Genomic DNA, 137,147 nt, shown 5'->3' with positions numbered 1-137,147 from the left:
TAATTTCAACGCCAGCTTAGCTGAAGTGGATATGAGAACTAGAGAACAGCTTGCAATATTCTTTGAGAGGTTTCCCCTTTGTGTCTGAAGCTTGCCAATTAACAATGTTGTGGCTTTCGCATTTTAGACTGAGATTTTCAGAGGTGTTTAATGGACTTCAGGAGCCAAACCTTTTATTCCACTGGCTCTAGTAATGGACCTTACTAACCCTCCCCAGTCCAGGTGCAACTGGAGAGCAGATACACATTGGGACAGCGTCTGTCCCTTTTAGGCAACACCATGACAGCAATAAATAATGGTCTTATGCTAATGAATCATTTCTTCCAGAATTAAGATTTGCTCATTTGTGATTCTGTGTCAAGTGTGAGTCATGGTGACTAAGCCATGTATGCGTGCCTAAGAGACGCCTGAAATAACCTGCTCCTTACAGAGGAGCTGCTGGAACCACGGCCAGTCTCAGCGTCTCCCCGTCCTGGGGCACACCGAGCCTCGCGGGGTTTGATGTTGCTGCAGTTCAGACCTGGACATGCGAAGCGTGGAAGGAGATGTGGCGTGGGGGGGTGGGTCGCTTAAAGCGCGCTGACCTAACACGAGTCACCGAGTCAGGTCTGGGCACCCAGGGCTCCGCAGGGTTGGGTCCTGTCCAAACAACGAGAAAACGCCCCTGAAAATTCTCAGCTGCATCCCATGACAGCCATAAAAACCCCACAAATTCCTTCAGGTGGGAGAGAACAGGACATGGATAGGAATTGGTACACGGGCTCATGGAGGCTCGGATCAGGCTCGTGAAGGCTTGGATCGGTCCCGATGACAAAGAGCATTGAGATTCCATCTACACTGGAATAAAAAACCCTCAAACAATAAGTGTACTGCCCACAAGCCAGAAAACAGACGTACGCATGCTTATGTATGCAGATGACACAAATCTCATAAATTACCCAGGTTCACAGCAGTGGCTAATGAATGTGCTGGTGGTTATTTTTCCCTTTCCGTTGGTGACTATGGGATAAAATATTCATGAATGAGAGAAAAATTTAGACAAAAACATCAAGGAGTTTTGAAATTTGTCAGCTACCTCCATGTATTAGAAGTTCCCAACAGCAATATTTGTTTTTTAAATACTGCTGGTTTAAAGTTGTAAATCATGATTAGATCAGATGTGTCCATCCAGCAGAGAGTTAGATTTTTGCACCCCTGTGATCCAGATTCTGGATCTTGGGAAGGTGGATTACAGCACTGAGGATTTTTTTCATGGAAAATATAACTTATTATCCAACCAAACGTGTAATTGTTCATCCAATATATAAGAGTTGAATAATGTATTGAAAAAAATTGAAATATAAATTTAATGCAAATTTCACCTGAGGTATCAGCAGAGGGAAAGAGCTTTCAGAGAACGAGAGCTGCAGGAATACATCCTGTGGCAACGGAGAGTCCCCCATGTACAACACACGGAACAGCCTGGACAAGGCTGCCGGTGCTTGTGTGCGAGACAGGGAACCGGAGACGCAGTGCTTGCTGCTTAATCTCTCCGGGATGGAAACCCTGGAATCCCTGCATGACAGCAGTCACTGCTACAAGTGAAAGATCTTTCCAGGGAAATGGAGGGCCAGAAACTTCAGGAAGAGTGCTGACAATGAGCATCATATAGGATCAAGCCTTGCAGAGTTATACAGAACAGAACAGAACAGAACAGAACAGAATAGAATAGAATAGAATAGAATAGAATAGAATAGAATAGAATAGAATAGAATGGAATAGAATAGAATGGAATAGAATGGAATAGACTATTGTGGTGGGAAGGGACCTACAACAATCATCTAGTCCAGGACAGAGTTTTTTCTTATTCTCTGGGGAAACAAGTCTCTTCCTGAAGGACTGACTTAGTTTAGACTACGTGATTGGCAAAAGAAAAGCTGAATTGATCTAAAAACTGTCAACCAGTTGGTGCGTGGTTGACGATGATGACTCTTCAGTATAACCCACAAGCACAACGTGACCCAGTGACTGGAAATTGAAGTTACACAGAAATTGGATGAAATGAGACACTGCTAGTTTGCAAATCTGAAAATAAAAAAGGACAGATGACAAATTCTTAATCTTTTGGAACCATAAATTTGAGAACAGAAATTCTTCTGAGATGTATGCTTTGCCTGAAGCCCATACAATAGCCTTGATGAGTAAGTTGGTTATGGAATTCTGGAAGTGTGATGCAGGATGTCAGAACATATCATCACGGTGACCCTTTCTAGATCTAATACTTTCTAACTCTCTTGTAGCTAGGAAAAAAAATCCCACGAGTTAACATATTAATTAGAACAGAGAGAAGGGATTAAACACCATTTCTGTTCTTTGTCCCAGAGTACCACGTAGTGAAACCTCTGAGCATCAAGATGAGGCTATGAAACCTCATGGCAACATTCCCGCCCTTTGCATTTCGGAAACGTACCAAATTCTGCTGCGGCTGAGGCTTGGTTTTGACTGTGGTGAGAAAGCCCAAACCAGACTCACCTAGTTCACAAACTGCTGCTTATGAGGTCTGAAACCCCCCTGGGACCTTGAACTCAGAGAGTCGGGGGAACAGGCAAGCACAGGGAATCAGAGTCAGATCTGCCGCTGGTTCAGAAGCCTGGATGAAGTCTGCATGGCATGCTGCGTGCTGACCGGGGACACTTTCCATCCTACGCGACTCAGAGTTCCCAACACCTGAAAGGATGTGAGATTTATCCGTGTGTTCTCTCTTTACAGTGTCAGCTCTAATAAACAGCACTTGAAATAATGCTTTGCAGGGTCTGAGAGGCTCTCTGGCACGCAGGTCACCACAGATGAGCAGCTCCTGTCCAAAACTCCTCCCTGCAAGGTGGGAGGGTGCAGCAACAAGGATGCTGTTTCACCACGGTTGTCAGCAGAGGACTCCCACCTTTCAAACTCCACGGACTCTTCTAGCCCAATGCCCGGTCTCCCTTCCCCACACTCAGTGATGCTCCATGGGGCTGGACCTCCCCCCAGGCTCCAGGCAGCTCCTCTCTGGCTCTCCTCGGTTTGGAACGGGAGGCGATGTGGTTGCAGAATGCTCTGCAGCTCCTCTGCAGGGGAACAGCCCCCGAGGAAGCTCTGTACTTGCTGGGGAGAGCTCAAACGTCCGCCCGGTCGATGCTGTGACTTGGACAGCATTCGGGAAAGGCGTAAGCGCACGGCAGGCACAGGGGGATCATTTCTCTGCTGTCCTCTATCGATTTGAGGCTCCGGCGCTTCCCGAACCAAGAGCAGTGTTTTGTGGCAAATATTCCTTAATGGATTTTTTTCCTGTAGATTTGTCTTACTGCTCAATTGAGCCCCTGCTGACTTTGGGTGTTTGCAGTTCACTCTGACAAAATGTTCCAAAGCTTAATCCTGTTGAGCGAAAAACATCTCCTGTAATTGGTTTTAAATTTGCCACCTGCTATTTTATTTAATGTGTCTTAGTTCTTGTATTAAAAGAGACAGCGAGCAATTATACCTGAATGTCCTCTTCAGGTCACTCCAGATTTCACAGACCCCTTCCCCACCCCTTCAGCCATCCCTCTTCCAGACTGGAGAGTCCTGGGTCACCCGGCTCTTCCTTGCATGGAAATTATTTTAGACCTTTGGTCTAAATACTTAAATACTTAAAATGTTAACATACTATCAACACACCCTTAACATACTCTTCCTGAAATATTTTCATGACCATTCCCTTCATTGTTACAAGCCACGCATAAGCCCTGGGCCCCATCCAAAGACACTTTCAAAGTTTTTTTAGTGGACCTTGGCTTACGGTCGTATAGGGAAATGGGCAGAAACTGCATTTGGTATATAACAGAAACCCTTCTGCACTGGTCATTACCCTGTATGCTCTCTCTGACCATTAACATACGCTGTATTGAACCCAGCAGCTTGTTTTTCTTCAAAGCATCTTCCAAAAATGTTATTGTGTCTGTCAAATTCTAAAAAATTCAAAAGCTGGAGAGCTCAGCATGTTCCTAACGCTTCCACTAACTTCTTCCAGCGGTTAAATGTCAGCACTGCAGAACACGCACCTGCTTACGTCGACTCTGAAGAAAACAGCTTTCTGACCTCCACCCTGGGACCCCTTCGTTGTGCTGGAAACACAGAGCAAGCAAACTCACCCAGCAAAATCCCTCCCCGGTGGGGTCGCTTGCGAGCTCTGCAGAGAAGGCAGGGAGCTGTGTGTCGGTCTCCGCAGCACGGGTAGACATACAGCGTTAAATTACTGTGGCTGCTGGGGTTTGGCAGTCGCAGCGACGTGAGCGAGAGAAGTGTTTGGGTTTAGCGTGATGCATTGCGTGAAAAAACCACCTTGTCCCTTCTGCAGAGGGATGAATGAACCTTACAACTGAAAGTAGACAAAAAGAATGAGATCCCTGTTCCCCTGAGCCCTCTCATCCTTGTTTCATGTCTCTTTCTGCCTGAGAGGAACTTCTGCGCAGCACAGATGGAAGAGATCAGACAGCTCGGGCGCCACGGCGAGTTTGGCCTTGACACCGGAGCTGATCGCATGAGTGCTCCCGGCTTCTCGGGAGACTCTCTCTGCCGGCACTGAACTCCGTGCTGTCACAAAACGCGAAGGACTGGAAGGCTGCTCAGCCATGCCTGCGCTGAGCCGCAGTGACAGCCGCGCCGGCGCTGTGAACACACCTGCAGACCTCCCTCCTCACGGGGCGCGTGTCCTGTGTCACGGATGTCCTGTGCACACACGCTTGTGTGACACCTGCGGTGTTTTCCAGGCTGCACGGAGTCTCGGCTGGACCTGAGTGCACGTGCAGGCACGGACATGCAGACACAGTGACAGACACATCTTCAGGCTGAAGGAGCAGAGGCAGGCAGGCTTTGAGGCTGCCAGTGGTCAGAATGGGGACTTTGGGCTCCCCTTTGAGCGTTTGAAGCCCATCAAGCAGGGGAGATGCTGGGTAGGTCTGTGCCTGCTGCAGCAGAGATGGGGCAGTTTGGGACCTGGATGTCTTGGTCCAGAGTTGCTCTTTGGGGTAAATATTATATTTAGGAACTTTTTCACCTTAAACTGCCATCATCTCACCAAGGCAGGAAGTATCTTAGCATCTTATATGCATCCTTTAGCATAGAGTATATCGCTCTGAAAAACGCAGCACCCAGCACATCACTCTCCTGGCATGGGGCTAGCTGCCCCCTTTGTAGTTATGGGGGAGAAATACGTGTTGCTGAGGGATCGTTTGTCCCATCCTAAGATGCACAGCATGGACCAGGTGAGCTCCTGGTTGTGTCTGAGACTCCCTTGGATAAGGAAGGTAACTATATGCACCCAGATGAATGCTTTTAGAGGTTCATTGCCTCTAAATCTATTAGCTCTGATCAAGTGGGTTTTTCCCAAAACCTTTTTTCCATGTTCATCTCTAATTGTTATTTCTAGTATAATTTATTGACAGGAAAATGAGAGTACAGCACCTGACACACTATGATGTCGAAGCCTCACAAGCTGACTCTTTCATCCCGAGCACAGTTAAGAGACAGCGGTGGGTCTGTGCACCGGGAATGTGTTTGTTCCTGTTTTCCACCTGTTTGTTCAAATCTGTTTTTCACAATCTGTCCAAGGTGCACTCAGCTGTGGCTGGGTAAGTAACTCCCCAGTGTAATCAGGGAGAAGAGCCACTCTAAAAAGCAGAAGCTGTGAAGCGGAGCCCAGCGGAGTTGGACTCTGAGGATCCAGGACCAGGGGAACCTCCAGGAAAATCCCAGATGGCATCTGGCACAAGGGAAGAACCGCCAAAGCAGGGCACATTTGCATCTTTCCCAGGCTTTTCTTTTCAACTACATTCCCATTTGGAAGTGAAGACCTTCACTTTTGTCAGGGAATTCATACCCTTCGAGGCCGTTCTGTGACCCAGGCTGAACCGGGCAGTCACAGAGCGCACTGCTCCTCCCGAGCAATGGATGTCAGCGTTTTGCATATGGGGACTAGGATTTGGGTCGTGTTCAGTAACCTGCGTGCTCGTTGTAATTTGCTCTGACAGTCAGGCTGGGGGCTGCTAGGGTCAGCTGACAGAACCAAGGGAAAACTCTCCCTGCTACGTGCCATATCTGTCAAGAAATGGGCAGAGCTGAAAGAAAGCAATCTAATGAGAACATAGAAGAGATGCTGGAGAGTAAGATCACACCTAAGATAGCAGAGTGAGCTTTCTGAAGCACTTCCTTGAATATAGAAGAGCTGCTTTTGACCACTTTCAAATTCAGTGCGTAACTGCTGGTTTTGCCTCTCCTTCCAGGTGTGATGATATATCCAGCTGAAGGATGATCTGCGTCCAAACAGTCAGCACAATGCGGGATTTTATTATCTGACTTATCTCACAATTGCTCCAAATTTTAGGAAATAAACCCTTACTGGGCCCCAATGACATTTATTGCTGACCTCTGCAGTGCCCCCGACACTGCCAGTCACCAGATCATGTGACTCACCCCGTGGAAACGGATAGCTCCACACCAGTAATTATTTCATTTGCATTCACCAGAAGGACACTGTTTTGGGTGGGAGCAATGGATTCAGTACTAGAAAATGGTCATGTACAATTTTTTTTAAAAGCTAATCACTTTAGTGCTAGGCCCTTTTTACCTCCAGCAAACAACCACCATTAATGGCACATTTTTCTGAAAAATCTGGTTTTATTAGATGTTAAGCTGGCTGATCCTGCCTTTTGTTTCAGAAGAGAGAAAATTTCCTTTATTAGCTGTGAGAGACTGTGTCGAATATTTGTCTCAACATTGTCAAACGAACAATGGCTTCCCGTTATCTTGCAAGGCAGCTCCTGTTGTCTTGCGAACCTGAATGCAGAGCTGGTTCCGAGAAATCTAGCCCTACCCCCGGCATGCGCCCAGAGATGCATATCGCCCGGTAATGGATCACCCGGCATACATACCCCCCCCCCCGGTAATGGGCATGCATATCACCGCCAGGTGAGGGGTGCGGCTAGGAAAACCAGCTCTTGAAATACAATGAAAACAACCAACAAAAAGGGGAACATTTTTCAACGGAATACACTTCTTTACTTCTTCTTCACTTCATTCATTCAACAGAATACACATTCGCCGGAATACACGTCCATGGAACGGACATCCAGATGACCAACACCGGATGGATCGTTCCCCCACCAAGCGAACTGGACTGTGGGGACGCCGCAGCTCTGTGGTGGTAGCTATTACAACCAAAACTCTTTTCCCTCTTTCCTTTCCCTCCTTTCTTTTCCATTTACAAACTTCTTGTCTGGTTAATAAAGTTACCTGGCACTTGACTCCGTTTTGAGTCTTAATTCTGTTCCCGAGAATAAGAACAAAACCATGCTCTGGCGTGTGAGAGGTTGGTCCAGCTGCCCCTAGCCTCCCAGACCCGTCTGAGGTCGGCTGGAACGCACGGGGGCCTTCCTCTCATCCGAAATCGGAACGTGACATTAGCCCAAAGGGTGTAGCTGGAAGACAAAGCCTGAAGAAGAGCCTTCTTCCTGTAAAATGTGCTGATGTAAATAACAGCCTCTGATCACACTTGCTACTACTCCTCTCTGCTTTACCATTTCTGCTTTTTGGGGTCCTCACAGCTTCACACAGACAGGTTTCAGACAGGGAAACTCTGACTGCATGGGTGTTCCTGTGGGTTAACGCTGTGTGCATCCAGTAATAACATGCAGTATTACTGTAATAACACTTCTGCTCAGAGTCAGGCAGCTCCTCAGACCGGGTGAGAGACTTGTGGGGCTTAAATCCGGGGTGTTCAAAAAAACAGACAATCACACCTTTATGTTTAGTAGCTGAGAAATACACTCTGCCTATGCACTTTGCTGATGGTCAAGAAGTGGCTGAAGGCCAAGAGTGATGGTGGATCTCTATCAAGACCTAAGTAGTTGTTGTTACTGGAGTAATACCAAGGAGTTCAAGCCCCCTTATCACTTCTTAGTGAAGATCAACATATCACTAGGCAGAAGATGCTATCCTATATGTGGATAACGAGTATCACAATACACATACAACAAATTAGATGTGTATTTTCTACCACGGTCCGACACAATTAATGTGAAAGCTTTGACAGAAACATGAAAAGTGGGGATAGAAGGAGCCTCAAGAGCTCCTGTAGTCCATCTGCCACCCTGGAAGACAACAGCTTACCCAAACTGTCTCGGAAGAGTATTTACTAAATCTGTTCTAACATTTAAAGGTCTCCTCCAACCCAAACCATTCTATGATTCTGTGGTTTGACAGGCTGAGAGAGCTGCGGCTGTTCAGCCTGGAGAAGAGGAGGCTCCGGGGAGAGCTGAGAGCGGCTCCCAGTGCCCAAAGGGGGCTGCAGGAAAGGTGGGGAGAGACTCTTCAGCAGGGCCTGCTGGGACAGGACGAGGGGTGGTGGTTTCAAAATAGAGGGAGGCAGATTTAGATTGGATATTAGGAAAAAATTTTTTACCCTGAGGGTGGTGGAACACTGGTCCAGGTTGCCCCAGCCCTGGAAACATTCCAGGCCAGGCTGGCTGGGGCTCTGAGCAACCTGATCCGGTTGGAGATGTCCCTGCTCCTGGCAGGGGGGTTGGACTGCATGAGCTTTAAAACTCCCTTCCAACCCAAACCATCCTGTGATTCTATGACTCCTACCAGCCCAATGGTGTGAACTGCATTTCTAGTTTCACATCCAGCATGTCAGGGCAGTTCTGAATTTCAGCCTTCTCTCCATTGTATTTTCAGTCCTTCCACCTTGTTCTCACTGACAAATTAATAAGCAGTCTCCCTATCCAATCACCAGAAGAATGCTGGAGTTACACCAAAAATTTTAACTAGTCAGGCAGAATAATAAAAGAAGACGTTAGTCTGCTGCATTCATACAGAATGCATTGATCAAAGGCCAGATCTTTTAAGCAAGATCAGATCTATGTGCCCAAAATGACATGACAAGAACTACGTTCAGACCCAAAGAAACCTCTGTTCCCTTAAAAGCTCACTTTTGATAATAGTGAATTACTGCAGAAATAAGATAGCTTTCTTCAAATCCCTGTTTGCTTCATCTTTGACAATGAATAATTGATAACTTTTCTTTGAAAACTTTTTTCCCCAATGAGTTTTGCCTTCACTTTGTGATAGTTTCATTTAGATCGTTCTCTCCTTTCTTGTTTCTGAATACGTGATGTGAAATGTATCAAAAGCATAATTACAGTCAAGGCAGATTTAATTTTCTGTTTCTTCCCTGTCAGCAAGGCACGTTACCCAGTCTAAAGGAAAAATTAGATTGCTTTGTCACAATTTGTTCCTAAGAAATTCACAGTCACTGTTGCTTGTCTCCTTGATACGTCATGCGCTCTCTATAAATATTTGGTTTGTCGGATTCCGTATTTTTCAGGGAAAACATGTTAATCCAACTGGTTCCTAAATCCCTATCACTTCTTTGCCCTATTCCACCTGAAGTCAGGCCCTAGCGCTACCTCCTTCCAGGCTGGTTTTCATTCTTATTTCTCTTCTGTCCATTCTCAGTGATATCTGCCAAGAGCCTTTGAACTGCTCCTGCCCGCTCCCCTGGTAGTCTACAGGGAATGTCCCCCTGCCCTTACACAGCACTTGTAATTTAAAGCCATCTGTTTTCTTAACTTTTAAACTTTTTCCCCCCCGTTTCCCCTGATTTCTTACTTTGCTGCTGATGTTAGACTATTTCAGGGAAAAATAACTTATAATTTATAGAATCATAGAATGGTTAGGGTTTTTTTAAAAAGTTCATATCATTCATCGTTCAATATGCTTCCCCAGCATCTGCACAACAAAGCAATTCTTACATTAACCTATGTGCTTAACTAAATGCAATTTGCTTTTTGCCTTCCCCTTCCTTTTACTTTTGCTTTATATGCTCTTGCTGCTTCTTTCTGTAAATCACTGCTGGTTTGACCAAGCTCAAATGCTCTTTTTTATTTTTTCTCTTTTTGCAGGGATCACTGCAAAGGCGCCAATTTATGCATGATGATTTTTAGTGCCCTTCTTGCTTATTGGTTCTGTTGGTGGGGTTTGAAAAAAAATGCTCTTTTAATTGCATCTTTGATGAACTTCCTGAAAAATATTCCAGATGTTTCCCTCGTAAGATATCGCTGTCTCAGTTTTACCAAGTCCACTTTGCTGGTCTAGTGCTTTCAGCTACAAAACCAAACCAACCAAACAACAAAAGCAAACAAAACCCCCTACAGAATAAAGATCTTTTAAAAGCTGTAGTTCTGTTCAGTAGCACTGCTTCTTTCAATAATTACCATGGACACCATGGGAAATTTAGTATTCCTGTACATGCCTGCAGAGCTGTTTGGGCAAAGCCATGAGCCCTGCACAAAACTCAAATATCACAGGGGAGAGAAAGGTATTTTACGGCAGGGCTGAGCCCAAAGTTTTTCTTCAGCTTGCTACCAAATTCTCCCTCTCTGCTTGCAGCTGCCCACCTCCGGCTCTCCATCCCCTCCTGCCTCGGCACACTGTGGTCCTGGTGATCCTTGCGAGACACAGCCTGTGCATCATCCCCTCCATGCTGCCGGTGTCATTCTCAGCTCCAACAACATCCCCAAAACATTGCTCATCCAAAGACCTGGGTCACAGCACTCTTTTGCAGACCAGCTGCCTTCTCCTTTTCAACCTATCAAGAGAAAATAGCACAGGTGAAACATTTGGCCTTTTAGCTCAACCCAGGGCTGAGCAGATGCACTTAGGCTGTGGTAAGAGATGGACAGCTGATCTAGTCAGCCTCTTCTCTTCAAGGATGCCTTTTTCTAGAACAGCTTCATAGAAAGGTTTTGCCTTATAGTACACACTGAAGTGGCGTTTGCTCTGCTCACCAAACACAGCAGATTGCTATAGCTCAATGAACACCACATGATAACTGAAGAAGCCCCCATCCAAAATATCCCCAACGCAAAGAAATGCTAAAGCAATGGCAGAGACCAGCAGCCTCTGGCCTGCAGTCATCCTAGCCCCTCAACCCCTCCCTCAGTCAGATGTTTCCGTCTCAGAGAGCTGCCTCTGAGAGGCAGCTCCTGTGGATCTGTTCAGTTTTTATGCTGTAGATGATGGGGTTCAGCATGGCGGGGACCAGCAGGTAGACATTGTCCATGATGATGTGAATGAGAGGGGAAGCATGCTTGCCATATCAGTGAACCACGGACAAGACAAATAGGATCAGGACAGGCAGCTGTTCAAAGCCTTGAGACACTCCCTCTGGGATGCGATGCTCAAGATGGCCCTAGAAATACATGGCATGAAAATGAGGATGAGGTCAAATTCAGAAAGAACAGCTACAAAGCCATACCAGTTATTGAACGCGATGGCTATACACACCAGATTGATCAGGCCCTGATGGAGACAGTAATGGTAGCGTTAATTCCAGAAGGGGAGGAGTGCTTGATGAGACACCCGGACCAGCCCGGGACAGCAGCTCTGTCCTGGCACTGGTGAGGATGGAGGAGTATCTCAGCAGGCAGTAGATGGCCACAGAGTGAAGACATTTTTGACTTTAAGCCAAAACAACCTGCTTCACCACAGGCTGCAAGGGAATTCTGGCCAGGAGCCGCATTACTCCTTCCCCTCCTTCTTCACTGACCTTGGCGTCTGCAGCCGTTCCTCTCACCAGAAGTTCTTCACAACAGGCAGGCAGACGCCTCTCAGGGTCTCTTCACATCTCCTCTCCTCTCCACTTCTCGCAGCCGGGCCGGGCCGAGTGGGGCTCAGTCAACCACCCAAAGGGTGAGGCCTGCAGGGCCCTCAAGGCTCGCGCCTCCCCCTCTCTGCCCCCACTCAGCTTCTTCACACCTTCTAATTTTTAAAAAAATTATTTCTCTCTTTCTTAAGTTAGTTATCACTGAACATTCCATCACCAATTGGCTCGGCCCTGGCCAGCAGCGGGTCCGCCCTAGGCCCGGCCCAGTCCATGGACAAACGGGAGCGACTTCCAGGAGCTTCCTACAGAAGCTGCCGCCATAGCGCCCCGCTTCCCCCCCCAAACAGAACCAACACAAGAGGGAAAGACAAATATGCTTCTGTGTTTCATGTAAAGGCAAGGAATAAGTACCCAGCTACAACAGAAGCTGGTCATTAGGAGCATTAAAAAACCCTCAAACAATAAACCAGAAAAATCTCTGGGAAGAGCTCCTTTGATCTCAAGGCTCCTTCAGGATCTCGAGCACTGTGAAGCTCTGTGGATGGACAGCTGCGGACTCTGCCTCACCTAAGCAGCCCTGCGCGTTTCCCCAGTACTCTGCCCTTCGCCGTTCCTTGCAAAAGCTGCTAAAGCTTTGCTAGAGGCTTGTTTCTGCTTCAGAGGAAGAAAAACCACAGGCACAGCAGCGAGCCTTGGCACAGTACTGATGACACCTGCAAGTCCCACGCGGAAGGCTGTGAACCCTCGCACCCAAGGGATGGGAAGGTTTGGAAGCACCATGGATGTTCAGCCAAAACCAGGTCAAAGCTGTCCAGGCAACTCCTCCAGCAGCATGGAGCAGAGCACAGCAGCAAAGGAGCCGTCAATGCCAGGGAGATCCGCATCCTTCCTACTCCCCAGGCAGACCCCAGCACGTACGGATCCCACACCCACCACCGCTCAGTCCAGACCAGCAGCCTTGGCCCATGCCCAGAGCACCACCACCTCCTTGGTAGTAGTTAACATCAGTACAGCAAGGTTGATTTAGAGGATTTTTTTAAATCTTTTTTTATCTTTTATTATCACCCCCACCCTTCAGGGAGCCAGAACCGCCTGAAGGACCGGACACCAGTGCTCAGCCGAGGACCTTGAACAAGCGCTGCCAACCCAGCGCACCACCACAGGGTGGGAACAGACGTGAAGGAGCTCCTACATCAGAGCAACAATAGCATCGCCCTTCCCAGGAGGGCTACTGCCTTTGTCAGTAGCTAAAAGTAGAGGCAGATATTAAGGTCCAATAACCAACTCATGTTCCTTCAGGGAGCAGTCACAGGGACCCCCATCCATGGGATCCACAGCCCCCTGCTTACTCAGGGACAACCACAAGGACCAGAGGCAGCAGGACCAGGACAGACCATGGCAGAGCACACTCAGCTTTGTTGGTCTTAGGAGTCACAGTCTCCGTCAAAGCGGTGGAGTCTCTCTTTTTCCAAGCATAGTACTTCGCCACAACTGCATTGGGGTTTCCCTGGGCAGGGTCAAACCACATCTGGATGCAGAGTCCGCTGCCCCGGCGCTCTGTGGTGTATTTGTAGGAGTTGGACCAGATTTTCTCACACAGGTCTTTTGGTCGGGGGAAGACATGGCTGAAGGGTCTGCACAGGGAGCCCCAAGGACAGCGGTTTGTTCCTGAAGAGAGACAGCACCACAAAAGAAAATCAGCTGTGAGCTAGCACCCTTCACTCATGTCCTTTCACCTGGGAGGAGCAGGCCACCTGCCCACAGCCCATCACTACATCTCAGCTGATGGATGGTGGCTTGGCCACCTTCTAATTGGCAACCCCACAGACAGACGAGAGCAATCGGGGGTCTCGACTCCAGCCACTGAGCGGGCTGCAGTGACACTGCCAGGGGTGAGGAGAGGCTTGCTCCACACAGCCCACCAACCTGTTGCCCAGTTCCAGCCCTTGTGCCAGTTCTCTTTGCACGTGGCGTAGTCCTTGCAGTCCTCCCACCACTCCTCGCAGTCCTCTTTGCAGAGGGGCACGTGAAGAATCCTCTCCCGACGCCAGCTGCTGTCAGTCTGCGGGGAACAGGACCATGAACACTGGGGGGGCCCTTGAAAGTTAAGGGGCAGGGTCTGCCACCTCCCAGACCCTTCCCCAGCCCCTTCCGTTGGGCTCCAGAGCTGATCTCAGAGGAGTTTCAGCCCCAGCAGAGGCACACTTTGACTACAAGCAATTCTTCATCAGCCTGTCTGGCCACCTAAGCAGAGGCTAGGGAAGTCCTTTGAATCTTTCCACCCAGTGGGAAAGCTTGAAGTGTCCTGGAAAGCACGCTCCCATATGTGCCGGGGTGTACTCTACGGGGACCAGCACATAGCACAATATGTGGCCAGCACAAGCCCTGTTGTCTTAGTCACAGCAGATCTGATCCTACCTGGTCAATCCAGGGCCCCAGGTTGGGCGAGCACTCATACAAGCACGTGTCCTGGATGAAGTGGCGCTTGCACTTGGGTGGCATCAGCCCACAGTGGTTCCAGTTGAAGTTGTACAGGTTGGATTGGTCCCTGTGGGCTTCTGCAGTGGTGTTGGCTGTGCAGCAGGCGTTGTCCTTCCAGGGAGCACACTGCAGCACAGCGAGGGACAGGCTGGTCAGGGAGGGCAGGCAGCAGCTCGAGGGAGGCAGAGGATGCTGCAGGTGCCTACAGCAAGAAGCCTTCGGCAGCCAGAGGATTCATGCCTCCAGCAAACCCTTGGGCACTGTGGACTGAAGAGTTCAGGGCCGCAGCAAAGTGGGGCTGGAGGAAGAGCAGGAGGTCAGATCCTCCCCAGGGATTAGTGCCAGCCCAAGCAATAGGGACAAACTCCCTTCTCTTGCACCCTGGCTTGCTCTTGGCCTCATCTGCACCAAGAACCTGGGGGCAGAGCTCTTCAATTAGTGAGAAGAGTCTCTAACAGAGGAGGGAGGGAACAGATAAAAGCATCTTTCCTTGCCATCCTTTACCTCGTTCTGATCTGGGGTACCTAAGCTTTGGGAAGGGGAGGCCCCCTGGTTAAAGAGGGGTGATGCTGAGCTGACAGGAATCCTCACACCACTGCCTCTGCCCTAGCCATTTGCTAGAAGAAAAGAGCGAAAAACCAAGCCTCATACCCAGCACAGGCTTTCTTCCTCAGGCAAGTGGCTGCGAAGCCCAAAGCACAAACCCCTCACCCAGGGAGGGAGGTACAGGGGACCCAGTCCGCCCCACCCAACCCATCAGCAGAGCCGTACCTGGTCATGCAGCATCCCCTCGGGGCCAGGCTTGGTTTTGTGGTGCTTGGCATCCATGCAGACGTTGAGCAAGGGGTCCTTCGCAGGCATCACCGCGCAGGCAGCCAGCAGCACAAGCAGTGCCTGCCCCACTCCCATCCCCACAGCCGGCCCGGTCGGATCGGGGAGCTGGTGGAGCTGCACGGGAAGGGGACAGCACGCGAGGGGTTTCACCACGAGCAGCGGCAAAGGAGGGGCTGTGGGGGCCCTTTTACTGCTTGGCTGTTCAACAGTTAAACCCCAAAACCCTGATCAGAAAGGGGATGCTGTGTGACACCCCTTCACATCGGGGTGCTCTTGCAGTTCACCCCACTGTTCCAGTGCAGAGCTTCCAGCTCCCCAACCTTCAGCAGCCAGACATTGCCAGCTACGGGATCGCTTTGGCCAGGGGTTCAGAGGGGGCAGTTAAACGCCCCAGCACACTGACATCGTGCACAGACCACGTGAGCGGCAGGCTCACCTTCTTCTCAGGAGTATGTTACGAGAGGGAGGCTTTTTCTGGTTTATCTGCCTCTGGGCCTTTGGAGACCCACACCCGAGGTCTCTAAAGACCTGACTCGAGCAGTAAAAGACAGTTCACATAGTCGTGCCTTGGCCTCCTCAGCCTAGAGGCTGATAGGACTCTTATAGTAATTTACTGAAAAAAAAACCCAAACCAACCCCAAACAAACAAAAAAAAACCCAAAACCAACCAACAAGCAAACACATCACAGCCCTCCCTCACATTCATTGCCAACACAGCACAAGGATCTAAAACAACCACCTTTGAAGCAGCATTTTGCAAAACAGAGGAGCCAGACAAACCCCTGGCAGCATTGAAATAGCACAGAAACCCCACAGACGGCAGCAATTACAGAACCGAGGAAGCGGAGACGTAAAGTCAAGGACTAGGGAGTAGCTAAGGTATCATAGCCATATACAAGCCCAGCACAAATCCCCTGAACCGCCCCCAAAAGAAACCAACCTCACCAGCCCAGAGAGCCTCTCAACCTTCCACAGCGCCTAAAAACCGCCCAGCACAGCACCTTCCTGGGCTCAGCTTTGAGCCTCCTCACGCAGGTGCTGGCTCTTGAGGTGCTTAGCGAGGTTTAACTTCTGCCGGCATTTGTTACCTTAAAAGCAGCGGTTTTGGTTGTAACCAGCTCGTTCAGTTTCTCTCACAGGCATGGGAAGCAGCTCAGCGTTTTGTTGGTTTTTGGTTTTTTTTTTTTTTTTTTTAGTAAGGCAAGTCTCTTATCAGCCTTTCAGCCTTGACCATTGTAACAAGCCCTTTTTCTCCCTACTCCCACCAGGCAGCTTTCATTTGCACCATTTAATGAGACCACGTGCCAAGGAAGGACAGATCTAGGATTCTGCTGTGCACCAAGAATAAACATGAAAGGGATAATGCTCCTCAAAAAGAAAAAAGGACAGGCAGGAATGAGCGCTATTGTCTCAGAAGGAAGAATAATAACGCTCAATGCAACAAACGAGTGCTAGCTGCTGAGGGGACGCAGTGCACCTTCTGCGAAAGTCAGAGCAAAGCCTGGAGCCAAAAGCTAGCGCTTGCTCACCAGAGCCCTCGGAAAGCCCTCGCCCTCAGCGAAGGGGCAGGGTCTTCCTCCTGGACCAGCACAGGTTTGGAGGCTGTTTTGCTCTTTTCTTCAGCCACGTGACTGATGTTTTGGTGATGAGCCCACCTGCCTAAGGAGCTCATCTTCCTAAACTGGGTGTGTGAGCGCCTTAGGGTCCAGGCAACCCCGCTTTAGTCATTTCCACGCCGTATGCTCGTTCTGAACCAGATGCACGCTGTTCCAATTTCTCACGCTTCAAGCTCTCCTCTGGGAGGTGACAACGAGCAGACCTTCCCCAGTCGTCTCGGAGCCTTCGCCACCTCTGCCACGTCGCTCCAAACCGAAGCCGCGGTCTGCTCACTCGTTTCCCGTGACAAGCCTTGTGCTCCCCGAGGCACCAGGCCTGCGGCGGTGTTTGGGACGCACCGCGCTGCCCTGGCCTTGTTTTCTGGTTCTCGCCTAGGACTTTCTAAGATCTGGGTTGTTTTTGGAACTGCTGATCGCTGAACTGTGTTATTGTAACACTATCATAACTGTGACAGCTTGTTCCTGAGAGATAATTGTTAGCCACCAGCCTGTCATTTTCTGTCTAAAGTGTTCCGTTTTTTTCCCAAGCGCATCACTATATGTTTATCTCAACTGTTGTTTTGTTCTTTTTTTAATCTATTGTTTTATTTTCAGTGACTCAGTCTTACCAAGGTCTTCTGCAGCGTTTTGCAGCTGGTCCTCCTGTTCTCTGAGTAATTGAATATCACCAAAAACTTGGTTGCCTTGCTGTTTTCCCCTCCCTTTCCCAGACAAACTTCACTGAAAAGGGGAAATCCCAGTACAGATTCCAGCAGGGCCTCGCTGTAAAGGATAGCCATGCACTTTGCTTTATGATTCAGTTATTCGCTGGAGTGCAGGACTTTACTCTCATTTCACAGAAGGCCTTTGGTGGGGACCTTGCTCAGAGCCCTTGGGAATCCCAGCAGACTCTCACCCGGACCTGCCCCAGCCAGAATCCTTTCCAGCCCTTGGAGGACCTGCAATATGTTAGGGAGTCTTGTCCGCGTGTTACAAGAGCCGCACTGACCCATACGGCGCACTTATCCCTGCGCCTGTCCGTTCAGCGCCCTGTGGCGTTTCCTGCAGCCCTTTCCCACGCAGGTACCTCGCTCCTGGCTGCGCAGATCCCTCCATCTCTCCGGAATGCCTTTTGACGTGTCCCGTGTGAACGCGTATACCTTGTCTCGCAGGGCGTACGTGTACATGTGGCAGTGCAGGAAATGGGGAAATGGGGAAACTCTCACTGTAGTCCCGTCCGTGTCCTACGGGATGGGCGGCTGGGTGCACGCGCATTTGCTCCATCCAGCAGCCTATCTCCAGGGTCTGGGATTGAATTGCCTTGGATGCTTCTTCCCTGGGGCCAGATGTGGGTGAGCAGCTGCTGAGTAACTGCTGTGGGGTGTGCCGAGTGCCGCTGGGCACCCCGGGGTCTGCATGAGCTGGGGGCTCCGTGCGCTCGCCTCCGCACTGCTGTGTGGGATGGGGCCACCGGAGATCACAGGTCTCATCGGAGATGCCTGGCACATCCTGCGTGGCTTCCCGCCGCTGCAGAGGGCCATGTGTGTGTTGTGATCAGAATGTCATTTATGGGCAAAAAGCAAAAACATTTTATGTATAAAGCCAAGAATTAATTGTTACTGTAATTGAAAACAGACTAATACAGGAATCGTTGTTAGTCCAGATTCAGTTATTATAGGAAAAAAAAGAGAAATTAATATTTCTCTAAAGAAAAAGTAGTAGTAATAATAATAATAATAATAAATTAAGGTTGTTATACACGCACTGCCCTGTTGCTCCTTCTTCCCCAGGGTCATGCTCAGCCTTTCATGGCTCCTCTGGGTCCTAGGGTGGGTGACCTCACTTTGGTGGTGGTGGTGGATGTCACCTCAAGTCATCAAACTGTGGAGTCCTTCACAGGGAGGAGTATGGTGTTGGTACTGACGGCTTCTTTTTCCTCTCTCTGGAGTCCACTGGGTGTATTTTTTATGTTGGATGAGATGCTTTCACACCTTGCTTTCTCTTCACTGGTCTGCAAGTCCACGATACATGCAGATTTCCTAAATACAGTGCATTTTATGCACGTCAGATACTTGTTCTTTGCACTCTTTGTCACCCCAAACCCATTTTTGGCCATGCTTGCCTTTCTTTAACTGACCATTCCTGAGCTGTTTCTAGCCATGAGGTCTCCAGTGCCAGTCTGTGCCCCATCTCTTACCACCTCATGCCTGCGCTCCTCTATGCCACATCCCATGTCCCCACTTCCCAAGGCCCCTGCCATCCTGCCAGACGCGCGTTTATGTTGAGTTATGTTGAGTCATAAACAGCTCGTTCAGCACAGAATAGCTACTTTTTACTACCGTCTGCATAGAACTGAAACTGTGGTTGTGCCGTACAAAGGTAAGCAAAAAAGCCATAGCTATTGTCAGAATAAAAATTGCCATCACTGCTCAATCTGGTAAAAACAAAGCTCCGGGCAGGTCAGGACATGTTCAGAGAGAGCAAACCTGGCACTCCTCAGTCCTGAGACCTTGCAAACTCGGTACAGAGCCCGTGGCCAGCAGTGGCCATGCAGCGGTACCGGGCTACGGGGCAGTGTGCAGGACCAGCGAGTGTCACAGCTGCCTGGCCGGGCGGATGCTGAGGACACCTCGAAGAGGGGGCAGCCAAGCCGAACCCTGGATCCCCACTGACTGCTGGGGTCTGGGCCGCCCTGCGCAGATGGGGACCCTTGCAAGGGAGACACCCACCACCAGCACAAGGCGTTGAACCGTCTCGTGCTGGAGCGGGGTCTCAGTCCTGGAGTCCTTCAGGAGTGATTTAGCACCTGGCTACAAGAAGAGCAGAGGTAACCCCAGGGTCCCTGAGAGAACATCTGATCTTCTCTTCCTTTCCCTGAAAAAAATTGGTTAAAACGCACTTTAAAAGTGAGCGTAAGCAGGGATTTCTTGATGCAGATAGAAAGGAAGGGAAAAATGTGATACGTTTTACATTGGACAGATATTGTTGCTTCAGACTTTTCATTTCAAATACTTGATTTTTCCATCCGTCAACATTTTTATGGTCTAAAAAATCTAGGATTTTGAAGGTGGTTGTTAAAACTGAAATTGGAGATCACCTGACACAACCCTTGGATCACTTTGGTCTTGTAACGGGGAAGAAGTTGTTTTCTGGGCAGCCTGGTGACCAGTTGAGGTCAGTGGACATTGCTAGCATAAGTTCTGTCTAGGTGGATAGCTCGGACGAGAACATGAGTGATCTTTGCTGTTCAAAAGGATTCTGGGCACTCAGGTACCTGGGAGTGAGGAGGTGATGGCGGAGAGACAGCAGATTCAGGTGGAGAGACTGCAAAGGCTAATTTGTTCTGCTGCTTTGCAACGAAAAATCCAATTATTTATTTTGCTGGGTAACACACTCACATGCTCGGCTTGCTGGAAGGTTAGGAGGAGAAACTGCCACTTTTTAATAGAGTACTTTAATATCCCTGGGTGAAGAGGCTATACACACAGAAGTATGTTTTGTGCGAGCCAAGACAAAAGAAAAACTTGAGAATAGCAAGCAGGGAAGAGACAAAAAAAAGGGGGAAATGATTGTGGGAGAGATGTGAACGAAGACAGAGCCGCAGAGCGATCTTTCTTAAAAACTGACGATGACGTGCCTCAAAAGCCTCAGAGACTTCCCGCAGAGGTTACAGACACGTTGCCTCAGACCCACGGTAACGGTAGAATCTCTTCGGAAACAACAGAGATGGAAATTGTCTTCTGAGCACACAGGCTGGGAACATAAACCCGCGTGCATGTGGGAGTGCTGGGGAAATGCAGGGGAAGGCAGCTCAGAAGAAAGGCTGAAGAAAACTGTGAAGTTCCCCCAGCTGCTAAATTCTGTACTCCGAGCTTTCTGCCGCAGGTTTGTGTTCGCACGATGATGCTGTCCGGATGTGCACTGAGGGATGGCAGGGGTTTGTTCCGGTATCCGGGCCCGGGATGGTGCATCATTCCATCCAACCCCGGAGCTTCCTCGCTGCGTGGGAAGATGTCGTAGCACTGAAGTGAGGTGAAATTGGACAAGTGAGATTTTAGTCCCCCAAGATCAGCCCTGAATCCCAGCGACGAAGTACGTCACTCCTCATCGTGTGTCTCTGTTCTTACACAGCTCTGCTGCGTTTCCTCTGCTCAGAGGCAGCGTTCACCCCCAAAACCTCGTGACTGCTCCCTAGCATACGTGTTTATGGACCTGTTACTCACTGATTTTATAATCACCTTTTAAATTCCCTGATGCCATCCTCTCACAACTGACTGTGAAAACAAGTTCCAGAAACTGCTCTGTAAGAGAAGCATTTTTCTCTGTGTCAAGCTCTTTTCCTACCAGTTTCAAGCAGTTCTAGTATTGATGAGTGACTGCTGTGCATTCAACCCAATATTTCATAGCCTCACGTGTCTTCTGCCAAGGCCGGACTGGCAGCGGTCTTTCAGTGCCACGTCCGCAGAAGAAGTGACCAGACAAACTGCTGAGGCAGTGCAAAGCTACTTTATGCGTTATCACAGAATATCGCCATTTTTAGACTCTGCAAGCGTGGAGATGCATGAAAACTTCTTGGGCACCCTTCCACAGGAGCAGCGACATGCGTTTATCTCATCTCCACCATCACCAGTGCTGTCCTGTGGGTCAGTGTCCAGGGTGAGGGGGGCATTCTTGCTGCCGATGGTCCCTTGGGTCTCAGCTGACAGAGTCGTTGCCTTGAACAGCAGGTGGAAAAATGGATGATTTTTGGTCAAGCATGGGAAGCATGTAATCAGAAAGAATCAGAAGGAGAAACACACCTGCAGTCAGACAGAGAATTTGATGGGTTCTCCTGGCATCCACTCTGCTCTGACCAGGTGCGGTAGCTACCGTGCTGTTTTCACCTGTTGTTAAGGTCTGTTTCAATTCGGAAGTAGATAATCGAGGGAACGGGGAAGAAACCCATCAGCTGAAGTGAGAAATGCCTGCCCCTGCCACACCACGTGCCCAGGATCATCGGTAAGTGAGCCAGAGCACGGGACATCCCAGTTACCTCTGCCTGTTTTGAGACGAAGGAACCAGAAGTGTGCGAGAGCTGAGCGAGCGTCGGGTTCGTGCAGCAGAACGAGGGCTGTTCCCTGCTGTTGACTCCTGCCCTAGCCACTCTTAGCATTCAGTTTGGGTTTTTTTCCTTTTCAATCTGCCTGAGCACTAACCGTGGAGCTGCTGAGCATGGAGAGAAACAAAAGGTTCCACTTGCAAACCCTGGCCCGGCTTTGCAGCCTCCTGTTGTGCTGCACCGAGAAAGCCAGCTCGGAATTCAGCTCAGGTGAGAGACCCCGGGCTGGAGCCCTGCATTAGTACGCCGGTAACGGGCGCTGGATAACGCAAAATCACGGCTAAAAATGTGTTCCCGGCTTTAATTGAGCTACAAAACCTTTCTGCCTTCCACTGCTGAAACCTCTCACACCTCCCCTGCTACCTCAAAGCCTGCGCTGTTTGCAGAAACCTGCTTCCCGTCCACACTGGCAAAGCCCCCGTCTCTTAAGTCATGTTACCTGCTCAGCATAAAATCAGAACCTGGTGTCCAGTGTGAATTATTCAGATTTGTATTGCTCTGTCTCATTACGCTTTACCGCTATTTAAAAGAGATTCCGAGTAGAACTCTTGGGCAGCTGCCAGGCACTGAGGAAGTTCTCCGTGGGTAAAATGAACAGGCAGGATTTCTGTGGTGTCTCAGCGTGGATGCACTGTGTATTTACAAGAGCAGCACAACCCTCCTGCCAGCTGTTTCTCCAGGAGTCTGCTGTAAAGCACGGGCAGCCAGCGTGAAGGCTTGGAGGAGGTTCCCTGGCTGCCTTCAGGAGAGTGAGAGCGTGCGATGCAGCGGCACCTGGAGATGTGGTTCCCCAGCTGAGTCGGGATCCTCGAAGCCAAGGCAGGATGTGTGGGAAGAGGGAGGAGAGTGGAGCCACAGCTGGCGTGAAACCGCTTCTCCTCCGGCCGCGGGACTGGCAGCAGCCGGGGCGGGGTCTAGACAGCTTGGCAGCGCTGCCAAACTCATCACGCAGAGAGGCTCCTGCTTGTTTCTGGAGTAAAAAACCGCATCAATGACGCAGGGGTTTCTCAGCTCCATAAAGCAGAAGCCCTGAAACACCACGGCTGCGCGTGAAGTTGTCAGAAATATCTTTGCTTCCCCCAGTACTTCTGATTAGTCATCGTTTGTCCGGGGAACAACTGCAAACTCTCCTCCCTGTGCCTTAGATCGATGATGTTTATAACAGCAGTAGCGCTGCACGTTGGTATTTATCACAGTAGCAGGTGAATTAAGAAGTTATTTGGCTCATAGGCACGCAGTGTTTATTCTTGCTGTAGCAAAGTGCGACGTTTACATCCTTAATGCAATGTTCTGTGCCATCCAGCTCTCGTTTAAATAGGAGTTTGTACTGCAGCACTCGGAGAGAGCCCGAGCGCGTCACCTAAATCCGATTGCTTGTATTGGGTGGGTTTATGATACTGGGTCATTTCTAGTCCGTGCTTTCTTCTTTGGTTCACTGATGGCAGCTTTACCTTGCCGTTTGTGCTTCAGCCCATCATCTCAGGTTGCAGCAGAAGCAGTTCCTCTCATTCCTCTCATGCCGTTCACCCTGACAGGCGTCCCGGGGCTGGGGGCTGCCCGTGTTGGGCTCTCCAAGAGAGCCGAGTTTTGTCAGGTCCACAGATTTTAGCTGAGCGTCAGAGCATTTTATAGCCCACGGTTTCTTGCAGTTATCCCTCTCCTCTGACTCCTTCATATATTTTTCTCTCTGCTACCTGAGTAATGCCCTGTTCCGCTAAAGGAAAGGCTGCACAACTCGTCACAAGCCCGTTTCAGTGACAGTACGGTAGTTATGGAGGATTATTTGACATTTGTCTTGCTGTTTTGCTGCACATGAAGTTTCATCTATACCAGATGATTTTGATAAGAGGAGCAACATGAAAATGGAAGTGTAAATAATCTCAGCCCCCTCTGTTTTCCAGCTGATTCTGCTGATGAAATACATTCCAGTGTATCCCCTGTCCGCCTGGCGTCGTACAGCGATACAGGCGGCTCCTGCAGCCTCTCGTGATGACCCATGCTGGTTATTGTACTTTTTCTCCCCTCATTTCTTTCTCCTCTCCTGTCCTTAGATTTGGAGCTCTTGGCAGCAGGGATTTTCTTTTAATTCTACACTTCTAATATTGTATTAAAGTGTTGGGTCTGTGCCTCAATGTGCAGCAAAGGTACAGATGCTAAATGCTACTGCTGCCAACTGCTTCCCTTCCTAGGTACACGAATGAGATGCTAAGTAACAACAAAAATGCTAAATAACAACTACAACAACAAATTACGCTGTCAGTTGCAAAATCTCAGATAAATAAATATTCGTGTTGGACTTGTGTGCCACTTCGACGGTATGCCTGTATCTTGGTTGGTACGGATCTGCCGTGTGTTACCGAGTGAATGAAATAACTGTTTCATGTCCCTGGTTCAAAGACAGCTCCGTCCCTTGGGAAAACGCGGCTCTTCATTCCGCAGCCTGCTGAGAGGGCTGGGAAGGGAAACAAGTGTTGGAAACTCCTGAGAGCGCTGGCAAGCAGAGGAACTGGGCACAGCAAAAGGAAAGGTTTCTGCTCACAGTAACTGACATGTCCCAAATTAACAGCACCTACCTGGGGTAAGAAAGAGCTCTTCTTGGGCTTAGGCGGGCAAGGAGGAATCTCTCTGGAGACATTGGTGATGGGAAAACAGGGTGCAAAAAGCTGAGGTGGTTGAGAAAGGGGGTGAAGCCAACTTTGAGAGAATTGTGGAGAACATTGAGAATGGTCATTGAGGCGTCTCAGTGGACGACTGCGCTGGCCCAGGTGGGAGAGGCAGACAAAGGATGGGGCAGGAGAAGGGTGGCTGTTCGAAGGACAACAGGGTGACAGGACAACACCGATCACTTTACGGCAGGGACCCAAGCACTTACCCCATGGACGATGGTATTTCTGGAAAAACACTGCATGCCAAAACGACATCTACCTATGGAATTTTGTTTACGTCGGTAGAAATAAGAAGGAATGGTGTACTGGGTTTGTCTGGGACAGAACTAATTTTCTTCACAGTGGCTTGTGTGGGGCTGTGTCTTTGACTTGTGATGAAAGTGGTGTTGGTGATAACACAGAGGTGTTTCAGATACCGCTGAGCATTGCTTGCTCAGCCTCAAGGCCTTTTCTCCTCACCCTGCCCTGCCAGCGAGCTGCCCTGGGGTGCACGAGGAGCTGGGAGGGGACACGGCCGGGACAGCTGACCCTGCTGACCAAAGGGACATCGCAGACTGTGAGGTGCTCAGCGATAAAAGATGGGGGAAAAAGGAGGACAGGTTTCATCTACCTGTTATCAGTCTTTTTCTCGACCCACGGGTTTTCACACATGTACCCATCCAGTTCTCTCCCCCATCCCACTGGGGAGGGTGGGAGAGCAGCTGTGTGGGGCTGAGCTGCCTGCTGGGGTTAAACCACGACAAAGATTTAGAAATTATTGTAGAAATAATTTCTAATGTATTTAGAAATTATTGTAGAAACATTGAATTGCTAAGTAAAAGAGACAACTATATTTATCATCAGATGTGTCTCATAGCTGCGGCAGACACATGGTGTAGCTTGTGTGCAGCCAGCTGCAAAACACTGTCGATATCTCAAAAATTCAGACAAGGCAGTCTGGAAACTTTTCCTGTGAATAATGCATCCCCTCCAAGCTTCAAAAGACTGATTTCTCCAAGTTCAGGAAAACTGTGTGAGCGGAGGGGCTGGGAGGGTTCCCAGGGCAGGCATTTCTCAGCAACGTCCCCTCTTGCTGTTCCTTTTCCTCTGTATTAGAGATGATTTTTCTTTCTGATGTGCAGGGGACAGCTTTTGAGGACAGTTCAGGTGATGGGTCTGGTGTCATCAATGTTTCCCCCGAAGTCTCAGTGCTCCACGCAAACCCTTTTGTGGCACAGCGAGCTTTTAGGAAGACTCTGGATGAAACACCTCCATGAGAGGGCTCACCACCGTTGTGGTCGCTTGTTCCAGCCGTGAGTTATAGTCATGGTTAAAAACCACACCTTGTTTCACCTTGAAAGGTAAATCCTAAAGCTATTTTGGGTTTGCCAACAGGCAACATTAAAATATCATCTGACACCCAAATGGGCACCAGCATTTTGGTGTAAAGAACCAGCAGCCCTGCTCTGTTTGGCGCGCAGAGACTCGAAGCACAAGGGAAGCCTCTGCGCTGGACGATGCTGCTGAGCGTGGCTTGCTCTGCCTCTCCATTCTGCCCGTCCCACGGTGATGCCGGGTCAGGGCTGTGTAAAAGCACTCTCTGCATCGCCCCTGCACCTTGCGCCTCATTCTGGAGAGAATTTCAGATTTCAGGCTGCCTTGTGCAACCCTGAATCAATGCGGAGGAGGTCGGTGCGTTGCTGCGTGGTGCCGCGCGCCCCGGCTCACATTTGAGGAGGGGAAACCCCTGATCTCTATAGGGTGTTCAGTTATTAAAACCACACTGAAATGGCAGTACAGAACTTTTAATAATACATGGATCTTTTCATTACGCTTTATTGAAAAATTATTCACTCATATAAAATTATGAGGGGCAAAGCACCAGTGCCGGCTGGAAATGCTTTCCCCATCACACGTGCCCTGACTGCAAACCGCAGGTCTTATCCTTCAGCCATGCTGGCTGTTTCCAACAATAGTTTTTTTTTTTAATAGTTCTGACTCATTGTGTTAGACATTTTTTTGCCATTTTAGAAAACACATGCCCCAAGGAAAGCCTGTGTACTGATGAATAGCATTTTTCAGCAGAGCATTTTAAAGCAAAATTAACTCCCTGCATCTCAGGGCAGAATTGAAAACAGATTTCAAACCTCATCTCCTCCAGGTCTGTTTACCTTTCTTCTCAGGTCTCCAGCCCTGTTTCACAAGAAGGCTATGCATGCCAAGCTCGGAGGAATCTGGGGAAAAAAAAAGGACACGTATTCCTTCCCTCCCTAGCAGTCCTTGACTGAAATGAATGTGAAGCAGATCTGACTCCTTCCCGAGCATCAGTCATCACGTTTTATCCTTGGTGCCAACCAAAGCATCCTGCACCAGCAAAGCGAACTGCTGGACACGAGTCCCCAAGAAGGCTCTGGGGTTTTTGGGAGGCTATGGGCAGGGTGGTCGGTGGCTACACCGGTCAGACTGCAGAGGCTCTGAGGGCAGAGCGAGCGAAGGTAGTGTTTGTTGTAGCTATAAAAATGTCATCGTAAATATGAGGCTACTGTAAGTATGTGGCTGCAAATACGTTAGACAAATAGAGCTTGTGGTGAGAAGCGCTGCCTTTTATGAGATGAACTTACAGTCAGAAAAACTATAAAAATCCTTCAAACTGGCAAGCTGTTCTTCCAGTCTGAAAGGCAGCAATCTTCACAGCTAAATATAGCCTGAGAAGAACGACGCCGAGATTTACGGCACATATCCCACATTTCGGTTCAATGCCTGTTTTTAGCATCCAGTGGAATCAGGAGTTTGGGTTTTTATGGTGTTTGGCTGCTTGCCTTGAAGTCTCAAACCTTGTTTTTGAGATAAGGGGAGGTTTCCTACATTTTCCCATGTTTGTTCAGGACAGCCGGGATCTCGCTCCTCCAGAGCCTGGTGCACACGTCTGAGAGGCTGCAGAGGTCAGAGCTGCCCTGTGGTCCCCGGCCATGTCCCAGGAGCGGCCGAGGAGCCCTCCCGGGGTGCTACACTGCATCCTCCCCAGTGGTCCCAGCACCAACTCAGTAAAGCTTTTTCTGTTCCTCCTTGGTAGTAGGAGGGTTGGCAGAGACCGGCACTGGGATCACAGCCTCGGGGGTGGATGTGCATCGCCATTGCGGGAGAGATGCTGTGTCGTTAACAACCGTTCCCAAGGCGGAAGCTGTAGGAGAAATCCTCAGCGCAGCAGATACCTGAATCTGCAGCCACCCACCCCGAGAGCCCGGCTCAGCACGGCATCCCAGCGAGCTGCTCACGCGAGACCGGGCTCCTCCATCCCAAACACGCTGGGTTTGCAGGCATGGCCGCAGTGCCGCACACAGGAGCACCGCAGCGGGCGTCCCTGCCTCTCACCCACTGCAGCCGTGTCTGTAAATACCACAAAGAACAGAACTTCAGCTGGCGAGCCAAGTGCTGCGTTTCCATGGGTGTATATGAAAGGCTCGGAAGGTCTGAGGTCTGCCCTCCTGGGATGTGTTAGTGCCGTTGACACCGTTAACGTGGGAGATTTGTATCAGAAGATGTGTAAGCGTACAACGATGTTTGCTCGTCTGTTTAAACAGGGCCGGTGCCTGCCTCCCCACAGCCCCCCTTCCCGTGCTCGTGAACGCAGACAGCCCGCCGGAGTCGTTCACTCCTGTCTTTGGCAATCAACGAGATCAAAAGAAATAAAGTACAGAAGTTGAAACAGGCAAAGGCTGCTCTAGACTGAATGAACTCAGGGGAACGTTTCGCTGCTTGTGCGGTGTTGGATGTGATCTGTGGTTTAACGCGATAAATATCAGCCGAGACTCCAGGCTGAGTAAATCACTGCAGGATTGCCGCGCTACGTGACAGATCCTCCCTCAGGAGTCCATATGCCTCACGTAAAAAGCGTTTGTGGGATTTTTAGTGCTACGCCAGGATCATGGCAAGCAGGCGGCTTTGGTTCTGCTGCACCGGCCACAGCAGACACACTGTTATTCCTGTAAGAAAGCATCTGTCCAGGCATCCAGCTATCCAGATGTTTGCTTAAAAACCACTCCACTGATGGGGCTTGTCTTCCAGATTCTCCATTTTGCTCTTAGTCACCAACAGAAAACTAATACGTGCTCCTGAAACAACTTCTGATTACTCTGCGGTTTGGAGCGCACTCCGTCATTTAGCGTGGCGGGGTCCGAAGTGACCCCAGCGCACAGCCTGTCCTCCCTTATTCGCATTTCGACCCTGATGCTGCTCGGTGAAGCTAGCGTGAATCTGGAGAAGCGCTGTTAAAGGCAAGGGTCCCATCTCTATTTTCCAGTAACGTACCCAGGCTGATGGCTGGTCGCATCTCAGCCTCAGGTGTGACTGAAGAAAGCAGTTCTACCTCATCGCTGCAGCTCAGATACCACGGGGAGGGGGGGAGGGAGGATCAGAAGCCTGGAAAAAGATGGAGAAAAAAAAAAAAAAACTTTGCAATTGGAAAAAAAATGAGGTCTGAACACTCCAGTCGTGGGCGGTAGCAAAGTGCAGGAAGGGGGCGAGCACAGGCGAAGTCTGCAGGACCAGACTGCCGGGACCGGCCCGGCGCAGCCTTGGCCGGGAGGGCTGGCGGTGGTCACCACGCGCAGACTGACAGCTACACTGCTCGCCCCCGGGACAGGGCGCACGTCCTCGTACCGCTGAGCTTGCGATGCTCCCCAAAAACCTGCCGGCTGCCGACAATTCACCTGCTAGGGCCCCCCTTCATCCTTTAACTGAAGGGAAAATTTCCTCACGATCCCCAGAAAATATGTACACGAATGATCAAATCATGGCTTTGGCAAATAAAGGAGGCAAAGAGGAACTTTTATGAATTGGTCAAGTACAAATCATATCAATCAGATAATTTCTCTTGTGTGGAAGGGTAACAAAGTTTGCACATAGGGAAAAAAAAATCTTAATTTTTGAGATTAATTAGCATACATATTACATAATATTTTCATAAACGAGCCAGGGAATATTGCTGAGCTGGAACTATTATGGGGAAGTTTCAAATCTCATTTCTTGTGCTACTGCAAGGAATGATGAAGTGAGAATCTGAACGAGCATCCTCAACCTTATATTAGCCTGGGAAACACAGGAAAAAAAAAAAATATTAAATCCACAGCTTCTCTAGAAGTACAGAAAAAGAGACAGATTAGTGCCCTGGGTAATTCTGAAAAATTGAAGGAGTGATGTGAAAAAACCCCACAAGTGGAATAAAATTCCCATTCTGGATGGCAAAAATGCAGGTAGAGAGCAGGAAAGAGCGGAGAGGTGCTAGCGGTGTTCATAAACGGAGCAGCAGCCGCGGTGATGTGGCACGGAGAGGAGGGACGTCGCGCTGGGATGCATCCAGAGCAACATCACCTGCGAGGCAGACGCGATTGCTCTACCGGAGCTGATCACTGACTCAGTTCCTGAGTTTTTCCGTTTTACTTCCTCGTGGACTACAACATAAACTGAACTCTAAGTATTTAGATTTCCACTCCAGGTATAAACTGTGTGATTTGGTGAAAAACGCAGCAGCTGGCTGCGTTAATTTTGTGCCGACCACAGCTCCTGCAGAGGAGGCTGCGAGTGGGCATCAGAGCGGTTTGGAGTGGCTGAGTGCGGAACCGTAGACAGGAGTGGCTGCAGCACCTCCAGAAAATCGCCGGAGCCGCCCTCTTTTCTCAGAAGCCCTTCATCCGTGCGGGTCATCCTGCACATCGCACGGCAGCGTTTCCCGTCGCAGCAAAACCCCCGAGATCTTTCACAGCTCTCGGTCACCTGGAGCTGCAGGTCTCAGAAAGTTCTTGTGCTCATTGCTTTAACTCCTTCCTTTGAGATTCCTAGAGGGAAAACATTTCATTACTTGCATACGGCAAATCTGTAGCGTCTGGCTTTTTCCACCATGCAGAAACATTTCCTGAGGATTTCCAGCGTGACCGACAGTTTCACTGTCCACGCAGTGACTGAGTGATTTCTTAATTCTCTTTTTCCACTTATTCCTTAGAAAACCTCTCTCTTAAGGTCCTTTGTTCTCCTGGTTACGGATTTTTCTGGTTTGGGACCTGTATGAATTTCCCGCTCTCCCTACAGCAGTACTCATACCAAACCCTATCAGCCTCCCCTTTCTTCCAGATTTCATATTTTTTACAGCTGATTCACCTTCCTGCGTAAATCAGAGAAAGTAAGGTTTGTGTGTCTATGTCTGTCCGTCAGGTCCCACATGAGTTCTGAATTTTCTGGTTATTTTCTATGAAGTCTGACAGAGCCAGAACAATCATGGGGATGTCAAGAGCCTCCAGGGTTAAGGAGAACAGCCAGGTCTCTGGAGAAGGGAGATCCGAGGGACGGGTCTGGAGGGGCGGCTCAGCCTGCCACCCCGCATCGGGAGCCACGCAGGATGCAGGACGGACATCGATGCTCCCGTCACGCAGGGAGTGATGCGCTCACCTGTGCGGTCTCGCATGTGGCCCTTGGAGAGATGCAGAACCTTGAGCCACAAACCGTTTTATAGTCATTCACCCCATTTATTAAAAACTTTGGGTTTGGTTTTATTTTTCTGAAAACGATCTCATCTGAGGGCGGATCTCCAACTACTATGAATGAGCAAAAATTCAGTGGTGCAAAGGGTGCTGACTCTTGGCAGTAGGGAAGGCCAGCAAAAACTAAAAGATGGATTTTGTTTATCCAGCTTGTGCTGAGGAGGTCAGAGAAACTTCAACAGTAATTCCTGTGTTTAGTCCAACACAATGTTTTCTCAGCTTATACCTAGGAAAATGTTTGATGTTTTCTGAAAACTTTGAGATACGAGATATACAAACGTGCACCCAAAAGGGAGCAGGACATGGCAGAGTCCAGGTAGAGAACATGCATCTCATCACATGTAGGTCCAACCAAGCCCATCGGTGAAGCTCTGATGGTAATGGGATAACACCAGTTCGCATCAGCCTGAATTCCAGTCTGCCGTTCCCTACTGATTTCTCCTTTTTCATTAGCATTGCAGTTTAGTCTGAGGAAACTCTAGTAGGAAATCTGACCAGCAGTGACGTTGGGCTGAGTCTAAAAAGGGTAGGAAACTGGGTTATTTCACATGCACACAGCCTTTGCTGCAGACCATGTGTTGATGCTTTCCTTCCAAAGGAATAGCATCCCTGTCACCGCACTTGCCCAGTCCCGAAGAGTACCTGGGACACCTTCTCTCGAAGGAATCTGTTTTTCATAGTGTAGATGATGGGGTTTAGCATGGGGGGCAGGAGCACGTAGAGATTGGCCAACAGGATGTGAATGTTGTGGGGGACGTTGCGGCCAAACCGATGAGTGAAAAATGAGAAGAATGCTGGTGTGTAGAACATTAATATCACGCAGGCATGAGAGCTGCAAGTGCCAACTGCCTTCCTTTGGGCATCCTTGGATGAGAGCCTGAAGACAGCTCGGAGAATGAGGACATACGATGCCCCGATGAGCACGACGTCCACGCCTGGGGACAGAAGGGTGGTGGCAAAGCCGTACCAGATGTTGATGGAGATGTCGGCGCAGGCCAGCCGGGCGATGCCCATGTGCTCGCAGTAGGTGTGTGGCATGACGCTGTGCCCGCAGTAGGGCAGCCTCTGAAGGAGGAATATTGTCGGGAACATCACGCAAAAGCTTCTGGCTATTGCAGCCAGCCCGATCTTGGCTATCACCGCGTGCGTGAACACTGTGGCATATCGCAGGGGGTTGCAGATGGCCACGTACCGGTCAAATGCCATGGCCAGCAGGATGGTCGACTCTGCAATGAAGCTCAGGTGTGTGAAGAACATCTGGGTAAGGCAGGCGTGGAAAGAGATCTCCTTGGAGAGGGACCAGAACACGCTCAGGGCTTTAGGCACTGTGGAGGAGGACAGCACGAGGTCTGCCACGGCTAACATGGCCAGGAAGAGGTACATCGGCCTGTGGAGGCTTTGCTCTGTCGCAATGACAAATAGGAGGATGAGGTTGCCGAGGAGCGCCGCGGTGTACATCAGGCAGAAGGGGATGGAGAGCCAGGTGTGCAGGTCCTCCAGGCCTGCCAAGCCCAGCAGGAGGAAGGCGGCAGGCTGCGAGCTGCTCTGGTTGACAGCCCCCATGGCGGGATGACACCTGAGTTAGTCTGGGCTCCGTCCCCTGTAAGGGAAAATAAGTGGGGACCACAGTTCATAAAACATAAAAACCCACCTCAGTTTCCCTGGAGCACTTTATTGCTCTGGATTCCAAAGTGTTTTAAGAAAATTGCTCCCCTCGTGTTGGGGAAGTGTGCTTGAGATACTGAGTCTAAATCAAATAATAAAACAAATTTAAAAGTGTATTTTGTAAACTCAGATACTGAAATCCAGCAAGGGGGTTTACCCAAGTTCATAAGATGGTGCAGAACCTTGGCAAAGGACCCAGGAACCCAGCTCCTCCAGCCCCAACGGCTGTTAATTTTGTGCTTTTGTTCTGTAGCGCCCCGAAGCACAAGAGGCAGGTGACAAGTTGGGACTGACCGACACCGATTTTACACAACGTGCCAATTCTGTCAGTCCCTGCCTCACCTCTCTCCTCGCTCGTTCCCACCACAAAGCCAAGTCAGAAGCAAAGCTCTACGGCGGAACACGGCTGTCGGGAGGAAAGCGGGGCAGTCCTGGCACGGAGCTTGCAGAGGAGCTCAGGAGCCCCGCGCTCTGTCACATCTCCCTGTTCTGATCCCAGCTGGCCACGTCTGCCACCAGCTGTGCACCCAACAAGCCCAAATCCTCCAGCCACCCAACGCACATGGGGTTTGTGCGTGCAGAGTCCTCTGTGCACCCCAGGGACTGCTGCGGCTCTTCTCCTTGGTGCTGCCTTGGGGCTTTTGCCTGTGCCTCCCCTTCCTCCGCAGGCTGCTCAGCCCTACCGCGGAGGTGAGTTGCAGCATTTCCAGAGAAATAACAAAGCCACCGTGAGGGCAGCATCAGCCAAGCTGGTGGAAATGTGAAGGAGAGCCATGAACCCTTCACAGACCGTGTCCGGCCAGCGCTAGGGCTCCAAAATCTTTGACTAGCAATCACCTGGTGATGACAGCAGAAGGCTTTGTTCACAGTGTTTTTTTTCTCTGACTGCACATCCCGGTCCCCTTATTGGGGATTACACATGAAAGGCAGCATGAGGACATCAGGCAGGCTACCAGCTTTTTAAGAGCCAGGCTGTGATCTCCTGCATGAAATGTCGATTCAGGTGGAGCCTGGGAAACTCTCTTGCAGGATGCTCAGCCTTCAGGTCAGAGAAGGACCCTGGAGCCAAACTAGCAGCGTTTGCATAGAACAACAGTCACAGAAGGGTTTGGGTGGGAAGGGACCTTCAAAGCCCACCCAGCCCAACCCCCTGCCAGGAGCAGGGACATCTCCAACCAGATCAGGTTGCTCAGAGCCCCGGCCAACCTGGCCTGGAACGTTTCCAGGGATGGGGCACCCACCGCTTCTCTGGGCAACCTGGGACAGTGCTCCACCAAACCCTGCCTGGAAAATGTTTTTTCTCATCTCAGAGCCTAAAGCTGCAGCTTGGAGCAGCCCGGGGGCAGGGGGTGGGTTCTTCCAGCTGCAGAATTTTACCTTCAAGTTCAAATCAGGCACCTCAGCCACAGAGACCTGCCAAACGCAAACAACTCACCAGCTCCCATGACAGCCGGGAATGAGGATGTCTGCCTCCAAACCTGCCGAGAGGGGCAGGGAGGCGGTGACATTTATACACCCCCACCCCGAGTCCCCACGGGGCTCGCAGGCAGCTGGGAGCGGCAGAGCTCTGGTCTGTGCTGCTGGGACAAACGTGATGACAAGTACACAAAATGAACGGAGTTCTGAGTGGAACTCCTTTACCGTGATCACCTTCCATTGCCTCCGCAGATTACGGCGTGGGACGGGGCGCACAGGGCCGTCGGAGAGCTGTATCATCTCCCTCGCAGCGGGATCGGGATGGGGTGGGATGGCTGGAAACACACGGACGAGGGATGCTGACCTCCTCCGGCCAGCCCTGCCGAGATGCCACGGGATCTGCTGCGGTCGCTGCCTCCAGCCTTGCTCTGTGTGCAGAGGCCGCTGCCTCGGGCGCCGGGCTGATTCACAGCAATCGTGTCCGCTCTCTGCAGCGCGCTTTCAGTGCCAGTCCGGGTCTGAATGCTCAGCGCTGGCTTGGACCCCGTGAGGACTCGCTTTGGGGACATAAAAAGAAAAATCCAATATTAACAGAGAGCGGGAATGGCCAACAAGTCGGTGAGCAGAAAGGGGTCGTGAAGGAACGGAAAGTATTAAAAGTGTGAAGAAAGTCAAACCTGAGTACCTTGAATTAAGCACTAAATCTAGATTTAGTGCAGAAATAAAACCAGACAGATTGACTTTGGTCTAGACATTTTATTTTTCAGCCAGGTATTTTATTTTGTCCTTCCTTTCTTTCTTTCTTTCTTTTTTTTTCTTTCTCTCTTTTTCTTTCTTTCTCTCTTTCTCTCCTTCTCTCCTTCTCTCCTTGGCATATCTGTGGCACAGGCAGACTAACGCTTTCTAATGCCTGAAAATGAAATTTATATTGGTGAGGCTGGAATTGTCTGTGTCCCACACGTAATTTGGGTATCCTTCCCGGGGGGTGCGTCAGTGGCACGCAGCTCTCGCAGGGTCTCGGAGCAGGGGACTGATCTCACCTCATTTCTCTCACCCTGCACGCAGGGATGGGACCTAGAGCCATCCCAAAGACGTCAGGTTTTGGCGGTGCCCAGCTGCTTTCAGGGTTCCTCTCTCCTGTCCCTCACCACTGACAAGCTACGGCTCGGGTCTGAGAAGCAGCCATGGAGTTTAAGTTCCTCAGCTTTTGGGTTTTCAACCTAAAAGTCTCAAAATCAAAGCACACCCACCTGAAAGCAGCAGCTGTATTTGGGGTGCGGGGGTGTGAGGAGGTGGGGGGGGTGGTGGTGTGCAGGTCTCTGTGCACACACATCCTTTCTCTGACAGAGGCTTAATTGGGGTTTCTCTGCAAAATGCCTTCGGTAAGCCATTCAGGTGAGGTCCCTCTCATGGAAACTTTATCTCTGGACTGCATCCCTGCTTCAGAAAAAGGAGTGAAATGAAAAGAGGAAGAAGAAAAGGAGAAAGAACCTTTCCACGAAGGTCCTGACATGGGACAAAGAACCTGTGGGGTCTGTCTGGCACAGAGCAACCAGTGTGGCCCCATGGATTTGCTTTCTCCTTTGTGGTCTCCAAGGCAGAGCTCTGCCCCCCTTCCTTCTTTACATGAGGAGCTCCCAAGCGCGGGCTGAGGCCACTGAGGCCTGGGGGCGGCCGGGACCGGGAGCATCCCACGTTCTGCATCCCGCATCCCGCTTCCCACATCCCACATCTCGCATCCCGCATCCCACATCCCTCATCCCTCATCCCCCATCCCTCGTCCCGCGTCCCGCATCCCGCGTCCCGCATCCCGCAGCACCCAGCAGAGGGAAGCAGCGAGCCGCGCAGCGCCCGCCCGCAGCCTCCCGGGGTACCCGGCCCCAGCTGCCGCGGATCCCCCGGGAAAAGGGGAGTGGGAGTCTGCAGGATCCTGCTTCACACCTCCCTGCTGCCCTGCCAACGCTCTCCCAACCGCTGGCGAGACGGTGTCCGGCTCTGGCCGCGCTGATGCCTCTGGGCTCCCAATTTGTGACGGGAGGACATAAATAAGACATTAGGAAGAAACGTTTTACACTGGGGGTGCTGGAGCACTGTCCCAGGTTGCCCAGAGAGGCGGTGGGTGCCCCATCCCTGGAAACATTCCAGGCCAGGTTGGACGTAGGTCTGGGAAATCTGGCCTGGTTGCAGATGTTGCTATTTTCGGAGCTTGCAGAAACCTTTGCCACCCAGGAGAGCCGCAGAGCTCTTCCTCGAGGGAGAAGGTCCGAGGACAGCTCTGAGGCCGAGGGCAGCAGGTCTCACCCGCACGCAAGGCTCTGCCAAGCAGCCCTCAGGCAAAGGCTGTCTGATGGAAGCTCTCACCAGAACAGCTCGAAACTTTGGCACTGGAAGAAGCAGAATCGCTGGTCTCCAGGGCCTTCAGCTGGGGCTTGTAAATTCATTAGAGATGGGAGAACGCACATATGTGCGCTCATGGGTTACGCAGACGTGCGCCGAGGGGTCTGAGCCTGGACAGGCCAGGGGAACCCACCGGACCGCTTTCAGAAATATTTCTAGATCCCAGTAACGGTGCTCCCAAGGACACGCTGATCTTGTGAGAGTGCTGGCTGCGCAGTCTGTGACAAACACTGGCAGAAAACACGAAAGCGGTCCTTGAATGTGTAAACTGCCTCAAAACGCCTGTCTGAGGGCGGCCAGCGTGTACGGCGCCTGCACCCCTGGGTCGGCCAAGAGAGAACGGCTCCTTTGGAGACAGAGCTGCCTCATCAGCTCAAGTGGGACGAAATCAATCTTCCGAGGCTAAACGAGCCAGTCTGAGGAGGCGCAGTGCCGCAGCGCCTCAGGAAACTCCGGCATACTAATTAGCACATGCTAATTCCGGAATGACAGCTACTTCAATAAATGTGATGCTTGAGCCTAACCAAGGCAGAATGCTCCGGGTGAAACAAAGAAAAACCTGGGGAGCACTTGTGTTTTAAAGAGAAAACCATACTTTTGGTTAATGTCTGAGAGTCGGAAACCCATAGCTTGGTGTAAAGGACTCCTCTTGCAGACATGGGGGGGCTGCTTCTAGTACCACCCCCCTGTTTGGGACGCTGGTCCAGCTGTGTCTGTAGGGGTGACCCTCACTGGAACCAGCCCCATCTGCGCTCATCCTCCCCTCCCACACGACGGACCAAGGCCAAACGACCCACCGCGGCACCAGCAGTGCTCACGTAGACGTGACCAGCACGACCCAGCCCCGTTCCTCCTCCATGGCTGGTCAGGACAGGACCCTCGCCCACTTGGTTCACAGTCACTCCTGTGTCCGTGGGTCCCTCGAACCCCGAGCAGACCAGAATCCTTCCCGGTTCCATGCCCACACCCCAGGCCCTGCTTGTCCACTCTCCCGCTCCAGCCTTGGGTCCTCCCAGGTTCTGGCCTCCTCCCACTCACCAGTTAGTCCAGCTTAGTGTTTGTCACCAACCCCCCCACGTGTACCCCGGACACAGTGAGGCCACTCAGACAAGAGCCAGAAGCGAGTTTAATGAGCGGCAGGACAGGCTGCGAGGACTGGGGCGTGACCTGGGGAGGGCATTGACCAGAAACTCACACTCCATCAGTACTTTACGAGCCCCCAGCCGTTTTCCCACGCTAGTTCCTTCCCGATACAGCTGGATCCCTCCTTTCCCGCACCTTTGGCCCCTCTTCCAAACATCCCGTCGTACATTTTGCACATTTCCACAGCCCCTGAAATCATCCCATATAAAGTTTCACACAAGCCCCGTGGAACATCCGTACGAAGTCTGCTTTTTCCCAGGAGACCCACGATAGTTTTATTTCCCCCTTCTCAGCAGTTCTGCTTGAGTCCTGGCTCCTCCAGCCGCCGCTCCGTCACTGACCTGAGGGCTGTGGTCTGCGTTATTGTCTCCGTTACCTCCTGGGTTTTGGGGTTGTGTATGTAGGTGTGGTTTGTTATTTTTCCTGTCTTTTAGAATCCCAGGATAATTTGGGTGGGAAGGGAGCGTTAAAGCCCACCCAGCCCAGCCCCCTGCCAGGAGCAGGGACATCTCCAACCAGATCAGGTTGCTCACAGCCCCTGTCCAGCCTGGCCTGGAATGTTTCCAGGGATGCCGCTGTTTATATGTTGAAGAGCCGTTGACCAGCTGTCCTTACAAAGCATGGTTACATCACTGCAGGTATCAATGAACCTTTTACCTTCCGTATACCTTTACTTTCCTTATAGCCTTACTTGCCACACGTATCCTTACCCCAGCAGAAGTGCTTGGCACGTTCCACTCTCCTGGCCGGTCTTCCTGGGGTTCAAACCTTGCCTAAGACAGTTGGCAGCACCCATCCCATTGGCTTTACTGGCAAATGGCAACCCTGGACCTGCAAACCCCTCTGTGGCAGAGCATCCCGAGTATCCGCCTCCGGATGGGCTTGGTCTTCACGCTGTAAACAACAGGGTTCAGGATGGGTGGGGCAAGGAAATGGAGGTTGGCTGTTAAAACGTAGGCCTGGGGGGGCACGTGTTTGCCAAACCGGTGCATCATGGACAGGCAGATCATGGGGATGAAGAAGAGCAGGACAGCACAGATATGCGAGATGCAGGTGTTGAGGGCTTTGAGACGCTCCCTCCAAGTTGCAATGTTCAGGATGGTCCTAAGGATGAGAAGATAGGACAGGAGGACAAAGAGCAGGTCCAGACCCAGCGTGGAGAGCAGCACAAAAAGGCCGTAGGTACTGTTAATCCTTGTATCCGAGCCTGCGTGTTTGATGATGTCCGGGTGCAGACAGTAGGGATGGGAGAGCTTGCTGACCCTGGTGAAGCACAGCCGGGTCAGCAGGATTGGGAGCGGGAGCTGGACAAGGACGGTCCTCCCAACGATCGCCACGCAAATCTTGGTGGTTGCTGAGTTGGTGAGGATGGAGGAATATCTCAGGGGGTGGCAGATGGCCATGTAGCGATCAAAGGCCATGGCCAGAATGACAGCAGATTCGATATCCGTGAAGGTGTGAATGAAGAACATCTGGGCAAGGCAGGTGCCAAAGCTGATCTCCCTGGCCTCCAGCCACAGCATCCTCAGCATGGTTGGGAACGTGGACGTGGACAAGCCCAGGTCAGCCGCAGCCAGCATGGCAAGGAGCAGATACATGGGCGCGTGGAGGCTCCGCTCTGCCTTAATGACGGACAGGACGGTCAAGTTCCCCAGCAGCGCCAGCAGGTACATAGAGCACAGAGGAACAGCAAACCACATCTGAGTGATTTCCCGTGCTGGAAAGCCACCCAGAAAGAACGATAGGGTCCTGGTCTGGCTGCTGTTGGTCCTGGCTGGGATGAAACAGGGATGCTCCATCTCATCCCTGAGTAGCTGTCCTGGAAGGAAAGCCAGCAGAGTCACAAAGCACACACAGGCGGTGAGAAAGAGGGGTCGTCCCTGAGCCCTTTGGTCAGGGGTGTCACCATGACCAGCGGAGCCGTGCCACGGCAAAGCCTACCAGAGCCGTACGGAAATGGTCTGGGCGCACTCACCTGCCCCTGCGCGCACGCTGACACGGGAACCACGCACAGGCAGAAAGCACGCGCATGCAAATTGGGAGAGAGAAGTGACACTGCTATTAGAGAGGGCTGTGATCTTGAATTTTGTGCTTCTGATGGGAATCTCTGGCGAAAGACGTGGCGCTGATAACGGATCAGATGCTGGTCTGCCTGCGGAAACACAGCAGCTTTCTTGGGAATGGGGACCAGCAGAGCCTGGGCCTTTCAGACCAGCAGAACACCGGCCGTCTACAAACACCCGGAGGGAGAACGATCTGCTTAAGCTGAAGGAGGGGGGTTACTCACACAGCAAGGTGTGTAAGTTGTACACGGATAAATGTAAACTGGAGGTTACAGGGACACTGCATCCCAGCAGGATGTCCCTGGGCATCCACTGGAAATAACAGGGAGGAGAAATGGAATTGCTGTTACAGACAGCTCTCCTGCTGCCAGGAGGGACGGGGCCGGAGCTCAAGGACTGCCATCTCTGGAGTCCTCGGTCCTCGCAGGCTTCGCAGCCTGTCTAACTTTGGTCCTCAGGTCTGTCCTTGAAGGATCATCTACCACAGGGCATCCCCCTGTAAGTCTGGAGAAGTATTTGAAAAAATGTACATGACTAAACCCATTCCTTTTCAAAATATCTAGATCTATGTATCGGTTCAGAAAATTGCAGAAATATTGCCATTCTTTCCTCAAATTCTCAGGGCGTCTCTTCCCCGGCAGCTCTCTGCCCCTCCCGCTGTGATGTTCTCCAGTTGTCCAGCGCCCCTGGACAACTGCAAGGGCAGATCCAGCTCCTTGCGTTGACCTGCGCTTGTGCAACGCTGCAGACCTTACTGTGCAGGAGGTTTTTTTGGCCCTCGGGAGAAGCTTGTCAGAGATCATCCCTCACACTACACGGGAGGGAGAGGAGGACTTACGGGAGACAGTTATCTTCAGGCACAAACGCCCGGCAGGATCAATTAAAGCCGACATAATTCCCAGTTCAGCCTCCGCCCTGAGAGCACCGGAGCGGTCAGAGGTTGCTTTCATCACCCTAAATTTCTGGTGTGCCCCATCCTTTTCCCTCCAGAGGCCTGGCAGTGCTTTAGCTGTGCCAGCCGGTGCTGCGTCAGTCGTGTGCAGGGCGAACGGGGGAACCTCCGTGCCTCAGCCACGTTTCACGCCGCAGACCGGCTGGCAGCGGAGCAAGGCAGCACGGAGACGCCGGGCAGGCAGGGCGTGAGCTGGGCTGTGCCAGCGGGAGGGAAGAGGAGACCCCTGCTCCCCCTCGCAGCCGGGGTGCATCCTCAGCGCCTCAGCAGGATTTGTCCCGAATTTGACATGGGGCCCGTACTAAGCTCACGCGTGTCACAGCCTGTCAGGAGGAGCCTGAGCACCAAAGGAGGGTGAATCCTTCTGGCTGCTTTTCTGAGCCATGACCATTTTAGCTCTCAGAGTCTGATGTACCCCAGAAAACGACAAATTCCACAGGTGCACCCCAGGACTTCCCTGAGCAAGTGTTCTCAGGAAGCCGTGGGTGGAAAGGGGCTGCACCCTGCTCCAGCGTGGAGGGATCCCTGGATGGGTGCAGGGCTGCCTGCTCCCCTCTGCAAGCAGGGAAACGTGAGTTTGGGGTCTCTGAGAGCTCCCCCATCTCTGGGAAGGGGACAGAGCCCAGCTCCTTGGAGCAGCACCCACCTCGGGCAGCCGAAATGAGCCGGCCCGTAGGGGAGGGGGGGTGTTTGCTGGTGTAAGGGTCACGGACCCCGTCCACATCTGCGAGGAGCCGGGACCCCGCTGAGCCCCCCTCAGCAGCACCGTGCGGTCTCGCACCACAAAGCACGGGGCCCACTCACCTCCCTCGCCCGCCACTGCCTTGGGCTTCCCACCGGCTCTCTGCGAGGAAGCAGCCGGCTCCCGCCGTCCCGAGGATTTATAGGAGACACGGCAATCCCCCGTGGGAGAGGCCGGGGAGCACAGGGCTCCTGGTTTCTCAGCGCTCGGAGCAGATGCGTTAACCCCCACAGCCCCGGGCCCCCTCGGCGTGCCACGCAGCTCCGCACCGCACCATCAGTGCCTGCCATGGTGGCAGGGGACGCAGCCCGCAGACCCCTTCCAGAGACGCCCTCCTCCTCCTCCCAGCCTCCCCCTCCCCGGAAAGTCAGGCCAGGCATGGTTTGGGCAAAGGAGGTCCCGCTCTGTGGCAGGGTGATGGGCAGATGAGCCCTAACTCAGCCCCACCGCAGGTTTGCGGGCGTGGAAGAAACCCTGGAACAGGTCCCCGGTCTCTGGAGCAGAGCAGAGATGGGTGGCCTTGTGTCCCGTCCCCAGAAGTGGCCTTAGGCAGATGCCAAGAGCGTAAGAACACGAGAAGTGTGCTTAGCAGTTCCTCAGGCACTTTCCCAGCCTCCAGCAGCCTGTGGTCTACAGGATTCCTGAGCCAGAATCAGCTCCTGTATCATAATAGCCCAGGAAGAACTTTTTGCTTCCGCTATTCACCCTAATTCAATTTTGGTAGCTGCAACACACAGTGGCAAGAAGATCCAGAGCCACCACGTTATGGTTGTTCTGAGCACACTTCTTTGGAGGGCCCCTAACCCATGTGTCGGAAGAGACAGTGCGCGCTTCATCCCTGCCACCCGTCCTACAGCCGTGCCAAGGCCAAACGCGGCGCCCACGGTGTGACCGCTGCCTTCCCGACCAGTGCTGCGTGCCGTCCTCAACGTCAGCTCCTGCGTCCCGGTTCTCTGGGCCGTGCTGAGGTTGCCTTCCAGGAGCACCAGTGTCACACCCTCTGGTCCCTGTGGGACCCACATCCGCGTGGTCTCCTGTCTGCACCTCTGCCCTCTGCCACCTTCTGGCGTTCTTCTTCTTCCCGCACCGTTTCAGGACCAGCGCTTGCCACACTGTCCACGTTCTGCTGGCCAGCCTGGACCACCCGGACCGTAAGCCTCACTGGGTGTGGGGTGAGGACCAAGGGGGCAGCAGCCTCCCCCTCTTGCTTTCTGCTCTCCTGAGCATCCCCGCTCCCTCTGGCTGCCCTGGGTCATTCCAGGCTCCTGCGGGAACTCACCCTGATTTAGTCCTTCTGTTGGGATGCTTTTGGGGTGCGGAGCATCGTGAGCCCCTGAGTGCAGCCCCCAGAGCAGTGAGAGAGAAAGGGGATTTGAGTGAGCCCTGTGAGACGGTCCTGGAGGGCCAGGGCATGAGCACACGCCTGGATGACACGCTGGGTTTGGCTGGACCAGAGAAGATGCCCCGGGACATCCACCTCCATCCCCATCAGCCCTTTGTGGGCCTTCCCCGCACAGACCTCGTGCTACGCCCTGTGTGACGGCAGAGGCCCTTGCAGCGCTGCAATGGCGCGGGAATTCAGAAGGTCGGGAGCACGCCTAGGCGTGGTTTACATCTCCTCTCGGCCCTCAGAAAGGTTCTTGTGAGAAGCAGAAGTGGTGGGTGTGTTCCTAAGTCTTGGAATGGATTTTACCACAGCACTTGGTGCAGTGATGGATTCAAAATGCTTGTTTTGAAAACAACATAATGAAATAAATGCCCAGGGAGGATTTCACTGGAGGAAATGATGGGAACAAAGTGGTTTAGTGGCCATTGTTGGTTAAGGGGAGAAGTGGAACATTTAGTGCCAAGCGTTGTAGCTCAAGAGCCTGAGCGGATGAAGATGGTCAGATTTTGGAATCTAAAATTATATTTCTTACGGTACTCTTTGGGGCCAGGACAACACTAAGAGGGGATACGGCGCACAGGGACACGGTGAGTGCCTTTGTATTGCTGGGAGGAATAGCGCTGGGGAAATGCTGACTGAAACACCTGAACCACCGGCGTTTGTGCAGGTGTTTGATGGAGGTTGGTCACTGCAGCCGTCACAAGGCCCCGGCTGACCAGGGGAACACCCCGGGCTGGAGGCAGCATCCGCAGCGGCTCCGCGGAGGCTCGAGCTCTCCGAGCCCACGATGCTGAGCGCAGCAGGTCCTGCTGGGACCGTGGCCCGGGACCGGTGGCGGGTGCCTTACTGTCAGGGTGAACCGCGATCAGCAGACCGCGTTCCCCTGCAGCACTGGCACCTCCTGCGGCAGGGCACTGCGTGGAGCCGGACCTCATCCCAGTGCTCCCAGTTCCTCCGGTGGAGATGCAGGGTTAGGGGTGGCAGGTAAACACTAGCCTCCCAAATACTTGTCCCTGCGGCTGATTCCCCTTAAAAAGAGGTGCATGTGGGGGCCCGAGTGCTGCTCTAGGGTCAGAACAAAGGAGGAAAAGGGTGCAGAGGAGGAAAAGGAAGAAACCAGGAAATGCACCCGCAAAGCCCTGTGCATCTCCTCAGACCCAGAAGGTCTTGGGGGAGGTGGGGGACAGCTCATTCCCCCCCAGCTCAGCTCTGCACGCCTCTGCCCTTCGTGGGAGGCCGAGCCTGGGTGGTTCTGAGAGCAGCTTCGGGGCAGCCCCCAATTAACAGCAGTTAGCACAAACACAGCCCAGCTGGAAAACCAGCACCCAGACTGGGGAAGGGCTCGGGGCAGCCGAATCCCAGCACCTCCTCTGGAAATCCCAGCCAGTGGTGGGAGCATGGTCTGGAGGGAGCCCGGGTACCGCCGGGCATCCGCCTGCCCCGTGCTGGCAGCACAAGGGGTGCCCGGGGCTGTGCCTCAGTTTCCCCTCTCGCCGCATCCCGCCCCGGTTTGGCCTCGGCACACCGTGGGGTTTCACCGACACCAGAGGGAGCAGGAGCCCTCCCGCAGCCGCAGTCCAAAACGGCACCTGCCTCTGGGCCTGCTCAGGGCGGGGGGTCTGTGGTTGGGGGTCCGACGCTGTGCCGGGCACCTTTCCCTGGGCAAAGCCGTGCACGCAACTTGTGCGGCTCTGGGGGAGGCTGGGTGGTCCCGGGGGGGAACAGCTGGGTCTGCCCCACTGACCCTTGCAGGGTGGCCTGGCCAGCCTTGCTTTTCTTTCCTTCTCCCTGCCTTAAATCCATGCCTCAGTTTCCCTGCTCGGAAAAAGCGGCTTTGCTTCCGCTTGCAGCAGCCCCAAGGTCTGCTGCTCCTCTCCCGCGTGAACCCCAGGGGCTGCTGCATTTTAAATGCGAAGGAAAAGGCTCTTCCCAGGGCAGCGGTGGTGCTTCCAACCCTGCGACCTGTTCGGAAGGGGCTCGTGTGAAACGCCAGCTCCTGGCAGGACGGGATGTCCCAAACTGGCCTGGCGTCACTTTCCAGCCGGAATGCCAACGAGAGCCTGGCTGGTCACATCTCTGGGGAGGGGGGAAGGCGTGGGACAGCAAACGTCCCTCTTTCTTGAGGGGCATCCTGCCCTGCCATGAGCATTTCGTGGCACTCTGGGTGCAGCCGCCTTGCTCCGTGCCTCAGTTTCCCTGTGAGGAGGGGAGAGGGGGAGCAGCGACCCTTTGATCCCCTGAGAGCCTTTCTCCGGGGGGGAAGCGACGCGGTGCGCTTTCCTCTCCTGTGGAAATGGGAAAGGTTTCAAAAGCAGCTGGCACATTTCACTCCCCACTTCCAATGCACAGACTTGCAACAGGGGGGATGAGGAAGAGGGGCTCATGATCAGGACCCATCCCACCGTCCCTTTGGGAATATCACAGAACCATGGACTGGTTTGGGTGGGAAGGGGCTGTTAAAGCCCACCCAGCCCAACCCCCCTGCCAGGAGCAGGGACATCTCCAACCACATCAGGTTGCTCACAGCCCCGGCCAACCTGGCCTGGAATGTTTCTGGGGACGGGGCACCCACCGCCTCTCTGGGCAACCTGGGACAGTGTCCCACCACCCTCAGTGGAAAAAATTTCTTCCTTCCGTCCCGAGTCACCTGAGCCTGCCAGGGGCTCTGCCCCAGAGAAGGAGGGCGGTCAGGGAAACCACAGGAGTGAGCCGCCTGCGCTCGCCCGGGTAATCCGCAGCCCCCTCTCTCTCCTGGTGCTGCTGAGAAAAAAATAATAAAAAAAAAATCTAAATATTTTTCAGCTGGTTGCCACCCTGCCTCAGCAGAAATATTTTCTGCCGCGTCAGAACTCTGACACAGCACAAAGCGGGGTGCTGCTCCTGGGCCAAGGGCCACCTTATCGCCGAGCAGCCGGGCTCCTGTTTGCGCCACCGCCGCTATCGCCCCGCCGCAGCCCCGCACCGCAGCGGGCTGGGACAGCCTGCCGTGACTCAGCACCCTGCCGCCGCGCCCGGTGCCAACTCATCGCACTCGATTTATGATGGGAGAGCCCCCCGCAGCAATACGGCAGAAATAGCCGAAATGTCCCGCTGCAGAAACCGGGCCGAGCCCTGGGCGCGGGCGCGACAGCCCCGTCCGGCTCTGCCAGGCAGGCAGTGCTGGTTTCGGAGCCGCCGTTCTGCCTGGGTGTCTGAAAAGGACCCGCGAAGTAAAGTGTCCCTGTGGGCTGGGGTCTGCGGGGTGCTCCCCGCCTCGGTCTCCGCTCAGCCCCACAGAGGTGCTGTTATTTGGGATATGCTGGGAGGAAGGGGATGTGCCCAGTGCAGGGTGCTGGGACGGTGGCTTGGTGCTGCGGAGAGCCCAGCAAAACCAGTAACAGCCTTCAGGCCAGCCCCCGGTTCACCCGCAGGTCCTGGGACCCAGGTGCTGGGCTGAGCTGCGGAGCACCAGGAATTCTGATGGGACAGCTGGAGAGGGGCTCTGCTGAGGGCTGAGGGTCTGGCTGCGTGGCTCGGGGTGGGGGGCTGCTCTCCCCTTGCGAGGGGCGTGGGGCGCAGGCAGGTTGGAGCCAGGTCTCCCTTTCTGCTTTCCGAAAACCAAGTCCCGACACAGAAACTGGTCTGGCTCTGTCCGATGCCAGCATTAACTGCCCGAAAGGTATCAGCAGAACATAACCCAAGCAGAAAAAGGTGTTCCTGACCCAGCAGGTCCTGTGCCACAGACAGGAGGAGGACAGTCCTCGTCCGAGCTCAGCAGCTCACCTCTTGGTCCCGCAGGACCCTTCCTTGTGCACAGGGGCATCTTCCATTAGCAAGTGTCCCAGGATGGTGAGGTCTGGGACACAGCTGTCATGGTTCCCATCCAGCGCTGATTTTTTGGGAGGGGTCTGTGGTTAAGGGAGCAAAGCAATGACAGGCAGAGCCAGCTGGTGCTGGGAGGGCTGGCTAGGTCCCTTGGAGCTCAACTGCTGCTCAGGAGAAAGGGTGCTGGAGCATTGTTGGGGGGAACCCAACAGCAGAAGGACGTGGAGCTGCTGGAGAGGGTCCAGAGGAGGCCACGCAGATGCTGAGAGGGCTGGAGCAGCTCTGCTGTGAGGCCAGGCTGAGAGAGCTGGGGCTGTTCAGCCTGGAGAAGAGGAGGCTCCGGGGAGAGCTGAGAGCGGCTCCCAGTGCCCAAAGGGGGCTGCAGGAAAGGTGGGGAGAGACTCTTCAGCAGGGCCTGCTGTGACAGGACGAGCGGTCATGGTTTCAAAATAGAGGGAGGTGGATCCAAACTTGATATTAGGAAAATAATCTTTCCTTTGAGGGTTGTCGAACACTGTCCCAGGTTGCCCAGAGAGGCGGTGGGTGCCCCATCCCTGGAAACATTCCAGGCCAGGTTGGCCGGGGCTCTGAGCAAGCTGATGTGGTTGGGGATGTCCCTGCTCCTTGCAGGGGGTTGGGCTGGGTGGGCTTGAACAGCCCCTTCCCACCCAAACCATTCTGTGATTCTATGAAAACAAGGGCATTTGCCCTTACTCTGAAGTTTCTGGGGTTCAGATATGTGGAGGGGAACCTGCTGTCCACACTGTGCTTTTGCCCAGCACGGTACAACCAAGCATCTTCAAGATACAACCGTGGCACTTCAGGACATGGTTTAGTGGACATGGTGGTGTTGGGTTGACAGTTGGACTTGATGATCTTGGAGGTTTCTTCCAACCTTAAGATTCTATGATTCTATGATCTATCCAGAGCCGCGGGCTCCTCTGCTCTCCCTGCAGCAAGACCGGGCTCAGTTTGTCCAAGGAGCCCTGGGCTCCCTCAGGGACCACCAGTGAGGAACGGCGTGGGGAGGAGAGGAGGCCTGCCCTTCAGGAGTGACAGTGCTCCCAGGGCACGGGAAGCGGAGGAGGAAGACAGCGTCGGGCACCGTCAGTGGTGAGCGGAGGAGGTGGCTGCTGCCCACTCTTCAGATCTGGATGGTCTGCAACCCGCAGCAGGCAGACCCATGGCCCCTCTCCTCGAGGGGCTGATTCTGACCGCCTGTGCCAGCACCAGTTTGGTTCTGCACCTCGTCCCCTCCTGGGCCCGTACAGCACCCGGGGCCCGGCCCTGGGCCGTGGGTCTTCTGGCCACTTTCTGCTCTTCTGAACTGATGACCGAGAGTTTGGGACCCCCATCAGTGGAGCTGCATTGTCAAAAAAGTTGAATTTACCCAGGAGGGCAGCCCCCAGCTCCGGACACAGATTGTGCCTGCAGAACCGCAGGGATGCTGCAGAGCACCAAGGATCGGAAATTCTGGATGAGCCGCAGCTCAGCTGGAGGACCAGCGAGAGGAAGGAGAGCGGTCGCACCGCAGGGTTTTAGCGTGTGAGCGCAGGGATGCGGTGTCACACAGGGCTGCGTCAGTGCCTGAGGGCTTTTTGCTTTGCAGGTTCTCTACAAACCTCCCCCCAGCTTTTCTAATTATTAATTTCTAATTACAGGGCACTGCAATTCATGGTACCCTGTGGTGTTATAACCACTTATTTAATCTGCGTGGGCAGGAGACCCCAGAAGGGATATTTTTTTTTTTTCTGTGGGTCCCATTTTCCACCCCTTTCTCTCCTCTGCTCTCTCCTGCTCTGGCAGTGCTCAGACTGGGTGGGGGTCACACAATTAGGGATCCCCACATGGCCGGAGGAACAGGGGGAAGGGCTCAGTGATGGACACTCAGCTCCCGTCCTCCTGGTCATCTGGGCACGAGACGGGGATGGAGGAGATCCTGAAACACCTCTCACCTGCCCTAAGAGAAAAAATGGTAGGAAAACTCAGTTTCCCCTATGGATACCAGTGCTGCACACTGGTGTGACTGGCTGATGGAGGCACGCCTGTGCGGCTGTCCGTGTGCCAGCGGGCTGCAGGGACCCCAGCCCCACTAATAACGCACCCCATCCCTGCCAAATCCGGGGACAGAAAACAGGCCGGCGCATCTCGAGGGCGGCCGGGCGCTGGCTTTTATCGCGCGTCGCAGCCAGGGCGGCGAGGAGCTATCTGGCGCGGGGCTGGCGGGGCGTGGGCAGCGGTGGGCTGCCCGGCGGTGATAGAGGGGGAGCCGGGCTCGGCCAGGGCGCGGGGTCCCAACCTGCCTCTGTCAGGCTGATAGCTGGGGGCTGCGGCCGGGGGTGCTGCACTGGCCCCAGTGCGGCAACGCAAGGCAGAGCCCTGCGCCACCAGAATGGTCTGTGATGGAGACTCGTCACACATCTGGCCACAGCTGGAAAATGGCCCCATCCTCGACCCCTGCCCTGTCGCTCTGCCCCTCTGTGCCCCGGGACGTGCTGCACCTACCGCGTCCCTCGCCCTGGCTGTCCCGCTCGGGTGTCCCGTCTGGCCCGGAGTGAGCGTAGGCTTGTTTCACAGCCCGGAGCAGAGGTTCTGGTAGGAAGCCGCAGGCTGGACCTTGCCAGGAGCCTGTGTCCCCCTTACGCTGAGCAGATGAATGCCTCAGCGAGGGGTGAGACGAAACCATCAACCCCATTACGGGCAGGAAAAACCTGGCCTTCAATGAGCCTGGCTTGGAGACATCTCATCATGAATAAAAAAATCTCCTTTTGCCAGTTTCTGGATTGCTTTTGCCCGAGTTCCTGTGCTGAGGGATAATGCAGAAGCTGTTTAATTAAATCTTTAGCTTTTCCCTGAATAGCCTGGCTCTTTATGCCTGAGCTTGTGCCCCTCACCCCTTCGCCTCACGCAGCCCTGAACCCCCCGTACCTGTGACACTGCACCGGCTTTAGGGCTGAGCGTGTCCTGGTGAATCCCTTTGCAGGGATACGGGGACAGGGACTCATGGACAGAGCCCGGTCACATCTCCTGCCGTGCCCTGCACGTCCTCTGGGCATTTCTGTCACAACCAGCCCCCAGCCTGCAGACAGTGTCATCGAGACCCAAATTTCAGCCCCAGGAGATTTCCTCCCAAATTAAAGCAACGGAGTGAAAGGCTGTAAGCCAGCTGAAACCCCGAGGGCCATGCTCGCGTGATAAGTCAGCCGTGGGGCATGAAATTCAGCTCAGAGCAGTCAGAGCGAGGGATGCTCTGCATCTCTGGGAGTCAAGCCTACAGGGTACCAAGGGTTAAACCTGGATCCTGAAATGAGAGATCCACCTCAGGGGCAGAGAGGCTTGGTTTAACCTGCAGCTGTACTGTCCCTTAGTTCACAGAAATAATTTCGAAGCCTTTGTGTGGAAGGCAGAGTGCCTCGGGCGATGAGCCGCAGCTAAACTTGATAATTCTCCTTGCCATAATAACACCGGGCTCTGCCTGCTTGCTGTCAAAGTCTGATCTCCTCTGAACCTCCACCGTGGTGCTCCCGTACCTCTTCTGCTTGTGGTCTTTCCTATTCTCCCTTTCCTTCCTAAGGGAAAAAAACCCTGCATTTTTAGAAATTCTCCTTGCCTTTCACGTTCAGGCTGCTAGCCGGGCAGTCCCAGCCGGGGAAAGATGTGTAAGTCATGGTGATCCAGGCCAGCCTGGATTTCCCTGGATTTGTCGTTGACCACAGTCTGTGAGCATTTGGCAAAGCTTTGCTGGAACTGGGGGTGGGAGGAGGCTGAAGCTCATTTATGAATTTTACACCCCAGAGTGGCTGTAAAACATCGTTCCTATTACAGACTCCACATCCAGAGGCATACAAGTCTCTGATATAACCCAAACCCGATCAGCTGGCTGATTCACCTGCCATTATTCCTTTTCTATGAGTGCCCATCCTATGGGATTTAAGGAGTTTAAGGAATTGCTGTGGGTATAAAGGAATTGGTATAGAAGAGCAGCACCAAATGAGCTTGCCTCCATGAAACAGCTGGAGGGACTTCAGCCTCTTGTCCTCCTCTGATTCCTCTGCCTCCTCCCTCTCCCCCGTCCCCTCATCTCGTCCTGGCCGTCGCCAACCAATGAGTGACCCTGCTCCCACAACTGCACTGGCAAAACCAGACCCTGCGTGGGTCAAGGAGTAGGACCAGGACCTGAGGTTTCTCACTGCAAGCCACATCTCTGCTTTTCTGCAGAAAGCCCAGAAAAGCAGCATTTCTTAACCACTGGTTTGTGAATATTCTCCCCCAAGCCTCTGTGTTTGATGCTGCCCCGCTTGTCCCAGCTTCGCGTTCCTCCAGCCCTCTGCCACCCCTCCCTGAGCTTTTTCATGCTGCTGGTTCACATGCAGAGGAGCACCATCCTATTTTATTTTTTAAAGTTCAGCTTTGCAGAGCTGAAAATGAGAGTCCCATCACAGATGAGGCAAGCACATTGCTAATAATAGACCCAGATGTAGCGTGGATTTTATTTTCGATGTGATCCTGCCAGGAAATGCAGACTACGAGATGAGAGAAGTAATAAACGCAGAGGCCGTGCTCGGTCATTTATTGTCATCGCCCAGCTGAGCGCACAGCTGGTTTGGAGAGCTCTGTGCTCGGTGGTACGGGCTGGCTGGCTCGCACCATAGGAATATCCGCCTGTGGATTTTGGGTGGCACATATTTGATTTCATCCTCCGTGTCTTGTCTTATGGAAAACCGAGAACTCCTGAAGTCTTCAGATCACCTCAGGAGCCAAGGGCGTGGGACCGCACGCCTCCTCTTTTGGCGAGGAGCAACGCTGGCCAGCTGCGTGATAGATTTATCTGCACTGAGCAGCCTGCGCTCCGCACTCGGTTATCAGACCACCCCGGCAGCTCGCCTGCTGCTGAAAGGGGCCTGTGGGCCCTGCCTAGGACTCAGAAATTAAAAAAAAAAAGAATAATGCCTTCTAGGAGAAGGCAAGGAGATTAAACGTGGCTACAGACGTGAACCATCCCAACTGGATCACAGTGAGGGGCTTGGGCCATCCCAGTGAGACCAATGGACCAGTATTGATCCGTAACAGGAATGGGTCAGAGGTCTGGATGAGGTCAGAGGTCTGGATGAGACCTCCTAGACTGCCTACAGACAGACCCAAAGTCTGCAGTCTTGTCAGGATGCCATGCGCCTCGTGCATCCTGGCCTTGCCTTTCTGAGCACGGGAGCATGGCTTCACCTGAAGGCTGAAAAAACAGGAAAATAGGAAAAAAAAACACGCCACCCATGTGGTTCAATGGGAAGGTGACACCCAGAGCCAAACAAAAGCCTTTGGTTGCTCTGAGCTGGTGGAAGTGGATGTGGCCGGTCTGGCTGTAATGTGGCGGGTCCTGCTATCCTTGTGCGAGGTGTTTAATTTCCCAGCAGGGCACGGAGGGGGAAGTGCCGGCCTCATTAACACTGCACGCACGTGAAAAGAGCAGAGGAGCCCGCGCCATCACAGCCTGATCCGGCACCAGCATCCCACATAGGTGTTCCTCGAAACCCGGAGCATGGGGAGGTTCCCTCTGTTTCATTAACATGTGGCTGCACATCCTTGGATCTCCAGCACCCAGTTCAGGTGTGGAGGAACTGGACTGATGGGCCGAGGGGTGATGGTTTTAAAACAGAGGGAGGCAGATTCAGACTGGATATTAGGAAAAAATTTTTTACGCTGAGGGTGATGGAACACTGTCCCAGGTTGCCCAGCGAGGCGGTGGATGCCCCATCCCTGGAAACATTCCAGGCCAGGTTGGCCGGGGCTCTGAGCAACCTGATGTGGTTGGAGATGTCCCTGCTCCTGGCAGGGGGTTGGGCTGGGTGGGCTTGGACAGTCCCTTCCCACCCAAACCATTCTGTGGTTCTATGTTTTCCACACTTCCGCCTGATGAAAGCTGCCAGCTTAGGAAAACAGACAAGGACTTCTCTGCGAGTCTGTGTGTCCAGAGCTGCAGCCACGGGCAACAGCACTCAGCACCCCGGGAGCGTGCTCCGGAGCAGAAGTGCCTCAGTTCATAAATGAGGTTACCTATCCCATCAGAGAAACACCCCTCAAGTCTAGAGACCCTGTAAGTCCCGCAGGGGGCTCAAAGGTCGGGCGATGCCAGTATGAGGCCGTCGCAAAGCCCCTTGCGCGCGGGTCAGTGCTGGCTGCAGGCTGGAGGGCTCGGGGCGGCGTGAGCACGCAGTCGTGGGGGAAGCGGAGGGAGATAAGGGGGAATCGTGTCCTGAGCCCGCCTGTTAAGCACCTCACAGGGCTTTTTCCTTGAAGACCACACCTCACTGCAGACTGACCAGTCCATGGACAGACCAACCCACTGCTGGTGGGGACCCCCACGCCGGCCCCAGCCAATGACCCCCCAGCGCGCGGTGGGGAGGAGCTGCCCGCAGCGGATAAAAGCCCTCGAGGGGTCTGCAGCTCAGCTACAGGGTCTGTGTCCTCCCGCAGCTCCGAGCAAAACCGCCTGCCACCATGGTGCACTGGTCAGCCGAGGAGAAGCAGCTCATCACCAGCCTCTGGAGCAAGGTCAACGTGGAGGAATGCGGTGCCGAGGCCCTGGCCAGGTAGGTCCAGCTCCCGGGCATCTGCTCCCAGGCACCTTGGGTAGGGAAACCACCCTGATCACGGGAGCGTTAACGTGTCTGCTTGTGTCCCTCCATCTCTCCCCAGGCTGCTGATCGTCTACCCCTGGACCCAGAGGTTCTTCGATAACTTTGGGAACCTCTCCAGCCCCACCGCCATCATTGGCAACCCCAAGGTCCGTGCCCATGGCAAGAAAGTGCTCACCTCCTTCGGGGATGCCGTCAAGAACCTGGACAACCTCAAGACAACCTACTCCAAGCTGTCCGAGCTGCACTGCGAGAAGCTGCACGTGGACCCCGAGAACTTCAGGGTGAGCTGCACTCGGGGTTGACCCTCTCTCCCTCCATCCTGCAGAGCATCTCAGTGCCTGGAGGCTTTTAAAAAAGCATGAATAACATATATTGTAGTTACCAAACAGAAATGGGCTAGCTTGGATGGAAACTGGGGGAGAGGGGAGGGTTGAGCATTTGATAATGCCAGGGAAATGGCAGGCTCCAGGCTGTGAGGGGTTTGGGGACAAAAACAGGGAGATGCTCTGAAAGCCTGGAGGGCATGGAGGGAAGTCCCTCTGCGTCACTGCGATGGGCACCTCCTGGTTGCAAGGATAAGGAAGAGCTTGTCTCCCCTTTTTCCAAGGCTGACAGATGTGGGAGGAGAGGGAAAAGTAAGCGTGGGATGGTCAGGGGCTGGACACTGCTGGGAAGAGAAGCAGACTGGGATTAGAGACAGAGAGAAGAGGTCTGAGAGTGGGGACAAGGTCAGCAGGTGAGGGAGAGGAACAGGAGGGGAATGAAGGGAAAGAGAACAGGGTGTGTGGAGTAGAAAAAAGGAAAAAAGGTAGAAAATGTCTGGAAATAAAGTCTAGGGGCTGGAAAAAGCAGGTGTGAGGAGCAGAAGCAGAGCAGGTGGACACCGGGGCATACGGACAGCACTATTCTCCTGCACAGAGCTAAAAGATCTTCCCCGGGTTGCAGCCTCCGGGACCCTCCAGCCGCTGGTCCCCGGGTCCTGCACCAGGGAAGGGGTGCTGAGCACCGCGCTGACCTGATTTCCTTCCTTCTCCCCTCCAGCTCCTGGGTGACATCCTCATCATCGTGCTGGCCGCGCACTTCGGCAAGGACTTCTCCCCCGCCTGCCAGGCCACCTGGCAGAAGCTGGTTGGCGTGGTGGCTCACGCGCTGGCCTACAAGTACCACTAGACCCTCTGGGGGCAGATGTGTCTGTAACAGTCAATAAAAACTCACGTTTTCTGGACTTTTTCGCCCATTCCTGTGTCTCTGCGGCTGCCTGTGGGGTGGGAGAGAGGGAGCGGGGGGCGTGAAAGGGGAACAGTGGGCTCCGGGCTGGTGGGAGCGTGCGAGCCCAGCGTAGATTAGGCTGAAATTTGTCCCTTCATATTTACAGTGCTGGTGCATTTTTAAAAAGATGATCAAAAGTATTTCCCGAATCGGTAATGGAAATGCTCTCACCATCACTCCTGTGCTTTTTGATCAAAATATGACATCTGAAAGAAAATGTGCACATCCCAAGAGGAGGGGGTGAGGGCAGCTTTTAAACAGGACCAGTCAGAGCTATTTTTACTCAGACCGGCTTAAGGGAAGAATTTTTTTCACTGAAATGGAGGGATTCTGCGTAAGCACATCTGTTTCAGCAGCGCTTTTCCAGGAATAAGTTGAAAAGCAGCAAGGACAGACAGGCTGGTGTCTCAGAATGGTGAAATCCTTGTTTTGTGTGATTTCGGAATGCATTTTCTGCCTTTCTCCTGGTAAAGCAGGGATGTGCACTTACGACCCCTCCACCCTACACGGACAGTGCGTGTGACAGGCAAAGGGTCCAGCCTCACTGGCAGTGCTGAGAACGTCCCGGGCTGGGGAAAAATAAAAAGAAAGCCCAGTGTTCCTGCAGCACGCTGTTCTCCTTCCCGTCAGCAAACGGGCATTTCAGCGTGATTTCAGGCGGCAAGGCCGTTCCCAGCGCCCTGTTGCAGTTAGCACAAACGTGCCGTTCAAAACCTTGGGAGCTGGCACTGAACAGAAAAGGTCTCCTGCCCTCGAGGCACGGGCGAACGTGACAACAAAACGGCCGTGGGTGCATCCAGCAGCACGCACTCTGCCCGTGCGTTTGTATTTCTGGGTCCCAAACCAGCAAATGCCCACTTGCAGAGCAGCTGTGGACCTCAGCAACACGTGTTCACCCCAGTGTTTGTGAACATCCTCACGGTTCCGTTCCTCTTATCTCCCCCTGTGCCACGGACACATCCCAGAGGTGATGGGCAGCGTGTCCTCCTCCCCGGCCGCGCGCTACGGCCAGCACCTGGGTGGTCCTGCCGGCCCCAATCTGCAATTAGAGGCACAGGCAAGGGGCAGGGTGCTGTTGCAGAGCCAGGGTGAGCCCCTGTCCAGGGGAAGGTTGCCTGTCTCTTATGTGAAGCAAAGTGATGACCACCAACAGCCCATCTGACCCCAAAGGCGGGTTAGAGGCGAGCCCTGGATGCAGGCTAGATGAGCACCACGGCAAGCCTGGTGTGGAAATGGCACTGCCCAGGCCTAGCAGTGTTAGGATCTCTTTTCCAAAGACCTCCAAGATCATCAAGTCCAAATCTTGCATTGGTAGCTCTAACGGCTCTTTGCAGAGGAAGCAGGGTCAGTAGAATCATAGGATCACAGGATGGTTTGGGTGGGAAAGGACCATTAAAGCCCATCCAGTCCAACCCCCCTGCAGGGAGCAGGGACATCTCCAACCGGATCAGCATCCCTGCATGGTGCAAACGGCCTTTTGGAGCCCAGGGTCCCCTCAGAGTAGTTCCAGCCCTCCATGGCCTGACTGTGGCAGGGCTGGCTGACACACGTTCCCATTTTGCTGCCTGCTGCTTCCATTCCCGGGGAGAGGAACGAGCTCCTGCACTCCGCTGGGGGACCACGAGATGCTGGCACAGAGTGTGATGAGCCCGGAATGGGCTGTTCAGGTGGAGAAAGTGGGAATAAAGACATCCCTAAGACCTGCTGGCTTAAGACACAAGAAATTGTGTGTTTTAGAGGAGAGAGAAGAGGCTGGCCTGGATCCAGAGCGGCAGAGGCTGGGTACAGCTGCCACTCCTGCTGATAAGGGTGCTGGTAAAGCTCGGCGTGGGACACTGCCTGCCGCAATCAGAGTGACCAATAAATTCCTCTTGTTTCACAAACGCTGCCGCTGCAGCTGCCTTTCGCCGCCCTTGGGCTGGTTTGTCTATAAAAAGGGACGGTTCTTGTCCGTGGGAGTGGGGATGGCCCGGTGCGGGGCCAAGAGATGAAGATAGACTGAAGGGACTCTTCCACCCAAGCCGAAGGAAGCGATGAACTCTTCCCCTCCTGCCCGGTGCCACCAAGCAGCCCCCTCAACACACGACCTCTGTGCCGGGAGCTCTGAGCATCCAAAAATTGCCGGCCAGACCTCCACCCCTCAGCCATAAAGCGGGTGATTTTAAAATGGACCCTTTCTTATAAAAATAGATGAGAGGGATGGATCCCCTGGAGAAGCCTCAGGCAGAGCACAGAGGTCTGGGCTGCCGTGCCGTTGTTTTTCCCCGCGTGTCTCCGCCGTCTCACAGTGTAGGGGCTGCTTACAGTGAATGCTCGCGGCGTCCTGGCTGGGATCACCCCGCTGTCCTCACAGGCACCCTTGGGGCCGTTTCTGCTGGACCGTGAGCTCCTGCCTCTGACAGCATCAGGGACTGCTGCCCAACTGATGTAAACAGCCTCCGGGCTTGCCCAGCACAGCAGGTCTCCTTAAAAAGTCTTTGTGGCTGACTAATCTTAAAACTAAAAAGCCCTTGGGACTCTTTCACAGGGAGTTTAATCTCATGCCTTTTCCTTCTGTCAGCCGACAGCTGATAACTGCCCCGTGGCACTGGTGCGATTGCTGGAGACGGTGTGAAAAGCGCTGCGAAGGAATCACTTGATGCTCTCCGTCAGGGACATCGTGAGCTCGGGAGATGCTGCTGCCCGCAGCAGTGTGCAAGGGGCCGCGTAGGCTGGGGGGGTCAGGGCTGAAGCAGGGGGGAGGAAGGAGAGATGGGGGAAGCTCAGCAAGCCCCAGGCGTTGTTCATCCTTTGCTTGGACGCTTGGGATGGGCGTTTGAAACTGCCCTTGGGGATGGTGCATCCTGCTGCTCCGGGGTTGAGACACCGCAGGACCGATGGCACCCGTTCACCCGTTCACCCTGCTGACAAAGAATCTGGAAGCTGGGTCTGCAGAGCAATTCACCGGCGTTACAGCCTCCTCGTTTCCTATGTCTGTGGTAACTGAGACAGCACTCGCGTGAGCCAGTTTGCACGTATGGCAGAACCAGAGCTGCAATTAGAGAATTTATAAGTTCAGGTCACCCGTTACAGCTGAAGGGAGCAGGCAGAGCTCTGCACCTGACTGTCACGGGCCTCTTGCGTGACTTGAAGTGCATCAATGCCTCCCACAGCGCATCAGCGCCCTGTTTGCAAAATGACAGCAGGGAGAAGACTTCTGCTCTTTGTTGTCCTCCCCTGTTAGCAGGAAACACCCTGGATCGAGGTGCCGTGCCAAGTAGAAGGGCAGAAAAAAGTCACAGCTTCTGAAGACGTGGTAACCGCAGGGAGCAGTGGTACCGAGCAGACGGAAGCTGGAAGAACCTACTGACAGCTTTGTCTGGGGCAGGCAGATGAGAGACCAGATAGCGCTCTTCAGATTGGTGAGGGCTGCTGCCAAGAGGGAGATAAGAGGGCAGCCTTCATCCTGCCGGCAGCGGAGACGTCTCTGCAAGGCTGTTTCTCGGGGCTGAACAAGCATGTGAACAAGCAGTCTGGTCAGGACAGCTCTACCAATACAGCCATGCTGCTTTGCCAGGTCAGCTTATTTTTTTTGAGCTATGAGGTATGCTATACAGCAAAAGAACTTTTTCTGGTAAAAGCAGTGTCTGCACGCAAGAGTTCATCAGCACTAGTGCCTGATACGGCAAAACCATCTGACTTCCGCCATGCAGGAAAGGTTTTATTGCATGTTCCAGCCAGCAGCCTGAAAAAAAATAAGCACTGCTCCCCAACTGGTTCTGCTTTTTATTTGGTGTATGCTCCATTTCCGATTTGGGCAGGCTCAGAACTGTGTCCCAAAGCCACTCAATTATTAGACCAAGGGACAGCCATCAGCCCCGTACAGTAATGAGGCATTCAAAATCTAAAATAAAATGAATGCTCTGTTGTCCTTAGTGGACATGGTGGTGTTAGGTTGGTGGTTGGACTTGATGATCTTGGAGGTCTTTTCCAACCTTAATGATTCTATGATTCTATGATTGTCCTCTTCCTGGAGGACCAGTAGATAAAATTAATGTCAGTCTGGTTTTGCACAGTACAGCCCAGTCCTAGACGTCCACTGGCATCATGTGTCTGCATGGGTGGTGTGTCGGGCTTGTACTCCTCATAGGACTAAGGCCAGGGGTAACACCATGCTCTGGAGGCTCATAGCTCAGAGTTGTGCCTTTGAGATGGATCCACTTTCTCTGATGACAGGGAATTGCACTAGAGATGGGCAACAGCAGAGCTTAGGCTCAGAACAGAGATGGACAACAGTGATGGACTACAATGATGGACAACAACAATGGACAACAGTGATGGACTACAATGATGGACAACAGCGATGGACTACAATGATGGACAACAGCGATGGACTACAATGATGGACAACAACAATGGACAACAGCGATGGACTACAATGATGGACAACAGAGATGGACAACAGCGATGGACTACAATGATGGACAACAACGATGGACAACAGCGATGGACTACAATGATGGACAACAACAATGGACAACAGCGATGGACAACAACTTGGAAGCTCTTTGCTAGGACAGACAAGAAAGAAGGCTCTTGCATTTAAATTACGGGGCCTAGATTTGGGAGTGACCACTCAGTCCTTGTTTCCCAGTGAATCCCTGACCCTTTAGGGCCAGAGTGGATGATGCCTAGAGTTGTTCAGGATGAATCCCAGGGGCGCAGGGCAGCAATGAATTGTTACGGGGCTGAAAACACGGGCAAGGTGAAGACTGTGAACTCTTTGAACATCACTGCCTGGCTTCGTGGGTCTGCACTGCGTGTTCAGCCTCTGCAGCACTGGAAACCCACAGCTGCGCAGGCAGCTCGACCTGCGCTCGGGGCTGCGGATACAAGCGCACGGGTGCGAGGTGATGCTTGTCCACTCAAAGGCAGAGTGGGGAAAGGGCCTCTTTCCCCTTGGACACCATCCAACATTGCTATCTTTCCCTGTGCAGCCCAGCTCCCTGCCGGGCCCCAACCAGCAGCTACGTGAACTGAGATTAGGACAAGCTGTTCCTAGTGTATAAAAATCCCTGGGGCAGGCTTTGGCTCCACTTCCTTGCCATTGTTCAGGGAAGCCCCGGGCAAACCCGCCACCATGGTGCACTGGACAGCTGAAGAGAAGCAGCTCATCACCAGCATCTGGAGCAAGGTCAACGTGGCCGAATGCGGCGCTGAGGCCTTGGCCAGGTAGGTCCAGCTCCCAGGCATCTGCTCAGCGGCACCTTGGGGAGAGAAACCACTCCAATCACGGGAGCATTAATGTGTCTGCTTGTGTCCCTCCATCTCTCCCCAGGCTGCTGATCGTCTACCCCTGGACCCAGAAGTTCTTCTCGTCCTTCGGGAACCTCTCCAGCCCCACCGCCATCATTGGCAACCCCATGGTCCGCGCCCATGGCAAGAAAGTGCTCACCTCCTTCGGGGAAGCCGTCAAGAACCTGGACAACATCAAGAAATGCTTTGCTCAGCTGAGCAAACTCCACTGTGACAAGCTGCACGTGGACCCCGAGAACTTCAGGGTGAGCTGTGCTCAGACTCCAGGCTCAACTGGGCAGAGGTTTCTGTTCTCTGGAGAGGGCTCTGAGGTGTCCGACGGTCAGGGTGACCCGGGAGAGAAACCCTGAGCCTGGGAGCCTGCTGAGGGCATGGGCAGCGGAGGTGATGGGAGTGTGAATAGGCATATTTGGGGAGAATAGTTATGGGGCTGGGACCCGTGACAGGAGAGACACAGGCGGGTGAAGTAGATGGGGGTGAAACACAGCGTCAAATATGTGCCAGTAGGAATCAATGTTGGGTTGGAGCAGCCAGCAACCAGAAGGGAAGAAGCTGAGAGAGGGTTTGGAGGGAAGAGCTGAGGTTGGCCATGATGGAGTGGTTGAACGAGCAGAGACAATAAACACGGTCACTCCAGCAGAAGGAGTGGATCTGAGCCAGGGAAAGCACGGGTGGGCAGGGAAACCAAAGGAAAGGGCAAACCTGGTGCAAGCAGAGGGAGGACACTGGCACAGCAGGCAAAGGAAGGTGTTTGGGGAGGGGGATCGGGCACATCCACGCGTCCTGGTGAGCATGAGAGATGCAAGCTGTGCAAGGGGTCAGGTGCTCTGCACAGGGCTGTGGTAAATCCCTTCCTTGCTTTGAGATGAATTCCCCGATAACCGATGTCCACACGCAGACACCTGGGTGCTGCGATGGTGGGGAGGGAGGTGGTGGGCAGCGCTGGGCTGACAGCTTCTCCTCTCTCCATCACCAGCTCCTGGGTGACATCCTCATCATCGTCCTGGCCGCCCACTTCGGCAAGGACTTCACCCCTGCCTGCCAGTCCGTCTGGCAGAAGATGGTCCGGGTGGTGGCCCACGCCCTGGCCCACGAGTACCACTGAGCCTCCCGCAAGCATTCGTGCCCCGAGACACTCCCGGCTGACGAGGAAACGCCCTCCGGTTCTGCTGGTCTCCAATTGTCAATAAACATCAACTGCTTCAGCCACGCAGGGGCGTCTGCCTGTCTGTGGGAACGGGTGGGAGATGGGGAGAGGGAACAGGGCGCTCGCACGGACGGGGTAACGGGAGCCGCGACCTTGTCCATGGACTCATGCAAGTGGGGCTTGTCTAAGCTGGGGAATCCGGGGGAACGTTGAACACCCATCCAAATCACAGACTACGAAACAGAAACAGAAACACTCCTGTGCTTTTTTTGGGGCACCAGGTAACGTCACTGGGTTTCATGTTCTAAGTCTTTCACAGAGGAAGTGGAAGAAATCTTTCTACCAAAATGTGCAGTGGTAGAAGTGGCAGTGAGATTAAGTCCATCATTTGCAATTTGGAAGGAAAAATGCTTTTTTCGTTGTTTGGTTTTGGGTTTTTTTTTTTTTGTGTAAATCATTCTCAGATTATTAAAGGCAGAATGTAACAAACACAACTATTATGGCAAAAATAAGGCAAGAACAGTAATGTCATGTGCAGGAAGGACAGACCGCCTGGTTTCACTGGCCCCTGCATCTCACTTTCCACAAGCAAAACGAAATTCCCTGGGCAGTTTCCACGCCACACAGAGGACCACGGCCCTCCCAGCCTCCTGTCCTCCTCTCAGACTCGCAGCATCCCCGCGGCACCGAGAGCAGCTCTGGGACACGTCTGGGGTTTCTGGGCGGTGAATCCCTCGCATCCCCTTATCAGGGAGACGGCAGAGCGAATGGTTCCAGCGCGGGTTGGCAGTAAACACCGACCACACTGTTCAGCGTGGAGGGCCGGGGAGCGGCGTCATCCCCCAGACCTGGCCCCAGGGTCCTTCAGCCAAGCCCCCTCCTGAAAAGAGGGACCAGAAACGGTGGCAGCCCGCAGCCCACGGCCAAGGCAAACCCCTTGCTCTGCGGTCAACCAGACCGCACTGGGCCGGTTGCCATTCCCATGTCTGGCCCCACAAGCTCTGTCCCCGGCCCCAACTCCTGCGTCCCACCTCGCTGTGCTGGGTGCGGGAGCAGGTGGGCAGCCCTGGGAGACCCTCTCCCACTGCTCAGGAGGACCACAGCTCCTCTGTCTGCCCAGTCGCCTGGGCAGGCACGGTCTCTTGCCATGCATCCATGCAGACCCCAGTATACCCAGTCCTCCCCACTTCTCCCGGAGCCCCTGTGAGCTAGCACCCTGCGTTAGAACGTCTCCCTTCCAGCTCTGCTTGACTTTTGCTATCAGGCTCTTTGAGACAGGAGCTCGCTCTGACTTCGAGCCATGTTCCGTGGTTTTCTTAGTGCTACTGCAGAGTTCACAAACTCCAATAGGCGATAGGAAAGAACAAGGAGAACCCAAAGCCTGGCAGGCCCTGCAAGAAGAGGACAAAGAGAAACTGGTGCACACGGGAGGATCCAACAGCCCCAAATCCGAGTCTCCAGCAGTCGTGCAGCCCGCCGTGGTTCGCACCATGCGAGGGGCACCAAGCCTCGCGCGCACCTTCCACCCAGGGCCTACGCAGGAGTCGCGGTGCCGTGCTCGGGCTCTGCGTGGAGATAAATGCCACCCTTCACAGGGAGTTGCAGAGCTGGAAATCAAAGACAGCCGGAGGGCGGCCCGCCAGCCCGTTCCAGTGCTGGATCTGGGCATCTTGCCCCGGGGCCCCACCCTGATGCCGTGTCCCCTCCCTTGGGGTGCCAGGCCTGCGAGGTCCCCCCCCCACCCCGGGGACCCAGCCAATGGAGGGGTGCGCGGGGAAGAGGAGGGCCCCAGCGTAGCGTATAAAAGTGGGGACAGGGAGAGCTGGTCACCAGTGCGCGATCCCCTCGGGAGCAAGAGCCGAGACTTCCGCCGTACCTGCCAGCAGCCACACGCTACCCACCGCCCGCCGCCATGGTGCACTGGTCAGCCGAAGAGAAGCAGCTCATCACCGGCCTCTGGGGCAAGGTCAATGTGGCCGACTGCGGTGCTGAGGCCCTGGCCAGGTAGGTCCAGCTCCCGGACACCTTGGGTAGAGAAACCACTCCAATCACGGGAGCGTTAACATGTCTGCTTGTGTCCCTCCATCTCTCCCCAGGCTGCTGATCGTCTACCCCTGGACCCAGAGGTTCTTTGCTTCCTTTGGGAACCTCTCCAGCCCCACCGCCATCCTTGGCAACCCCATGGTCCGCGCCCATGGCAAGAAAGTGCTCACCTCCTTCGGGGATGCCGTCAAGAACCTCGACAACATCAAGAACACCTTCGCCCAGCTGTCCGAGCTGCACTGCGACAAGCTGCACGTGGACCCCGAGAACTTCAGGGTGAGCGATGCTCCTGACCAGGCGACCCGTCCTCCCCATCAAGTCTCTGTGGGCGGTTTCTCCCCTAACCCCATCCCTGCCACGTGAGGGCTTTACCGGAGTCACACCAGTGCAGGAGGAAGAGGCGCTGGTGGTTGGGGTGAGGGGGAGGCGCAGGAGGGGGAAGGGACCAGGCTGCAGCACCGAGGGGGCAGAGCGGTGATGGTTACGGAGGGTGCGAGCAAGGGCGCACGGGAAGGAAGCGAGGAGGTGGTTTCAGTGCGGAAAGGGAGGGGGAGAGTGAAGCGAAAGCAGTTGTTGAGCAGGAAGAGGTTTGTGCCAAGGGGGAAGCGAAGGGGCAGGAGCAAAGCCTGGCACGGAGGAGAGAGGAGCGATGAGTGGTGAGCGAGAGACGGCGGCCGGATACCGAAAGCAGAGGAATGGGACCTAGAGGGAGAGAAAACTTTGGCTCGCACATCTCTGGAGCTCGGAGTTTCCTAGTGGGGATGTAACCTCAACATTTGTCACCGGGGATGTCACCTCGTCACTGCTCCTTCCAGGGCGCTGCGCAGTGCCGAGCGCCAGCTCCCCTCTGCGTGGCAGATGCTCAGCTGCCTGCTCTGCTCAGGAGAAAGTCCCAAAAGGAGCTGGAAAATTTAATCAACAAAATTTCTCTAGATTTTTTGATCCCTCTTCCCATAGCAGCAGCAGAATCTAGAGTAGAGTAAGAGCAGAGAACAAGTTTAGGACGCGTTTTAAAAAGGACTCCAGGGACGTTTCTGAGCCTACGAAATGCTCAGAGGTTTCCCCAATGCTTCCCGGGGTCTGATGCGAGTGTTTGCGTGAGGATGTGCGGGCTGCTGGGCGTTGCTAACCTGAGGGTGCTCTTGTGTCCCCCCCGCAGCTCCTGGGTGACATCCTGATCATCGTCCTGGCCGCCCACTTCACCAAGGATTTCACTCCCGAATGCCAGGCTGCCTGGCAAAAGCTGGTCCGCGTGGTGGCCCACGCCCTGGCCCGCAAGTACCACTAAGCGCCAGCGGGAAAGCCCCGGCAGCATCCTCCAGCCGCGTGTCCTGCACCGACTGACGCGCTGCCCTGGAGCTGACAGCTTGTGACAGCCAAATAAAACTCATCCTGTGAAGTTTCCACCGAGTCCGTGTGTCCCTGAGAGGCTGGAGGGCTGGGGGCGTAAGGGGGGGATGAGGACCAGGGGTGTAAGCTCCAGCAGGGTGGGTGTTTTGCTCCCAGAAAATACCATCTCCCTTTGCTCTGCTTGTTTTTTGGGGGGGGTCTGGGTGGGATTTGTGTCTGTAAGTCCCACTGACGGCATACACAGCCCTGCCATCTCTGGCCGTGTGCTGGGAAGCTGGCGCCGAGGAGCGGGGCTGTGTTTTACCATGAAACCTGTGTGTTTTCTTGCAGGCGAGGGGAACTCGGAGGGTCCATATTTTTTTAGGGAGGATAAACAAAGTGCAGAATTTAATCCACCCTGGCTCATTCCTGGCATAAAGCCTACGAGAAATTAGCTGACTCATCCTGGCCAGGCAGCCAGCTGGGCGGGGGCAAGTTTGAGATAAACATTTTGCTATCACGACCTGCCCAGACTTTGTTTATGTGCTGCTTTCTCACCCCACACCGCCCCTTCTGCGATTTTGGGGAGGGGGGGTTGGCGATCCTGCTGACAGTGGTGACTGTTGATAATTTTCTGGATGTGAGCATCAATCGATGCTCTGCGTGCATGAAGCAGTTTGAGTGTCGGCGTGGGAAGTGCCGTCCGAGCTGAGCGTGGCGTAGGAAAAGCAGCGGTTAGCTGGAAGGATGTGCTGACTTTTTAAAGGGAAATAAAAGAGAGGGCACGGCTGTATATCCCAGCATCTCCAACACCGTCTGCCCTGCATCCCGTCCCTGCTCCATCCGTGTTCACGAACATCCCGCTCTCCGCCCCTGACCCGCTGGAGGTCGCTAAAAGCCCCCTGTGACCCACAAATCCCCCTCCTCACACACGTTTCTCGGAGGAAGAGGCATTTCTGGTGTCAAGGCAGAGGCCGGGAAAGTGAGCAGGTGATTCCTGGTAAGTCCCAAAGTGCTGTCCTCCCTGCCCGGGCAGGAACAGCGGGCAGTCCTGGTCAGGTGTCCAGAGTCACAAAAAACCCAGGTTCTCACATGATTTTTCACAGGTTTCATTCTACGGTTGGACTTGATGACCTTGGAGGTCTTTTCCAACCTTAACGATTCTATGATAGATATTCGTAGAATTTCATAGGAGCATGGTTGTTCATAGACTTCAGGCAGAAATTGAAGAATTATTTGAACAATAATTCAGGTCTCCTCCTGCAAGCAAAGCGTCTGGGGTGGAAATGAGCCGAGCAGAGCGCAGACCCCACAGGTCAGCGCAGCAGAGGAGGGCTGGGCTCTTCCCGACCCCGCCGTTCCTGCCGCTGGCGGCACTGGGGGTCCTGGAGGGGCTGGTAAGGGGTGCGGGAGGGTGGGCGCCGGCGGCAGCGTTTTGCCATCGTGAGCTCTCTCACGTGCGTGCACCCGGCCAGGCTCGACATGATTTATCATTGTGCTCCAGCGCAGCAGCACGCGTGCACTGAATTCTCTGAGAAAAGGCCGCTGTAGGCAGCTCTAATAAAGTTTATCCATCCCTTCAGCCCTGCTGCAACCTGGCCCTGCAAACGCCCCACCTCTTCCCCGTCACTGCTCCGACACGACCCAGCCCAATCCAAATCCTACGGGGAAACAATGGAAGGACAGCGGATTGCCCCAGGCACCTTGGGATCAGGCTCAGAGCCCTGGGCTTTCACCAGGCTGTGTTTCCTGGGGTTTTATTTGGAAAATAAAGCAGGGGAGCCCCTCCTTGTGCAGGGGCATTGCTTTTGGGGAGGGGGCACACCCCTCACGTGTTCAAAGCCCGTTCCACCTGCCCCTTACGGATGTGGGTGAGAGCAGAATTGGGATGAAAAGGGAGCTCCTGTTTGATACTTGCATCTGGCTGGTCCTTTTGCATCTGAGGGGAGAACGTTTGGGTGAGTTTGCTCCTGCTCCAAAAGGGAAAATTAAACCAAGCAGCTCAGGTTCTGTGACAGGAGGAGGACAACGGAGTTCATGCGGGTTTCAGCTGCAAAGCCTGAGCATCCTCTGAACAGCCCCAGCGTTGCCCACAGCTCCCGGTGCTACAAGAGCCTGGAGTCCTCCTGCAGCCTGGGTATCCGCATGGATCGCTGGCGGCAAACCCCTCCAGGTTCCTCCAGGTTTTGTCAGGGGCATTCATCATTTTGCTGACAGAAGCGGGGTCCAGCAGCTGGGAGAGCCAAGGCTCGTGCCCCGCTGAGCCCCCTGCTCACATGAGCCATGGACTATCACGCCGTGGCTCGTGCAGCCCTTTCTCGGCAAAGGGGCCCACATCTGGTAGGTGAGACGAAGAACTGCCCACGTGGATGGGAAGGGATAAAGCTCTTGAGCTCAGGATAACCAGAGGCCCCTTCTCAGAGTGCCACACCCTGGCCATCCCCTTCTGCTCGCCGGTGGTGGGGACCCCCACGCCAGCCCCAGCCAATGACCCCCCAGCGTGCGGTGGGGAGGAGCTGCCCGCAGCGGATAAAAGCCCCCGAGGGGTCCGCAGCTCAGCTACAGGGTCTGTGTCCTCCCGCAGCTCCGAGCAAAAGCCGCCTGCCACCATGGTGCACTGGTCAGCCGAGGAGAAGCAGCTCATCACCAGCCTCTGGAGCAAGGTCAACGTGGAGGAATGCGGTGCCGAGGCCCTGGCCAGGTAGGTCCAGCTCCCGGGCATCTGCTCCCAGGCACCTTGGGTAGGGAAACCACCCCGATCACGGGAGCGTTAACGTGTCTGCTTGTGTCCCTCCATCTCTCCTCAGGCTGCTGATCGTCTACCCCTGGACCCAGAGGTTCTTCTCTTCCTTCGGGAACCTCTCCAGCCCCACCGCCATCATTGGCAACCCCAAGGTCCGCGCGCACGGCAAGAAAGTGCTCACCTCCTTTGGGGAAGCCATCAAGAACCTGGACAACATTAAGGCCACCTACTCCAAGCTGTCCGAGCTGCACTGTGACAAGCTGCACGTGGACCCTGAGAACTTCAGGGTGAGCTGTGTTTGCGGTCCCAGCCCCTTCCCTGTGTCGTGTGGGGAAAGTCACAGTCACAGATTGCTCCGAATCTGAGGGTATTGCTTCCAACAACGCTGCCGAGGGCTACTTTCTTTGGCTGGTGGAGGCAGGGTCCCTGTGTAGCACCCAAGCGAGACCATAGCTTGTGCAGGACAGTTTGCAAGAGCGGGGGTGACTTTCACACTAAAAAGCCCCATTTTTAGTACCAGTGCAGCGATGGGGAGGAGAAGGTGTTGGGAGATTGCTACCTGGAGGAAATCTGTTTGGGGACAAACAAAGCAAAGCCAGGAGAGGGTGCAGCACGGGCTGGAGGAGCCAGAGGCAGAGGGAAGCTGAGCAGAGCATCCGAGGAAATCATAGGTCCTGTGGCAAGATAAGCAGCCAGTGTGCTCGAAAACCACAGAGCAGGCTTCTGCCTCGTCCAGCACAGGCTGCCTGTCCGGATGGTCACTCCCTCCTCCTCCAACACTTTTAAATAAAAATGGATCGTTTTCCTCATTTACATCTAAAGAGAAAGGAAAAAAAAAACCCATCGTTTTGCAGGATGAGTCTCAGTCCAAATTGCTTTAGCATCCCAAAAATGGGGGGAAATAGTTTCAAGATTCTTTCTTTCATCTTTTTTTTTTTTTTTTTAAGAATGAGGCAAATCTTGTTTTCCCCCAAATGCAGAGCTTTCTGTGGAAAGACTGAGCGTTTGGCTGTAGCAGTCAGGGATGGGGAGTGAGCCAGTCCCCGTAACTGGCCCGGCAGCCCGAGGGCCGCTCCGATGAGGAAGGGAGGCTGGGGAGGAAGAGGAGAGTGCGGAGTGCGAGAGCCTTTCCAGGAGGGGAATTCGGCCTCAGGGAGAAGTCAGGAAAAAGGAAGGGAAGCCTGTGGGTTGCAGGGTGGTGTCTGGAGGGGGACGGGGAGGAGAGGGACCGGAGGGAAGCCTGCGGCAGGAAAACCAGGCAGGCAGAGAGCTTGCGTAAAAGCAGCAGCTGTTCAGAGCTAAGGACATGGCAGGAGAGGGTGGGATGGGCGGAACTGTGTGCAGCAATAGTGCAGAGCCTTCTCTGCGAGGCCGTGGGTCCGACAGCTCAGCCCCAGCTCTGTGGTCTGCTGCGGCACGACAGTTCCCGCAGCGCTAACCCTGTCTGTTTTCCTCTTTCTCCTCCAGCTCCTTGGGGACATCCTGATCATCGTCCTGGCCGCCCACTTCGCCAGGGATTTCACCCCCGCCTGCCAGTTTGCCTGGCAGAAGCTGGTGGGCGTCGTGGCTCACGCTCTGGCCCGCAAGTACCACTGAGCATCCCGGCACCAGCCGTGCCAGGACGGGTCCCAGCTCCGCCACAAGCACTCCTGAGCACGAGGAGATGCGCTTTGGGTACCATCGCCAAATAAATGCCTCCCGGCACGATTCTGCAGTGTCTCTGTCTCTGTGCTTGGATGGGGTGGTGGGGGGGGTGTTTGTGCTGTCGTATGTAGTGCCATCCCCGTGCGGGTGCATTTCTTGTCTGCGGAGTTGTCGCAGGCAGAGTCTCCGTGACTCCGCAGTGCTCTCTCACGTGCGCTCCCCGCCAGTGCACGCACTGGCGTCTGTGACGAGAAAACCCACGCAGAGGGTCCCGACACCCGTGAGTGTCTTGGAGAGGGCCAAAGGAAAAACGAGGGGTTGCAAAGACTCCACGTCTGTTCCCCCAGCTCCACGTTAAATAAGGTGAAGCCAGCACTACCCGCAGCACAGAGCTCCCCGCCGAGCCGTTGCTGCACTCGGGGAGATGCACGATCTCCTTTGAGAGCGACTGATACAGGAGAAAGCCCTTGAACTCTGACTGGGATGTTCAGGAAATGTTCGCTTCTTCTAGCTGTATCAGCTGGCCTGAGACGAGATATTGCTTCCCCGAGGGGGATTTATCATGCTGATGCACACAGCAGACCCTGGTCCCCAGGCACCCACAGCCCCAAAGACTCCCTCTCCCCGGTCTGAGGGCATTCAGTTCCCCATGTCACCTGGCGAACAAACCCCACCACGCTTACCGGTATTTGGGCTTTGCTGTGCCTGGTCCTCCTTCTCCCATCTACGTGACCTTCGTGGTGCAGGCTTGCTTATTCGCTCATTGGGGGGCAGGTGACAAGTTCATTTTTTTTTGTTATACAAACCTGGAAAAAACACAGAAATGGTCAGGATGGCGTTTGTCATAAATCTTGTCTTAAACCAAGACTGGAGACCACCAGTGCTGTTCACAGCATCTGGCGCAGCACAGTCCTGGCTGTCAGAGAAGTTTCTGGAGTTAGCAGGGAGGAGACAGTTGTTTTGGGTCATAACCTTTCAAAACATGCCCTCGTCTCACCTGGGTTCAGCAGGCTTCTCCTGTGCGCCAAAATCTGCAGGTTTTTGTACAGGGAATAGTGCAGCTCCTGGAAATGCTGTGCAGCCCGTGTGCTGACCTTGCTTCGAGCAGGGCATCAGATGGGAGACCCTTGGAGTGCCCTTCCCACCTAAATTATCCCATGGTTCTGCACTCTGAGTTTGCAAGGCATGCAAACTATGGGTTCTTTTGAAGGGGTCCATAAAGAAACAACGGTGGTATTAGGTTGATGGTTGGACTTGGTGATCTTGGAGATCTTTTCCAATCTCAAAGATTCTATAATTCTATGGTTCTTTTATAAAGCTTCTTTTATAAAGCTGCTTTGTTTGGATGCTGTAAAAGACAGGATTGGAGAAGGAGAGGAGGAGGATGTAGATGTTCTTCACCGCAGCGTGGAAGATGGGTGTGCCTCTTTCCCAAATCTGTGCAGGACAGGCTAGCCAAGTTCTGGAAAGAAGAAGACCAAGACTGCACAACCTTGAGGCCCTTGTCCTTGGAGGGAATGCTGAGAGGTGTCATGAGGACCACAGCGGAGGACAACAAAATGAAGAGGACATCTGAAGCCACGGTGAAGAAAGTGAGGTCCAGGGCTTAGATGTTGTTGAACACCATCTCTCTGGAGGGCAGCCAGCTCACCGTGGGATGGAGGCAAAAGGGATGGGACAAGGTGCTCCCTGGTCACCAGGCAGCCAGAGGAGATGGAGGACGGGGGTGTGATCAGGACAATGCTCCTTTGTGCATGTGTCAGTCCTAGTTTGGATGCCCTCATGCCTGTGGGCATGGCTGTACAGCTCCATGGGGGACCAGAGAGCCGTCAGCCTGTCAAGGAGCACAGCAAAAAAGCATCGCTGACTCCAGGAAGGCGAGGGAGCCGGTAGGGAAGAGCCGAGACACATGGGGGTAATCGCCGAGAGCAAGGACCGCAGCACCCCAGCGTGATGGAGAGACACGGCCCAAGGTCAGTGGGGATGGCACGGAGAGGACATGATGCACAGCTGGTGGAGGCTTTGTTCTGCTTTTCTGGCATACAGAATAACACAATTTCCAATGCTCGTAGCAACACGAATAGAACGATCTGGGGTAAGATGTCCTTCGCATCCAGGGAACGTGGTTAACAGAAAGGCTGTGACCATGAGGCTGGTGCCATGAGGTGCTCTTGGTGTCCCCTAACTTGGGAATTGCAATCTGCGCAGCCCAGATTGGAGCCAGGTCTAGTTTAGAAACGACAGAAAACCCCTGAATCCCTATGCATTGCATCACGCAGCCCTGAAACGACGGGAAGCTCACGCCAGCAGGTTGATGGATTGCTCTCCTCTGTCGCGGCAGCTTCTCTCAAACCTGGGGCAGCACTGCAGACCTTTGATGAATGGGCACACCGTGTCGCTTTGGAGAGAAGGGAAGGGAATTTCCATGGCAATAGCACAGACTAATAACTGATTTCATGAGAGGAGGCTTGCTTCTTGAGAAAATCAGTAGGAAAAGGCATTAGGGAGTAGTGTTAAATTATGTAAATCAGAAAAGTGTTGTGATCTCTGGTTGCGTTACCTGCTCTTCCGTGGCCACGGGGAGACATCACCTCTCCTGCCGGAGCCTGCCCCACCATGAAAATGGGTTTGCAAATGCTGGGAAGGAACATAAAATTTTTTATTTATCTCGTAATAGACATTGTTTACAGTTTTTACAGGTGTGAAGAAAAATAATTAGTTGAATATCTGTGCCAGGACAATTACTGGAGGCTGTGCAATGAAAAATGCAGTGGTGTGTTCGGTGTTTACGAGAGAAGCGTTCGTGTTTTCTCTACAGTGAAACCCTCTTGCTAACTGCTGTGGCATATTGCCTGAACAAGGAACCTTAAAATCTCCTGCTTAAAAATATAGTGAATTAATCAAACCCCAGAGCCCTTTAAGGAAATTTTATTAGAAGTTTAATGTCAGTCTAAGGGGCAGGCTACCCAGAGGACTATCAGGTATAATTATCTTTGTTTGTCCCAATCCCCACATTTACCAAAATAACAGGAGCAGAAACCCCGCCCCGATCTCTCCGCTTCTCAACATAAACCAAAAATATTCTGGCCGGCTCTGTGCTGCCCCTGCCGGGTTACACATAGCGTAAGGCTCGATTTTACGCCTCTGGGGGGAATCCTCTGTCAGGAGCATCAGCATAATAGAGCATTTCGGAAGACAGGCCTTGCAGCCGGTGGGACTGGAGTACAACACAATCATCACAAAATTCAGCCATCCGTGAGATATGCGTGTTGTGTTTTCTCACACGACTTGAAACGAGGATGAACGGTAATGCACTTGTTCTGATTTCGAGAAAGATGCTTTATCGTTTTTGAGAAGTAAATAAGGACGTTGTTTTCTCCAAGAAATGCTATGGAAATACCAGAGCTGCCAAAGCGCTCTGTGCTCCCGCAGCAGCCCTCTCTGGTAGTTTTTTGCACTGCGTGTTACATTACTGAGAAATTTGGACAGAAAACCTGTCTGCCTGTGAAACGAGGGGGATTCTTTTCAGCTTGCCCAGCCGTAGGGCAGGGCTTGGTCTGTAGGGTGAGACCGGAGGGATGGGGCCAGCTCTCCTGGCTGTTTTCCGCGAGCCACGCTGTGCGAGGGCTGGCTGGGAACAGGACCGCAGTTTTTTTCCTGTATCACTAGCAAAATCTGATGTCATGACAACTGCAGTGCTGCTGAAAAAAACCCTCAAGAAATATCACTTGGATATTATGAGATTTTTGATCCACTCTCCTTGGTAACTTTGGGGAAATCAAGGTTTGAAACCCCAGAGAGACTTATCATAGCTGATCTGCCTCATCTTCCGTTTTTCTGTTCCCTTACCTCCTCCCACCTCTGCTGAGTGCCCTTCCAGCCCAAATTCTCTTCAACAAGAGAACCAGACACGTGCCCATTTTCCATCCCAAACCAGAAGTGGCAGGGATAACGTTTCTGAAACGGCGAGGAGTTTCTCTTTCGTATCCCAGAGACTTGTCTGGCCAGCAGTGCAGGAGTTCTCACTATCTGGCACAAAGTGGCAGAAAACCAAAATTATTGTTTTGTATTCTTCTGTATTTTTCAGAAACCAAATTATTCTTTTGATTGTTTGTTTTTGTTGGTGACCTTTTATCACGTCTCCCTCAATCTGTCTTTGTCCAGGTTAAGTGACCACTGCTGTGCAGACCGGTCCCCTTGCCCCACCCCACAGAAATGAAGAATTCCTGCACTAGAGACCCACACATCCACTATGCAGTAACAAATCCCATGGTAGTTAACGTGATTTAGGTAAAGCCACACTGTCACACCTTTGCTCCTGCTTTGCCCTCTCTCTGTCCCACAACTTCTTCCAGGGAAGAAGCTCCTTCCATGAAGGGGAGTGCTGCGTTTTGGGACAGGTTTTTTTTTTGGGAAGGCTCTGTCTGCTTTATTAATAATTTTTATTTTATATACATGAAATTTTTGGTCTTTGACAACACTAGAGAGAAGGAACCCTTTTAAGTGGGAAAGAAATGCAAGGCAATGTCTTGATAAGCCCAGACAATGAGCTTAGGTACACGGGCTGAGATGCAGGCAGCTGAAACGCTGATGGTGTCAGGCACGGTCTGTGGCTGAATCACCGCTGGATCATCTTCCATTGGCACCCTGGGACAATGTTCCAGCGAAACCCTCCATAAACACTAGCCCTGGCCTTAGCTTTTTCTGTTCTGCCTCTTTGTTTTCATTGCCCTATCCATAACATGGGGAAAATACAATGTCGGTATCGTTAAAGGGTTTATTGGGATTCCACTGCTGATGGCTGAAAAACAACATGTACGTAAAAATGCTTTTGCATGGCCAAAAAGTAGGCTCAACCTCCACCCATGCTGCTACACGCTGAGCTTGGGGGCACTGCGGCTCCCTCTCTCCATCCCTTTCCCCATCCTCTCTCCCCGGTTTTGCCATGGAAGAGCTTACATCTTCTCCACCGCACAGAGAAAGAAGAGCGAGTTTTCCACTAAAAGTCTTGGCAGCAGTGTGTATATTTTTCTATACGCACTCGATTCTACCCAAAATTCAGTGCTGAAGTCTGAGCAGTGTTTCCAGGGAGTTGCATCACTGAGTTACCTTCAGACCTAGTTGGCAAGCGCAGAGCAGCAGTTTCACCTTGGAGCCAGCACCTACACTCGCAGCAAATAATTTACTTTATTCAGTGTTGAGCATTTTAAAAATTCATGGTTCTATTTTAAAGGGATGAAAAACCTAGAGAAAACTATATTTTTTTTTTTCATTGCAGCTCTAACCAGCATTTCCTAAACATTTATGATCCTTGTGTTTGCTCTTGCAGTGCTCACCCTTGTGCTGCTGCCCGCGTGAAGCAGCTGACGGTAGGGACGGGAGCACCATCGCCTCCCAGGATGCTGCAGCTGGTTTGCATCTCACGGCCTCAGCCCCTGCAGCAGGTCCCAGGTGACTGTCGTTGCTGCTGAGATTCCACACAGGCATTATAAAACCAGAGAGTTTCCCCTGCATGTGAAACACCCAGGGGGGAGTGGGTTTCTGTGTCCTTTGCTGAGCACCTCAGCTGAACAGAGGTAAGGGCATCTGAAGGGTCCAGGCACTTCCATGTCAGTCTTGCCTCATCACTGATGTTTTAATTCTGACTGGGTTGTTTTCCATGTAGATTTTGTGATGAAGAGTGACTTTGGTTCACACCTGCTTGCTTATCTATCCCTGTGTGTTCCTGCAGCTGTTTTGCACTCCCCATCCATCCATCAGCCTCTCTCTGTTGTGGTTTAACCCCATGGATCTTCAGCAAACACACCCCCTTCCTCCTTATCCCAGTTTTTATTGCTCAGCACGATGTCATATGGTGTGGAATATCCCTTTGGTCAGTTGGGGTCCTGGCTGTGTCCCCTCCCAAGCCCTTGTGCACCCCCAGCCTACTTGCTGGTGGGGCAGGATGAGAAACAGAAGAGACCTTTGTGCTGTGCAAGTGCCTCTCGGAAATAAACAAACCATCAGTGTTTTCTCAATGCTGTTTTGGTCAGAAATCCAAAACAGCACCATATGAGATATTGTGAAGAAAATTACCTCCATTCCAGCCCAAACCTGCAGCCAAGGGCGTACGCGTACGCCCTCCAAGCCCATCACCTCGCCACCCAGCTATGGCCAGCGCGACCCTTGGCTGCAGATCTATCTGTCCCTCTACCCATGTGCATCTTCATCCTCTGTCCCTATCGATTCCCCGCCGTGCTGTCTCCTCTTGGTGTTTTCTGCAGCCTGGGTGCCTCCTGCTGCAACACAGGGGCTCCACAGGGATGCAACTGCTGATGTTTGGAGGAGGGAGTGGATATTTCTGTAGAGAGGAACATCCAGTGTTTTGACAGCGTATTTCAGACAGGAATTAAAGTTGCAAAGTCAAGTTCAAGAACTGTGTTTCTTCATGAGATCTTTCACAAAACAGATTACACTCCATCTGCTAAGAGGATGATGTTTTGCTCCTGTCTCTGAAGCGGCTGGTGCTGGGCACACTCGGAGATGGCAAACCAGTTCCTCTGGTCCTGGCTGACTGGCAGCCTGACAGACGGTGCTATGAAGCACGACCGAGCAAGGATTGCGCTCTGTCTGCAGGCTCCCTGCTCATCTTTCTGGATAGAAGCTGACATCCACTGGAGCCGGCGCGCCCGCTCCTCCTCCTCAGCACAGCACCCGGCTGGGCTGTGGAAATCCATCCTCTCCCTGCGTGCAGGTGCATTGCTCACAGATCTCCACTCGGACACAAACAAAAGGAGGATGGGAGGAGCAGGCGAGGAATGTCCCTTCCTCAGCCTCATGTTGGGCAATCAAGGTGAACAATGCTGCGGAGGTGGGGGCAGGATGCCCAGCTTCTGGGGCAGCACCATGGGTGGAGGACGGGACTTTCCCCAATTTAATGAATATTTACCCAGCCCAGAACCATCCATGATGCACAGAACAAACAAAGCAATATTTTTATTTCTGCAGGGCATCCAAAGCACATTTACAGATGATGAGGTGCATGTTCAAGGCTGCACAACCAGATTCAGATACTTAAATCTGTATTTTCATGTTGAAGATAATTAGAGCACTCTGGAAAGCTGTCTACTAATTTAACTTATCAAGCTAATTATTTAGCTGGCTAAGTAAAGAGTGGAGGCACAGATGTCTGGAGCTTCGTCTGAGAAGTGGGGCAGTTGGAAACAGACTAATTCCATTTTTCATGGCACGCTAATGAGTTTAGCCACATGCTCTCCAATTAAACAATGCCCGTTCCCCGTTTACACAGGCAGATGGAGCGTGAATTCCTTGAGTGCTGAGGGCTGGAAAAGTTTAACTTCTTCCACATCGGGCACTGTGGCCCCAGAAAAGAGCAGCAGATAAGCCAGGCAAATAATTCATATAGGTGAGGGTTTTATAACTTCTTGTTTTTTACCTGCAACCACGAAAGGTACCATCCCTGTATTCCAAGCTCACGCCCTTCAGGCACAGCTTTTCTTTAGTGATTTGTATTTCACGCAGCAATTAATTCCCTGACGTATCTGCGAGCTGTGGACTGGAAGCCCTCGGTTGACAGTTCTGTCAAAAAAATGAGAGCTGGGTTTGTGTACACATTGCTTAGTTTACCCTGTAATAACAACATTCCTGCTAGGAATTACAGGTGCTGTGCATATTGCTGACACACGCAGAAACCGAAATCCCTGGCACTTCCAATAGCTCCGTGGCTGTCGGTTGGAACTACAGTGATGGCAGCAACGAGAATGGTAACTTATCTCTGAAGCGAAAGGGAACGATAACGCTCTGAATTTGCCAATGCCCTACCAAAATTTACATTTGCTGGAGTGACTGTGTCCCCTCGGGGGTCAGAGTGGGGGGCAGATAGATGTCGGTAACTGCTGCTGTTTCTGTAGCTCCTGGGGTCTCCTGTCCAGCAGCACAGCCCCCCGGCGCCGGGCACTGCACAGGCCCAAAACAGGGAGAAAACTGCAGGATTTTCCCCTTTCCTTCTGCTGACGGGTAGGTTAAGCTATGGCAAAGGGTGCAGGTGGAGGACAGGAGGACAAGCAGGACCGTATCTGCCAGGGTCCACCCAGCAGCGGGGTGGGGGGCAGTGGGGATGGTTTGCAGAGCTCTGGACAGGGCATCCCACGCGAAGAGAGACAAAAATCTGAAAATCAGCAGGGCAGCTGAGGGAGCTGGCTGGGCAGGCGAGGGAGGGCGGACAACAGCTGGAGGAGCAGCGTGGGAGTGCGGGCAGGACGGGGATGTTGTCACCGCGACCGAGAGAAGAGGCGGCAGCAGTGTCCTGGGAGGGATGTAGCCCCGGTGCAAGAAATGATGTTTCCATCGACTTTACAGGTGAGGAGTCTGGGGAGAGTAAAGTGGGAAGAAGGACAGACCTGGCACGGCAAAGGGCTCATCTCTGCCCTGGCATGTCCTCAAGGAGGAGGAAAGAAGTAAGATCTTCACGCTGAGACACCAGACTGCTGCTTTTCGTTGCCCTGTGAAATCCCATCCTGCGTTACCTTTGAATTGCTTGTGAAAAAGCGGCCTTTAACCCAGGCAGGGCGCCAGCTTGGGGCCAGCATGTCCCCAGGGAACCACAGCTGTGCCCTGGCTTTCCTGCTGACCGGCATTCCCGGGGTGGCTTGTTTCCACCACTGGCTTTTTGTGCCTTGCTGTCTGCTGTACCTCACGGCGATGCTGGGAAATGGCTCCATCCTGCTCGTCGTCAGGGTGGATTGAAGGCTCCACCAGCCCATGTACTACTTCCTTTCGATGTTGGCCACCATGGACCTGGGTCTGAGTCTGTCCACCCTGCCCACGGTGCTGCACGTCTTTTGGTTTGGCACCAGGGAGATCAGCTTCCCGGTCTGCCTCAGCCAGATGTTCTGCATCCATGCCTTCTCCTTCATGGAGTCCTCGGTGCTTCTGGCCATGGCCTTTGATCGCTACGTGGCCATCTGCTACCCACTGAGGTACTCCTCCATCCTCACCAGTGCCAGGGTTGCAAAGATGGGGCTGGGGATGGTCTGCCGCTCTCTGCCGCTGCTCCCGCTTGTCTGCCTGCTCTGTGACTGCCGTTCTGCGGGTCCCGCATGCTGTCCCACTCCTACTGCCTGCACCAGGACGTGATACGGCTGGTGTGCACAGACTCCACCCTGAACAGCCTGTACGACCTAACCCTGGTGCTGTTCGTGATCCTGGACTCCGTGCTCATCACCTTGTCCTACGCCATGATCATTAAGGCCGTGCTGGCCATCACCTCCAGAGACGAGCAGGCCAAAGCCCTCAACACTTGCGTCTCTCACTTCTGCGCTGTCCTCATCTTCTATATCCCCATGGTCAGCCTGTCCATTATACACCGCTACGGGAAGAATGCTGCACCCTTCAGCCCCGTGCTGATGGCCAGCATCTACCTTTTTGTCCTGCCTGTGTTAAATCCCATCATCTACAGCATGAAGAACAAGCCCATTCGCAAAGGCCACCTCAGGCTCCTGTGTCAAAGACTGGCCTGGCCAGGCCATGGCCAGCAGCCCAGGAGTCATTGAGAAGTGGGAAGCTTGCCGACATGAAATGCCCATAAAAAGTGACAGGTCAAACACGAGCAGGAGATTGAGAGAGAAAAATTAATCGGAAAAGCACCTTGTGAAGGATGCTCTGTCAGCAGGATGCTCTTTAAATGCATCAAAAGCAGGAATCCAGCTGGGAAACAGGCGGACCACTTGGTGACCAAGGGTGAGAAGCTTATTTGGGGCTGATAAGGTCATAGCAGAGAAGCTCAGTGAACTCTTTGCATTGAATTTCAATACTCAACACTGTCTTTATAGCAAATGGGTTAGAGGATCTTTATCAGATTGCAGTAACATGAAGGAGAGGTTACATCAACGAAATATCACTGGCTCCCCGGACCAAGTGTCATTCACCTGGGAGTCTGGAAGGAGCTCAGACATGAAGCTGCGGAGCTGCTGGGCAGGGTGCATCACTCTATGGCAAACGGTCACGGTGCTGCAGGGTGGACCATCCCTTCAACGTCACCTGCAAAAGGGGCTCCGTGGGCTTCCTGAGACCTACCGGTCCTGGAGGGCTTGGTTTCCATCGCTGGTGGCACAGAAGAGGCTGTGATAAAGAATAAAGTCACCAAGTGTATGGGTAAACACAAGTAACGCTCTTGCAGACTCAGCCAAGCTGTAACACAGGCAAGGATCGTCCTTCCTTGCAGGTCATGGCCCCCTCGCCCGGTTGCGGGTACCTGCTGCGCAGGTGTCAGCATCTCAGACGGTTGCCTGGACGCCGCCAATCACTGGGGGGACCAGGCGCTGCCGGAAGGCAGTTCATCTCACGCCGATGTCCACCTCGGTCACAAAAACGATCCTTGCAGCCCTCATAGACAAGGAAAGGGCATGGGGGTGACAAACCCTTCATTTCATGCACGTCCTCCCATTAAGACTAATAATCACTTTAACGCTAACGCTGCAGTGACACTGACAGAGTTATCTGAAATGATCGAACAGCTGCCGTGTGAAAAGCAGCCTGGATAAAGCAGATAATTTTGCCTTAAAAATACCCAGATATGAGCTGCCTGAGCATCTTCCCTCCAGGCTGCTGGTGAACTCATGTTTACATCACCGCCCCACAAATCCCCCAGGACTCCCAGGCTTGCTGAGGACTTCTGCTTCTTTTTTTTTTTTTTGGTTGATTCACTGTCTTAAAGGACATGATGCAAACATACTGCTAACAGTGAATTCCACTGTCGAGTGGGAAGTTACTGTCGAGTGGAACTATAAATCCTACAGTTCCTGTAAATCCTATAAATAGAACTGGAAACATGTGAAGACAAAGCAGGACCTTTTTCAGCAACGGGGCTGTTTGTTGCCACTGGATTCCAAAGCACCACCCCAAACTGCACACCCCCCCCCGTGAAAGCGTGCTTGTGTCCCTGTTCTGGGTACAGGCCGCAGCTTTCCCACCGCTTTCTCCAGGCAGCTCACAAGCGGTGTTAGCATTGACTGGAGGGCACCGCCAACCCCTTCCCGCCCCGCAGCCACCCCACCCACACTGCGCGACGATCCGGATGTCACAGCCAGCTTTTTTTATTTACAGAGAAGGGAATCTGAGAGTAGGGAGCTAAGCCGTTGGTGCTGAGTGTCTGATATTATGTGATGGTGATGGCTTGTGCACACAGATTTCACAGGTCACAAGGAGCTTATAAGCTAATCGGTCACCTTGGTGTTTGATCAATAATGATCTCACGTTGTCGTTTCTTACTTTAAAAAGTCATCTCTCAGAAAATCTCTCCCATGGCTACTGGAGGAGACATTGTCGTGGGACAGATGGACATTGATTTGAGATGAGGGCAGCTGCCATGGCCTTAATGTAAATAAAAAAAAAATGCATTAGGATGAGAGGAAATGGTCTCAAGTTGTGGCAGGGCAGGTTTAGGTTGGAGGTCAGGAAACACTTCTTTACTGACAGAGGGATCAGGCACTGGAACAGGCTGCCCAGGGCAGTGGTGGAGTCACCATCCTTGGAGGTGCTCAAAGAACATGTAGGTGTGGCACTGCTGGACATGGTTTAGTGGGCATGGTGGTGTTGGGTTGATGATTAGACTTGATGAGCTTGGAGGTCTTTTCCAACTTTAAAGGTTTTATGATTCTATGATTCATTTTTTTTGCAAGGCCTGCAGAAAAATGTAGATTCTGCCTCACCAGAGTTGTGGTAGGTGAGCATCAGGCCACAAGAAACGGTGCAGCCCCGCTTTACTGAATGTTCTGATGCCGGCTCTCCGTTGAACTGCAGTTGTGTCTCTGCTCCTCTGGCTTCCCCTGCCTCTCATCTGTGGCCTGTGAAATGCTACTTCTGTTTTATCTGAAGGAAAAGGATGAGCTGAGTTTAAATTTAAGTATTCTACCAAAATGGTGCCAAAAAATGTTCACTTCCCATTTTATCTGCAGCCCATCTGCTTTGCTTCAGCAGAAGTGGGTGTTCTCTTCCCAGGGCCCTCATCCTGCTTCCCCCGTGGTACCCACCTCTCGGAGAGGCAGCTGAGCCCGGGGGCTCCTCGTGGGCGGCCACGATAGTCAGGGCTGCTCAGGAAGAGCGAGAGCTCCAAGAAATGCCAGGCCAGGTCAGAGATCTCCTCTCCATCCATTAGTGCCGTTCGGTCCGCACTAAAAATAGAGCAAAGGTCCATGATGCGCTTGGGTTTCGTAACTTGAGTATGGGGCATCTGACCTTCACCTCGTTCTGCCTCCCACCTGTTTTAGATATGGAGCAGTGCTTTTGCCAACCATGTTTGCCTGTTTACTGGGATAGCTGACTTCTGTTAGTATAGAGCAATCCTGTTAGCAACGATCTCCCTCTGACAGGTCACTCCAAATAATTGCATCAGCAAGGACTTCTGATATTTTTGAAAGGATTTACATTTACATAGGACTTCTGGAATTTGCTAGCTAGGATTATTGTACGTTTTGCCTTCTTCACAAAAAAAAAAAAAGGATAATGCTTAAAATTGAATTCTACCCGTTTCGTTCTACAAGGACAGTCACCATTGCCATCTGAGCACCTTCCCATCACACTCTTCATGTAATCATAGAATCACGGAATGGTTTGGGTGGGAACGGAGCGTTAAAGCCCACCCAGCCCAACCCCCCTGCAAGGAGCAGGGACATCTCCAACCGGATCAGGTTGCTCAGAGCCCCGGCCAACCTGGCCTTGAATTTCCAGGGAGCATCAACCAACGAGGGCTGCTGCAGGAAGATCTTTTGGAGATACTCAGTTTTACAGTCAGACTGAGAATATTTTAATCGTGAGAGGAAATTTTTGCTTAATAGTGAAAGATTTTAACAGTGAGGAGTCTAACTTCCAGGAGGGGTGAACTCCCCATCTCCCAGTGGAAACTTTACGCCAAGTTTCATCACACAGTGGACGAAACCTCCCAGCCAGTGACAATGGAAGAGACAATCCAGTGATTTCTGCAAGAATGCACTGCTTAAACTGCAGGTGTTGAGGAAGAGTTTTTCCCTGACCATCAGTCACAGCGTTAACTCTCATTAAATTTACCAGCACCATCAGTAAATTATGAACACAGTTGGAGGCACATCCATATTGGTCAGTGTCCCTTCTGCTGGAAGAGAAGGACCACACTCTCCCAGAGTTTCTTGGTTCTCACACCATAAATAATGGGGTTTAACACAGAGGGCAACAGCAGGTAGAGACTGGCCACCATTATGTGGATGTGGAGAGGGATGCTCTGCCCAAATCAGTGGGTGAGGAACATGAAGAGGGCAGGGACATAAAAGGCAAGGATGATACAGATGTGGGATGGACAGGTACTGAAGGCCTTAAGACGTGCCTCTGTGGATGACAGCCTCATTACCACCCCCAGGATCAAGGTGTAGGACACTGAGATCAGGGTCACATCAGATCCCGTCAAAACAAAAGCCACAAAGAGGCCATACGTGGCACTGACTCTGGTGTCCCCACAGGCCAGCTTCAGCACAGCCATGTACTCACAGTAGGAGTGGGAGATGATGTGATGCTGACAGAAGGGCAGCCGGTGGAGGAGGAAGCAGAAGGGACTCACCAGAAGGACCCCCGACACCAGCACCAGGCTCCCAAGGGCCACCACCACCTGCAAGGAGAGGATGCTGGAGTGCCACAGCGGGTGGCAAATAGCGATGTAGTGATCCAAGGCCGTGGCCATGAGCGTGCCCGACTCCATCGATGAGAAAGTACGGATGAAGAACAACTGAGCCAGGCAGGAGAGAAACCCAATCTCCCCAGAACCCAGCCAGAAGATGCTGAGCATTTTGGCTAGGGTGGATGTTGATAGGACCAGGTCAGTGAAGGCCAGCATGGCCTGGAAGAGGTACACGGGCTCATGCAGGCTCGGCTCTGCCTTTATGACGAGGAGAAGGGTGATGTTCCCCAGCATGGCAACACCATGCATGATGCAGAAGGGGAAGGCAATCTGGAACTGCTCCTTCTCCAGCCCAGGGATGCCAATGAGTAGGAAACAGGGAGGGTGGGAGAGGGCAGTAGAGTTCAGAGACATGAAAACCTTCTTGTCTCTTGCATACGCTGAGGGGTCTTGCATCCTGTAAAAAATCAGCAAACACCCTTGACCTGATGTGGTCCTGGCAAACGGAGACTGGTGTGAGGTCCAGTCCAGAAGCTCAGATTCACCGCACGGAGAACCAGCCCTGTGGCAGCGGCTTGAGCTGGTGTAGGAGAGCACTTCTGAAGGAAGTTCTCTGCCAGTTTCCACTCAAAGTGCTCTGTCCTCCTTGGTGGAGGGGTCTGGAGCAGGCAGACCGGATTCCTCCTGGATCAAACTGAATGGGGACAACGGCTGAGATGCACACCTGGTACTCTCCAGTGCCGAAAGTGTGTCCAGCCCAGGAGACCAGACGAAAGCTGGTCTGAAGTAAACCTTCTCGAAATGTGGGGATGTGAGATCACTAGCACCAGCCCTACAGCTCTAAGGAAGACTTTTGCTGCACCACATTGCTTGTCAGTGTCAACAGAGACAATGAGTGTTTGCCACAGGCAAAAAACATTCAATTTCAGAGCAAAACGCTGAGCCAGTGCCACAGGATTTGACACCCCCTCCCTACAAACACAGTGCTCCAGCAATGTCCTTTCTCCCCACTGCAAAGACCACAGCTCGCTCAGCCCCCTGCACACTGCTCCGCTCGCGGTTTTTTTCCCTGATACCCAGGAAAAAACGATTCCTTGAAAAGCCCTGCAGCACGGATTAGGCCAATGGAGAACTGCAGGGAGGGACCGAGGAGACAACAGCATCTTCCCAGAAGGGAGCTGGACTTCACCTTCCCGAGGGTCCGGTGCCAGCTGAGCCAGCTCCGCTCCCGCTGCACCCAGAGCAAGATTTCACACCGGGACCACCGCGCCCCAGCCCAGCACAGCCACCAGTCACCAGCTGGAGCTGGGATCTTGGGGGTCTGCTTGAAACCTTACAAAAACGTGTAGCTCAGCATCACCTGGACTCTGCGGGATATCTCCTGGGTTTTTTTCCCATGTGGCTGTAGACATCTTAGGAATGGAAATTCCGATATCTTCCTCTCTTCGTTCCACCTCCTTCCTCCCATCTGTCTCCATCAGTGCTGCTTTATCTAAAACTTCATTCCTCCATGGAGAACACCGGGATGGTGAATGCAATTCCCAGGCCAAGGCAATGTTGGAGAGACAGGAGCGTGCCTGCGAGCTCCGCTGTAACTGGGGGCTGTTCAGCGCCTGCTGCGGAGCCATGGCATAAGAGGCCCTGTTGCAGAGCAGCCAGCTGCTGCCCACACCCTGAACAGCCACCTGCCTCCTGCAGGCTTCCACCCAGGGATGCTGCCCTGCAGAGGCCAGGAGATGTTTGTGTCAAACATAAATCTCAGCAGGCAGCTCTGCATTTTCCCCGCTACTTAATTAGAAAGAGAGAAATAGACAGGTTTTAACCCCCTGAATGCTGACGACCTCACAGACACCGCTGCATTTTGCCCAGTTTTGTATCTTTTGCAATGCGTTTATTTGGAGGAGACGTGAGAGTGATGGGGCAGTTCAAGATTCAGTCACAGGACTGGGTTTGTAATTAAAACGGCAGCAGCACAAGTTATGAAGTGTTTTCCAAACAGCAGCAATCTATCCTTTCTCTGCTACGTTTCATCCTTAACTCCAGGACAGGCTCAGAGAGGGAAGTCAGTAGCATCATCCGCATTACATAGACGGAGAACGGTGAAATAATGAGAGGCAGATCTGAGAGCCCTCTGCACGTTTTTTAAATAACTCTCAGCATTGTCGGGCACTTTGCTCCTCCCTGTGCTGATTTTGGGGAGTTCACACAATATAGCGTCTTCGTGCCAAATCTTTGGCAATGCCAATTTCAATTCAAAAGCAAGTTGTGCAAATAAAGCCCCCTGCCATTATTGAGAAACCGTGTCAAACCCCAAGGCGGCCTTCTAAGTGAGGTGTGGACAGCAGAAATGCCAGAGTGTGCAAAGACTCTGGATTCCCAGGTCCAACCCAGGAGTACTTGGAGAGAGAAGAGAGAAGAGAGAAGAGAGAAGAGAGAAGAGAGAAGAGAAGAGAAGAGAAGAGAAGAGAAGAGAAGAGAAGAGAAGAGAAGAGAAGAGAAGAGAAGAGAAGAGAAGAGAAGAGAAGAGAAGAGAAGAGAAGAGAAGAGAAGAGACGAGAAGAGACGAGACGAGACGAGACTTGGAGATCCCCCAGGAGATCCTTCATGAGATCTCCAACAGCTTCTCTAGCCCCTTGCAACTCCTCGTTGCCTCCATTGCCACCTCCAGGCTCCTGTGACTCCCAGTCCTCTCCCCATCGCTGTGCAAACCACACTCCCATCCTGTCCTCCCCTCCCTCCCTCTCCTTGTCCCACCCCTTCCCTCTCAGTCCTTTTGGCAAGTGAACCAGGCTCTTTCCTCACCTTCCCAGAGCCAGCTGGGCCTCACAGAAAGCCCAGCTAAGTCAGCCCATCCCCACCTCTGGCTCTTTGCCCTGCTCACGGAGAAGACATGGGTTCAGACGCCTCATGGTCTGATTGGGGTTTTCTTTCTGCTGCAGGGGCCTCAGACCTGGGGACTCAGCAACGGGCATTTCGGCTAGAAGGGGCTGTCGTAGACATCGGCAAAGACACACGTTGAGGAAGAAGGCACGTTGCCGCTCTTCCCCAGCAAAGCAGCACTCTGTGACTGAAGTTTGGAAAACAAGATGGAAAGCGAGAAACCCACGCAGTTTTCATCCATACCCAGGAGAAATTCATCATGCCTCTCTGCTCTGAGGCTCTGTTTGTCTTTCTGAGAAATGGATAGCTAGGAAATATAATACAGCATTTTCAAGATGGTTCATTCATTTTTCTTTATTAATTTTTCTCTTAGCACAAATGGGAAAAAAATGAGAAACATATGGAGAACGAGCAGGAGCCATTTCTCAATGCCACGGCCATCTGAGAAGAGTTCAGATCTGTAGCACACCTCTGAAAAATTCATTCACACTTCTCAAATCACATTAGGCAGGTACAGATTGTTTTCATTTTTATTATTTTTTTTACCTTCTAAGCTCTAACAAAACAGAATATGACAAAAATGGCAGGGGACAGAATTGCCCTTAAGTCCCAGGTGGCAACTACTTGTAACTCACTTAAATGAAAGTATTTATTTTGAAATAATATGTGCTTTAATTTTGCAGAAATGATTATAACCAGATGTGTTTCATGGAGACTGAATCTGTACCAGGCCGGAATACCAAAGGGACACCCGTTCTCTCAGTGTTAACTGGCAGTTGGAAGCGACGGCACCAAACTCCACCAAGTATCGCTGTCGTCTGAAGGCCCTGATGCAAGGCGAGGTGTGTCTCTGGTGAAACATCTCTTTTGGCACACCTAGAAGTTATGGATGAGATGCAAGAGCCCCCGAGCGCAGCACTTAGGTTGTCTTCTGTCCTCCCTGATGGAACTCATTGTTCACTGCCTGCTTTCCACATATTTCCCTCTTTTTTCTCAAATAATTTATTTCTTTTTCACAGCGAAACTTGCTTGTATTACCCCAGTGTTTATAATTGCTATTCGCTTTTTGCCTGTGGCAGCACCTCAGAGTCTCCTGCCGTGTGCTAGGTGCCACACAAACCGAGGACAGTCCTGCACCAAGGACTCAGTGTAAAACACGATGAACTGGTGTGAGGATGCAGGAGACGGCACCCAGCACAGGTCACTGGGCAGTTCTGTCGTTGTATATATGAATTAAATTCAGGATCCTCCTCTGTATCTCCTTGGTCCTCACTCCATAGATGATGGGGTTGAGCACAGCGGGCACCAGGATGTAGACGTTCCCCATGATGATATGGACCAATGGAGCCAGGTCCTTCCCAAACCTGTGCACCACGGACAGCCCGATCAGGGGCACGTAGAAGGCCAGGACCACGCAGATGTGGGCAATGCAGGTGCTGAAGGCCTTGAGCCTCTCCTTCCACGACGCCAGCCGCAAGACAGCCTTGAGGATCAGGATGTAGGAGAGGCAGATGAGGACGGCGTCCAGCCCCATGACCAGCAGGATGGCGGTGAGGCCGTACACCATGCTGGGGGTGGTGTTGGCACAGGCCAGGTTCATCACATCCTGGTGCAGGCAGAAGGAGTGTGACAGCACCCGGGAGCTGCAGAAGGGAAGGGGCAGGAGGAGCAAAGGCAAAGGCAGGAAGAAGAGGACTCCCCTGGCCATGGCTACCAGCCCTATTTTTGCCGTCGCAGCACTGGTGAGGATGGCGGCGTGTCTCAGTGGGTGGCAGATGGCCACATACCGGTCCACAGCCATGGCCAGCAGGATGGTGGACTCGATAGCCGAAAGGGTGTGGATGAAGAACATCTGGACAAGGCAGGCGCTAAAGCTGATCTCCCTGGTGTTGAACCAGTAGAAGGAGAGGACACGTGGCACCATGGATGTGGACAAGGCCAGGTCGATGGCGGCCAGCATGCAGAGGAAGAAGTACATGGGGGTGTGCAGGCTGGGCTCTGTCTTCACAATGAATAGCACCGCGCAGTTGCCAGTGACTGCCACGATGTACATGGAGCACAGAAAGATCGCCATCCAGAAATGGGCAGCCTCCGGCCCCGGGATGCTGGCCAAGATGAAGGATGGGCTGAGGTCAGAGCTGTTGGGGAAGGGCATGGCACGTGGGGTGAGGAGCGGTCATGCTATGCCGTGGCACATCCCCAGCTGCAAGGGAAAGAGAAACAGCAGCTTTATAAATCCTTTCCCACGGCTGTGAATCCCACGGGACCGAGCCTGTGAAATGCAAGGGAATCTCATAGTTGCCATTCCGAAATTACTTGAATTCTCTTGAATGTGCAACACTGCAAAATCAACATTTTGAATGATAAACCAAAGAGTTGCGCTTGTTTTCTTTTAAAGGGGAAAGTTTAAAAAAAAAAGAAAACAGATTTTTAGTGCTTCCTGTTAAACTTCAGTTCTGCTTGAGTTTTTCCATATGTGCCGTGCTGCCCTGTCAGAAATGTACTGTGAAACCGGCTGTGCTGCCTCCCGCGATCCACCACTCCCGGTACTGCCGACACGCATGGTGGGACACGCTTATTTATTTGTTTGCACACACAAACTGTATTTTCACCCTTTCTGCCTGAAAATGCGTATGGAAATACAAGAATATCTGTAGGGAAAAAATTCCAATGGTTATTCACCTTGCTCTGTATCAGTAAACTTTCTGGGAGTTTCTGATCCAAGGAAAGTGGCCAGGAAAATATGCACTGTAGGAGCCTTTCCATTCTTAGGGATCAGATTTTTTTAAAATATTGGGATTTTAAAAGTGTTGGGACAGAGCATCGAAGGCTGATGCAACGGCGGTGACGCAGCCCCACCCTGGCACCAGAGGGCTTGGGACAGGAGTGCAGACCCCGCCTGACTCCCAGCTCTGACCGAGGAGGAGAGCAGGATCAGCTCGACACCCTGGGACCTCATCCATCCACCGTGGATGGAGCAGCGAGTCGGTAGAGAGGTGTGCCTGCACCCACCATCTGCCGTGCACGGTACGGAGAGCACGAGGTCAGGCACCTAACTGCGATCTGCAACATCACTGGGCGTTCTGGTTGTCTCCTTCATGCCCTATCCATGTAAAACAAGCTCTGCAGGCTATTAATACAGCTATTTTAAAAGTAATGTTCAGTTGTTAAACGTGTTTTTTTTCACTGCACATCTGTGGTGAAGCCCTTATCCTAAAATACCAATCATGTTTTATTTCCCCGGTGTGGAGTTTTTCCACCTTGAATCTATAACAAACACGGCTCGAGCTCCAGCTTTTCACACACAATTAACGAACAGCGAGGGTGGACTGTTACTGTCAGGTTGCCTGAAAGCTATTCCAGTGATGAAATTTGCAGCAAACCACTCACATTAAGATGCAGGCTGGATGAGCGAAGCGCTTCAGTAATTGCCAACGAGTATGGGAGCCAACCTACCTGCCAGCTGCTGAAATGTAATTACAGCACGAGTCTCAGTGCAAGATATCCAACATCCCATTCGTTTATTTTGAGAGTCTGTGGCTGCGAGAGACAGACACTCAAGGTAAACAATCCGTGAATGTTTCAGTTCATCCTTACTTCTTTGGCACCGATAAATGCACCGGCATTTTCAGACGTGACTAATGATTTTGAATTGCTGGTGCGATGGAGACCAGGTACTGCAAGGACCTTGCATTTGGTAGAGATCAAAACTGGACCTGTGTCTTTAAAACCAGCAGTAACCGCAGGTTTATTTTCCTAGGGTGATCCTCCCAGGATCACGCCCCAGTAACATTAACATTGCGTTTAACAAGAGGTAAGCACATCCCGACCGTAAAACCGCCCGAGCCAGAGGACCGCTAGCAGCCGCCACAGCAGCTGATCTCAGGAAATGCTGAAAAACATTGACCAGACTTGTCCCATGGAACCAAAATTGGTCCGAGACCAGCGTCCCAGGATGGAGCAGGCAACGGGGCAGTGTTCACCATCTGAGTCCATCTCTCCGCTGCTCCCTCCTGTGAAGTGGCAGTGAGAGAGGAATGTGTGCATATATATATATATATATATACACCCTCAAAATCCCTCTGAGCCATTCGGAATGTGTAGCCATTTTCCCCTGCCATCTAACCAAAAAAAAAAAAAAGTATACATCAAGCCAAGATATTACTTCAGAGGGAAAAAAAAGAAAAATTAAAAACACAAGGCATCACTCAAATTCAAAGCATTTTTGAACCAAAATTAAAACTCATCTTAATTGTTGATTTGATCAATTGTGGTTTGTTTTATTTTTTTCCTAGCTGTTTGTCATCACGTGTAAGCAGAACAGCTGTACCTGCTGGTAGCTGTGCCGCTGTTTTATAAACACACCCGGGTCCTGGCTAAGTCAGTTGCTCCGCGTGCTGTGTTTGGAGTTGTACAAGCTGTGCCTGTGCTGAAGCGAGGAGGACACAGCTGGAGCCTCATCCGCCGTCACCCACACCGTTAACCCCTTCCTTGCCTCCAGGAACATCCCCGGCTGCTGCCCATTAGCCCTGCCCCAGGCACGAAAAAGGGGGTGCCACCAGCCGGGGAATAAAGTTCACTGGGCAGTGGACTAAAACCGTCCCGGTTAGGAAAGAAAGATAGCATAGACATGGATGTGGCCAAGAAGCACCACGTGTCTCCAGGACAGAGAAATTGTCCTTATCCCTCTCTTAATTATAGCACGGGCAAAGCCGCGGAGAGTTTCCCAGGGCAGAGGAGACGCACAGCGCAGGACTCAGAGAGGGCTTGAGATGGGAGGAGCTGGCAGTGGGAACTAAATGGAGGTGACAGGAACGGCCTTCCTCCTTCTCCTTCTCCTTCTCCTTCTTCTTCTTCTTCCCCTTCTCCTTCTCCTTATTCTTTCTCCTTCTGCTTCTCCTCCTTCTTTCTCCTTCTCCTCCTTCTTTCTCCTCCCTCTTTCCCTTTCTCTTCCCCTCTCTCCCTCTCTCCTCTCTCTCTCCCTCTCTCCACCTCCCATTCCCCTCTTCCCCTTCCCTTCCCACCCCTCCCTCCTTCTCCTCCTCTGCTCTCCAAGAGATGCCTCTGATGGGTCTCACACTGCTCTTCCTGTGCCTGATAGGCAATAAATCCAATGGCAAGTACTGTAAGCCATCCCACTGTACCAAGAGGAGAGCTCAGGGCATCACAGAACAGGAATTAGCAACTTTAAGCTGCTCATCACTCTCTTTTTTTTTCTCACACAGATGTTAAACCACAATCAAGTTTCCTGTTCCCGGAGGCAGCCGCAAAAGGTTTTGAACGCATATTCCTAAAAGACAGTACCTTATGGAGAGGTTCCCAAATCCCGAGCGTCTGCTTGGTACCCTCCAGCGACACCGGCTGGGAAACAAACGGGGAGGCAGACGATGCTCTGCTGAGCTGGGCGGTGGAGATGCACCAGATGCATCCGTGGTCCACCGTGGTCTCCAGCTGTGTAATAAACGTGCTAATAAATTTCCCACACATTTCCTCCCTGGCGCTCCGTCCCCCGCCCCTAGACGTTCCCTTGCTATGTCAGAGGCTCCTTGGGCTTGTGCTGTCCTGGAGAATGGCTGTAGCCAGGAAGCACAGATGTCTGGGGAGAAACTCTGGAAGTTTTTGGAGTGGGAGCAGTGCTGTGTGAGGACCCTGCAAGCGATGCATCTCTCCAGCAAAGCTCTTTTCTAGTTGTGTTTGTTCCCTTGCGTTAATCTTTCCTTGGATCACAGCTGGCTACAGGCACCAGGTTAGACCTCAGACATTTTGAGCAAAGAGTGCTCCCATGGGTGCTACCTCAGTGTCAATGGGACCTCCACGCCAAAACGCGCTGTGCCGAGGCTCGGGCAGGGGGTCTGGGGGTGGTCTGCTGAGCTGTGTTTCACTCTGTGCAAGGACCCACTGGGATCATCAGCAAAATAACGAGCACAACACAAACCCAACAGTGGCCTGGGAATCCTCCCCTCGGGAATCTGCCCTTCGCCCTTTCTATTTCTTTATGGAGAAGTTCCCTCGTTATTCTTCTGTCTTTATTCCAGGTACCGTTACGAGTATAGCGGAATAGAAAATGACACTAATCCTGGTTTAGTCTGAACTGTGAAGTGCTGAGCAGCAGGCAGAAACAAGCCAGTTCTGGTGTGTGATCCCATCCCCATACCTTCTGCTGCTTCACCCTTCCAAGGTGAACGCTGACCATCTCTTCTGATCCTTCACCATGGTCAAGACTGGCCAAAATGTTGCTTAAGATCAAGAAAAATACAGCTCCAAGTTTTGGAGGCATGAAAGGTTTTGGACCATTTTATTCTGTCTGTAGGAGGACACAAGCCAGAAGCATCGTGAAACCTTTCTGCGTGCCAGACTAATGTGAGGGAACAAACACAACTGGCAGATCTCAGCTGGAAGATTGTAGTACATGGTCCTTAGTGTCAGGAAGCTCAGCCATCCCTATTATTTTTTTGAAACTCCTTTTTTTTTAGCCAGAGAGCTAGCCACACCAGACCCCCAAGCACCATCCTGATGCATACAATTCTGTGATTCTATACCTATATATTCTAGGATTCTATACACAATCCTGTGCTCATCTACAGCAAATCTTGAAGGTTTTAAGCAACTCCAACCTACCAACTCTGCATCATACAAACAGAAAAAAAAATGGCTTCATCAAGTCTTTCAACCTTTCACAAGGAATAGATGTCTTTTATTGAAGATCTCGCACGCATACATTGCATTCAATGCGAAACAATGGCTGGGACATTAGACTTGGCAAGATGGTGACTCAGTGACATCAAAAAGAGATGCAAAAGCAGCACTGCTTCCATCACTATAGATGTGTATGGCACTTTAGAAACACAGATGAGGATGAAGGCCAAGCCTTTTTTTTAGAAGGCTGTTTTTTTTAGAGTGCTGCAGGACAACTTAACAGGACCTAATCTTTAGAAAATGCTCTGTGCTCAGCCTCTGGAGCTGAGCTCCATCCTGTGGGATGTTTCCATTTGAACAACTGATGACTCGGACATTCAGAGTGGCTCCGGACTCTTGGCCCAAGCCCTGTCCCGTTGAGCTCGCTGCCTGGGTTAGCTATGCTGTAACGCACGGCGGGGGAAAGATGACCCTGTGCGAGGGAGTCTGAGTGAAGCTTCCGTGCTGTTATCTGGCTACTAGAGTTTGCACAACGCACGTTGCAGAGGTTCCTTGATCCACCCCATCGCACAACTTGAAAAGAGAATGTAATGCAGTCCATTTTTCCTTAATCGTCTCCCTCTAACTGAGGCTTCCACCTGTCTACGGCACCAACATTAATGCTTGGGGTGTTTGCAGGCTGCTGGCAGGGGTGAAAGCATCATGCTAGGACAAACCATGGAAGATCACAGCTCTGGGTTGAGGGACAGCATCCGAGTAGATCTGCAGTTCTTTCATCTGGCAGTGACCTGTGTGGGTGGAGCACCAAGAAATCAGTCCACTAGCTCTGACCAAGAAACCAGTCCACTGGCACTTTCTGGCAGAACTGGTGGAGGAAGCTACCAGTCGGATTCACTCTTCCTTCGCAGCGCCCTGAGCAAAGCCTCACGGATGTAGCTGGATTTTATGCTGTAGATGATGGGATTGAGAGCGGGGGGAATTATAAGGTAGGTGTAGGCCACCAAAGTGTTAATCAGAGGAGGAACATTCTTTCCAAAGCGATGGATCATGGACAGTCCGATCATTGGGATGAAGAACACTAAAACAGCACAGATGTGGGAGACACATGTATTCAAAGCCTTGAGACACTCTTCCTTGGTTGCAAGGCTGATAACAGTTTTAATGATCAGGATGTAGGACAGCACAATAAAGATGAAGTCCATGCCCACCGTTGATAAGAGAATAATCATACCGTAGAAGACATTGACTTTTATATCTGCACACGCGAGGTTCATGATATCAGGATGGAAGCAAAAAGAATGGGAAAGCTCAGTCTTCCCGCAATAGGTTAGTCTCTTGAGCAAGAAGGGTATGGGGAGGAGGGAGACCATACCTCTCAGTATAATTGCCAGACCTATTTTTATGACGGTCGTCTTGGTCAGTATGGATGAGTGTCTCAGTGGATGGGAAATGGCAATGAAGCGGTCAAACGCCATTGCCAGGAGCACAGACGATTCAATGAAGGACAGTATGTGGATGAAATACATCTGAGTGAGGCAAGCATCAAACCCAATCCTCCGCATATTAAACCAAAAAACGCCCAGAGTAGTAGGCAGTGTGCATAGAACCAAGCCCAGGTCAGTGACTGCCAGCATGGAGAGGAAGTAGTACATTGGCTCATGAAGACTTGGGGTCTTCTTTATGATGAACAGGATCACGCAGTTTCCCAAGAGAGCAATAAGGTAGAGTGCACAGAAAGGGATGGAGATCCAGTGGTGAAGGGCTTCCAGGCCTGGGATGCCCATCATGAGGAAAGCTGAAGGCTGATAGAAGGAGCCATTGAATTCCCACGGGGTGTGTGAGTCATGCTCCATCCCAGCTCAGCTCTCACATGACCTATACCTAAAACAAATCAACAGAAACTCTGCGTAGTTGGACTCTCCACTGAATACAGAAGTGGGTAACTACAAGCGCCACATCCCTCCACCCCCCCACCAACCTACGCAGATGCCCCATGCTGTTTAGGACGTGGTCATGTACGACTACACTCTTGTTTATCCATTAAACTATAAAATGAAGGAAAAGGAGGGATAATTTTTCTTTAAAAAGAAAAAAAAAAAGAAAAACATTTTTTGTTAAAATGAAAGTCAAAACATTCCTGGTGAGTGCTGCTGTTTTACAGTCGTCCCCAAATTCCGCAGGTTGAGGTGCTCTACTGAGCGAGCAAACGCTTTTTCTATGGTCATCCCAACCAAGACTAAGCTGATAAAGAGCTGATGTTTTTTTGATGCTAACTGGAGATCAAAGGACATGAAAATGGTGAAAGTTTAACTCTGACTTCTTAGTTAAGAAACCAGCATTGTAAACAAATGCAGGATCAGGCACCTAGATGCTGTTGCTGTCAGCTCAGCAGATGGCCACCAGGCTAAGGCGGATTTTCAGCGGCTCTCACATTCAAGTTGTTGTTCATTTCATGATCTACCTTACTATCAGGTGAAGGAAAATTAATGAGCAAAACTCCACTGGTGTGGTGCCCATGACTTTTATTGATAACAGGCAAACTCAAGCCAGAGCAGAGGAAGCTGCAGGCTCAGAAGCACTGAGGAGGCATTCATGGAAAGTCTCTGGTTCTGAATCAGAGGGCAGGAACACAGGAGATGTGGTGGGATTTCTACATAGGGATCAAGAGTATGAGGCAAGTGAGGCCTTTACGGAAATCTAGCAGGTGTCTACACTAGTGAGTTCAGCAGAAGGCCACTGAGATGGATGGCGGTTGGAGCAATGCCCCAGGATAACAGACCAAGGAAAAATGCTTGCTCAGCCTGGAGAAGAGAAGCTTTGTGGGGACCCAACGGCAGACTTCCCTTACCTACAGGGAGGCTGTCGAGAAGGCTGAGCCCAGCTCTTCACAGCAATACATAGTGGGAGGATGAGAGGCAACAGGTATAAGTTGAAACAAGAGACGCTTAGACCGGATTTAATGAGAACTGTTTCCCCACGAGGACTGTCAGACATTGGAGCAGGTTGCCAAAGGTGTTGTGCAATCTCTGTCCTTGGAAGTTTTCAAGACCCAACGGGATAAAGCCATGAGTAACCTTGTCTGACCTCATAGCTGGCCCTGCTTTGAGTGGGATGTTGGACTAGAGATCTTCTGAAGTCTTTCCAACCCGAATTACCCAATGAACCTATGAGCCTGTGATCTCACCCTAGGTTTCAGTCTCTTGGAGGATTCAGCCATCTCAGCACAATCCAGGTTCCTACACTGCAGGTGGCAATGCACCCTGGCAGAGATGCTGGAGAAGCTGAGGTGGTTCTCGAGCCCGCTCTGTACCTCCTCTGACTGAATGACCGGCCGGGTGGAGGGGGAAAGCAGTGGATGTGCAAAACAAGAGCCAATTAAAGGAAAAAAAAATTTGTGGCTTTGGTTTTAAGGTATCTTCTGTGGGATGCAAAACAAGCAGGTGAAAGAGTGCCTGAACTACGAGCAAGAAGGTTTACTACAACACCGTTCATTTTTGAATAAACACACACATCTTCCATGATGTATTTGTTATGTTCCTAATATGATTTTGCTCCATTTGACTCTCAGCCTGCTTGGGACTCTAATGTGGCGATAAATCCCAGCAAGGATAAACAACATCTCCCTGCCCCAGGGCAAAAGCACCACGTAACTGATGGGAGCTGGGGAAGACCCAACGCCGTTTCGTTTCCTCCAGGCAGGGCTGCTTTATCTTCGCTGCAAAGTTACACATTAATACCAGGAGTCGCCTTGGCCGGCACGTAGCCGCTCCGCGAAGGGACGCGTCACAGCCCTTCCTCAGGAGAGCCCCGCAGCGCATCAGCACGGGCGCGGACAAAGCTGCCTGCCGAAGGGCGGCCAGCGCGTTCCCTAGAGCATCAACAGCGGTCCAGGCCGGCGAAAGGAAACTCTCACGGGTACCTCTCGTCCTAAGCAGCAGCTCGGAGCTCCCAAAGGTAAGAAAGTCTGAGCATCCAGAGCTAAGTGCAAATTCCTGCACTTCAGTCTCATCTGGAGACTGGGTTAAAAAAAAAAACTAAAAAAAAAAAGAATCCATGCATGTATGTCTGTCTCCCGTATAGCAGCATCTGGCACATACCCAGAGCTCTCAAAGATGCTGAGGTTCAAGAGATACGAAGGTGGGTAAAGAGGAGAGACTTAGAGCACGGAAAGGACCACAGAGGACTCGCTGGGGTCTGTAAGAGGTGCTCCTCCCGCAAGAAAACCTCTCTGCAAGCCTGACTTTGTTAGACACCGGCAACTCCTGCCACGCTACACGAAGTCGTTCAGAAATGGGCTTTACTAGCACTGCTCCTCTCTGAGCCACGACGGTTTGTTATGTGCTCCTACACACTACAGATACAGATCCCACTCTGTGTTTTATGTGTGTGTGTGTACATATGTATGTTAATAATATATATATGTCTATAAATAATACATATATGAATATATAAAATACATGTATAACATATATAAACAAGCACGCACACTTATTTATGTTTGTGTACATTTGTGTGTGTATCTAGAGCATACAGCACACATAGATACGTTACATCTCCAGGTTGACTACCATGGAACAGCAACGACACCTCTCACAGCGCAGCCGAGCCCTGACGAGGAAACAAACCTCCAGCTAGGGGAGGAAGTCAATTTAGAGATCAACGGCAGCACCCCAGGCAGTGTTTGCCTGGGGGAAGGGGTCAGGCACGAATGTGGATGCCTCACAAATGACACGGTGCCATCCCTCCTTCTCTAGCCCTCAAAATCCACCTCCTGATTTCTTGCCTGTCTCTGACTTTGGTTTTCACTAATAACTTAAAAGCGAAGCACTGGTGCTTTACGAGTTCTTAGTGTAGGCAAGAGCAGGGGCTTGGGAGCCAGGGCTGAGGACAGATGAGACCAGGAGATCTGCTTTTTTCCCAAGAGAAGACTTTGCTGTTTTCACAAACGCATCGCTGCTGACTCAGAGCATCCAAGCAAGGGCTCAGCCGCTCAGTAAAGGGAGGAGGATTAGCGAAGGGACTCTGGGGACTCAGCACCCACAGAGACAATTTCTGTTGACTTTACAGGCAAGAATGGGAATGTGCAGGGCCACCAGATGGTGGAAGAGACAAAGCCCGCAGCACAACGGCAAGCGGCACCGTGATGGGTAGATCTTCCCTGGCAGCACTGCAGTGCCAGCCCTGCCTGAAGTTACAGCCGCCCGCTTCCTTCAGCCCATCCAACCCGACAGGTCCCGTGGAGCAGCGTGGACCTCCCGACCAGCACTTTGGAAATGCACCTCCCCACCCGTGTTGGTGTCCAGCCCGCTAAACCACAGCCACCGCACTAGTGAAAGAGGAGTGCGATGATGGAGAGGCTGCTAATTGCCCAGGGTACTTACCGAGCGAGGCGGCGGGGGCCCGGGGGGCTTTACAACCTGTGTAGGCAGCACAACCCTGTTGTGATGCAGAGGAAGAACCCGCATCTGCGTCCCAGCACCGAGAGGGCAGCGCTTATAACGCGCCCCGAGGACTGACCTCGTCCAATCAACCGGGAGCCACGCGGAGCCCAAGCTCCCCATGCGTAAATAGCGTGAGGTGTACCAGTGAAAATAGTGTGTGAAGTAAATGATCTTTTCCATTTATGATGCTCTCCCAGCAGGCATGATTTTCTCCTCATAGTTTATTGGGTGACATGTTTATAGCTCCCTGTGATTTATGGCTGGCAATGCTGCAGCATGCTGGCAATACACACAATTTTTATTGTGAGAATGGATCTGTAATGCAAATAATAATAAATTTTGCAAGAAGAGTGCTTGCAGCATCTCTCCGATGAATAACAGAGGTGAAGTTCTAGCCATCCCCCTATGACCAGTAAGACACAAAATGTTTAATTAAAATCGTAATATATTGCACAATAAAAGCAAACTAAATATTACAGAACCAAACACAGACACATTAGCGGATATCCCCTCAGATGGCCCAGAATGTTGGATCTACTTGTCCCACGGTAGAAAGTCGCCTCAGATGTGAGGTAGAAATGGTTGTTAACCCCTCTTTCTGGGGTACCAAAGCAAGGCACAGCGGAGCTAATGAGTTTGCCCGTTCTCATGAGGTGTCCATAGTAAATGCAGCCACGGAGCCTCAGGGATATTTCTGTCGTGGTAAACGAGGCTGCACAGGGGCGCTGCCCACCACGGACACCCCGAAGTTGTTACCGCGGTCCCTGGTACGGTGCCGACCTCAGTCAACGGGCGCTTCAGCCAGTCCCAGGCAGGGGCTCCGGAGTCTGGGTGGTATTGCTGCCTCATTTTGGAGGCTAAAGGGGTTGTTGGCATCATCCTGGACCGCCTGGGGCTGGGTGGCCCCAGTGCCAAACAGCAATTAATGTACAAGCATTAATTTTAAGTAAGACAGCTGCCTGCTCCTACCTGGTGGCTAAACCTCACGGCCAGGCTTACGGCTGAGTACACAGAGCCTCTGTGATGCTCGTCTGATTGGTTCTGGCAGAGAAAAGAGAATAAAAGAGAAGAGAATAAAACAGAATAAAAGAGAAAGAGAAGAGAAGAGAAGAGAAGAGAAGAGAAGAGAAGAGAAGAGAAGAGAAGAGAAGAGAAGAGAAGAGAAGAGAAGAGAAGAGAAGAGAAGAGAAGAGAAGAGAAGAGAAGAGAAGAGAAAAGAGAAAGAAAAGAAAAGAAAAGAAAAGAAAAGAAAAGAAAAGAAAAGAAAAGAAAAGAAAAGAAAAGAAAAGAAAAGAAAAGAAAAAAGAAAAGAAAAGAAAAGAAAATAAAAAAAGAAAAGAAAAGAAAAAATAAAAGAAAAGAGAAAATTAAATTAAATTCAGTTGGAAGGGACTTACAACGATCGTTTAGTCCAACAGCCTGACCACTCCAGGGAAGCTCATGTAGAAGTGGAGATTATCAGAAAAGGGCTCTTCAGCCTTGAGAAGAGGCAATAAAGCAATTCAGGAAAGGTCTGTAAGATAATGCATGGGGAGGAGAGGATACGTATTTCCCACACTGAGAACGAGGAGGGGGAGAACACACTCTGAAAATACCAAGTAGAAGATTTAAAACAGATTTTTAAAGTACTTTTTCTTTAAGAGCTTATAATGAAAATGAGAGACTCATCACCACTGGATGTTGTGGGAGCCTAAAGTACATAAAAGTTAAAAAAAAAAAGATTAGACAAATCCACAGGTGAGAGAATCATTGATTTCTATTAAACACGATGGCTGAGGTGCTGCCTCCTGTTCAGGAAGCCTCTAAATTGATTGCTAGATACTGGGACATGTGCCAAGGGAAGGAGGAACAGTAAACAACCTTCCTAAATGGCTGTTGGTAGCCGCTCTCCAAGGCAGGATGGCAGGGTGGAGGGACCTTTAGTTTGATCTAGTGGAGTAGTTCTTACGGTCTTCAGAGCAAACAAGCTTTGGCCAGAGAACATCATCTTTACTTCGGAAAGTGGAAGGTGCGTCACGGTTGGCCATGGCCAAACCCAAAAGGGGTGTGATGGGTTTAGAGATGCCACGGTGCACAGCGAAAGCAAGAGATGATCCTGGAGGCAGCAGGGAGAGGAAAGCGTCCTGCAGCAAAGCAAAGAGATGCACAGATGGGAATAACCAGACTGCGGGCTTAAGAACAGGCGTCATGAGCTGAACCGGCAGGAAGGAAACCCGAGGTTAGGCAAGGGGCGGGCAGTGAAGCAGGGGAGCAGGTTGGCATGGTCATGGCGTCACCACCGCAGATGGTTTTCCTGAATGTCTCTCAATAATGGCTTCAGCTGAGCTGACCCCGTCTCAGGGCAAAGGCATAGGTGAGATACCCTCCCCAGATCCCTTCCAGACCTGTTTTTTCACAGCTCTCCAGAAAAGGTAAAACCTTGAATCTTTTTGAACTCATCCAAAAGTCTGGACTCCTCCTTCAGGACAGGGTTTAGTTCAGGACACGGTTTAGTAGGCACAGTGGTGTTAGGTTGACAGTTGGACTTGACAATCTTGGAGGTCTCTTCCAACCTACGATTCTCTGATCTGTGGAAACGGCACGATTCCCTCTGATTTGTGTCTCAAGGCTCACCCTCACGCACCGAGCTTCCTGCAGTGACGTTTGCATACTGTGCTCCCACCAAGTCCTTCCTGCTGGTTTTCTGCTTAATCTCTTTTCCCAGAGGCATAGGTATTGCATGTAGATAGGGAGGGCTGTGAGGATCCGTCCATCCATTTTCCCATCTCAAAAACAAACCCCCTGCTTTCCCAGAATGACAGCTACAGGGGATCACAGCTGCCGTTTGGCACACATCAGTCTCTTTGCTGGAAATGTTTATAATTTGAGCCTAAGCCGGTCCTAATCGTATTTACTGCAGGGGCCAGAGTTCAGTGTGTGAGTCCCAACAGGAATGTGAGAAGAGATGGCAAGGGGGAAGGGAAAGGTGGGGGCTTGGTCCTCCCCTGTAAAAGCCTTTACAAGGCCCTGCCCAAAACAAGCGCACTCAGAACACTCCGGACGGTGATGCTCATTGGAGATACACAAATAAAGAATGAGGAACGGGTTTAGGAAGACTCAGGAGAACAGGAGCACCAATGCTGCATAAAATCACCACATTTACACCAATTCTGGCTTATCCTGTTCTCGTGGTAAGGGATTCCACCGTCAGTCCATCCATGCATGGATCAGAACTGAAAGGTGAGACTCAGAGGCTGCTGCTGGGGTTCCACCCCCCACCAGCCCAGCCACGTCCCTCAGGGTCCCTCCAGACTTTGCAGATCCAGGGCAGAGGAGGAAGGATGCGTCTCGCTCATGCTTCTCTGCTTTGGAAAGTTTCGAAGATACAAAGGCTTTTTGATCGTAGGCAGTTTTCTTTGGCAGCAGCGGCTGTGTTGAGCGGGACAAAAATATCCCAGCTGCCTGGAAGGAGAGATTGCAGCCCAGAAGAGATGTCTTCTCCTTGGCAGGCTGTCCCTCCCGCTTGCCACCAGCATCTCCGACATCACCAGCAGTGATGCAACATTTTTCCAAGTCAGCCATTTACTGAGGGTCAAAAATAGCACTGAGGAAAAGACCGGCTGCTCTAATGACAGATTCCCCAAAGGACCATCTAACACAACGCCAGAGCCAGGCAGCTCTCCTGCTCTGGGATCTCCCTCTCCTGCTGAGCTGGCAGCACCAGCAAACCACCCAGGGCAGATGCGGTGGGTGAGACACCAAAGATCCAGCAGCTCCTTGCAGCCGGCAGTCGTTGTGTGTATGTTGAGGGTTGTGGTCCAAGGTGGTGGAACTGGTGGGGTCAGGACTACAATCTCGACCTGAAAGGTGTGTGGAGATGCTGGAGAAGCATGCCATGGGGCCAGGCTTTGACTTGTCATGAGATGCTGGAGGGAAGGGATCCATCCAGAGGGACCTGGGCAGGCTGCAGAGGTGGGCCCGTGAGAACCTCATGGAGTTCAACCAGGCCAAGTGCAAGGTCCTGCACATGGGTGGGGGCAATCCCAGCACAAATCCAGGCTGGGGGGGAACGGATGGAGAGCAGCCCTGAGGAGAGGGACTGGGGGTGCTGGTGGGCGAGCTCAACATGAGCCAGCAATGGGCGCTCACAGCCCAGAAACCAACGGCATCCTCCCAAAGCTCTCCCAAACTCTCCCAGGTGCTGTCACACAGCAGTATTTCTGTATTTAGTGCTCATCGCCTTGCTGCTCAAGTGAAAAACCTCGTTCAGCGGTTGCTAATAGAAGCCAGTCTTCTGCCAGAGCAGCGCAGCCTCCAGCTCTGTCATCCGTCCTAAAGCTGGTCTGCTTTAACTCCACCACCTCACGAACAGCAGGGTGACCTCAACTCAGAGCTTGGAAGAACTTATAGAGGCAGACAACGCTGGTCCAGCATGGTCTGCTGCAAGGAGCCGGGCAGTTAAACCTGTATGGAGCGCTTTTAAGCCGGTACGACTGCAGTCAAGCCATCTGGACAGTTTCAGTAGGCAAAACAGCGTCTTTAATTGAAAAAATCACAAAAACCCTGGGTAAAGTGAAGTGGTGTCAACCAATTTCCTGTGCTGCCATGGGCGACACACAGGAGATGCTCGGCCGTGGGCGCTCCGTCCTGCAGCAGTGAGTGAGCTCTTCTATGGGCAAACACTGGCAGATTTAACGCCTGGCTGGGTACATCAGGTAAATAGTACGGCGAGGGGATTCAGAAAAGGCAGAAAGGACAGGGAGTCCTACGGCAAAGGCAGCAGGCTCTCTGCTTTTAGCATGCTGGGTGGAAAATCAAACAACCCCAGAGAAATCTGCAAACACTGCAAAGCCCTGCGTTTCATTTTCCCGTGTTAAGTGGAGCCGGCAGAAGGAGGTGATTCAGAGGCAGCTGAGAGGTGAGTGTGGGTCAACATGACCTCCATCTGATTTGCTAAAATACAAACTCAGAGCAGCATGATGTACAGCGTGCCCCAAACCCCCAGCAGGATAGCACTGAAGGCTGCAAATAACAGCTGGCATGCGATAAATTCACCCTGATGGGAAGGAACGCCAAGGCAAAGCTGTACAACTCGCTGCCGGTGCGTGATATCAACGAGAGCAGCGCCTGCCCCCAAAACTGGCGGTGCGTGTTGCGGCTGTTGAACGAGCATCGTTCCGTAGGGACCTCCTTACAAGCACAGTTTGTGCTAAATAATCACAGCCACCCACCTCCAGCTTTTCTAACGGCCTCTCAGTGCCTGTGCTGGCGGGAGGCTGTGCCTGGTGAGACCGCTTAACGCCGCCTTTCAAAAAGCAGAGCAGCTGTCAGGTTTACCTCATGATTTTAAGAAGATATCACAATGGGCATCTCAGTAACGGCAGCGAGGAAACGAGAGCAGAGCTGTGAGGAAAGGCAGTAACAACATTACGTGGCTAATCTGCAATGATTTATTCCAAATAAATCACTGTGATATCATCAAACCAGCCAAAACTCAATCTGGCAATTGAGAAAATGTTATCAGGTGGCTCTGCTTCCAAAAGGGGAAGGACGGAGGGGATTTGGTAATTGACACATGAGCAACTCCCGTGCTGAGTGCAGTCAAAATCTCACACACATAAAGTTTTTTGTTTGCTTGTTTTGCAGACTGGTTGTATGTCTCAAACGGTTTCTCGAAGAGATGGGATGGAAGCAGAGCCAACGGAAAACACCAGCCAAAGGAGAAGCACCGGTGTAGCCAGAGACGTAATCCAAAGGACTGGAAAACTTCCATTAAAATTTGTGTTCATACATCTCCCAGCTCCTTGGAGAAGCGATTTTGTGACCAGTGGCTCTTTGGACAGAGTGGTTTGTAGATCTGCAGAGCTGCCTGGCGTTCTCGCTGGCAGCCCTGGGCACACGGAGATGTTTCCGCAGCCTGTGCACAAGCAGGAGTCTGCGGGAGAAAGGGAATCAGGGAAGACTGATGGGAGAGGTGCCGGTTTCAGGGCTCCGAGGCGCTTGTCCTGGGATGCCCAGCATCACCTCAGGGATTAGAAGATGAAACACCACAATCACTCGGGGCCAGCTGCAGGGTCCTGTACTTAGGCCCCACAGGTTGTTGGCCTTTATGCCTAGAGAGGCCATCTTCACTGCCCTCAGGTTTTCAAAAGAGTATTTAACAAGGTCGGTGTCTCTGGATAAAGTCAACACTCCTACTTTCTCCATTAAAAGTTTAGGAGGAATGAGGCACTTCTCCAAGGTCATTGGTCCCGGAAGAACCAACACAGCCAACCTAACCTCACTGGGGAGGAAGATGTGGGGAGTGTAGTGGGCAATTTCCATGGAATTAGACCCTATCGGGCTCGGTGTGGCTGGCAGTATTAGAAAAGCTCGGACTGGATCTGTGAGGACTTGCACAAAACGCAAAATACATCTGGGTGCATGGAAGCTTCTCTTCACCTTTGCAATACAGAGGATGTGGAGTTTCCAGAGAGTCTAATCAGAGGAGAGCACAAAGGCTGGACAGAAATGTCACTGGCACCCGTCGGGACAGATGTCTGATGATCAAAGATGCTGCTGTTGCTGGGCGATTGTTGCTGGGCAATAGTTTCTGGATGCCACAGCCCAGAGTCAGTAACGCAGTGCCCTGCGATAGAAGCAGAGATGAATACCTAACCAAGTGCCCGAAGGATCGTCAGAGCCATGATGCTACAGTTTTATGCTGTCTGTTCTGTGCTAATCCTTGAAATCACAGACAATTTGGTCAAAAGGGACTTGAAGGCGTCATCTGGCCCATCCCTCACAATGAAGTGTCTTCACGGGTTTCCAGATGAGGCTGGATAAACTCCCTCTCTCTGCAAGAAGAGACACAGCAGCAGGGCCAAGAGGTCAACCAAGGTGCCAAGAGGAGGAGGAGGAGGTGGAACAGCCATCCCGTGGTGACAGCAGGCAGCAGTGCCCACGTGTGAGCTGGCTGGGTCCCTGCGTCGTCCAGGGAGGTCAGCCTCAGTGGCCATGGTACCCCATTTCTCCCACAGCTGGAGACTGGGATTATTCTGCAAATCCTAAACCCACCTAGGATAGCCCACCACTGACGGACAAACTTGAGCTTCTTGAAGATGTTTGTGGGTCAAAAGCTGAGGATTTATTTACACATGACCCACAGAGCTATAAACACCTCCAGTGGGTCACACCTACCAGGTGAAAGATAAGATGAAGGGTTCATTACTGAGGATGTGGTTTCAAGGGTGGGATTTAGTTCAAAGTTTCTCTGAACCTACAGAGCATCTCAGCTCACCCTAGAGAGGTGTTCCGTGGCTCCACGGACTGCATTGACTCACCGCCTCTGACTGCCGTGGGAGGTAGTGCCGAATTTGAGACACCAAACGCAGAGCCGAATCTAGGGAAACTCAGAAGTGGGATTTTTGGAGTTATTCCTCAGCACTTTGAAAAGCCATATGCCCACTTACGGTGTCTCAGTTTGTGTACCTAAAACAACCATTCATTTCGGCCTCAACCATGACCTACTTCATTCTCAAGTTTGAGATTAAAGCCTGAAATCTGTTTACACGGAGCTGAAAGCTGCTCTGTCCGGTGATCTGCAAACATACGGATACGGAGGCATAAACAGGATTTTGTGGTCTTAAACTAGGTCAGAACATTTGTTCACGTCCAATTCCAAAGACAAAACAAACTTTCCCAATGCACATATAACCGTTCTCAGGATCGCCCCATTGATGTTGAGTTACCACAAAGTTCCCTGGAACTTAACGGGACCTCGTAACAGCAAAATCCCAAGATGCACCAGCAGAGGAGCCGCATGGTTGCTACTAAAAATAGCAAAAATTTAAAAATATCTCATTGGCATGCGTCAGAGTATCCCAGATCTGACCCAGTTTCAGAGCTTGGCTGTAGACAACTTCAACTTCATCGTCAGGGCCCAGTTTTTGTTCCTTGCAGAGAGGATGAAGTTTTACCAGTAAGAATCACGGTGCTGCAGAGAGCCTTCCCCCTTTCTTGGAAGAAAATCCCATGAAATTTGTTAACACAAAACCAGATTAACATCTTGGAAGGGCGGCACGTGGTTAGCTCTTTGAGTCAGAAAGCTGCACCCCCAACTAAAACGTCAGATGGGTACAAAACACAAATGTTGACCGGATAAGAAGCAAACAAGGCGGCGTCTGGACATCGTTTATTTCTGCATCCCTGTGCAGCATCGTCAGAGCTGCTGTACTTACCAGGCTGTGAGCTGCTGGTGTGAAGCAGGGGCTGGCAAAAGGGAATTTTGTGACGGCAAATGCAGTACGTGGGTACGGGGATGAGCAAATGCAGATAAGAGAAAGGGATCGACAGGTGGAAAGCACTTGTAGAAAAATTGGTATGCGCATTATTGCTGTTGGCGCCGTTGGTGGAAAGTCAAACACAGAAGAGCAAACAGCAGACGTTAGGAAGATGCGTGGCCCTGTCAATTATTAAATGCAGCCGGTAAATCACTGTGACTCAGAGACAGCTGGAGAGCTGGGTTTAGCGGGAGCTGCAGGTATGGCCAACGCGTGCGAGCCTCGAGGCAGCGCGTTTCGTACCGCAGCAGGCAGCAAGGCTCCTGGCCGCCTTCCCCAGTGAGCTGGGTGAGACGGTTGTAGGATAAATACAAACGAACATTACTGCAGATTTCATCACTCCGCATCGCACAGACCTTTCAGGTCCGCAGTGTGTCGGCTGCCCTCCGTTCTGGTGTGAAAGGCGACCTCCAGGAGGGCCGGGAGGCCCCGTCAGCACAAATCTCCACATCACAGCTGTCCCGGGAAGGAGACGCGCGGGCTGTTTGGGGCTGGGGGACTCAGAGCCGCGGCGTCGATCGGCACCGCTCGGCTGAAATGAATGCAGTGCCCGCAGTCCAACCCAGTTGTGGATTTCACCTGCGAGGCAGTTGGTTTAAGCCCTGCACCCACCTTTATTTTCGCACAGGGTTGGTCTTTCCTCCTGCAGACACCAGGCCCCCCCAGCCCCTGACCGACCTGACGCTTTGCAGTGTGAGCGCAGCACCCGCCTGCACTCGCTGCTTTTGCGGGGCACCTCCCAGCAACAGTACAGAAGAGACGGAGCCTTTCCTCGCCCAGACAAAACAGAAAATCCCACGTACGACTTTCCCACAGCTCTCATGCTTGCCCCAAAAAAGCACCTACGTCCCTTTCACGGCACTGATCCTTGCCGTTTGGATTCTCCATAGCAGCACCCAGGGCAGCTGGGAGAAGCTCTCAGTACATTCACCAAAGCAGCGTTTGGAGCTGTAGGGGGTGGGTGGGAAATGAATAAAAACTAAAGAGAAACACTATTTTTTTCTCACTGCCGAAGCTGTCCAGCCCATCCCTGCAGAGCACAGCATCTCCCGCTTTGCTGGGACCTGCGAAGAGATGGCCAGGGCATCCCAGGCTCCTGTCTTGGTCCTGATCTTGTCGCTTTTCCTTGCATGGCTGGACACCGACCCTGCCAACTGCCCGCGCTGCAATTGCTCTGCCTCCGTCCCTCGCAGCATCACTGCCGCACGCTCTCTTCCATGAGATGGGAATCACGTTATTTGTGTAATGAAAGCTGAGGGGTCTCAAATGGTCACACAACCCTGGGAGCGGATTATTTCCTGTAACGGACCGATTCAGGGATATCGTAGGTAAAAGCACAAGCCTGGCAACACTGCTTGTGTTTCTTCCGAACCCAAACCTGCTGTTGGCAGCGAATCCCTTGATGAAAGCCTGCTCTCGGCAGTCTTCTCTGTCTCCACCTGCAGTGAGGACCACTTCACCATGCAGCCGCACCAGCTCTGCCCTCTTGCAGACTCTTTCCAAGAAATGGGGCATCCCAAAACAGGAGGTGGAATAGAATCATAGAATCATAGAATGGTTAGAGTTGGAAGGGACCTTCAAAGGTCATCTAGTCCAACCCCCCTGCAAGGAGCAGGGACATCTCCAACCACATCAGGTTGCTCAGAGCCTCATCCAGCCTGGCCTTGAACGTTTCCAGGGATGGGGCATCCACCACCTCTCTCTGAATAACGTGAGTTGCCATGATCCGTCCCCCCATGGAGAGGAAAAGAGCTGGGCTGCAGAAGAGGCTTCTTCTGCCATCAGTGACTTTCTCTTGGAGAAGATACTCCCCATGAGCAACCAGTCTAGAGAGGAAAGGAGGGAGAAGATTGGCTTTTAGGGCATGGCTGCTCTGGGATTAGTCCCACTGCTGGGTCCTGCTCCGACAGAGCAGGGTGAGGATCCGCCTGCGGATCCGCTTGGTTTTCCAGCTGTACACGAGTGGGTTCAGGACAGGTGGCACCAGGAGATAGGCATCAGCCAGGAGCGTGTGAGTGAGGGGGGGCAGGTGATTCCCAAACCTGTGGATGACAGACAAGCCAATGAGCGGGATGTAGAAGACCAGGACGGCACAGAGGTGGGAGATGCATGTGCTGAAGGCTTTGGCTCGTGCTTCCTGGGAGACGATGTTCAGGATGGCTCTGATGATCATCACGTAGGACAGGAGGATGGTCAGGGAGTCCAGGCCCTTGGTGAGTATCACCGCCGTCAGCCCATACACGCTGTTGACCCTGACATCCCCACAAACCCACCTCAGCATGTCCTGGTGCAGACAGAAGGAGTGAGACAGGACAGGGGACCTGCAGAAGGGCATCTTCTCAATAAGGATGGCAACGGGTAGCACCACACAGATGCCTCGCATGAAGATCACCCCCCCCACCTTCATTGTCAGGGAGCTCGTCAGGACAGAGGCGTAGCGCAAAGGGTAGCAAATAGCAACAAAGCGGTCGAAGGCCATGGCCACCAGCACCCCAGACTCGATGGCAGAGAAGGTGTGGATGAAGTACATCTGGACAATGCAGACCTCCAAACGGAGGGAGGTGAACTCAAACCAGAAAACGGCCAGCATGGTGGGCAGGGTGGAGAGAGACAAGCCCAGGTCTGCCATGGCCAGCATGGAGAGGAAGTAGTACATGGGCGTATGGAGGCTGTGGTCTGTCCTTATCATCTGGAGTAAGGTGCAGTTCCCCAGGAGCATGAGGAGGTACAGGCAGCAGAGAGGCACCCCCATCCCGTAGCTGCTCGTGGGCAGACCGGGAATGCCGGTGAGGATGAAGGTCAGAGGACCAGACCCGGTCCTATTGGAAGACGACATCTCACGCACTGACAGTCCGGGGGTCTGGAAATAATAATGTCTTGGAATAAAAGCCCTGCTATGAGAAACCCTAATGCACCCCAGCTATAATGATGTTGGGAGGACAGGCTCCTGAAAGCCAAGAAACTCCTGTGCAGCTGCCCTCATGCTTATCCAAGGAAAAGCCACGGTGGACCAGCCCCGGGATCGCTGTCTGGGCTGCACGCAGCAGCAGATAACCAGGATGGAGCCGCGCGCCATTTAGTCTCCTCTAGTTGTAGTCCCCAAACACTTAAACACCCAGGGATTCAGGAGATTGGGTGCTCAGCCCTTTGGGAGCTTCTCAGCAGCCCAGGCAGGACAAGAGCCTGGGGCCAGGGTGCTCCTGCCCGGGGAAGGAGGAGCGGCGGGATGGAGAAGTGGAGGTCAGCCCTGCGAGCAGGGCTGGGTGCTCCCCGCAGCGGCAGGAGGAGCGGCCGTGGCCGCGCTGGTCCCTGCGAGGCTGGAGCACCGGAGAGGAGAGGGAATGGGGACAGAGGGGGAGAGATGGAGGCAGAGAAAGGTCCGTGTTTGTGCTGAACCGGCTGCAGTCGGACCACAAGAGATAACATCTCACTCCGGGATGAGGAGTAGCCCCATTAGATGTGATTCTGCATTGATTTCTTCCCTTTTTGTTTAAATACAGCAAAATGTATAACATTTTAACGAGCTTTATCAGCTAAACCTGTGGGTCAATTAATCAAACTAACCCTGACGGAGAGAAAATGGATTTGTGCCTTACAGCTGCCAAAAAGGTTAAACGGAAAGGAGGAAATCCAGAGGCTCAAATAAGACCAGGAATGGCCTGAGGCCATTAGAAAGCCCAACAGCAAACACCAGGTCTCCGTTTGAGCTCTCTGGGAGCCGCCTGCTTTCCTGGGAAGCTCCACCGCCCCGGGAGTGCAGTTGACCAGCTGCGACGCTCAGCGACGGGAGGCTGGGGCAGGCGGGGCTGATTTCCAGAGAAATATTCCAAGCAGGCTTTTCTGCAAATGCAGCCGGATTTGATGCATCTTAAACGTGCCAGCTGGGCAGCTGGTGGTGGCAGCAGCACATCCTCACCTCTTGCCACAGAAAATGTGCGCATCTCTATTTAACTGGAAATTAATACATTTTGCATAAGCGAGGAGCACACACTGCTGGAGATTTGTCCCGGAGTTTGCACGTGCACACACTCTCTCTCAGACCTCATCCGCCGTCAGGAAAAAAATAAATAAATCGAGTTTCCACGTGGCCAAAAGGTCAGGCCTGAAAGGCAGCGATGGGGAAGCCGTCGCGCCTGCACATAGCTCTGCTCGCCAGGACGCCGCGCTCCCCCGGCAGCCCACCGCTTCGTTCCTTGGAAGCCGTTAATGCCCGCTTCCCTGATGAGGGGGAAAGAGTCACGTAGGGAGAAAAGTTAGAGCTGGCTGCCCCTGGGATGGGGGAAAAGGCTCTCCGAAACTGAACTGAGCAGTACGGGAGAGGGAGAGCGGGGGCGGTGGAAGAGCCAACGGGGAGTGTAAAGAAGCTAAAGCCGAGGAGCTGAAGACCTCCCTTCGCTCCTCTGGGCAGCAAAGGCATTGTAGAAATAAACTTACACATCCTCTTCGTGTAGCACCCGAGAAAATGAGGGAAATTTTAAATTATTGACCAAGGTCGGTTTTTAGGGCGGCTTTTCATACCAAGCCCATCTGTATATATGAGATCAAAAGCAATATTTAGTAAAGTAGAAAAATATTTAGTAAATTTTCTCCTAGCGCTTTTCTAATACGCTGGTTTGTTGTGTCTGCTGGAGATCTTTGTAAACTCTTGTTTTGATGCAAGCCCTCAAAAAAACTGTCCCTGCAGAGGAGGGACATCTCCATCCTGTCCTCTGCTAGCAGCCCACCCTGTACTTACCCGGGTCACGGCGGCGGACACGGAGCAGCCCTGGCTGACGCGCTGCTGGGAAGCCGCGTTTAACCCAGCCCGAGCAAACCCCACGGGTCCCGCCCCGGGAGGCACGGCTGGTTTTCATGCTCTTCGGGGAGCACAAGCACCACGGGACTGCGTACAGGTAGGTTTTCCTGGCAGAGTGCGAAAAATGGGAGTGAAGGCAGCTTTGAGGCACTGGCAAAAAAAAGAAAAAAAAAAAAAAAGGCTAAAAATGTGTATTCAGAACATTCCCTAGTTTTATCTTGCTGCGTGAAATGTTTCCCTGTGCCTCTGTGCAGCTTTCTGATCTATACACAGGTACACCTCACATCTGTGTATTTGTGTGTGTGGGGGTGTCGCGTTTAGATAGATGGGTTAAACACAGGGAAACAAGGACAATAAGAAAAATCCCCAAACGCTTCCCAAAAAAGAGCAGAAAGCAAAAGAACCAGCCAATGGATTCATAGTCAGAAACTTTATTTTGAGAATTTTTTTGATTCTTTGGTGAGTTTGACATGGAGATGGAGGGTGGTGGGGTACAGAGACAGAGGGTGGGGTACAGGGATGGAGGGTGGGGTGGTGCTCCCTTTGTCCACGGCTTTGGGAACCCTCCAGTTGCCTGTAAGACCATGATGGGGTACAGAGACGGTGGGTAGTGCGAAGATCCCTTTGTCCACAGCTGTGGGGAGCCTCCAGCTGCCTGTTCCCCACCGTTGATGGGGTACAGACTGGTGCTGTGTATGCTTCCTTACTTTTTGGTCAACATCCTGGTAGGAAGCTGTGACACTCTTGGGCTGGTGGCGAGGAGGGAGAGGACAAGAGCACAGCGTGGTCCAAATCGACAAACTATACTGTGAACACCAGGACTGCAGAATTTAGACCAAGCAGGAGCACCCTCACTTTGGACTTGGCACGGCAATTTTTTGCTGTTACCTTCAAAGTCCCGTGGAACTTAAACTTACAGTCCTTATCCTTTCCAGAGACTTCTGTTCTGTGTCAGATAACGTGTTTGCTTGCAGTGGGACAAAGCATTTACCACCGCCTCCTTCCTCCGCGAGCACCTTGTGTCTGTGACAGACCCTATCAGGAAACCTTCAGAAGTGCAGATGTTTCCAGCCGTGGTGACTGTTCAGTGCCCAGCACAACGGGGTGCGAGTCCGTGAATGTCCTGGTACCCGCCGTGCTCAGCTCCATCATCTACGGGGTGAGGACCAAGCAGATACAGAGGAGGATCCTGAATTTAATTAAAATTTCCAGCGACAGAGCTGCCCGTTGAGCTGCACCCAGTCCTGGCCCTTTCTTGACTTAGATTGCTAGCTTTGGGGATGGGGAACGTGCCCCTTTCTCTGACTACGCAGCGTGCTGCCTCAGCCCCCGGCAGGCTCTCAGTCACTATCACAACACAAATAACAGTAATTTATGACCGCAAATTGTCGAGCAAATACACTCTGTGCATCAAGCACTAGTGCTGTAATAAAAGGACACGCAAGCTCAGCAGGTTGATGGCTTTACGGGTGGAGTCAGAGTTCTTCAGGAGTTAACGTTTAGCTGGGACTTGTTCCTTTCCTTCCAGCGCATCCCAGTGCATCCCAGTGAGACAGGCAGTATAAAACACTTTCCTCTACTATTTACTTTTACACAGTGCCTTCTTTTTCTTGCTTTTATTCCCTGCCTGTAATTTAGAAAATTATTTTTGGAAGGAACAGATAAATACCACTTTGTGGAAGCAGAAATTTCTAGTGTGAATCTGATTAAGAGCTTCATTTCCTGGATTAGCAGCAAATTAACTCATTACCCACACAACACGAAGCAAAACAGCATTTGTGAACAGCAGCTCAGGGTATTTGTGGGGAGGTGTCCCGGGTGTAGGTGGCAGGGTTTGGTGGTGGGGGGGCTGCGGGGGTGGCCGGGAGGGAGGTCTGGGGATGCCCTGTGCCGGATACAGGTGGTTCCGGCTGGATCAGTGACGGACCCATCATGCTGGAGCACTGGAAATGAGTGAGAAGGACAGAGTGGCAGACCGAAACCGCTGTGTGCTGACCCCGACCTGCACCAACCATCGCCTCACCGAGGGGACTGAGTGGAACCTGCGGTGATAACAAGGAGAGAAGAGGAGTCTGGAGTGAAGAAATGACTGGGTACCACTCTGATGTTTTCAAGGAGTCATCAGCCGTAACTCCAAGGTGCCTTTTTCTGAGTGGGGATGGACAGCTCATAGCACAACATTGTCTACGCAAAAATAGGGCTGTGTTTTGCCAGAGCACTTCAGATTTAATGAATCTACACTGAATTTTACTGTCCAGTCTATCACTTCATCATGCAGCTCTGCAATGTTCTCCCATCATCCCTCATCTCTGCTACGTTGGGTATACCGGTTCCATAAAAAGCTTCATCACATCCCGACTGACACCCTTCCCTAGATCTCTGATCTCTGCTGAGGACAGCCTGGGGGAAGCAGAGACCCCCACAAGCCCCTGTGACCCTCGAGGTAGTGTGGGCGAGGAGGCACCACGTACAACAGGAGCTTGCTGGCTGTGGGGATTTCTTACCAGCTGGGCTGCGATTGCAAAAGCCAGGCCAGGGATGCGACAGCTACAGACAGACTGGAAAAACCGGCCAGGCTTTGCTCTTGTGCCGCAGAGATTCGACACTGTGAACGGGAATCTCCACTTGCAATAGTCCAGATTTATAAACACATTTCTTGCTCTAGGATTTGGAGGAAATAAAGAAAATAGAGACACTAATTCAGTAGAAATATTATGGGTTTCTTTCCTTTTCTGTGCTGTATTTGCAGTACTGATCTATGAATCAGATCTGCAGCAGCCTCGCACATCAATAAATAACTCAGCCAACAGAAATCACCTCCAAGTCATACAAGGACAGAGAGACAGACAAAAATCCCGGCGCTCACGGGTGTTTGTGCTCTTCCCCACGACCCTGGGAGCCGGTCCCCGAGCCCCGCAGTGAGGGAAATGAGATACTGATCGTGTGGTTCATACAAGACCTCCAACCTCAGAGATGACAAGGACAGAATCACAGAATCATAGAATCACAGAATCTTAAGGTTGGCAGAGACCTGCAGAATCATCGAGGGGAACCGTCAGCCCAGCACCACCACGGCCACTAAACCCTGTCCCGCAGGGCCACGATGCACGTCTGCAGGGTGACTGCACCGCTGCCCTGGGCAGCCTGATCCAGCGCTTGACAACCCTTAAGGCGTTTCCTTAAGGAAATTTTTAAGGAATTTTTTCCCCATATCCAACCGAAACCTCCCCTGCCGCAGCTTGAGGCCATTTCCTCCCGTCCTATCACTCGTTATTTTGCAGAAGAGACCAACACGTCCTCCCTGCACCCCCCTGTCAGGGAGCTGGAGGGAGCAGTGAGGTCTCCCCTCAGCCTCCCCTTCTCCAGGCTGAACAATCCCAGTTCCCTCAGCTGCTCCTCATCAGACTAGTGCTCCAGACCCCTCTGGGTCCAAAAGATCAGCACTCTGATCAGATTTACACTGAAGTTCATGGATGCTTCGGGGTCCTCAGATGAAAGGTGATGTTAAAATACCGCCCTAAGGATCCAGGCTGCCCCAGAAGGAGTGAGGATCCAAATCCAAAGGGAGTTTTACACAGGGTCAAGCCTGAAGAACACATGCACCATTTCGCGTGTACCAAGCCAGTCATGCCCAGAGGGATATTTGCCCACCCAGAGATAAAAATCTTCCCCCTTTGTGGACCAAAGATCCATTTGGTGCTGAGACAGACATAACCCATGCAGTGGGAAAGAGGCGTGAGTTTGTTTACAAACCCTTGCTATTCCTGGCAATTCCCTCGCAGCAGTTTCTCCTCTGTGGTGATTAATGTCTCTGAAGTCCCAGCAGTGAGTGATTAGGGTGATCGGGTTCCTTAAGGAATATAAATACTTCTATGTGGGTCCTTTTGGCAGGTTGAGGGGCTGCTTTGTTGTTTGAGAGAGAAAAAAAAAAAACCCAACAGTATTTGAAGGTGATGTATATGTGGCCGTGGTCACATCTAAATCATCTAGATGAGCTGGGTGGATGGTTTGGGTTTTTTTCTTCATTTAATCTGATGTTATGCCAGTATTCTTAAGCATAGTGCCAGGCTCTGAGCCAAGTTCCCATTTTAGCCAAACTGAGGTGAAATACAAATCACTCAATCCAGCAAAGCTACCGTGCAGACATGCCAGCACGTCTAAGTGACTTTGTCTCTTGTTGAGTTAATGAGCTACTTCATTACTTCTAGACATCCCACAGTAAGTGCGTATTACGGAGGAGAACTGCCAGTTGGACACCCGCAACCTCCGTTTGCTTCCTTGCAAATAGGTTAATTGCAACAGTACTAATCATTTGGCTGGAAGCTGCTCCTTGGTTAAATCAACCTCAAACAAGCTGCAGACTCACAGGCGCAGCATCTGCTCACCCAGCCTGTGAAGACCTGCATCCGAGGAGGATGGCAAACACCACAAGGAAGGTAATAATTTGCTCTTCTTCCTTATGGAAAGGGAGAAGTCATGCACCCCAGTGAGGTACAGGCTTGAAAATGCTCTGAAACGGGTGATTTGGGGAAAACATATGGTTTCTGACACGGGGGATCAGGTTCTGCATGTATCTGTGGGAAACTACTTTTGATCTGATACTGGGGAGGGGGTATGGGTGGGATCATTACTCTAGCTCTCCTAAAACCCCAAATTCAAGGGATTGCTTTTTTCATGACAGGCTGCACTGATCAGGTGGCCGTTAGCACAGTCTGATCAGCACGTGGTTGGCAAAAGGCGCTGGGTGGATGTTTTTCACAGGCTGAGGCTGCACGGCTGGCACATCTACAGTGTCTAAGAATGGCGCAAAATGTTAAGCGCATCAAATCTGGTAGATTTAATAATTATTGCTTAGCAGTAGAGAGGCAGAGCTGACAAAAATGAGCGAGGAAAGAGTTAAAATCTCCGCTTCAGGCACCAGGATCTATTCCCTCCTTACAAAGTCAGGGAAGCTTTGCCAGTGTGCAGCAGTCAAAGATTTCAGCTCCTTTTGCACTTTGTTCAACACTGACCAGCTCGTTCTCTGAGGGTAATTTAGAATTACTTAATGATTTCATCCGTTTCACTGTTTAAAAATAAAGTGCAATAAATTTGCAACAAATCTGATGGGGCACAGCAAGCTACGTCAAGGTGCCTGGTAATGTTCCCCATTTCTAGAAAATCTTTTGGATTTTGACTGCTGTAACGAGTAAAACTTGCCACTTTACAAGATACTGAACTACTTAATTCCACAACGTAAAACTCTGTCAGCTTTTTGCACCAGTGGAGCACAAAGAAAATCCCAGAAGTATGTCAAGAGAAGTGTGAAGGCACTGCTTCACTTGAGGAGCAACAAGTCTGGAAGGGCTGCTCCCACGCACAACTCAAAAATAGCCAAAAATCACAACATCTTCTTGACGTGGCATTTGTACGTAGGCTGCAACTGCAATCGTGCTTGGGGGTTGGTGGTAGCTTCAAGAGGTCCATGCGAAGCTAGGTTGGGGTTGATGAGATGGAGGAGGAGCTCCTCCAGCTGCGATGCCTGGTGTGGGGCTGGGACGTGGCACTAGACGCCTGTCGCCCTGTGTGTGTCGAGGGTCCGGACGCAGCTTTGATTGCACACTGGAGCCGTGGCCACTGGGCACATCAAGAGGAGGACGTGCAAGGTGCAGAGGAGGTCAGGTGTAAGGTGGATGAAGCTGAGGTGCAGTGGGGACAGCGTCTTTGCACGACCCGAACAGGCTGCTCAGAGAGACGGAGCTAAAGAGGTCGCTTCCTTGGTGCTTCATGTGCTTGTCTGTACGCAAGGAGTCAGACCCTACCAGGGAACAGACCTGGCACGGCGCTGTGAGCATGCATGAGAAGGACCCAGTAAAAGCCGGGTCCGATGCCGGTTGGACAGCATTATTTAATAATCTGGATGGCTTTATCATACAAGATGAAACACGGGTACCGCTGCCAGAACAGCACGAGGATCTGCAGATCTATTACCTCTGACGGAGAGCAGGGAGGGAGGACCTGCTTTTTTCCCAAGCAGAGGATTACAGGACCTAGGATGTGTTTGCCCTTTCCAGATAAACAATTCTGGCACGAGACATGTTTCCTGCTGGACTGGCTTGTGCCAGCTGTGGCTCTGGATTTACAGCCGAGGTAGCCGAGTACACCGCAAACAGAGTCCTCTGTGCAATAAGCTGCTATAAATAACGCTGTCCGGGCAGCGCTCTCACAGTGCAGGCTTTGCAGAATTTGGCCACATCACAAATAGCCATGACTAGAAACAAACCGAAATGCCTGTTGGTTTGTGTTGCGTGGGGGACTGGAAGCGGCTTGGAGGAGAGATGGAGCTATTTAGGGGTCGAGGGAGTCAAATGTCTGGAAAGCCGCAGAGATGAGGTCTGGCCCTTGTTATGCTGGGGAAAACAGGGTACCAGTGCCTGAGAAACTCGCATCTAATTCCCATACTGCCATAAATTAACCCTCCTGTGCCTCTGTTTTTGTGGTAAAACAGGGACAATTCACAGCACTTCTTTCTTTGGGCTTGAGGGTGAGGGGGTACACGCACTGTGGGACGGTTGGTGCTGGACAGGACTGGCCCCACAGCCTCAGGAGAGTTTTGGCCATGACAGTGGTTTTCCTTCCCAATGCAGGAGACAGGGACGCTGTAGGTGGGATGCCCATCAGAGGGGGACTCCAGCAAGGTGGCTGGGATTTGGGGTCCAGCAGGGACAACCCACAGCTGGCAGTGCTGGCCTGAAGCAGAGCACGCAGCTGGGGGATGCATGGGATCGATGCGATGCTTCCACAGGCATCACCTCTCGCAGCAAAAATGCTCTGGGTAGCAAATGTTGATGTTGCAAACACACATCTGCTGTAATTCCCCAAGGTGGGACACACCAGCCCAGGAGAGGATGTGATTTATGGCTGCAGAGGTGTGTGAGTGACTGCAGTCCTGCTGAGCTGCCTCCTCAAAGTATTTCAGTCTTCTTCCATCTCAGTTTTTTGTATTGATGGCAACCAAATGTACTCAACTTCTAGTTTGTAACTCCCAAGCTAAGGAGTGGAGGGATGGGGACAGCAGCCAGAGGCCAGCCCAGGACGGGAGGAGAGGTAAGAGAACTCCCATACATTCAGCCTAAGACCATCTGTGTTTGCATCTTGCCGGTGATGGGACCGAGTGTACCTGGATAAGAAGCAGGAGGATACGACCACAGATCTGTGCCTGAGGAGTGGCTGGAGTCCATAGCAGTGCGTGCTACAGCCCTTTCTTCTCCCCGTCCTCGCCAGCTGTTCCTGCGGCTTCCCTCCCCCTCTGCAGCAGTGCCCCATGTCCTACGCAAATCGCTGCAGTCCCTCGTCCTTCGTCCCGACAGGAGTCCCCGGGCTGAAGGATGCTCAGTTCTGGATTGCCTTCCCATTCTGCACCATGTACTTCATGCTCTACAGGGGTTTTTTTTCCCAGTATTTTAATGAGACTCCCTAAATTCCTGTTGTTGTGTCTCTTCCCTAAGCACACAGGCACTTGTAATGGGGCTTTGGGAAGCTGCAGTTTTTCAGAAGTCTCCGTTTGCCTCCAAACTCCTGTGAGATCCTACTTCTGTGGTTCTGGGGCTTTCGCAAGCTGGCTCTCCTCTTTGGACACCATGAAATTCCGCACATGCCGCACTGCATGAGGGTAATACATCACTCCTGCCCCTGAACCAATGCTCGGTGCAGCGTTGGGAGAGCAGGAATTGATGGAATGCGATGCGCAGACCAGCTGGGGAGTGCAATTGCGCAAGTCTCCTTGCTTTCTGCAGACCTCCTTATGCAAAGGACAGGGACATAAACAAAAAAAAAAAGTGGTTTTTAGTTTAGTTGGGGCTATTGTAGGAGGGTCACCTCCGAGCACTGGAGGCGAGGAGCAGGAGTGTGGATTAAAGCAATTCAAGCATTGGATCAGGGTGCCCAGGGAAGCAGTGGAGTCACCATCCCTGGAGGTGTTCAAAGAATGTGTAGGCATGTAGGCATGGCACTTAAGGACATGGTTTAGTAGGCATGACAGTGTTGGGTTGATGGTTGGACTTGATGATCTTGGAGGTCATCTCCAACCGTAATGATTCTATAAAGTAGGGGAGCAGAGAACAGGAACTGAGCTCCTCTTGTTCTCCTCAGCAAAACCTGCACCTGATTTTAGCTGTGATGAATACTCATCTCCTAACACCACACACTGGTTGGACTAGATGATGGGGGTTGGACTAGATGATCTTTAAAGGTCCCTTCCAGCCCAAACTATTCTATGATTCTATGATACTGACTTACCATCCCAGCTCTCCTTGTGCCTTCGCCCCATGGAAATCGGGGCGCAGGAATTCCCTGGGTCTGGTCTCGAAGGGAAGCGTGAGGTCCCACACGTATCCTGCACCAAGCTAGAGAGGAAAGGGGAGGGTTACAAAGAACTGTGGTGACCGCCAAACCCAAGCTGGCAGGTATAAACCCAGTTCTTTCAGTGTCTCCTGACGCTGCTGCCCTTGGGTGCCTTCTGGGTTACACAAAATTAGTCTCAATTATGTCAAAGTGGCCAGAAACATTCCAGGCCAGGTTGGACGGGGCTCTGATCTGGTTGGAGATGTGCCTGCTTCTTGCAGGGGAGTTGGACTAGAAGAGCTTTAAAGGTCCCTTCCAACCCAAACTATTCTATGGTTCTATGAATTGGTCTGCCAAATTATTTACATCTGCACTCTTTCTACTGTTGCCGTAGAGGATGCAAAGCACGAGTGCGGAACAGGACATCCCTCCCCTGACTTGCAGGAAGGAGACAGCCAGGAGCTCCATCACACGGTCCCACAGACCATGGAAGGAGACCCAGACCTCACTCACATCTGAAAAGAGTCAGCATCCCGTAAAGAGGCGATGCCAAGCTCGGGGACCTGTGTTTGGAAGGCTGCAGGGCCAAAGGATGAGGAAGAATTCAATATATTGTGAGGGTTATGAGCACTGTAGGACATTGGCAGCAACATCTTCTTAATTAAACACACCGAATTAGGAGGTTAGTCAGTAAATTAGCAAGTCAGCTCCACGCCTGTGCGTGTGGACTTATTTCTTGAGCCACGAGACAGGCTCACCAGGAATTCCTCTCAGCAAACATACAAATGCTCCCACCGCTGAAAGCCGCTGGGTCGGAGAAGCGGGCAACGGAGCCCGTGGGAGCCGGGCTGGCCAGCACCGCTCCCGTGGGGCCGGGTGAGTCGGGTACGTCTGCTGATCTGTCTGGACCAGTCTGCAGCAGAAAGCCAGGTAGACCACCCATCAGTGCACAGGTTTTAAACAGAAGCAGGGAAGAGAGTCTGGAAAAGGGGCCCCACGACCTCTCCAGCCCCGTGCTTCTTGACCACATTCTCCACCAAAAAAAAAACCACAGTGAGTTTTGAAAAACATCTGAGGCAACCTTGCTTCTTGCAACAGAAAATTCTCAGGCCAGCGTGCACGTTGTCATTTCAGGGAGTTTGCTTTACAGCTGGATGGATTTAAGGGTAGGCTTTGTCCGCAGGCATGTGGATTTATCCTCCTCCGATCTGTTTGCTTGCTTTCGGGAGCGGGAATGCGTGGGTGGGGGGAGTAGGGGGCAATGTCTGTGTCTGGTCGTTGAAGATGTTTCTGCAGTTGCTCCATGGACCACCGTCAGAAGTCGTACAGAGCAGACACGAACAAAACCTGATCTGATCCAGCACCCTTTGCCAACGCAAGGTGGCTGTACCAGGGCCATCCCGAACAGATTTTTGTCCTGCTTGCTCTTCTGGAAAAATGAAGTGTCAGTCTCCTGGGGCACTGCAGCTCTATTTTCATCAGTGCATTGCTGTCTTTACCTTTGGAGAAATTTTCTTTAAGCCCGGACTGAATTTCTCCTGTTCTTTCTGGGATTTAGACCCCTGATTTGTCCTTTCAGAGGACATTTCCATAAAGTGCCCACCATGATGCACCTCAATCTGCAGACCTCCAGCTTCGTCCTTTGCCTCTCACGTTCATCCTACCCGAACGAGCAATTCTGAGAGTATGATTTGCTTGGAAACGTAACTTTAATCTGTGAATATGTTTTATAAATGATGGGAAAGCGAGCATTCGGACTTGCCTGGGAAGATCCACCCTTGATAACGTGATGCTTTCTGGACACGACACACTGGGGTGCAAATGCCAGGGAGGGAAAAGTGTAATCATATTTCATTTCAGAGGTGACAGAAATGGGATGGGAGCACACTGAGAGGGGAAAGCAAAGGCAATTTCCCAGCTTTTGAGGCAGGGTGGAAGTTTGATGCTGTCTCCCAGCAGATGCATGAAAGCAGAATATCCTGGGATGCTGACTGTCAGTGAAAGCAGAATATCCCGGGATGCTGACTATCATTTTCCTGGGTAAGGTAAGCTGTCACACCCACAGCAACAGGCACTCAGCAGCTCTGTGATCCAGAAAGTCCTTTTCAGCTTCATCCTTCTAGATACCGAGCAGGACAAATGGGAGATGAAGATGGGAAATCACATATTGGCACTGATGGAGGGGTTAAAAATTCTCCTGCGAGTCTGGAATAAAACTTCTATCTTCTGAGGTTTACTTACTTCCACATCTCGTGGTGGCATGTGGAGGAAGGAGGAGGTAACTCCTGCCTGTTTTAATACAGGAGCTATGGGTCCTCAAACGACACTAGCAAATGTCAGGCTTGCAAGAAAGAGAAGGGGTTATTTCACAAAAGGTGCCATTAGTTTGTGAAATTCCTTGCTAAAAGACAGCATGGGTGCTAAAATTTGGCATAGAAGAGGCTAGATGGGTTTCTGGGGTGGGGTTAATTAAAATGGAAAAACCACATCCAGTCCAGCAAGTCCCTCAACTTCGGGTTGTTGGCAGCTGGGAAGGCACAGAAGAAGTCTCATGGTGTGTTTAATTTCTATATTCTTCCCTGAGGGTCTGCTTTTGATGCTGCACATAGGACCTGAGGCTGGATGGACCTTTGGTGTGACCCAGGGCATGGCCATCCTTGTGTCTTCTCCCCTCTCAGGCTCCCACAGTGACCACCATGCCCTGCTTGCGTCCCACCAACACCTCGCTGCCGGAGCTGCACCTGACGGGCATCCCGGGGCTGCAGCACCTGCACCGCTGGATCTCCATCCCCTTCTGCATCATGTACCTCGTCACTCTGGCTGGCAACAGCACCCTCCTGTGCGTGATAAAGGCTGACACCAGCCTGCACCTGCCCATGTTCCTCTTCCTCTCCATGCTGGCTGTCATCGACCTGGTGATGTCCACCTCCATCACCCCCAAAATGCTGGGCATCTTCTGGTTTCACTCCTCTGCCATCAGCCTGGATGCTTGTCTTACGCAGATGTACTTTGTTCACGCTTTCTCCGTGATGGAGTCGGGGGTGCTGGTGGCGATGGCCTTTGACCGCTACGTGGCTGTTTGCAACCCACTGCGGTACTTGTCCATCCTGACCAGCCCCGTGGTGGCTGCCATTGGCCTGGCTGCCTTGCTCAGGGCTGTGGTTTTCATGAGCCCCCTCACCTTCCAGATTCGCCGCCTGCCTCTCTGCAGCCCGGCCGTCGTGGACCACTCGTACTGCGAGCACATGGCCGTGCTCAAACTGTCCGGCGGGGATGCTGCCTTCAGCAACACCTACAGCCTCTCCGTCTCCACCTACGTGGGCAGCTTCGACTCGCTGCTCATCGCCCTCTCGTATGTGTTCATCCTCCGAGCTGTGCTCAGCCTCTCCTCCCCACAAGCCCGCAAAAAAGCCTTCAGCACCTGCAGCTCGCACCTCTGCGTCATGGCCCTCTTCTACATCCCTGGGCTGCTCTCCATGTACATGGAGAGGTACCACCAGGAGCTCCCACCCCACATCCAGGTCCTGTTGGCTGACATCTACCTCCTCATCCCACCTGCTTTCAACCCCCTGATCTACGGCATCAGGATGAAGCAGATCCGTGATGGAGCACGGAGGGCAATCTCCCGAAGGAGACCTGTGGCAGGAGAGATTGGGCCTGGCCTTCAGGGCACAGGGCTGGGGCTCATGAAGACAAAGCCAGTTCCCTAGAGTGGCCAAAAGGTCTGCTGGACTTTGGTGTGGCTCTCAGTGTGTGTTCAGAGCCATGGGTGCTCCGAGAAATGTTGGCACCCACTGAACTCAGATCAGCACCAAGGGTTGCTCTCCTGCCTGGCCCCGGCACGAGGCAGTGGTGTTGTCCCAGCACCTCTGGGTGGCCCAATTCCCTCAGGTCTCCCAACATAAATAAGGATTTCAGCCATCACCTGGCCTTGTTCTGGCAAAGTGACCTACCTGAACCACAGAAAACAGCTGCTTCCTTAACACATCACTTTATGTGATAGAAAGTTATATAACCTCATTTTTAAAAGGGGGAACAAGGAAGGCTCAGGGCTGGTCAGCCTCACCTCTGTGCCTGGCAAGGTCATGGAGCAGATTCCCTGGAAACCATGCTAAGGCACATGGAGAGCAAGGAGGTGGTTGGTGACAGCCAACATGGCTTCACCAAGGGCAGATCGTGCCTGACCAATTTGGTGGCCTTCTGTGATGGGGTGACGGCATCGGTGGACAGGGAATGAGAAACGGACATCATCTACCTCAGCTTGGCTGCTCCCTGGGCTGTCCCAGGAGGATGTCCAGCCCACGGTGAGCTGTAAGACCTCCAAGTGGGTTGAGGACAGTGGGTCTCCCTCCTCGCAGAGCCACACGAGATGCTGCCTACCAGGTGGGGGACAGCCAGTACGGCACACTGGGAAGAGCGCTTTGGGACCATGTGGCATTCGCTACGGGATGTGTAGGGGAGGCAGCAAGGGCTGGGAATGGGAGGGATCAGGGTGGACTGGGGGGCAAAAGTGTGGGAAACCAGAGGAGTATGGGGATGAAAGGGTCCGGTCACACGTAAACACGCTGTCAGTCAACATGCTTGTCTGTCCATGGCGCCTGACCAGCGCCGTCTGTCCTGTCTTCTATTAAACTCTGCTTCTAACACCACCCCTGGTTGGGGATCCCCTCTTCTGTGTCCACGCGTGAGCACCGAGGGCTGAGCACCAGCCGTCGGAGTGGAGACCATGGACCGTACGGGCCTGTGAGCCCGGGGTGCCAGCACCCGCAGAGACCGGGGCCGACGCGTGTGGGGTGGGTGTGTACGTCGGTGTGCAAACGCCAAGCAGGACCAGCCAGCGGGTAAGCTGAGGTTTGGGGGCAGGTATCAGCAGGTGTAAGTCTGGGTGGGACGCTGGACAGACCAGCGCTTGAGTTGCTGCTGGAGGGATGGGGCGGTCGGAGCTGCGCTGCTGCAGAGACCGTGGGGTGGGCTACCGGTGGTGCCATAGGACTCGGACGGCTGCTGAGAGCCGTTTGCTTGTGTGTGTGAGGCAACTGGGGAGAGCAGGGGCCCAGGGCCAGCTGCTGGGCAGACTGGGCACCTACGCACAGCTGCTGGAGGGATCCATCCTGTGTATGTAGAATATGTACATAGAATTTCCTATAAAAGCATTCATTCTAATCAGGTGGGGAGGAGAACCGGATCAGGCCGCTGATGCCGTTTGTGTGTTTGTGTGTGTGTGTTCTCAGTCTGTGGTGACCTGTGTGGTCGACTGCCCTCCACTCGCAAACAACCCCGGGGCAGGGTCCGTGTTTGCGCCCTGCAATCCAGGTCAGCAGCCAGGAGTCTCCTGGGTGGGAAAAAAAACAATAAACCCACTGACGTGTATGGCGTGACAGGCTCCAAAGCATGTGGGAAGCATGGGGACCCAAAGGATACACAAGGGTGGACAAGAGACGAGCAACTGATGTCATCTTCCTGGGCTTGTGCAAGGCATTTGACAGTCCTGCACGGCATCCTTCTCTCTAAACTGGAGAGACATGGGTTTGATGGACGGACCACTCCGTCGACGGTGGTCTGCTGTTGAGACATATCAACCAGGGAAGTGAACATAGGTTCTCACCTGCACTTTCCCCAGAAACTTTTTTTTGAAAATAAATGGAAAAATCAGAGATTTATTCCCTAATGAGCCGGCATTCTGCTAATGACCCTCAAAGGCAGGCCTTGCCCCCGCTGGAGGCTCACCACCACGCATGGTTTTCCTACGCATGACCAGTTGGCATCGTTCCTCACCCGCCCACTGCGTGATGCAGCCAGGGCTCGGGACCTGGGGCGAGGGTGGGATCCCGTCTTCCTGCGTGGATTCTTGCACAAACTGCTTTCCGGGAGACATAAAAGTTTTGCAGTAATGGTTCTGAGTGGAGAAAACAGTGGAAACCCAGAGTTTCCAGAGCATCTTGCTCTCTCTGGCAAAAGCAGAGGGATTTTTCTCCCCTTCAGGTGGAGTTTGTTCACATTTTGTGCATCGGTCCCATGGGCACCCGGCGGGCTCTGCAGACCCCCGAGCCCCCAGCGGTGTGAGACCGCAAGGGAGAGCTAATGAGAGAGGCTGGAGCAGCCTTGAAAATTTCCATCTTCTCTCAGGGAAGGCGACCCGATCTCTGTGTCCTCCAGCCGCTGTCCCTGGGGGATTTCTGGAGGGATGAATTCCCCAGCGGCGCTGCACTTGGAGACAAGCGGAGATGCAGTGCCGCAGCCCTCCAGGTGACAGTCCGACGGCGAGCAGGTACCGGTGCTTATCCTTCTCGGCAGACCGGGGTCAGGAGCCTTTGCTTAGGCTGCAAAGCTCGTCTGCGCTGTTTTTCCCTCTCCCAGGCCAAGAAACCCCAGTGACCAGGGTTCTTCAGCGCTGCTGCAATACTGAGATAGCAAGATTGTGCCGGGCACTGGCTGCAGAAGGGAGCTGCAGGAGGAAAATATGCTCTTGCCTTGGGTGTAGGCGCCTGGGGACGTGGCTCCGGATTCAGACAGACCTGGGTGCCTGGAGGTAGGCGTCCGCACACGCTTGTCCACACAGCCAGCGGCGTTCCAGCCCCCGCGGTCAGCAGCTCATCTCATCCCAGGGCAGATGCCGACATTTGGGGAGGGGGTCACTCTGCTTGAGCTCTCCTCTGACTGCACCCGGCTCTCAGACCCCGGGGCTGTCGTTACTTGGGTGCTTGCAGCCGCTTGGGATGCTCCCGGGCACCCAAGGTGTCCGCGTGGGCAAGGTGGACCCTCGCCCCGCGTTTGCAGGGACCCGCGTCTGGCCGGGTGTAGAGGGAGCCAAGGCCAAGGGGTGCAGAGGGGCGGTGCAGCGCAATTGTGTGCCGTGATTATAAAGGAATTTTGATCCTGTTTCAGCCCCTAGAACGTCCCGATTCACAGACATTTAGGCCAAAAGGTAAGCGCTTCTGTCCTGACCAGACTTAGCCAGCAGCTCCTGCAGCAACCCCAAACCCGGGGCTAAGCTGCGGTCCAAAGGGGTTCAAAACCTACAAAAGTCTGCTCTGTCTTTTAGAACATCACATTCTGTGCTTCCTTTGTTGTCTCCCAACATATACTTTATTTTTATTCTGAACCAATAGAATCATATCTAGCTTCTGCTTCTTGCTATTGCCACGCTGGCTGTGTCCAATGTCAAATTTTAGCCTAAACTACCCCGTAGCGGGGCTGTGCACCAGTGAATTGTGTCACTGGCATGGGTATGGTCAGCCACGAGCCACCCCACAGCTTGCTGCTTGCTAAGAAGCTGCTGGTGGATGTCATCCAGGCAATTTATTTTAACAGGCAGGGATCTGGTGTGGTCGTCACCCGCCTGGTCTTTGCGATGGAGAAGCAGCAGAAGCAGTCACAAAGTTTTGACACAACACTCAGACTCTTCTTCTTGTCTCCCCAGGGTTGTTCTCTGGAGTTTCTGTGTTACCTGCAAGCTTCTCCCACCCGAATAAAACCTCAGAAATTAATCTTTTTCTCTGGCTACCAGCCAGTTTTGCAGGCTTCTCTCATGGGTGAATGACAGAATGAAGACACAGCGGCAAAAGGCAATTCCGTGGTGGCACTTAATGCCCCAGAGCACTTTCTGAGACCATGTTTTGCCCCGCAAATTTGGAGGAACCTTTGTGTTGGGCCCACTGCAGGTAAGCCAGGGCTGCTGAGAGAGAGTGCTGCCTGAGGGACGCTGGATGCTGAATTTTCTCTCTCCTCTTGCAGCTCATTTCAAGATGCCAGCTGAGCAGCAGTGAGCAACCAACAACGAAATAAGCCTTTCACAAGCAACGTCCTGTGGAAGTCCCGTGGTTATCCCTGGTAGCGCAACTTGAAACATGAACTTCTTCACCTTATAGGAACTCTCCAGCCATAGCAGCCCCACCTGTCCGGCGTTCCTGCTCCATTCCCCATGGCCGGTCATGTCAGTGCAGCAGCACTCCCATCTCACACGTCGTGGTAAGGATGTGGATTCCTGATTTGGCTCTTGCACGGATGCAGAGTCCCCACCTTATCCCCCTTACCTCTGGGCACCTCAGGGCTCCTTTATTTAAGCACAAAAGCAAGGTTCTCCTGCATGGCTTCTGACCCCTTCAACCACCCCAACAGCAGCTCCACCTCTTTCGTCCTCGTGGGTGTTCCCAGCCTGGAAGCTTTCCCCACCTGCCTGGGCATCCTCTTCTTCTCAGGCTACCTCACCACCTTGGTGGGAAATGGTGTAGTTTTGCTTGTCATTACGCTGGACAACTCCCTGCGTGACCCTGTCCATTGCTTCCTGGGCATGCTGGCAGTCCTCGACGTGGTGATGGTGACGTCCGTTGTCCCCAAGATGCTGAGTGTAATCTGGCTGAAGTCTACTGAGATCGGTTACGTGGCCTGTTTTGTTCAGATGTTCCTTGTGCACTCCACCACATCAGAGGAGTCGGGAGTGCTCCTGGCCATGGCCATTGACCGGTACGTTGCAATTTGTCACCCCCTCAGGTACCAAGCCATCTTGAATCGGCAAACAATCGCCCAAATAGGACTGGCCATAGTGGGCAGAGCTCTCCTTTTCATGGTCCCCTTGATAGGGATGATAACAAACCTCCCCTATTGCCGTTCCCGTGTGATTCCCCATTCCTACTGCGAGCACATGGCTGTGGCGAAGCTGGCGTGCGCAGACCCCAGACCCAGCGGGCTTTACAGTGTGGCCGGGTCCTCTCTTATCGTAGGGATGGACATGGCTTTCATTGCTGTGTCCTACGGGATGATCCTTAAAACTGTGGTGGGCAAGAAATCGAGCTGGAAGGCCTTCAGGACCTGCGGGTGTCACATCTGCGTGATGCTGCTGTTTTACGTCCCTGGGATAGTCTCCATATACGCCCAGCAGTTCAGCAGCAGCGTATCCCTGCGTGCGCAGGTTCTGCTGGCTGATCTCTACCTGATCCTCCCCACCATGCTGAACCCCATCGTTTACAGCATGAGGACCAAACAGATCCGTCAGGCAGTGCTCAGAGTGCTCTTTTCCAGGAACGCGCACGCCTGACGCGGCAGACGGGGGTTTTCCAGTGTACTCATCTGTGCGAAGGCAGCGCCAATTTCTTTCCCACTGAATGCACACGGTGAACAGAAGCAATGAAAGCAGGAGGGAGGACTCGTTGGCTTTAACAACCACATGAGACCCTACTCTGTGACAACAGTTACCTGGGGCCGGGAGCACGAGCAGATATGAGGTCCCATTTCCCTTCCTTCTCTCCAGGTGACACAGAGAAGGAAGCAACCAGCTTTGAGCGTTGAGATGCTACCAATGCCATGAACACCCATCCCTGTGATAATTTAAAGCAACATCTCAAGGCTCAAGGTATATTTGTGTCAATACAGAGATTTTATTCCAAATGGGGAAATTTCTTCTGCATTGTCTTCTTTGGTCCCTGCTGGGCTGTCAACAGGAGATGGTCACACGTTGCAGGTGCTGCAGCCGCAGAGGCTCTCCTCTCTTGGCCACTCTTGCACAAAAGGTTGACCCTCGCTGACCACGTTTTCTGGGTTCCTGGGAGGTGATGGAAACTGAACATCTACAAAACTGGGCTCTTCGAAGCCTTCTGCCAGCCGGCAGTTCACACCAGCTGGGTGAGGAAAGCGAAGCGGGGAGATGCTCGGTGGTGTTTGTCACTGTACCCAGGTGTCCACAGCCTGGAGTGGTGGGAATAAACACTGAGTCTGCGTGGGGATGCTTACCGATCCTGTGTCTGCCTGTTGTAATGGCCACAAGTGCTTGCAGAGCTAAATCTAGCATGTCTGAAGGCCTGAAGAATAGCAGGCCATAGGTCTGAGCATTCTGAGCCCAGCCAACTCTTGCTGCTGGTAGACCAGCTGCATCCCGGATTTCTCTGAGCCCTCTCTGAGCCAGCCAGCTATGTCCAACCACAGTTCACAGACTCTGTCCAGGGGTTGCAGCACCCAAGCATGCTGCGACTTTCCCAGGTGAAGGAGCTGGGAATGACTCAGGTCAGATCCTTCAGCAATGAAAGGTTTTTTCTGGAAGCCGCAGGCACAAGGAGCCGTTCTGAGGCTCTACAGCTTGGCACAGACAGATGGAAAGCCCAGCTCTGACCTGGGACAAGGAGATTCCCTGCAGGCATTGTTTTGAACTGGTACTGGAGGCTCCCTGGGAGAGGTGCAATTTCAGTGAACATGATCATAGAATCATAGAATCTTAAGGTTGGCAGAGACCTCCAAGATCATCAAGTCCAACCGTCAACCTAACACCACCATGCCTACTAAACCATGATGACACGTCAACAGCAACTATGCAAAGTACCGACACCAACAGCTCATATCCCCACACGTTGCCTTTCCTCGATACTCAGAGGTTCAGCAGGTTCAGAGGTTCAGCCGCCTTCAAGGGTTCCCGCTTCTCAGAAATGGAGGATGGTCCGACGACAGAGGGATGCTCTGCACCTACTCTGCAGGGATGCTCCTCCTGGCCAGGCTGGAGTCTTCTGAGACTCAGTAGCACCTAAAGTACAAAGAGTCAACGTTTTGGGACAAAGGCAGCAGGCTGGTGAGTGTTTGCCTAGCGTGTTCTGCCAGCGTTTTGTGGCAGCTCTGTCGTAGTTCAGCCATTAGGATGTTTAAGATACGCGAGTGATGAAGCAGAATTCAGCAGAGGTGATTCATATCATAGAATCACAGAACCACAGAGGGGTTTGGGCTGGAAGGGCCCGTTAAAGCCCACCCAGCCCAAGCCTCCTGCAAGGAGCAGGGACATCTCCAACCACATCAGGTTGCTCACAGCCCCGGCCAACTTGGCCTGGAACGTTTCCAGGGACGGGGCACCCACCGCTCCTCGCCCACCAGCACCCCCAGTTCTTCTCCTCAGGGCTGCTCTCCATCCATTCCCCCCCAGCCTGGATTTGTGCTGGGATTGCCCCCACCCACAGGCAGGACCTTGCACTTGGCCTGGCTGAACTTCATGAGGTTGGCACAGGCCCACTTCTCCAGCCTGTCAAGGTCCCTCTGGATGGATCCCTCCCCTCCAGCGTGTCGACGGCACCACACAGCTGGGTGTCGTCGGTGAACTTGCTGAGGGTGCTGTGTCCCACTGTCCATGTCCTGACAAAGGTGCTGAACAGGGCCGGACCCAACACGGACCCCTGAGGGACGCCACTCGTCACTGGTCTCCACTTGGACATGGAGCCGTTGACCACAACTCTCTGAGTGTGGCCATCCCGCCAATTCCCAGATGGTCACCACCGCCTCCCTTAGTCACGGCAATGAAGGAGGCGGGTGCAGCGCAATTCCTCTGACCCATTTCAGACAGCAGCTTTAGGTTGGGATGAACACTGCCCCAAAATCACTGTTTGTCTCCAAGGATGCGAAGGCAATCTGGAGAATTAGCTCAATCATAGTCTGAGACCATGTCTACAACAGCCACTCGCGTTTGTTCAGATGAATCCCACCCAAAGCGTCATGTTCAGCCCTCACTTCCACTTTAATTCGAAAACTAAGCTCAGTGAAAAGTATTCAGTTTCAAACCTGGTTTGAATGTCTCATTTCCACGTCAAAACTATTTTTCCTGCCTTTGTGGTGTTTATTCTACTTTCTGCTGCGCTCCTCCCTGACATCTTGGAAAAACAGTTGGCCGTGTTTCTGCCATCCTGGATTTCCATTTTTTGCTGTCCTGAATTTGCATTTTTCAGCCTTTTGCTGCCTGGGGCTTGGAGAGGGAGTGTGGTGAGGGCACGGATGGCTCGCACCATGGCATGGCTCTTTGTACCAAGAACCGAGAGAGACTCCCAGCTGCTGGCTCAGCAGAGAAATGAAGCTGCACGTGCATTGCACGGAGAAGGTCTTTCATTCTGTTGGAGACAACTTGGGCAGCCTGTTCCCGTCCAGCTTGGTCATGTCCTAGCACCTGCTATTTGTAAAATAAATTAGATGAGAAAGAAATGGCTTGGGACCGAGGTTGTTACCGTCCAGCCGCCTCGCTGAGGGTATTACAAAAGATGCCGGGAGAGGACTCGTGCTCTTGGGAATCTCCACCCCGGAGACTCCCGTCGGCACTTCCCGCGGTGATATATGCACAGCCCTGCAGCTCTGCCCGCCGGCACAGGAGACGTTCCTTCCTCGGCGTGAGCGTCCCCGAGGGTGGCAGGCGCCTGTGAGCGCAGAGCGAGGTGGGTGGCGGTGCGGGAGGAGCGGCGTGAGCCGCGGCACGGCCGGCTGCTCCGGGTGCCCAAGGACGGGAGGCGGGCGGGACTGCGGCATCTAGCCTGTGCGCGTTCACAATGCGAGTCAGCTGGGAAAAAAGGCAATGGCTGGAAAATTTCTTCTTAAAAGTAGCTTTTCAGAGTTTTAATGTTTCTTTTTAGATGAAGTTGAAGACCCAAGGCTGCAGAATTCTGATTTTTAAAGTATTTTTTTAGTTAAAAATAGGACTTGAATTTTTTAAGTAAACAAATAAATGCCAAAGCTTTTAACCAAAACTAGAAATTGTTTGCTGCAAAAGAGTCAGCTTATTCCTGTTTGTATAAACTAATCAATAATTAGCTAAACACACATTTTCTTTAAAACAAAGTAAATTTTCAACCACAGATAACGTTCTTAATCCCTTGCGTACAACAGCAGCTGTCTGAACAGAAAGCCCCGGGCACGCAGCCGGGGTTCTTGCCGGCAGGCGGGATTTGGGGCAATAGGCTGGATCATGTCATGAGTCGCCTGGCTCACTCGGGAGGGGAAGGAGGCAGGCGGTCCATTGGCCCGGGACCCCGACCCAGCCCGGGGACAAAGCGTTGTTTTGGGCAGGCATCCCGCATCCACGGTGCAATTTGTGGAGCGGGAGTGCAGGGACCGCTCCTTCGGTCAAACAGCTCTGCGTCCAGCACTGATGAACTGCCAGGAGTAAGGAGGAATTAAACTACAGGAAAATAAACCTGGTGGTGGTGATCTCGGTGCATGGCAGCCTGCAGGACTGATTTTTCATTTAAGTTCCATTTTCCCAAATCTCAGGGAACTCAAAGGCAGAAGCAATTTAGATACGGGAACTGCGAAGTTGGGAGATGTTTTGAAGGCGTTCAGCCAACGGCCAAGTCGTGGGCAAAGCGAAATGGAGGAGCTGGTCAGGATCTGGTGGGATTTGCAGCTCTTAGGTGGAGAAATCAGATAAAAGCAGACGAAGGCGTCTGCCCCTCTGCGTGGAGAAGAAAGGTACATGCCTACCTGAGAGAAAGGCAATCAGAGAACTTTATTTGTTAATGTAAATTAATTGACTGGTAGCTGAAGGAGGGTGTTAAATAGGTCCAGTTAAGAACAGAAAACAAATACAGCAGCACGTCTGGGTAATCCGCATGAGGGAAAAAATATCTCTGAGTTGGCCAAGGAGGTCTTTGCCTGTTTTGCCAAACTTTTATGAGTCCTGGCATGCTGCGGCGACTGCAGACGCTTCCTCAGGCCATCACTTCGGCGGGCAAGTACAATGATGTGATTAGCTGCAGATTGCTCCGCCTGACGTCAATGGCCAGCAGAACGCCCAAGAAGTTACCGGGACACGTGGTCAATAAAGAATTAAAGGATTGGAGTCAAATTAAATTATGGCAATCAGCGCGGCTTCGCAGGAAAGAGCTCCTGTCAAACAAACCTGATTTCATTTTCTGATGAGATAGCGCGTTTAGTTAATCAGCGTGTGCGTGACTGAGTACAGAACACGGAGCTATCCGAAATAAACGTGCCTCCACCGCGCTGCTCCCAGGCGAGGAACTGGCACAACGCAACGTCTGCGAAGTGCCAGCAAAGTCAGTGAGGAACTGGATGATTAAGAGACCTCAAAATGAAGCTGTCAGGGCCATCATCACAAAAAGCTTGCGTTTCTGCAGGGACGCTGTGTCAGCTGGCACGGGCGGGACACAGGGACAACCACAAAACCATGGATGCAATGCAAAGAGTGAATTCATTTCCGTTGCCTCACCACGCGGGGCATCCCCGAAGCAGCACCCGGGCAGAGGCACGCAAGCAGGGATGCGGGCACGGCGGCGCTGGGTCCATGCCAGCGGCTCCCCAGCCCTGCTGCTCTAGCCCGTAGGTCGGGGGTCCGCTCGGGCGTCGTTTACCGCTGTGCTTTGTTCCCTTCTGTAGCGGGGCAGGACCCTCAGCCGTGTTTGGTAGGGTGTCTCTCAGTCCACCACAGGCCTATGTTATCCAAACACAGATGTTCTACTCACCCAATACACGAGGGTAAGCAACAGCCAGTACGATACATGCGTTCTGCAGCCCAGCTGCAAGTCACCTCAGCGTGGTTACACCCAGACAGCACTGAGAGGGTCAAACTGGGACCCGGAGGGCGAGTGAAATTTGGGATGGATGAAAGGGAAGTGGAAGGGTTTATATTTTTTCCAAAAAAAGATGTTGAAGTCTTGGAGATGTGGAAGAAAATCCTCTCAGTAAGGTAGATAGTGGAACAGGCGAGTGGAGATGAGAACCTCGCAGTGCTCTAGGTCTTTATCAAGAGTAACTCCATGGCCACGGGTGGTACATACCATCACGCGACGAAGGTGCCCAGCCATAAAGGGCTCTCTGGCCAGGCATGGGAAGGCAGGAGGAGCTGCGGCTGGGAAGAGCAGACAGGCAGTGCCCGATGGGAAGAAAAGCACATGGTTATAACCGTGAGAATGATTAGCACTTGAGGCAAAAATCAAGGGATGGAGGTTCTCCATCTTGGGATGCCCACAAGCCTGCACTAGCGCAATTCCTTCCAGGATAGCATGCTTCAGCAAATCCGTGTTATTGGGCTCCCAAGAGGAGAAAAATGGGCATAAGCCCACTGTTTTTGACAGGACAGCATTCTGCATTAGTGCGGCCTTCAGTCTCGTGGATGGATGAGTGTGGAGCAGGGGTAGCACCATTTTAATTGTACCTTCCTTGATCACGCCTAGAGGCTGTCAATGATGCTCGTGTCCCCTTAGTGCTGGGTGACAGCTTGGAGCATCGTTCTCCCGCAGGTTCTCTCAGCTGGAAGGAGAAGCAGAAGGGAAGGTGGCCCCATGCAAGCAATAGGGCAGCCAGGACTCTCCAGGGACATCTCCTCTGGAAAGCACTGACCGCAGCATCAGTTTAAACGCCTAACTGTAGATAACAGGTTCTGAAAGTGTTTCCCCAAATAAATAAAGCAAAATTGTGCGATGCTTGAGAGCTGCAGTGTGCACAGCTTTATGATCAAACTGATGGGACCAACCCCCCTACCTTTCTGTCTCTGTTACAGGGAACTCAAGTTGGGAACAAAGATGTAGCTTGGCCCACCTGTGCCATGTCGACGCCCAACCGATCCAACACCAACTCTTTGCCTTTTCTCCTGACGGGCATCCCTGGCCTGGAAGCTCTCCATGTGTGGATTTCCATCCCGTTCTGCTTTACATATGTCATGACCTTGCTGGGAAATAGCATGGTCCTTCTCGCTGTGAGGCTGGACAAAAGCCTCCATGAGCCTATGTACTATTTCATTTCCATGTTGGCTGTCATCGACCTCATCTTCTCGACTGCTGTAGTTCCCAAAATGCTGGGCGTATTCTGGTTGGGTTCGAGAGAGATTGGTTTTGAGGCCTGCTTCATCCAGATGTTCTTCATCCACACATTCACTGCCGTGGAGTCAGGGGTGCTCCTGGCAATGTCCTTTGACCGGTATATAGCCATCTGCAACCCCCTGAGATACCCCACCATCCTAACAAGCTCAAGGACCATCCAGATAGGACTGCTGTCTCTGGCCAGGGGAGCTGCCGTCATGACACCGTTAATGTACCTCCTCACCAGCTTAACCTATTGCAAAAGCAGAGTCATTCCTCATTCCTACTGCGAGCACATGGCCGTGGTGGAGCTGGCCTGCGCTGACCCGTCTGTCAGCGATCTCTACAGCCTCATCGTGGCAACGCTATTGGTGGGGACAGACTCTGTCTTCATCACCTTCTCCTATGGTATGATCCTCAGGTCTGTGATGAAGCTGCCGTCCCAAGAGGCTCGGCTCAAGGCCCTCAAGACCTGCGGGTCACATGTTTCCATCATCCTGCTCTTTTACATCGGTGGCCTACTCTCCATGTACCTGCAGATGTTCTCTTTTGGCTTGGCACCTCACGTCCAAGTCCTGGTGGCTGATTTGTATTTGACTGTGCCTCCCATGCTCAACCCCCTCATTTATGGCATAAAGATGAAGCAGATCCAGGAAGGGATCATCAAACTGCTGGGGCAGTTCGCGAGACTCAGGATCTCACAAGCTGACAAAGACAGGTCAGATGCTGAGAGACGGGGCACCACCAGGAAATAATTTATCCCATTCTAGAATAAGTGTGAAGTTAAGTGCAATAAATTCTTCCCCAGAAATGTCCATCTCTCTCCAGTGACTAGAAGGGGAGCCTAGATCAGATGCCCACTGCTGACATGGCAACAGCTTATTCACATGAAACCAACGGGCCAGTCCTGGTGGGTGCTGGGCAACTGTCCCTTTGGCCCATGTGCTCCTGTTTTCCAAGATATCACGTGGAAATGGTACATCGTGGTAGCTCTCTGATATGACTAGTGGCTTTTTGGCCACTGTGACACTTGGCTGAGATGGCCCACAGACCAAAGTGCATCAGCCAGAGAGGACAGCTCAGCCCACCAAGCACCAGCGAGGTGATACTGTGGTGATAGACAGGATTGGATATTAGGAAAAATGTATTTACTGACAGAGTGGCCAGGCACTGGAACAGGCTGCCCAGGGAAGTGGTGGAGTCACCATCCCTCGAGGTGCTCAAAGACCGTGCAGATGTGGCACTGCGGGACAGGGTTTAGTGGGCACAGTGGTGTTGGGTTGATGGTTGGACTTGATGATCTTGGAGGTCTTTTCCAACCGTAATGATTCTATGGTTCTATGATTTAGGTCCCATATGGAGCGCAGGAGAGGATGCCCTGACCACTTCCCTGCTCACAAGGGATGGAAATGTCTCCCCCTGCACTTCCTCCATCCGTCCCTGCAAGAGACGTCTGCTCTCCACTTCTCACCAGAAGTCAGAACAGTGCATCTGAGAAACGCCGTGGCTGCTGGGATCTCCTGGCCATCTTCACTGTGGCCGTCTCAGCCATCGTCCCCCATGCCTCTTTGCGCATCTCTGCTGTAAACCCTGACCGGGACCACACGCACGTCGATGCGAAGGCAAGATTGGTAAGGTCAAGCAACACAAGTCCTCCTACGGGTGTCTGCAACTCCAGCAAAGCCAAGGCAAGGAGCTGCGAGCTGACCCGAGCATCAGTGCCGCGGGAATCAGCTGGGAAGGAGGAGCCCAGGATGGGGACGGTGCTGTGCGTAGATGCAATTGCTGCTGCGCGCACTGACCTCAGAAAATCTCTCAGAAATCTAGAGCGAAAGCTGTTTCCTATTCCTGGCACAACCCACGGCTACGGGTGCCAGGAATGATCACAGAGCACTTTAGCAAGACGAGTTACTTGGTAATTCTGCAGAGAGTGAATGCAGATTTATCCCCCGCTTTGGAGAGAGCCTGGCCTACTCAAGAAATAAGGGAAATAAAATGCTTCCTGTGAAATGTGATGCATCCATCCACCTTTGCTTCCTTCCTTCCTCCCTTTAGAGCTCATCCAAACCTCTCAAAAGTGACACAACCCATCAGAGTCCCTCTGATACGCACCAGCTGGCAAACCTGCATACTAATCTTGGCTGCGCAGAAAAGGACAGAGCGCAGGGTGCTCCCAGCTCGTATGAAGAAGCTTCCATCTATGTTCTTCCAAAAGCTGTTTGCGTTTCCCATCTCTTCTTTCTTTCCCATCTCTTTCTTTCTCCCCCATCGCTTTCTTTCTCCCATCTCTGCTTCCTGCTCTCCGCATCAAGAACACCTACACCATGTTTTTTTCCACAAGTAAAAAAAAAAAGTTAAAATTGCAAATATTTGGTTCCAGCAGAAACCACAGGTGAGCTCTCAGCCTGCCGCCTCCCACCCGCAGAAACGCCCAAGTGGTGCGAGGGATGGCCGGCTTCATTCCTGTGCCCAGCCACCCACCATTGCCAGCACAGCCTCCAAAAGGTCTAAAAGGAAACAATCTCAAGATAGGATTGCAGAATCATTATGGTTGTAAAAGACCCCTGAGATCATTAAGTCCAACCGTTAACCCAGCACTGCCAAGGCCACCACTAAACCATGTCCCCAAGTGCCACACCTACACCTCTTTCAAACACCTCCAGGAACGGTGACTCCACCACTGCCCTGGGCAGCCTGCCCCAGCGCTTGACAACCCTTTCAGTCAGGAAATTGTTCCTAATATCCAATCTAAACCTCCCCTGGCACAACTTGAGGTCATTTCTTCTCATCCTCACTATGCTATGGGCTTGGTCCAGAGCCACTGGCACAGGGCACCGCTGGAGAGAACCTGGCTCCAGCCTCTTTGCACCTTCCCTTCAGATATTTGTAGACAATCAGATCCCCCCGAGCCCGCTCTGCCCCAGGCTGAACGGTCCCAGCTCTCCCAGGCTGTCCTTATAGCAGAGATGCTCCAGCTCCTGCAGCATCTCCATGGCCCTTGGCTGGACCCTCTCCAGTATGCCCGTGTCTCCTACACCGGGGAGCCCAGCACGCCAGGTAGAGCCTCCCCAGT

General features: G+C 52.4%; 15 protein-coding genes and 1 long non-coding RNA gene across 17 annotated transcripts; 9 read left to right on the top strand and 7 right to left on the bottom strand.

Moving 5' to 3' along the window:
• Positions 1-12,732: 12,732 nt before the first annotated feature.
• LOC104484961 (folate receptor gamma) lies at positions 12,733-16,554 on the bottom strand. Its single transcript, XM_086739860.1, has 6 exons — positions 16,063-16,554; positions 14,912-15,088; positions 14,078-14,266; positions 13,586-13,721; positions 13,009-13,327; positions 12,733-12,906 (listed from the first exon to the last, which is right to left on the bottom strand). Exons 2-6 carry the CDS (start codon positions 15,047-15,049, stop codon positions 12,900-12,902), a joined length of 789 nt encoding a protein of 262 aa, XP_086595986.1. The 5' UTR covers positions 15,050-15,088; positions 16,063-16,554; the 3' UTR covers positions 12,733-12,899.
• Positions 16,555-31,457: 14,903 nt separating this feature from the next.
• On the bottom strand, positions 31,458-32,408 carry LOC104484960 (olfactory receptor 52B2). Its single transcript, XM_010127190.2, has one exon. It carries the CDS (start codon positions 32,406-32,408, stop codon positions 31,458-31,460), a length of 951 nt encoding a protein of 316 aa, XP_010125492.1.
• Positions 32,409-38,063: 5,655 nt separating this feature from the next.
• On the bottom strand, positions 38,064-39,432 carry LOC104484959 (olfactory receptor 51G2). The gene has a single exon (XM_010127189.2). The coding sequence runs from the start codon at positions 39,263-39,265 to the stop codon at positions 38,273-38,275; it is 993 nt and encodes a 330-aa protein (XP_010125491.2). The 5' UTR covers positions 39,266-39,432; the 3' UTR covers positions 38,064-38,272.
• Positions 39,433-52,483: 13,051 nt separating this feature from the next.
• On the top strand, positions 52,484-68,588 carry LOC104485675 (hemoglobin subunit epsilon). Of its 2 annotated transcripts, none has more exons than XM_086739857.1 (4): positions 52,484-52,502; positions 66,714-66,830; positions 66,937-67,159; positions 68,340-68,588. In XM_086739857.1, exons 2-4 carry the CDS (start codon positions 66,739-66,741, stop codon positions 68,466-68,468), a joined length of 444 nt encoding a protein of 147 aa, XP_086595983.1. In that variant the 5' UTR covers positions 52,484-52,502; positions 66,714-66,738; the 3' UTR covers positions 68,469-68,588. The 2 variants fall into 2 exon arrangements, with proteins under 2 accessions (XP_086595983.1, XP_086595984.1); XM_086739858.1 differs by lacking the exon at positions 52,484-52,502 and adding an exon at positions 64,786-65,016.
• LOC104477111 (hemoglobin subunit rho) lies at positions 52,549-54,271 on the top strand. Its single transcript, XM_010117105.2, has 3 exons — positions 52,549-52,998; positions 53,105-53,327; positions 54,088-54,271. Exons 1-3 carry the CDS (start codon positions 52,907-52,909, stop codon positions 54,214-54,216), a joined length of 444 nt encoding a protein of 147 aa, XP_010115407.1. The 5' UTR covers positions 52,549-52,906; the 3' UTR covers positions 54,217-54,271.
• On the top strand, positions 59,371-60,819 carry LOC104477110 (hemoglobin subunit beta). Its single transcript, XM_010117104.2, has 3 exons — positions 59,371-59,526; positions 59,633-59,855; positions 60,587-60,819. Exons 1-3 carry the CDS (start codon positions 59,435-59,437, stop codon positions 60,713-60,715), a joined length of 444 nt encoding a protein of 147 aa, XP_010115406.2. The 5' UTR covers positions 59,371-59,434; the 3' UTR covers positions 60,716-60,819.
• Positions 62,584-64,204, top strand: LOC104485680 (hemoglobin subunit beta). The gene is made up of 3 exons (XM_086739859.1): positions 62,584-62,761; positions 62,854-63,076; positions 63,960-64,204. Exons 1-3 carry the CDS (start codon positions 62,670-62,672, stop codon positions 64,086-64,088), a joined length of 444 nt encoding a protein of 147 aa, XP_086595985.1. The 5' UTR covers positions 62,584-62,669; the 3' UTR covers positions 64,089-64,204.
• Positions 68,589-77,038: 8,450 nt separating the features above from the next.
• LOC104485679 (olfactory receptor 51G2-like) lies at positions 77,039-111,947 on the top strand. Its single transcript, XM_010128098.2, is given in 3 exon segments — positions 77,039-77,589; positions 77,592-77,941; positions 111,322-111,947. Coding segments are annotated over 3 exon segments (957 nt in total). The 5' UTR covers positions 77,039-77,102; the 3' UTR covers positions 111,442-111,947.
• On the bottom strand, positions 81,605-82,660 carry LOC104485678 (olfactory receptor 52R1). Its single transcript, XM_010128097.2, is given in 1 exon segment — positions 81,605-82,660. A coding segment is annotated over 1 exon segment (987 nt). The 5' UTR covers positions 82,615-82,660; the 3' UTR covers positions 81,605-81,627.
• LOC104485674 (olfactory receptor 51E2) lies at positions 85,725-89,213 on the bottom strand. Its single transcript, XM_086739855.1, has one exon. The coding sequence runs from the start codon at positions 87,191-87,193 to the stop codon at positions 86,240-86,242; it is 954 nt and encodes a 317-aa protein (XP_086595981.1). The 5' UTR covers positions 87,194-89,213; the 3' UTR covers positions 85,725-86,239.
• On the bottom strand, positions 90,272-98,203 carry LOC104485677 (olfactory receptor 51G2). The gene is made up of 2 exons (XM_086739854.1): positions 97,056-98,203; positions 90,272-93,555 (listed from the first exon to the last, which is right to left on the bottom strand). The coding sequence occupies exon 2, from the start codon at positions 93,525-93,527 to the stop codon at positions 92,553-92,555; it is 975 nt and encodes a 324-aa protein (XP_086595980.1). The 5' UTR covers positions 93,528-93,555; positions 97,056-98,203; the 3' UTR covers positions 90,272-92,552.
• LOC147602443 (uncharacterized) lies at positions 93,746-97,077 on the top strand. Its single transcript, XR_015257539.1, has 3 exons — positions 93,746-95,628; positions 95,755-96,003; positions 96,742-97,077. It is a non-coding gene; the product is annotated as an uncharacterized LOC147602443 (long non-coding RNA).
• LOC104485676 (olfactory receptor 51H1) lies at positions 107,065-108,251 on the bottom strand. The gene has a single exon (XM_010128095.2). It carries the CDS (start codon positions 108,249-108,251, stop codon positions 107,295-107,297), a length of 957 nt encoding a protein of 318 aa, XP_010126397.1. The 3' UTR covers positions 107,065-107,294.
• A 2,587-nt stretch (positions 111,948-114,534) lies between the features above and the next one.
• LOC104475410 (olfactory receptor 52K2) lies at positions 114,535-123,093 on the top strand. The gene is made up of 2 exons (XM_086743266.1): positions 114,535-114,646; positions 121,211-123,093. Exons 1-2 carry the CDS (start codon positions 114,626-114,628, stop codon positions 122,240-122,242), a joined length of 1,053 nt encoding a protein of 350 aa, XP_086599392.1. The 5' UTR covers positions 114,535-114,625; the 3' UTR covers positions 122,243-123,093.
• Positions 123,094-126,562: 3,469 nt separating this feature from the next.
• LOC104475839 (olfactory receptor 52I2-like) lies at positions 126,563-127,566 on the top strand. Its single transcript, XM_010115417.2, has one exon. It carries the CDS (start codon positions 126,619-126,621, stop codon positions 127,564-127,566), a length of 948 nt encoding a protein of 315 aa, XP_010113719.2. The 5' UTR covers positions 126,563-126,618.
• Positions 127,567-131,034: 3,468 nt separating this feature from the next.
• LOC104475336 (olfactory receptor 52K2) lies at positions 131,035-136,333 on the top strand. The gene has a single exon (XM_086739853.1). The coding sequence runs from the start codon at positions 133,822-133,824 to the stop codon at positions 134,827-134,829; it is 1,008 nt and encodes a 335-aa protein (XP_086595979.1). The 5' UTR covers positions 131,035-133,821; the 3' UTR covers positions 134,830-136,333.
• Positions 136,334-137,147: the final 814 nt, after the last annotated feature.

Source organism: Chlamydotis macqueenii, chromosome 1 (genome assembly GCF_036417535.1).
Source record: "Chlamydotis macqueenii isolate bChlMac1 chromosome 1, bChlMac1.mat, whole genome shotgun sequence".
Taxonomy (NCBI): domain Eukaryota; kingdom Metazoa; phylum Chordata; class Aves; order Otidiformes; family Otididae; genus Chlamydotis; species Chlamydotis macqueenii.
This window is presented reverse-complemented; position numbering and strand designations above follow the sequence as displayed.

Bases quoted from the DNA above. Each gene is read 5' to 3' on its own strand.
- LOC104484961 (XM_086739860.1), bottom strand. From the start codon at position 15,049: ATGGGAGTGGGGCAGGCACTGCTTGTGCTGCTGGCTGCCTGCGCGGTG. The intron at 14,267-14,911 runs GTACGGCTCTGC...GCTGTGCTGCAG, and splicing joins AGGGGATGCTGCATGACCAG to TGTGCTCCCTGGAAGGACAA. The intron at 13,328-13,585 runs GTTGGTGGGCTG...GTCTCTCTTCAG, and splicing joins GGGCTGGAACTGGGCAACAG to GAACAAACCGCTGTCCTTGG.
- LOC104484960 (XM_010127190.2), bottom strand. From the start codon at position 32,408: ATGGGGGCTGTCAACCAGAGCAGCTCGCAGCCTGCCGCCTTCCTCCTG.
- LOC104484959 (XM_010127189.2), bottom strand. From the start codon at position 39,265: ATGGAGCATCCCTGTTTCATCCCAGCCAGGACCAACAGCAGCCAGACC.
- LOC104477111 (XM_010117105.2), top strand. From the start codon at position 52,907: ATGGTGCACTGGTCAGCCGAGGAGAAGCAGCTCATCACCAGCCTCTGG. The intron at 52,999-53,104 runs GTAGGTCCAGCT...ATCTCTCCCCAG, and splicing joins GGTGCCGAGGCCCTGGCCAG to GCTGCTGATCGTCTACCCCT. The intron at 53,328-54,087 runs GTGAGCTGCACT...TCTCCCCTCCAG, and splicing joins TGGACCCCGAGAACTTCAGG to CTCCTGGGTGACATCCTCAT.
- LOC104477110 (XM_010117104.2), top strand. From the start codon at position 59,435: ATGGTGCACTGGACAGCTGAAGAGAAGCAGCTCATCACCAGCATCTGG. The intron at 59,527-59,632 runs GTAGGTCCAGCT...ATCTCTCCCCAG, and splicing joins GGCGCTGAGGCCTTGGCCAG to GCTGCTGATCGTCTACCCCT. The intron at 59,856-60,586 runs GTGAGCTGTGCT...CTCCATCACCAG, and splicing joins TGGACCCCGAGAACTTCAGG to CTCCTGGGTGACATCCTCAT.
- LOC104485680 (XM_086739859.1), top strand. From the start codon at position 62,670: ATGGTGCACTGGTCAGCCGAAGAGAAGCAGCTCATCACCGGCCTCTGG. The intron at 62,762-62,853 runs GTAGGTCCAGCT...ATCTCTCCCCAG, and splicing joins GGTGCTGAGGCCCTGGCCAG to GCTGCTGATCGTCTACCCCT. The intron at 63,077-63,959 runs GTGAGCGATGCT...TCCCCCCCGCAG, and splicing joins TGGACCCCGAGAACTTCAGG to CTCCTGGGTGACATCCTGAT.
- LOC104485675 (XM_086739857.1), top strand. From the start codon at position 66,739: ATGGTGCACTGGTCAGCCGAGGAGAAGCAGCTCATCACCAGCCTCTGG. The intron at 66,831-66,936 runs GTAGGTCCAGCT...ATCTCTCCTCAG, and splicing joins GGTGCCGAGGCCCTGGCCAG to GCTGCTGATCGTCTACCCCT. The intron at 67,160-68,339 runs GTGAGCTGTGTT...TTTCTCCTCCAG, and splicing joins TGGACCCTGAGAACTTCAGG to CTCCTTGGGGACATCCTGAT.
- LOC104485674 (XM_086739855.1), bottom strand. From the start codon at position 87,193: ATGCCCTTCCCCAACAGCTCTGACCTCAGCCCATCCTTCATCTTGGCC.
- LOC104485677 (XM_086739854.1), bottom strand. From the start codon at position 93,527: ATGGAGCATGACTCACACACCCCGTGGGAATTCAATGGCTCCTTCTAT.
- LOC104485676 (XM_010128095.2), bottom strand. From the start codon at position 108,251: ATGTCGTCTTCCAATAGGACCGGGTCTGGTCCTCTGACCTTCATCCTC.
- LOC104475410 (XM_086743266.1), top strand. From the start codon at position 114,626: ATGGCAAACACCACAAGGAAG. The intron at 114,647-121,210 runs GTAATAATTTGC...CTCCCCTCTCAG, and splicing joins TGGCAAACACCACAAGGAAG to GCTCCCACAGTGACCACCAT.
- LOC104475839 (XM_010115417.2), top strand. From the start codon at position 126,619: ATGGCTTCTGACCCCTTCAACCACCCCAACAGCAGCTCCACCTCTTTC.
- LOC104475336 (XM_086739853.1), top strand. From the start codon at position 133,822: ATGTCGACGCCCAACCGATCCAACACCAACTCTTTGCCTTTTCTCCTG.